General features: G+C 49.3%; 6 protein-coding genes and 2 pseudogenes across 12 annotated transcripts; 3 read left to right on the top strand and 5 right to left on the bottom strand.

The window, feature by feature from the left end:
• Nucleotides 1-4,099: 4,099 nt before the first annotated feature.
• On the bottom strand, nucleotides 4,100-18,768 carry LOC123454619 (non-histone chromosomal protein HMG-17-like). Its single transcript, XM_045133327.1, has 2 exons — nucleotides 18,707-18,768; nucleotides 4,100-4,373 (listed from the first exon to the last, which is right to left on the bottom strand). Exons 1-2 carry the CDS (start codon nucleotides 18,766-18,768, stop codon nucleotides 4,100-4,102), a joined length of 336 nt encoding a protein of 111 aa, XP_044989262.1.
• A 41-nt stretch (nucleotides 18,769-18,809) lies between these two features.
• Znf628 (zinc finger protein 628) lies at nucleotides 18,810-28,776 on the top strand. The gene is made up of 2 exons (XM_004672911.2): nucleotides 18,810-18,989; nucleotides 25,509-28,776. The coding sequence occupies exon 2, from the start codon at nucleotides 25,514-25,516 to the stop codon at nucleotides 28,646-28,648; it is 3,135 nt and encodes a 1,044-aa protein (XP_004672968.2). The 5' UTR covers nucleotides 18,810-18,989; nucleotides 25,509-25,513; the 3' UTR covers nucleotides 28,649-28,776.
• Nucleotides 28,777-29,334: 558 nt separating this feature from the next.
• On the top strand, nucleotides 29,335-31,584 carry Nat14 (N-acetyltransferase 14 (putative)). 5 transcript variants are annotated; one of them, XM_045133629.1, is made up of 4 exons: nucleotides 29,637-29,759; nucleotides 29,867-29,997; nucleotides 30,564-30,765; nucleotides 31,305-31,584. In XM_045133629.1, exons 1-4 carry the CDS (start codon nucleotides 29,753-29,755, stop codon nucleotides 31,547-31,549), a joined length of 585 nt encoding a protein of 194 aa, XP_044989564.1. In that variant the 5' UTR covers nucleotides 29,637-29,752; the 3' UTR covers nucleotides 31,550-31,584. The 5 variants fall into 5 exon arrangements, with proteins under 5 accessions (XP_044989565.1, XP_044989566.1, XP_004672967.1 ...); XM_045133630.1 differs by lacking the exon at nucleotides 29,637-29,759 and adding an exon at nucleotides 29,335-29,583 and having other exon boundaries at nucleotides 30,564-31,584; XM_045133631.1 differs by lacking the exon at nucleotides 29,637-29,759 and adding an exon at nucleotides 29,526-29,579 and having other exon boundaries at nucleotides 30,564-31,584.
• Nucleotides 31,585-32,367: 783 nt separating this feature from the next.
• On the top strand, nucleotides 32,368-63,349 carry Ssc5d (scavenger receptor cysteine rich family member with 5 domains). 3 transcript variants are annotated; one of them, XM_045134059.1, is made up of 15 exons: nucleotides 32,368-32,526; nucleotides 33,028-33,054; nucleotides 33,369-33,677; nucleotides 33,915-34,028; nucleotides 34,261-34,374; nucleotides 34,709-35,017; nucleotides 37,272-37,589; nucleotides 38,825-39,001; nucleotides 42,495-42,812; nucleotides 43,873-44,436; nucleotides 44,509-44,823; nucleotides 45,015-45,182; nucleotides 54,132-54,296; nucleotides 61,579-62,075; nucleotides 62,115-63,349. In XM_045134059.1, the coding sequence occupies exons 1-15, from the start codon at nucleotides 32,502-32,504 to the stop codon at nucleotides 63,207-63,209; spliced, it is 4,515 nt and encodes a 1,504-aa protein (XP_044989994.1). In that variant the 5' UTR covers nucleotides 32,368-32,501; the 3' UTR covers nucleotides 63,210-63,349. The 3 variants fall into 3 exon arrangements, with proteins under 3 accessions (XP_044989994.1, XP_044989993.1, XP_044989995.1); XM_045134058.1 differs by having other exon boundaries at nucleotides 61,579-63,349; XM_045134060.1 differs by lacking the exon at nucleotides 44,509-44,823 and having other exon boundaries at nucleotides 61,579-63,349.
• On the bottom strand, nucleotides 49,840-53,569 carry LOC123454774 (annotated as a pseudogene).
• A 1,646-nt stretch (nucleotides 63,350-64,995) lies between the features above and the next one.
• LOC101608000 lies at nucleotides 64,996-68,035 on the bottom strand (annotated as a pseudogene).
• Nucleotides 68,036-87,223: 19,188 nt separating this feature from the next.
• Sbk2 (SH3 domain binding kinase family member 2) lies at nucleotides 87,224-97,180 on the bottom strand. The gene is made up of 3 exons (XM_004672916.2): nucleotides 96,928-97,180; nucleotides 89,986-90,188; nucleotides 87,224-87,802 (listed from the first exon to the last, which is right to left on the bottom strand). Exons 1-3 carry the CDS (start codon nucleotides 97,178-97,180, stop codon nucleotides 87,224-87,226), a joined length of 1,035 nt encoding a protein of 344 aa, XP_004672973.1.
• Nucleotides 97,181-101,076: 3,896 nt separating this feature from the next.
• On the bottom strand, nucleotides 101,077-106,631 carry Sbk3 (SH3 domain binding kinase family member 3). The gene is made up of 4 exons (XM_004672915.2): nucleotides 106,587-106,631; nucleotides 106,001-106,151; nucleotides 105,198-105,400; nucleotides 101,077-101,763 (listed from the first exon to the last, which is right to left on the bottom strand). Exons 1-4 carry the CDS (start codon nucleotides 106,629-106,631, stop codon nucleotides 101,077-101,079), a joined length of 1,086 nt encoding a protein of 361 aa, XP_004672972.2.
• Nucleotides 106,632-119,021: the final 12,390 nt, after the last annotated feature.

The following is a 119,021-nucleotide window of genomic DNA, read 5'->3' as shown; positions in this document are numbered from 1 at the left end:
TGTTGGGAACGGTGGAGGTCTTCTCTCGTATGTGTCTTTCTGACACCCAGCCCCTCTGAGCTCTTCCCCTCCTTCTCTTGCCAGGGCCTGTCCCTGATTCTCACTACCCTCTTTCTTTTTACTTTTTTGGGGTGTGTATGTGTGCACACAACTGTATATACGTGGTGCCTGCACAGGTCGAGTCTCTTATTGGCCTTGAACTAGCCAAGTAATAAACCTCAGGGTGTCTCTGGTCTCTGCACAGGGAAGTGGCTTTTTGTTTGTGGGTGCTAGTGATCTGAACACTGGACCTCACCCCAGCACCCCTTCCCTTTTTTTAAAAAAATTTGTTTATTTAGTTAAGTGATAGGAGAGGCAGAAAGGGCTGAGAGAAGGAGAGAGTGAGAATGGGCACACTAGGGCCTTCTGCCACTGCAAACGAACTCCAGATACAAGCACCACCTTGTGCATTTGGCTTTACTTGGGACCTGGGGAATCGAACCTGGGTCCTTAGGCTTCTCAGGGAAGCACCTTAACCGCTAAGCCATATCTCCAGCCCCCTCCCTCTCTTTTCTGAGGCACGGTCTTATGTCGTCTAGGCTGTCCTCAAACTTGACACATTTGTAAGGATGACCTGGAACTTCTCATCCTTCTGCCTCCAGTTCTCTTGTGCTAGGAGTGCACACTTAGGCCCCACTCTCATACCTCAGGCTCTGAATGCTCCTCACGGATGCTGTCTCTGTCTCTGTCCCTTCCTGTCCCAACCAGGGCTAGGGCTGTGTGTGCGAGTGACTGCGCGTGCCTTTGTCCCAGACACGCCTGTAGGCTGGGAGATGACCTGGGGTGGAAGTGTCGCTGTCCAGTTCCTTTCCAGTCTCAGGTGCGTGGGAGGGGGGGAGGGTCTGGGGTTCTACGGCAAGGAGCTGAAGCCTCCCTCATTCAGTCGACTTGTATTCTACTTGGACTAGAGCGAAACCCTACCTCAAATGAAAGAAAGAGAAAAGAACTGGAGAGAAGTGGTTAAAGAGCTTGACTGCAAAGCCAAAGGACACCAGTTCAATTACCCAGGACCCACATAAGTCAGATGCACAAGGTGGAGCATGTGTCTGGAGTTCGTTTGCTGTGGCTGGAGGCCTGAGTGTGCCCATTTCTCTTTCTTTCTATCTCTCACTCTCGAAAGAAGAAAGAAAGAAAGAAAGAAAGAAAGGAAGGAAGGAAGGAAGGAAGGAAGGAAGGAAGGAAGGAAGGAAGGAAGGAAGGAAGGAAGGAAGGAAGAAAGAAAGAAAGGAAGAAAGAAAGGAAGAAAGAAAGAAAGGAAGAAAGAGAGAAAGAAAATGCATACATATATTCATGTGCTACATATATGCAAAAATAAATATTTTAAGAAAGAAAGCATATACTTCACTTCAGTGGCACTCAACAACTCAAACAAAAACAGGCGTGGTGGCACACACCTGCAATCCCAGGAGGATTAGAACTTCAAGGTCATCCTCAGGAGCGGAGAGCAACATCCTGGGCCTGAGTGTCCTGAGCACACTCTGGCTTAGTGAATAAGATGCTTGCCTGTGAAGCTTAAGGACCCAGGTTCGTTTCCTCAGAATCCACTTAAGACAGTTGCACAAGGTGGCATGTGTGTCTGGAGTTCATTGCCAATGGCTCAAGGTCCTGGTGTGCCCATTCTCTCTCTTTCTCAATAAGAGACTGGCTGTCTGGGGATGTTCCCCCAGGGGGCGCCAGTGTCTGCGCTGATGCTGGGAAGTCTGGCAGTTTACAAATTGCTAGGAAAGAGGAGGAGCTCACAGGCCATGGCCCTCCCCAAGGATTCATAGTTAATGTTTTCCAGGGGTGGGGTACTGCTCAGACTAAGCCACTCGGCAGGAGTTAAAGACAGTTGCTAGGGAGGAGCTCCCAAGGCCCTGTCCCTCTCCAGGGAGATATTAGCAGTCCACAGCTGCTGAGAGGAGAGACATTTTCCTGAGCCCATAAATTGCTCATGCTCTTGTAAGTAACCCCAGTTAAACCCTGGCTCACCACATTACACTTGGGTGGCCTGCCTGCCTGCCTTCCTTCTTTCTTTTCCAAGGCTGGGTCTCACTGTGGCCCAGGCTGACCTGGAACTTGCTCTGTCGTTCTAGGCTGGTCTCGAACTCACAGCAATCCTCCTACCTCTGCCTCCCAAGTGCTGGGATTAAAGGCTTGTGCCACCACACCCAGCTAAAGTAAGCACTTCTTTTAATGTTCACACCTATATATTAATGCTACTCTCACTTTTGGTAGAGAATCTTCTCTTTTCAGATGGCAGTGACCTTGGGATGACTCAGAAGGCATCATGGTGCTGGGAAGAAGTGACAGGAGTGCTCAGCACTGCAATATCTCTATCACACCTTCCGAGGCTCAGGGTCCATTGCGGAAGAGGTGGTGGAAAGAATGTAAGAGCCAAAGGAAGGGTAGGACTCCTTACAACCTGCTCCTCCAGACACAAAATGGTCCAGATATCCATGGCCTCACAGTGCCTTACACTATCTACAGAAGACCATCATAATAGGAGGAAAAGATCATGACATCAAACTAAAAGAGAGACTTATTGAGAGGAGGGGATGTGATGGAGAATGGAGTTTCAAGGGAGAAAGGGGGGGGGAGGGAGGGTATTACCATGGGATATTGTTATATTGTTTATTGTTTACATACGCACTAGGGAATCAAACCCAGATTATTAGGCTTTACAGGTAAGTGCCTTGACTTCTAAGACATCTGTCCAGCCCCAATTTGTTAAGTTTAATAGATTTTTTTAAATTATTTAAGTAATTAATTTTATTTATTTGGGAGAGAGAGAGAATGGGTGCACCAGAGCCTTCAGCCACTGCAAAGGAACTCCAGATGCATGCACCACTTTGTGCATCTGGATTATGTGGGTCCTAGGGAATTGAACCTGGGTCCTTTGGCTTTGCAGGCCAGTGCCTTAATTGCTCTCTCTCCAGTCCCGATTCATTAATTTTAAATTGTATGCCATTCTGAGTAGCATGATGAGATCTAATGCTGGCCTCCCTGCACTGCCAGAAGATATGTCGCCTCTTTGTCTAGTGTTTCCATAGTGTATATGCTGCTCTCTGGTTAATCATTGACTAAGTATATCAGTTATCAGATTGACTATCCCAATACCATCATGCTTGTGTCTTGGTAACCCTTACTTTACCTCCTGAGAGAGGTGCTAGGGTGTACAAATGCCACTGAGTTCACTCTTACACCTTAGGCTTCATCCTCACAGCTCATGCATCGCCCACTCAAAGGCTTTCTGTACACATTGCTTGATCACTGGACTTTTCTCTGGTACCTGGGATTCAAGTCCTCATGACCCCTTAATGCTGAAAGGGTCCCCTGCTAAAGAAGAGCCACCTAAAACTGGGTGTGATGGGTCATGCCTTTAATCCCAGTACCTGGGAGGCAGAGGTAGGAGGGTCACTGTGAGTTCCAGGTCATCCTGAGACTACATAGTGAATTCCAGGGCAGTCTTTATTAGAGTGAAACTCTACCTCAAGAAATTAAAAAAAAAAAAAAAGTAAAACAAAATTTTGCATTTTTATTTTATTTTATTATTATTTTTTTTAGAGAGACAGAGAGAATTTGTGTGTCGGAGCCTCAGCCATTGAAATCAAACTCCAGATGTTTGTACCACCTAGTGGGCATGTGCAAACTTGCGCTTGGCTCACCTTTGTCTGTCTGGCTTACATGGAATCTGGAGAGTTGAACATGTGCTCTTAGGCTTCACAGGCTAACACCTTCACTGCTAAGGCATCTCTCCAACTTTTGTTTTTAGGTTTTATTCTTTTTATTTATGAGAGAGAGAGGGCATGCCAGGGCCTCTAGCCACTGCACTCTAACTCCAGATGCGTGTGCCATCTTGTGTGCATGCATGACCTTGTGCACATATGTCCCCTTGTGTGTCTGTCTTATGTGGGTTATGGGGAGCCAAGCCTGGGTCCTTAGACTGTGCAGGCAAGCGCCTTAACTGCTAATCCATCTCTCTAGCCCCAAATTCTCCATTTTTTATAAAACTTGATAAAAAATAGTATTCAAAATATACAGTGGCCTGAAGTCCACAGGGATGAAAATTGCACACACTTCACTGGACATGTCCAGCACCTTCATCTTTCTGTGCCGGCTCTGTTTGGGCATCTCTATTTTCTTCAGGGTTGTTCTCATCCTTGCCATCATCAGCTCTTCCCTTTTCCCCCTTGGGTGCCCTCTCTCCCTTCTTTCCAGGGGTCTTTCTAGGCTCAGGCTCTGGCTTTGGAGGAACAGGTTTAACAGAAAACCTTGCGGATCTTCTCTGCGGTTCACCCTTCACCTTGGCTTTGTCTCCCTTGGGGTCCCCTTTGGCCTTTCTTTCTTTCTTCCTTTGGCATTTTGAGGTAGGGTCCCATTCTGGCCCAGGCTGACCTGGAAGTCACTATGGAGTCTCAGGGTGGCCTCGAACTCATGGCGATCCTCCTACCTCTGCCTCCCGAGTGCTGGGATTAAAGGCGTGCGCCACCACCCTGCCTTTCTTTTGAGCACGGTGGCACCAGGGTGGGCGTGTAGGCACTGAACACAGGCAGCAGCAGCATGTGGCTTTGGCTGGTCCAGGGGTCATCACTGCTTTGTCGTCATGCTACTCCTCTCTGCTATTTTGATGTCATCATCTTTTTCTCTCATTATGACGGTCCTGTGTAGCTAGTGTGAGACACTGAGGTAATGGCTATCCAGGGCATTTTGCGTCTGGAACATTGCATTGTAAACAGACCTTCCCTTCCTTTGGCTTTTACATTCTTTCTGCCACCTCTTCCACAATGGATCCTGAGCCATGGAGGATGTGATAGAAATGTCTCACTTAGTGCTGAACACTCCACTGCACTATAGTGACTTAAAAATATTTTGTCTCACCACCACCCACCACCACCACCCACCACCCCACCACCCCCCACCCACCCACCAAAAAAAACAAAAAAAAAATATATTTTGTCTTAAAGCTGGGCATGGTGGCACAGACCTTTAATCCTAGCACTCAGGAGGCAGAGGTAGGAGGATTGCTGTGAGTTCAAGGCCACCCTGAGACTACATAGTGAATTCCAAGTCAGCCTGGGCTAGAGTGAGTCTCTGCCGTGAAAAACAAATAATTTTTTTAAATTTATTTTTTTTTAGAGACAGAGAGAGAGATAGAAAGAGAATTAGCATGCCAGGGCCTCAGCCACTGAAATTGAATTCCAGATGCTTGCACCAACTAGTGGGCATGTGCAACCTTGCACTTGCCTCACCTTTTGTGCATCTGGCTTAGGTGGGATCTAGAGAGAGTTCGAACATGAGTACTTAGGCTTTGCAGGCAAGCACCCCAACTGTTAAGCCATCTCTCCAGCCCTCCCCTAACTTTTAGATATGTTTACTTATTTATTTGCAAGAAGAGAGACAGAAAGGGCACACCAGGGCCTCCAGCCACTGCAAATGAACTCCAGATGCATTCATCTCTCCAGCACTCTGGTGACTTTTGAGTTAACCCAGTGGTTACCAAAATCTGAAAAAAAGAAGCTTTCCTAAGTAAAAAGTGAGAGTAATATTAATATATGGGCCTAGGGCTGGAGACAAGAAAAGGGCAAGAAACCTGAAAGGGAAGACACCAGAGACCAGCTGAGCAGCTGCTAAACAAGATACAAATGGGACCAGCTGAGCAGCTCCAGTACGACTCCAGCACCCTGCACAGCCTCCCATCCCCCAACCGACAGGACCGCGAATGTCCAGGGAACTCACTCGCCCCCAACTGCCCGGCAACGAGAGGGATCGAGGTGGGCATGCAGCATTGGTGAGATTGGAAGCCATCCCAAAAAGTAAGAGGGCCTACTTATACAAAGCCAGATGCATAGGCCTGCCCTGGAAGTGCCCATGTCTCTCCATGTCAGGAAAGGTTATGTATGACATCTGACTGATATTCTTGGTTGGCTTTTCCCTTCTCAAATAAGCTGTATTTTGGTGTTGACTATTGTTGCCTTTGGCGTTTCCTGATTTTTAGGGCCTTTGTCTTTTTCTTAAGTCACTATTGGGGGCAGGGACTGACTGGCCTCAGGCTGACTTGGAACCCATTTCAGACTAGAAATCTCAACTTCCTAGTTGACAGTGTTAAGGATGAGCAGCAACACACACCGTTAGGGACTCTGGCTTTACCAGATTATCTGTTTAGTTTAATCCCCATACTTGTATGAATACTTGCTGGTTTTCATTGAATGCCTATATTGCTCAGTTGAATTTTAGAATTTGCCAGTAATTTGTTTTACTCAGTCTACTACAACACTTGAATAGCAGGTAAACTCAACAACTAGGGTCATTTCTGCTGCTTCTCTTGGAGTATAAAAGCTACACCTGACACCTTAAATTCCTACACTGAAGAAATATAAGGTTGCATTTATATGGCTAAAACACTGCAGATAATTAGAAAACACAAGTATCAAATTAATTCAAGATGCAAAAATCTTTTCATCACAATTCAAGAAACAAAAAAGTCAAGACAGGGCTGGAGAGATGGCTTAGCGGTTAAGCGCTTGCCTGTGAAGCCTAAGGACCCCGGTTCAAGGCTCGGTTCCCCAGGTCCCACGTTAGCCAGATGCACAAGGGGGCGGGCGCACGCGTCTGGAGTTCGTTTGCAGAGGCTGGAAGCCCTGGCGCGCCATTCTCTCTCCCCCTCTATCTGTCTTTCTCTATCTGTCTTTCTCTCTGTGTCTGTCGCTCTCAAATAAATAAATTAAAAAAAAAAAAGTCAAGACAATACAATCACACCCAAAATTATAAATCCATCCGATATGACCTCCAGTGAGACTGCTTAAGATGAAATGCCTGGCAAGGATTTCAAAAAAAAGAATTATATCTATACTCAAGAAAATCAAAGAAAAAAACCAACTCCTGAAGGAATCCCAAGATAATAGAACAAACCTACTTAATTAAACAAGTAGGTCAATACAAAATATGAGTAAGGAAGTATAAATAATGAAAAAAACCAATCAGAAATACTAGAAATGAAAACAGAGTAAGTCAAATAGAAAACTCTGCAGAAAGTCTCAGCAGTAGAATGGATGAAGGAGAGGACAGAATATCTAAACTAGAAGACCAGGTGGCAGATCTAATGCAGTCCAACAAAGAGAAGACAAACTAATAGGAAGGAATAGATGGGAATTTCAGGACAGTCGGGACGCTATGAAGAGATCAAACATAAGAATTCAGGGAATAGTAGAAGGAGAAGAAATTCACTCCAAAAGCATAACAGGTACTTTCAACAAAATCATACAAGAAAACTTGCTCCAAGTAGGGAAAGTGATGCCACTATACACACAGGAAGCCTATAAAATGCCAAACTGTCAAAATCAGGAAAGCACCTCTCACCGTCATATTATAATTAAACTACAAAATACACAAACCAAAGAAAATATATTAAAAGCAAAATCAAGTCACACACAAAGGCATGCCCATCAGGATCACAGCAGATTACTCAATACAAACCTTAAAAGCCAGAAGATAATCGTTCCAAGTTCTGAGTGATAACAACCTGCAACCAAGATTGCTTTATCCTGTAAAGTTATCCATTCAGATAGATGGAGAGCTGGGCGTGGTGGAGCACGCCTTTAATCCCAGCACTTGGGAGGCAGAGGTAGGAGGATCACTGGGAGTTCAAGGCCACCCTGAGACTACATAGTAAATTCCAGGTCAGCCTGAGCTACAGTGAGACCCTACCTTGAAAAACAAAAACAACAACAAAAACAAAAACCCAAAACAACAACAAAAAACCAGATAGATGGAGAAATAAGGACATGCCACAACAAAAGCAGACTATATGAAGACCAAAGCAGCTCTACAGAAAATACTTGACAGGCTCATCCATGCTGGAGGAAAAGAAAAGCACACGCACAAGGAACCTGGAAGAAACAAACCATACTCACATACTAGTTAGTACAAGAGAGTGAAGGTAAAGCTGGAGGAACTATAAACAAGAAAAATGGCGAAAATAAATACACATCTTTCAATAATAACTTATTATCAATGTCCTCAATGCCCCAGCTGAAAGACACAGGTTTGTAGACTGGATTAAAAAGCGGGATCCTTCAATTTGTTGCCTCTAAGAAACTCACCTTTCCACAGAAGATGTATACTGTCTTAGGGAGAAAGGTTGGAAAATGGCATTTCAAGCAAATGGGCCTAGAAAACAAGCAGGAGTCACTGTCCTAATATGAGACAGAGTAGACTTCAGACCAACATTACTTAGGAAAGATAAGGAAGGTTACTTATATTGATTAAAGGAACACTCAAAAAGGAGGACATTACAATCCTAAACATATATGCACCTAACATGGGAGCTCCCAATTTCATCAAACAAACACTATTATAACTATGGTCACAGATAACACCAAACACAGTTGTAGTGGGTGACTTCAATACCCCAATCTCATCAATTGACAGGTCATCCTGGTAAAAAATAAAAGAGATGCATCTGGAATAAATGAGGTCATAGAGCAAATGGATCTAAAAGATATCTACAGAACATTTCACCCAAATGCTCATAATACATACTCTTTTCAGCAGCACATGGAACATTCTCTAAAATAGATCATATATTAGGACAGAAAGCAAATTGTAACAAATACAGGAAAACTGAAATAATTCCTTGCACTCTTTATGATCACAATGGGATCAAACTACAAATCAATAGCAAGAAAAGCTATAGAGCATACACAAAATCCTGGAAACTAAACAACACATTACTAAATGATAAATGGGTCAATGATTATATCAAGACAGAAGTCAAAAAATTCATAGAATGATGGGCTGGAGAGATGGCTTAGCGGTTAAGCGCTTGCCTGTGAAGCCTAAGGACCCTGGTTCGAGGCTCGGTTCCCCAGGTCCCACGTTAGCCAGATGCACAAGGGGGCGCACGCGTCTGGAGTTCGTTTGCAGTGGCTGGAGGCCCTGGCGCGCCCATTCTCTCTCTCTCCCTCTATCTGTCTTTCTGTGTCTGTCACTCTCAAATAAATAAATAAAAAATGAAAAATAAAATTCATAGAATGAAATGATAATGAGAACACAACATACAAAAACCTTTGGGACTCAATGAAGGCATTCTTATTTATTTATTTATTTATTTTTATTGTATGATGGCGTTCTTAAGAGGGAACTTTACAGCTTTAAGTGCCTATAGGAAGAAATTAGAAAGGTTGCAAGTAAACAACTTAATGCTTCACTTTAAGGGCTTGAGGAAAAAAGAAAAAGGCAAACCAAAAGTCAGTAGATGGGAAGAAATAATAAATAATAGGGCAGAAATTAATGAAATAGAAACACAAAAAAAAAAAATCCAAAAGCTCAATGAAACACAGTTGGTTCTTTGAAAGGATAAACAAGATTGATAAACCCTTAGCAAATCTAACCAAAACAAAGAGAGAAGAGACACAAATTAAAATTAAGAGATGGAAAAGGCACCATCCCAACAGATACCAGAGAAATTAAAAAAATCTTAGGGACATACTATAAGAACATATATTCTACTAAGTTTGAAAATCTGAAAGAAATGTTTGATTTCCTTGATTTATATGACCTACCAAAGTTGAATCAAGAGGCAATTTGTCACTTAAATAGACTTATAACAAGTATGGAGGTCCAAACAGATATAAAAAAAAAATCTCCCAACTAAAAAAAAAAAAAAAAAAAATCCAGGCCCAGATAGATTCACTGGTGAATTGTACCAGACCTTCATGGAAGAACTAATACCAATGCTTCTGAAACTATTTCAATAAAATAGAAAAGGAAGGAATCCTACTAAACTCCTTCTACAAAGCCAGCATCACCCTGATACCAAAACTTAAAAATGACAGAAGAAAAATAGAAAATTACAGACCAATCTCCCTCATGAATATAAATACAAAATTTCTCAACAAAATATTGGCAAACAGGGCTGGAGAGATGGCTTAGCGGTTAAGTGCTTGCCTGTGAAGCCTAAGGACCCTGGTTCGAGGCTCGATTCCCCAGGACCCACATTAGCCAGATGCACAAGGGGGCGCATGTGTCTAGAGTTCGTTAGCAGTGGCTGGAAGCCCTGGTGTGCCCATTCTCCCTCTCTCTCTTTCTCTTTCTGTCACACTCAAATAAATAAATAAAAATGAACCAAAAAAAATTTAAAAAAAATTGGCAAACAGAATACAAGAATATATCAGAAAGATCATTCACCCTGACCAAATAGGCTTTATCCCAGAGATGCAGGGGTGGTTCAACATATGCAAATTGATAAATATAATACACCATATAAATGGACTGAAGGACGAAAATCACATGATCACCTCAATAAATGCAGAAAAAGCATTTGAAAAAAATCCAATATCCATTCATGATAAAAGTCCTACAGAAACGGAATAGAAGGAAAATATCTCAACATAATAAATGCTATTTATGACAAACCTACAGCCAACATAATACTAGATTGAGAAAAACTTGATGCTTTTCCACTAAAATCAGGAATAAGACCAGGATGTCCATTGTCCCCACTTTTTCTTTAATATAGTACTGGAAGTCTTAGCCATAGCAATAAGGCAAGAGAAACACATAAAAGGGATACAATTTGGAAAGGAAGATATCAAGTTATTATTTGCAGATGATATGATTCTATACATTAGGGACCCTAAAGACTCTACCAGCAAACTGTTAAAGCTGATAAACACTTATAGCAATGTAGCAAGATACACACACACACACACACACACACACACACACATCAGTAGCCTTCCTATATGCTAACAACAAACACACAGAGGATGAAATCAGAGAATCAGTCCTATACACAATTGCATCAACAATAACAAAAAAAGTACTTTGGAATAAGCCTAACCAAGGAAGTGAAGGATCTCTACAATGAAAACCCTAAAACACTCAGACAGAAATTGCAGAAGACACTAGGAAATGAAAAGACATCCCTGTTCTTAGATCAGAAAAACCAGTATTGTGAAAATGGCAATCTTACATATATAAGTCTAGGGAGCTACAGCCATTAATTTTCAACAAAATTACTCATTGGAGAAAAGACAGCCTCTTTCACAACTGTAGATATATATATGTATATGTAAAAGGATGAAAATAGATTCTTCTCTCTGTGCACAAGAATTAAGTCCAAATGGTTCAAAGACCTTAATATCAGACCTGAAACTGCTGGAAGAAAAAGAGGAAACCCTTCAACATACCTACATATATATATATATATATATATATATATATATATATATATATATGTATGTATATATATGTATATATGTATATATATTCATATATTTATATGTATATATATTTATATGTGTATATATATATATATATACATATATATATTTATATATATATATATTTTTTTTTTTTTCAAGGTAGGTTCTCACTCTAGCCCAGGCTGACCTTGAATTCATTATGGAGCCTCAGGGTGGCCTTGAACCCCAGTTGCTCAGGAAATAAAACCACTGATCAGCCAGGCATGGTGGCACCCACCTTTAGTCCCAGCACTCAGGAGGCAGAGGTAGGAATATCACTGTGAATTTGAGGCCACCCTGAGACTCCATAGTGAATTCTAGGTCAGCCTGAGCTAGAGTGAGACCCTACCTTACAAAAAAAAAAAAAAAAAGCAAAAATAAAACCAAAAAACCACTAATCAACCACTGGGACCTCATGAACTTGTACAGCAAAGGATATTGTGAATCGAGCAAAGAGGCAACCTACAGAATGGAAGAAAATCTTTGCCAGCTTTGCCTCTGACAAAGGATTAATAACCAGGATATACAAAGAACTCAAAAAATTAAATAATAAGGAATCAAACAATCCAATGAAAAATGGACTATGGAACTAAATAGGGAGTTCTCAAAAGAAGAAATACAGATGGCACATAAACATCTAAAAAAAAAAAAAAGTTCTACATTCCTAGCCATCAGGGAAATGAAAATTAAAACTATGTTGAGCTGGACATAATGGTGCATGCCTTTAATCCCAGTACTCAGGAGGCAGAGGTAGGATGATTGCTGGGAGTTCAAGGTCACCCTGAGACTACATAGTGAATTCCAGATCAGCCTGGGTTGGAGTGACACCCTACCTCAGGAAAAAAAAAAAAAAAAAACTACGTTGAGATTCCATCTCACTCATGTCAGATTAGCTACCATCATGAAAACAAATGACCATAAACGATGGTGAGGATGCAGAAAAAGGGGAACCATGCTACACTGCTGGTGGGAATGCAATCTGATCCAGCCATTGTGGACATCAGTGTGGAGATTCCTGAGACAGCTAAAAATAGATCTACCATATGATCCAGCTATTACCACTCCTAGGCATATATCCTAAGGACTTGTCTCACTACCATAGAGATACTTGTTCAACCATGTTTATTGCTGCTGTATTCACAATAGGTAGGAAATGGAACCAGGCTAGATGTCCCTCAACTGATGAGTGGATAATGAAGATGTAGCACATTTACACAAAGGAGTTCTACTCAGCAGTAAAAAAAAAAAAAGAAATTTCCAGGAAAATGGATGGATCTGGAAAGGATTATCCTTAGTGAGGTAACCCAGGCCCAGAAAGCCAAATGTCACATGTTCTCTCTCATATGTGGATCCTAGCTACAAAATGATTGGACTTCTCTGTGAATTGGAATAAAACTCAGTAACAGATGCCAGTAAGCTCGAAGGGTATATAAAGGGAATAGAAAGGGTAGGAAGGGGACTTGATTGGATGATATTGTAGATATGTAAGTAGAAGAACAGATTAATGTGGGTGGAAAGGCCTAAGTGAGGTCAGGGGGAAGTGATTGAGTAAAGGAAAGGTGGGGGAGGGCTAATAAAAATCTGAGAGGATATGAATAAGTCATATGGAAACCTTTTTTTTTTTGGATGATGGAACACCCAGAAGCCATAGATTGTTACTAGAAAAATTTTCAGTGCCAGGGATGGGATACCTTCCAATGAATTGCTGGCCAGTGAGGTCACTGATGCCCTCAAAACATTTCAGGCCATTGCCAAGGCTCTTGGTTTCTCACCAGGCATAGATGGTAAGACCCTACTGCGGAAGACTCCATATACTTGGGCTGCAAGGTCACTGAGAAATCCTGCTGGAGCTGAGCTGATAACCTCCTCCATGTAGATCAGCTGAAATAAAGCTAGAAAAGGCCACGTTGTATGCAGTTCAATGGGAGAGAGAGAAATCACCAGTGAAGATACTCAACAGTGGACAATGAAAGCCTTAAATTTGGCCAGCTAGGCCTAATGAGCCAATGGGTGCAATAGTGGCATGTCTGTTATGGGGGAAGCCAACAGATCTCTAATTTGACTAGAGGCCCGCTCCATGGGAGGGAATACACCCCTGATACTGAAAACCTACAATAGAGGTAGTCATGAGCCCTAGGGGTGTAACATTTGCTGCTGTCTGTCTAAATGTATATACTATGCTCACACTCATATATTAATGCTAATCTCACTTTTGGCTAGAGAAGCTTCTCTTTTCAGATGGTGGTGACCTTGGAATGAGTCAGAAGGCACCTTTGTGCTGAGAAGTGACAGAGAAGTGCTCAGACTGAAATATTTCTATCACACCTTCCAAGGCTCAGGGTCCATTGCAGAAGAGGTGGTGGAAAGAATATAAGAGCCAAAGGAAGGGTCAGACTCCTTACAACATGTTTCTCCAGACACAAAATGGCCTGAATATCCATGACCTCACAGTACCTGACACTACCTACATAAGACTATCATAATAGGAAGAAAAGGTGATGACATCAAAATAAAAGACTGATTGAGAGGAAGAGGAGAAAGGGGTGTGATAAAGAGTGGAGTTTCAAAGGGGAAAGTGGGAGGAGGGAGAGAATTACCATGGGTTATTGTCTATACGTATGGAAGTTGTTAATAAAAAAAAGTAAATTTAAAAATATATTGGCTTACAGTAAGTTAAAAAGGAGACATAAAGGGAAGAGAAAGGAAGGGAGGAGGGTACTTAATAGGTTGATATTGTATATATGTAAGTACAATGATTGTGATGGGGAGGTAATATGATGGAGAATGGTACTTCAAAGGGGAAAGTGTGGAGGGGAGAGAGAGGGAATTAACATGGGATACTTTTTTATAATCATGGAAAATGCTAATAAAATTTAAAAAATAAGTAAATAAATAAAACTTTAAAAAATATATATATATATATATTGGCTTAAACATAAATGTAAACAGTGCTTACAGGGAAGTTTGGTGGGAATTATATATATACACATACACACATATACATACATACACACACACACACACACACACACACACAACACACACACACACACACACACACACACACACACACACACACACATATATATATATATATATATATATATATATATACACACACATGTATATTGCCAGACAATAGCAGTTGTTACTCCTCTATGGCTTATGACCTCCTCAGCCTTAGGCGTTTGACTAGATTTTCAGGGCCAGGCATATATTCCCTCCTGTGGAGTGGGCTACCAGGCCAATCAGATAGCAGTTGGTTTTCCCCATAACAGACATGCCACTATTGCATCAGCTGGTACATTTGCCCTGGCTGGCCATCTGTAAGACTTGCAGAGTCCACTGCTGTTATTTTATCTATTTACTTATTTGGCAGACAGAAAGGAGAGAATGGGCAAGCCAAGGCTTCCTGCCTCTTCAAATGAACTCCAGACACATGTACCACTTTAGATTTTATTTTAGTTTTTGGTTTCTTTCTGAGGTAGTCTTACCCTAGCCCAGGCTGACCTAGAACTCACTCTGTAGTCCCAGGCTGGCCTTGAATTTACAGCAATCCTCTTTCTACCTCCTGCCTCAGTGCTGGGGTTAAAGGCATGCACCACTATGTCCAGCTTCTTGCAGTGTTTTGAACGTGCCTTGGTCTTATCTTTTCTTGCTTTTGTCTCATTCCAAATGTACCTTTCTTTCTGACTTCAGAGAGCTTAAAAGCTAAGAGACTTTCTTTTTGGAGCAGTGTTAAGATTATTAAGATTTTGCCTCTCTCTCTCTCTTTTTTGTTTTGTTCAAGGTAGGGTCTCATTCTAGCCTAGGCTGACCTGGAATTCACTATGTAGTCTCAGGGTGGCCTCAAACTCATGGCCTTGAACTCACTCCACCTACCTCTGCCTTGAGAGTGCTGGGATTAAAGGTGTGTGCTACCACGCTAGGCTTTAAGGTCTTGTCTCTTGAAATTGGACTAAATTTTTTTAAAGACATTTAAATTTAATTAATTTATTAGAGACAGAAAGAGAGAGAGAGAGAGAGAGAGAGGGAGAGAGAGAGAGAGAGAGGGAGAGAGGGAGAGAGACAGTGAAAATGGGCATGCCAGAGCTTCTAGCCACTGCAAATGAACTCCAGAAGCATGTGCCACCATGTGCATCTGGCTTGCATGGGACCTGGAGAATTGAACCTGGATCCTTAGGCTTCGCAGGCAAGCGCCTTAACTGCTAAGCCATCTCTCCAGCCCCCTAAATTACATCTTTTTTAAAAATTTTTTATTAACATTTTCCATGATTATAAAATATATCCCATGGTAATTCCCTCCCTCCCCACCCCCACACTTTCCCATTTGAAATTCCATTCTCCATCATATTACCTCCCCATTACAATCATTGTAATTACATATCTATAATATCAACCTATTAAGTATCCTCCTCCCTTCCTTTCTCTACCCTTTATGTCTCCTTTTTAACTTAATGGCCTCTGCTACTAAGTATTTTCATTCTCACGCAGAAGCCCATTCATCTGTAGCTAGGATTCACATATGAGAGAGAACATGTGGCACTTGGCTTTCTGGGCCTGGGTTACCTCACTTAGTATAATACTTTCCAGGTCCATCCACTAAATTATATCTTGTATTATGAGATGGTCATGTGCCTGTGGGTGCCAAGAATAGAATGTCACAATTTGAAATGTCTGGCATGGGATCATATTGATCATGGCACTATTTGGGAGGGGGATATGGAACCTTTAGGAAGTGGTATCTGGCTGGCAGAAATAGGTTTCTAGGGGCCAAACTTTGACAGCTATACCCCAGCTTCTAGTTCCAGTGCTGCTGTCTGCTTCCTGCTCCCCCAGGATGTGTACAGGCTTTGCTTCATATTTCTGCCACCATGAACTCTTCCCAGTCTTTCCTAGCAGGATGGACAGAAGTCCTTTGAAATGGTAAAAATAAATCTCCCCTCGTTTCTGTGGGCATTGCGGTCTCAGCAATAAAAAATGAACTAATCAAGCCAAAAACAAAGTGAATCTCAAAACTCCAAAGACAAGGATGCAGAACACAGCTGATACAGGGTGGGGTGCAGGGACAATCCCATCTCTCCATCAGTTCCAAAAATTCTTTGGCTTAGAGTGCTGGACACACGTCCTGTCTGCGTTTAGTCCCATCTCTAGGTCCAGGGTTTTGAAAACAAGCCTGTGGCATGCACATGCCCTACTTTCCTGCCTGAGAATGCTGAGATCATAGGCTTGGTACACACCCCCTAGGCAGTGTAAGACTTTTTCTCCCTTTAAAAAAAAATATATATATATATATATTTATTTGAGCGGGGGGCGGGAGAGAAGCAGATAGAGAATGGGTGTGCCAGGGCCTCTGGCTATGGCAAACAAACTCCAGATGCATGCACCACCTTGTGCATCTGGCTAACGTGGGTGCTGGGGAATCAAACCTGAGTCCTTTGGCTTTGCTGGTATCTCCTCTCTCTGGTTTTTGATTGTTTGTTTTTGGAGGTAGGGTCCCACTCTGGCTCAGGCTGACCTGGAGTTCACTATGTCGTCTCAGGATGGCCTCGAACTCTCGGCAATCCTCCTACCTCTGCCTCCTGAGTGCTGGGATTAAAGGCATGCGCCACCACGCCTGGCTATTGCTGGCATCTTTTAACTGCCACACCATCTCTCCAGCCCACTTTTATTTCCTCTTTTATTTTAATTAATTTGGCAGAGAAAGAGGGAGGGAGGAAGGGAGAGAGAGAGAGAATGAGTGGGCACCCCAGAGCCTCCAGCCACTGCAAATGAACTCCAGATGCATGCGCCCCCTTGTGCATCTGGCTAACGTGGGTGCTGGGGAATCAAACCTGAGTCCTTTGGCTTTCCAGGCAAATGCCTTAACCATTAAGCCATCCCTCTAGTCCTCTCTCTCTCTCTTTTTAATATTTTACTTTATTTGATAGAGAACATGAGAGAAACTGAACATGGGTGTGTCAAAGCCTCCTGTTGCTTCAAACTACAGATGCATGCACCATTTTGTGTACATGGCTTTACATGGGTCCTGGGTAATTGAACTTGGGGCCATCAGGCTGTACAAGCAAGTACCCTTAACTGGTGACCCATCTCCTCAGCCCCCCTTTTTGTGTGTGTGTGGTGTAATGTGTTGTCTGTGGTGTATACATGCCTGTGCACCCTTGCAGTGCCCCAAATGCTTGACTGTGGTATGTGTTTGGGGAGTCACTTGCCTGTAGTGGTCACAGTAGACCTTTGGGTGTCTCACTCACATATAGCCTGAGCAGGAAGATTTTCCATGCGTGCAGGTACTGATGACCTCACTAAGACTCAGATCACTTCCAAATTCAAGCCTGCCTGGGGGTGGGAGGGGGCTGAGGGGTAGGAGGGGGTGAGGGCTGGGAAACTGACAGGCTGTAAAAATTCTCATACTGGGGCTGGGACGATGGCTTGGTAGTTTAAGGTGCTTGCCTGCAAGGCCAATGGAACCCAGGTTTGACTCTCCAGGACCCCCACAAACTAGATGCACAAGGTGGCACAGACATCTGGCTAGAGGCCCTGTTGTGCCCACTCTCTTTGCCCCCTCTCATAGATAAAGAGTGGCTGTTTAGGAAGGCTCATTGACTCTTTGGTAGCAAAGTTAGACCATGGCTCGGCTGACCATATACTAGGTAAGAGGATCCTAGCTACATGTGGGCCTTTCCAGCAGGAGGTGAGTTAGAGACTGATTAGGGATATCAAAGGCCTTTGGGACAAGGGCAGAAAGTGGTTTGTGAAAAGCCAGAGGTTTGGGGGATGGTCGTGGTGGGGCAGCCTGTAATTGCAGCACTTGGAAGGCTGAGGTAGGATGGTCGCCCTGAATTTGAGGCCAGCCTGTGCTACAGACTGAGTTCCAGGTCAGCATGGGCTAGAATGAGTCTTTGCCTCAACAATAAAAGCAAACCGAAAAGCCCCAAACTAGTGCTGGAGGGATGGCTTGGCGGTTAAGGCGCTTGTCTGCAGAGCCCAAGGACCCAGGTTCAATTCCCCAGTATCCACACAAGCCTGATGCACAGGTGGCACATATATCTCAAGTTCGTTTGCAGTGGCTGGAGGTCCTGGTGCCCGCATTCTCCCTCTCTCTCAATTAAATAAATGAATTAAAAAAAACAAACCCAGGCCAAACCAAATCAATGACTCGACCCCACGTCACTAAAGCTCCAGTTTTGAAATCTTGCATTTTGAGGAGCCGAGAACAGCCAGTGAGGTTCCAATTCCCGAGGCTAGCAGGGAGTTGCCAACCAATGCATCGGTCGTAGGGCAGCTCGGGCTTCCCTTAAGACCTTAGGCTATGCTTGAAGTCTCCGTGCCTCAGTTTCCCGCTTGTGAAGCGCGGTTGCGGGAGGGACTGCTGTACAGATGAAGGGAATCCGGGACAAAACCCCTCCCACCTCCTGCGGCCAGAGCGAGCCGGGCCCTCTCACCGCACCCACCCACCCACCTCTCGCCGCGGCCGGTAGGCGTGGCCGGGACAAGAGCGGCGCATTGCGTCATGACGCACGACGGCGGCGTCGGGGGTTTGTGTGCGCAAGAGGCCACCGATAAAGGTTGGGTGCCTCGTGCCGGGGGCCGTCGGGAGGGAGCGCGCCCTCGCCCCCTCCCGGGCCCCCAGCTCCTGCAGCCCCGTGCCTGGTCCCCCCTTCCCGTCGGCACTCCTCGGGGAAGTCCCGGGACTCCCCTCTGTCCCCCCCACGACCGGTTCCGCAGGTGAGAGACCGGAGGGCGGGATGGGGGAGGGGCCGGGGGCGGAGTCATTTGGGAAATAGCGAGCGTGAAACCGGAAGGGGCGCCTTAAAGGGAAGGTCGTTACTTCGCCTCCGGCTTTTTTTTTACCACCCCTCCCCCAAGGGCAGCTCCGCCCTCTTAAAGGGTAAGGGCCACGTTTAGCTGTGTATTTTGTTTATTTTCCTCTTAAAAAGGGATTATCCTCCTTAAAGGCCAGTGACAGTATAGGAAAGATTCCCTAATCCTAGCTGCTTCAAAGCGATTTCTAGAATACCCGAACAAAGGTGGAGATGGGTATGCCTGTAGGTGTCTACAAGGCCACCTGCTCAGTGGGTGTGGTCGGGATGCTCTCTGCTAAGATGGGTCCCTGCTCCTTCAGGGCATGGTCATTTTAGGTTTAGGGCCATGCCCCAGCTTCAAAAAGCCACGAGCAGCTTCTTGGGCCTCTTGGTCTCTTAAAAGGGCCTGCTTACATATTAAAGGGAACGTCCGTCTTTTAAAAGGGAAATACTTATAGCCAACCCAAAAGGATGCTCAGCTTCTGTTCATTCAAACTTTGTTTACTGAGGTGTTGTGGCAGTCGCTGGCAGACTACGGTGAACAACACGAAGGTCCCCATTTTCATGGTTTTAACATTAGGCAGTATACAGCAGGAAGCAGCACGTGGGTTATGTGGCGATACTTCCCCCTGGGGTAATATTGCAGCAAAGGCTTGTGCTGGAGGGAGATCTTTAAACAGTGTAAAGGACGACTTCATAAGGAAGGGTCAGACCGGCACCATTTTGGTGTTCACACTCGTAGGGGTGTGGTTGCCCCTGGCATCTAGTGGGTTGGGTTCACTTGTGCTGACAAACGACCATCACTGCATGGGATAACCCTCTGATAAAAAGAATGGGCCGCCTCTAAATCTCTGTACTGCTGAGGTTGAGAAACCCTGGCTGTATTGTACTAACAAGGCGATAAACACTATGGAGAAGGGGAAAAGTGAGGTAAGAGAAGAGAATGGGGTGTAGTGAAAGGGATTGTGGACTTTAAAAACAAGTTAGTTTTTGTTTTTGAGGTAGGGTCTCGCTCTAACCTTGGCTGACTTGGAATTAAGTATTTAGTCTCAGGATGGTCTTGAACTCACAGTGATCCTCCTACCTCTGCCTCCTGAATGCTGGGATTAAAAGAATGAATAGCCGTGCCCAGCAGAGAAATTTAAATTTAATTATTTGACAGAGTCAGAGAAAAAGGCAGAAAGTGTGAGTGTGGGGCTACCAGTATCTGTTGCCAATGCAAACAAACTCCAGATGCACGTGCCACGGTGCATCTGGCTTTATGTGGGTGCTAAGAAATTGAACCCAGACCTTCAGCCTTTGCAAGCAAGTCCCCTTAACTGCTAAGCCTTCTCTCCAGCACCTATTTTTATTTTTAAAAATATTCTTTATTGGAGCTGGATGTGGTGGTGCACACCTTTAATCCTAGCACTTGGGAGGCCGAGGTAGGGAGATCACTGAGTTTGAGGCCATCCTGAGACTACATAGTGAATTCCAGGTCATCCTGGGCTAGAGACCTTACCTTGGGGGGAAAATATCTTTATTGGAGAGAGAGAATAAAAGAATGGGTGCCCCAGGGACTTTTGCTGCTGCAGACAAACTCCAGCTGCATGTGTCACTTTGGGCATTTTGCTTTTATGTGGGTGCTGGAGAATCAAACCCAGGTTCCAGGCTTTGCAGGCAAGTGCTTTAGCTGCTAAGCTATCTGCCCAGGCCGAGATGGTAGATTTTAATAGGGTATTCCTATGAGCTGTCACCGAGGGGACTGCAGTGAGACACAGAAGTCAATGTTGCAGGGGTCTCAAGGTCACATTCCTCAACTGGCTGAGAGGCTAGAGTGACGTGAGGGGCAGGAGGCCACCTGAGGGGGAAAGCTGTGGAAAGTCAGCCGGGTGCTTCTTTTCTGTTCTGATAAAGGATCTGCAGTTACCCAGGCTAGCCTTGAACTTAACATCTTTATGTCTTTGCCTCCTGAATGTGGGCACCATCATGCCCTGCTTGTGGAAAGTATTTGAGCAGAGGCATGAAATGCCCTCTGCCAGCTGGTCCCTGTAGCTGCCATGCTGGAAACAACCTAGGATAGGGAAGGCAGTGTTGACTGTGGAGCTTGGTTAGGAGGGCACTGCAGCTGCCCAGGAGGGCTGTGGCAGTCCCTTGGACAAAGTGAAGTCCTATGAGAGTGGCTCCCTTCTGACTAGAACAGAGGACTCTGCTGGCCAAGTGAAAGAGGAGGGGAGAGGAATCTAAGCCTTTGGCCAGAGGAAGAACTTGTTTTCAAGGCTGGGACGATGGCTCAGTAGGAAAAGTGTTTGCTGCACAGTGTGAGGACCCCATATTGAGTTCGAATTCCCCAGCACCCACATAAAAGTGCTACTGCACACCTGGGGAGGCAGAGACAGGGTGATCGCTCCAAGGTCTTACTGGTGAGCTAGTCTAGCTGAACTCCAAGTGAGCTCCAGGTTCAGTAAGAGACTCTGGTCTCAACCACTAAGGTGGAGGGTGACTGAGGAAGACACCCTATGTCAGTCTCTGATCTCCACCTGCACCAGCATGCATACTTGTGCTCATACACATAGATACACATAAAGAAAGAACTTAAAAAGATACTTATTTTTATTTATTTATTTGAAAGACAGAGAGAGAGAGAGGAATAAAGAAAGAATGGGTGCACCAGGGCCTTCAGCTACTGTAAATGAACTCCACATGAATGAGCCACCTTGTGCAACTGGCTTATGTGGGTCCTGGGGAATCAAACCAGGGTTGTTTGGCTTTGTAGGCAAGTGTCTTTCCCCTCCCCCAGGTACAGTCTCACCCTTAAATTCACTCTGTATTCTCAGGGTGGCCTCGAACTCTCAGCAGTCTTACCTCTGCCTCCCAAGTGCTGGGATTAAAGGTGTGCACCACCATGCCTGGCTCAAGAACTCTTTTTTTTTTTTTTTTTTTAATTTGCAAGCAGAGACAGACAGAATGGGTGCACCAGGGCCTCTAGTCACTGCAAACGAACTCTAGATGCATGCACCACAGTGCATCTGGCTTTATATGGTTCCTGACTGGGGATTGAACTTGGGCTGCTAAGCATTGCAGGCAAATGCTTTAGTTGGTGAACCATTCTCCAGCCCAAGAGCTCTCTTTTTAATTTATTTATAACCTTGGGGGGGTGGGGAGGGAGGGAGGAGAGATAGAATGGGTGTGCCAGCGCCTCTGGCCACTGAAATAAACTCCAGACACATGCACCACTTTGTGTATCTGGCTGTGCGTGGGTACTGGGGAATTGAACCCAGTTCATTAGGCTTTGTAGGTGAGTGCCTTAACTGCTGAGCCATTTCTCCAGCCTTGAAGAACTCTTGCTTTCAGAAAAGACTGCGGGTTGAGTTGGGTTTTTACTTTCTAGTTTTTGCTAGGGGTCATAGGAGCAAATAATGAATTTGGTCATGTGTAGCAGTTCTCTTCTTGTATCTGGGCAAAATGCCTGACCAGAAGCAGCTTATGGGAGGAAAGGATTTAGTTCAGGCTTATGATTTCAAGGGGAAGTTTCATCTTGGAGTAGAAAAGCATGGTAGAGGGCTGGAGCAATGGCTTGGTTAAGGCACTTGCCTGCAAAGCCTAAGAACCCAGGTTTGATTCCCCAGAACTCATGTAAGCCAGATGCACAAGGTGGTACATGAATTTGTTTGCAGTGACTAGAGGCTCTCTCTTTCAAAATAAATAAATAAGTTTAAATATTTTAAAAAAGAAAAGTATGGTAAAGCAGACAGCAAATAGCAGGAAAGGAAGCAGTGTGAGTGAACTAGCTCTGAATACTTAGTGGCCTGCCCCTAGTGACACACCTCTAGCAAGGCTCCATCTCCCAAAGGATCCACCAGCTGGGGACTGGGAAGCTTCGTGACAAACACTTGAGGCTGTGATGGGGAATATTTTACATTCAAACCACTACTGTCAAGTTTGAAGTAGCTTTCTAGATGCCCACTGGTTCTCTAGAGGAACAGAACTGATAGAATGAATTGTATTAAAAGAGAATTTATTGGATTAGTTTACAATAGTCCAGCAATAGCAGATTACAGGCCTGAGAGTCAGGGAACCTGGTAGCTGCTCAGTCCATGAGGCTGGATGCCTCAGCAGTCCCAATCTGGTACTGAAGGCCTGGAGGTGCCCTGGAGAGACGCTGCTCTTCAGTCCACGCTGGTCTCCGGTCCAGCTGGAAAGCAGCAAACAGCAAGCAGCACAGGCAGCCGGGTGGGAGGAGGGAGAACGCCTGTCTTCCCAGAGCTTCTGTAGACAAAGCCCCCCTCCCAGAGGGGCTGCCCACTGTGGGAGAAGGGCTCACCCTGGGGGAAAGATTCCTCCTCTAGTTAATCCTTCCTGAAAGCAACCTCAGAGACCCACTTATGAAGAATGTCTGTGGATTCCTAAACAGATCAAGTTGACACAAACTTAACCATCACACCCACATGACAATGTACCAGGCACATGGAGCGAGAAGTCTTAGGTTGAGATTGAGATATTTACTTTTTTTTTTTTTTTTTTGAAGAGAGAGAGAATTGGCATGCCAGGACCTCAGTCGTTCCAATAGAACTCCAGATACTTCCGCCACCTAGTGGGCATGTGTGATCTTGTGTTGCCTCACCTTTGTGCATCTTGCTTACATGGGATCTGGAGATTGGAACCTGGGTTCTTAGGCTTCGCAAGCAAGTGCCTTAACTGCTAAGCTTTCTCTCCAGCCCTATTTGCTTGTTTTTTTAAAGACAGGCTCACATGTAGCTCAGGTGGGTGTTAAATTTGCTGCGTAGCCAAGACTAGCCCAGAGCTCCTGAACCTCCTGCCTCTGCATCCCGAGTGCTGGGATTCCGGGTGTGTGCTGCCATGCCCCACAACGCTTTTGGAGTTCTGAGTTTATAGGATATCAATTTTGAGAGGGGTCATCCTTGAGAGAAGGCAAACAGAAGAGCAAGGAGGCCTTACCACACCCAGGCTCTCTAACAGGAGAAGTTGAGAAGGAGAACTAGCCATCCTGAAGCCAGGGGCCAAAGGCTGAAGGAAGGAGTGATTGCTGGAGCCACCGAGGACAGAGGTCTTGGGCTTCCATCAGGGCACATGAGTTTGGGGGCATCATCAGGGTGACTGAAATGGTTTGAAAGGGGAAGATGTAGGTTGATCTTGAGCCACGAAGGGGTAGAGAGAAGCAGGAGAAGCAAGGCCAAGTCTGAAGAGAAAAAAAAATATGAGACCAAGGGTGTTTTGTTCCTTTAAAATGTTGGTTTGTTGCTGAGAAGGGTCCAGCAGAGAAGAAAACTGGAGAATGTTGAGGGAGGTCGGAGGTCACCACACAGGGAAGTTGTGGGAAGGGGCTAAGAATTTCAGCCAAATACTGCTGACATTTTATACTGGATCCTTCTGTTTTGTTGTTGTTTTCTGAGGTATGGTCTTGCTCCAGCCCAGGCTGGCCTGAAATTCACTATCTAGTCGGGGTGGCCTCAAACTCCTACTTCTGCCTTTCATGTGCTGGGATTAAAGGTGTGCGCCACCACGCCCACTCTCCTGGATCCTTCATGTAGGGGCTTATCTTGGCCAGTGTAGGGTGCTGAGAGTGCCCCTGCCCTTCCAGCTGATGGATGAGCAACGCTGTCTCCAGGCATCACCAGAGGCCCTCTGGGAGGGGAGACACGTTGCCTCAGTTGGGAGCCTCTGGTGTGGTGACTGGCACATGAGAACATCCTGTTGATTGATTTCAGTGTTTTGGTGACTGGCATGATGCATGGCAAGATCATGTGCTAAGACTGGGGAGGGAGCGAAGGCTGTGGAGCTGAGTGTTGACCAGGGGTGGGGGTGTAGCGCAGGGTTCGGTGACACAGGCCAGGCAGTGTCTGGGGTGTGTAAAGCAGTGACTGTAATGGTGTCCTGCAGCACTTAGGTAAGGGACTGCTGGGGTGGTGTGGTGGGTGGAGGGTGCACACTCTGCAGAAACAAGCAATTATGGCTCTGATGGTCTAAGGATTTGGGGGAACCAAGAGGGGGTGAATTTAGAAGGCTGAGGGGTGGTGGTGCAGAAGGAAGTTTGAGGCTCAGATCACTGCACAGGTTTCCATGTAGATGTTGAGGATCTTGGTAGCAGAGGCTACAAGCCAAGGCGCCTTTGATGAGGCGCTGTCCAAGTTCAGGTGATGGAGCTTGTGTAGTCTTGAAGGCTGGGCTCTTTTTAAGGATCATGCCCACCTCTCTGTCTCCTTGTGGATAATATCCTATGGTGGAAGTGGCCAAGTTCTTCCAGCTTGCTGGGAAGTTTGTATTTTAACACCCACAGATTGGCATTTCAGGCATGTCCTAGCTCCCTCAGTCTAGGGAACCCTAAGGCAGTTCCTTGCATTGTGGTTGTTCCAGGGAACCTGCCCCTGGCCCTTAATGAGCCAGTGTGTGGGAGGCAGTGAGGCCCAGCACTGGCCCACGCTGATCAGAATCCTTCCACCAGGTGTGATGGTCGGCTCTCACGTGGACATGGCACCTGCATCTACCATGGAGGGGGCTGGGGAAAAGCCAGGCCCTGCTGCCCCCACACCATCCGCCCAGTATGAGTGCGGGGAGTGCGGCAAGTCATTCCGGTGGTCATCTAGGCTCCTGCACCACCAGCGCACACACACGGGCGAACGGCCCTACAAGTGTCCAGACTGCCCCAAGGCCTTCAAGGGCTCCTCAGCCCTGCTTTATCACCAGCGGGGCCACACGGGTGAGCGGCCTTACCAGTGTCCCGACTGCCCCAAGGCCTTCAAGCGCTCCTCGCTGTTGCAGATCCACCGCAGCGTGCACACCGGCCTGCGGGCCTTCACCTGCGGCCAGTGTGGCCTGGCCTTCAAGTGGTCATCGCACTATCAGTACCACCTGCGGCAACACACTGGCGAGCGGCCCTACCCGTGCCCAGACTGCCCCAAGGCCTTCAAGAACTCATCCAGCTTGCGCCGCCACCGTCACGTGCACACCGGGGAGCGACCTTACACCTGCGGCGTGTGCGGCAAGAGTTTCACGCAGAGCACCAACCTGCGGCAGCACCAGCGCGTGCACACGGGCGAGCGGCCCTTCCGCTGCCCGCTCTGCCCCAAGACCTTCACCCACTCCTCCAATCTGCTGCTGCACCAGCGCACCCACGGCCCCGCCCCGGGCCCCGCCTCCAGCCATGCGGCCCCGCCTCCCGCGGCTCCGGAGCCCGGGGGAGGCGGTAAAGTGTTGGTGGCCGATGCCTACTTGCAAGGGCACCTTCAGCCCGGTAGCCCACCTGCACCCGCCGCGCCGCCACCGCCGCCCGTGGTGCCCGAGCTCTTTCTAGCGGCGGCGGAGACCACAGTGGAGCTAGTGTACCGCTGCGAGGGCTGCGAGCAGGGCTTCGGCAGTGAGGAGCTGCTCTTGGAGCATCAGCCGTGCCCTGGGCCCCCCGCTGCTCCTCAACCCCAGGAAGCACCTGTCGAGACATCCCCAGCCGATCCCCCAGCGGCCCTGACCCCCACGTCCCCTCTGCCGCAGCCCCCTCCTGCCACCGACGGGCCCCCCAGCTTTGCTTGCCTCCCCTGCGGGAAGTCCTTCCGGACTGTGGCCGGCCTGTCCCGCCACCAGCATAGCCACGGGGCCGCAGGTGGACAGGCTTTTCGCTGCGGGAGTTGCGACGGCGCCTTCCCGCACCTGGCCAGTCTGCTGGCGCACCAGCAGTGCCACGTTGAGGAAGCGGCGGCTGGACGCCCACCCCCGCAAGCCGAGGCCGCCGAGGTCACCTGTCCTCAGGAGCCCCTGGCCCCGGCGGCGGTTGCCCCGCCTCCGCCTCCGCCGGCCCCGGTGTCTGCAGAGCGGCCCTACAAATGTGCCGAGTGCGGCAAGGCCTTCAAGGGTTCCTCGGGGCTGCGCTACCACCTGCGGGACCACACGGGCGAGCGGCCTTACCAGTGCGGCGAGTGTGGCAAGGCCTTCAAGCGCTCCTCGCTGCTGGCCATCCACCAGCGCGTGCACACGGGCCTGCGGGCCTTCACGTGCGGCCAGTGCGGCCTTACCTTCAAGTGGTCATCGCACTACCAGTACCACCTGCGGTTGCACTCGGGCGAGCGGCCCTACGCCTGCGGGGAGTGCGGCAAAGCCTTCCGCAACACGTCGTGCCTGCGGCGCCACCGTCACGTACACACCGGTGAGCGGCCCCACGCCTGCGGCGTGTGCGGCAAGAGCTTCGCCCAGACCTCCAACCTGCGGCAGCACCAGCGCGTGCATACCGGAGAGCGGCCCTTCCGCTGCCCGCTCTGCCCCAAGACCTTCACCCACTCGTCCAACCTGCTGCTGCACCAGCGCACCCATTCGGCCGAGCGCCCCTTCACCTGCCCCATCTGTGGGCGTGGCTTCGTCATGGCTGCCTACCTGCAGCGGCACCTGAGGACGCACACCCCGGCCACTCCTTCGGCCACCGCGCCCTCCACTGCATCCCAGGTCCCTGCCCCACTGGCTGCCGCTCCAGCTCCGCTGGCCACCCAAGATGTCCACGTTCTCCCTCACCTACAGGCCACTCTCTCCCTTGAGGTGGCCGGGGGCACAGGCCAGGCCCCACCCCCAGGCCCAACCGCTCCCAACTCCCAGACGTTTCTCCTGGTGCAGACTGCCCAGGGCCTCCAGCTGATCCCCAGCAGTGTCCAGCCGCCTACCCCACCACCTCCACCTGCACCCCCTAAGCTCATCCTGCTGCCTCCCTCCAATGCTGGGGGTGCAGGTAGTGGCACAAGACAGGGCCCTCGGGCAGTGGGGAAAGCTGCCCAGGGACCAGGGGTAGTCTGGTTGCCAGGCCCCGGAGGTCTGGGTGCGCAGGGAGGAGGTAGCACAGGGGTCAGCGGGAGCGGGCAGAGTGTCATAGTTCTGCAGAATGTAGGGAGTGGGGAGGCAGGGCCACAGGAAGTGAGTGGGGTCCAGCTCCAGCCGGCCCAGGAAATGACCACAGTTCAGCTCCAGCCGGCACAGGAAGTGACCACGGTCCAGCTCCAGCCAGCCCAGGAAGTGACCACGGTCCAGCTCCAGCCTCTGGCAGGCCAGATCTCCAATTCCAGTGCGGGAGCTGTGACTACTGAGGCCCCCAACTTGTTGGTTGTTCAGAGTGGGGCAGCTGAAGAGTTGCTCACAGGCCCAGGCCCTGGGGAGGCAGGAGAAGGTGAGGCCAGCACTGGTGTGGTCCAGGACGTTGTCTTTGAGACACTGCAGACGGATGAGGGGTTGCAGAGTGTGCTGGTGCTGAGCGGAGCTGACGGGGAGCAGACGCGGCTCTGTGTTCAGGAGGTGGAAACTCTTTCCCCTGGCCTGACAGAGCCACCTGCCCAGGGCCCACCTGGACAGAAACTCCTCATTATTCGCAGTGCCCCTGCCACTGAACTGCTGGACAACAGCAGCGTTGGTGGAGGTACGGCCACGCTGCAACTCCTGGCTCCACCGCAACCTGCCCCGGTTTCTGTCCCCGCCGGGATGCCTGTGGCTCCCACTTCCCAGATGGTACAAGTGGTCCCTGCCGGAGGTGGACCCGGGGTCATGGCTTCCCAGGGCCTGCCTTCCATTCAGATCGTTCAGACTCTGCCGGCAGTTCAGTTGGTACACACATTTTGAGGAGACCCACTGGTACTAGTGTTTGCCCCACTCAGACCCCTACTCGCTGCCCTCAGCAGGGCTGGGGTCAGCTGCAGAGGGAAGGTGGAGCTGCCGGCTGGGCTTGCTAATAAAGACTCAGAATCTCCTGTTCGTCTTGTTTTCTTGGAGGGGTGTGCGAGGGTGTCATGGCCATATCTCCTGTGGGGAGCTGGGAGTCTTCACTCTGCCTTTGTGGATCCTAGATGACTTGCTTTGTGTTTTGGGGCCAGCTGCTTCTATGCAGGACTCTTCTCCCCAGCCCTTTAAAGGGGTGTGTGTGATGCATTGCTCACTATGGTAGGGGGGCCCTGGGGTCAGAATCCTGGTTCTGCAACTGGTAAGTCACACTGCACCTCCCCTCATCTGAAAAGTGGGTGGGGAAGACTTTTAACGCGAAGGACACGGCCAGCCCGGACGCCGCGGAGGTCCGAGATGGAGGTCCCTGGGGATGGGGATGCTGACCTCGCCGCCCTCCCCCGCCGCCGCCGCCCCCACCCCCACCCGTGACTCCTCCCGCGAAGGCCCTGGCGCCAATGAGGCTGGACTCCCTCGCACCGCCGCCGCCGCCGCCTTCGGGCGCTCCCGTCGCTTAGTAACGGCGAGGGCCCGGAAGCGGGCCGCGCGAGCAGCTCCCCGCCGCTCCCCAGGCCTCCAGCGTCCTTCCATTCCCCGAGCGCCCACCCCCTCCCGGGCTCGGACAGGTCACCTCCCATCCGCCTCCAGCAGGGTCGCGGCTGGCTGGACTCGGCCCTTTTCCCGCCCACCTTCCCTCTCCCACCTCCACCGCCGGGGAGGCTTGGCAACAGTTGCTAAGGCCCCTCCCTCCCCAGCTGCGCGCGTCACTTCCGCCTGCGACCCCCTCCTCGCTCCGTCCCCCCCGCCCGCCAGCGCGCGCGCACGCTTGGTCCAGGCATGTAAGCGTCCCGCGGAGGTGCTCGCAGGGCCTTGCTTCTAGGACGCAGGCAGGGGAGGGGGCTGCGGGGCGTGGCAGGGCCAGCGCGGCCCCCGGGCAAGGGCTGTCCGCCGCGGGTGGAGAGGCACGTCCCTGAACCCCGCGGGGAAGCTTAGAGGAGGTCTCTAGGTATGCAAGGTGTGCCCCACCCCCTCCCCAGAGTCCTTGACGCTGCAGCCCACCCCTCCGCGCGGACTTGCGGGACAGAGGTGCCCATCTAACGCTGGACCTACTTGTTTCACCAGGTGCACGACGCCTGCTCCCTTCTGGGGGGCGGGGGTGGGCCGGCGGCTTGGGGACCACCATGGCCCCCAGTCACCTGTCAGTGCGGGAGATGAGGGAAGATGAGAAGCCCCTGGTGCTGGAGATACTGAAGGTGAGAGGCCGGCAGGAACACTAGTGAGCCTGCGCAACCGCTTAGGGATGTGCCCTGCGGGCTCTGACCACCGCCTGCCACCTGCCCTCCTAGCCAGCGGGACCTAATGGAAGGGATCTGGACCTTCTAAGCTACTTCTGCTTGGTCCTTCTGTCTAGTGCCTCAGTTGCCATGGATTTTTAGCAGGTTGGTGTGTGGGGGGGAACCTAGTGCTCAGGCCTGGTGACCCCGGCCGGCCCATAGCATCAGTTCTTTCCTAGTCTGCACGACTCAGCAGCCCAGTTAAACCAGTCTAGCTCCCACCCGAGACTGTCCCGAGAAATGCCCACAACCTCAATTACTCCACACTGTTCTGGCTTCCCTGCTACCTCACTCTGGCACTTTCACTGAACTTGTTGCTCCAACGGTTCTTAAATCCATCATTCATTCATTCACAATCACTGTGCCAGACTGGGACCACCTCATCACCCAGCCTGGACACCCAGCCTGTCCTTCCAGTCTTGTCTTCTAGTCATGGGGCTTCAATGTGATACATGGCTAAGCCCCACCCCACCCCCCACCCACAGGCTGGCATTCAGGACACAGAAAATCGCGTGGCCCTCCATGCTCTGACACGCCCACCGGCCCTTCTCCTCCTGGCTGCCGCCAGCAGCGGCCTGCGTTTCGTCCTGGCCTCTTTCGCTCTGGCCCTCCTGCTGCCTGTGTTTCTGGCTGTGGCTGCACTGAAGCTGGGCCTGCGAGCCCGGTGGGGCTCCCTGCCTCCACCAGGTGGCCTGGGGGGGCCCTGGGTGGCAGTACGGGGCTCTGGTGACGTGTGCGGAGTCCTGGCCCTGGCCCCTGGCACCAACTCAGGAGATGGGGCTCGAGTCACCCGCCTCTCTGTCTCTCGCTGGCATCGTCGGAGAGGGGTGGGCAGGAGGCTGCTGGCTTTCGCCGAGGCCCGGGCTCGAGCCTGGGCCGGGGGCATGGGAGAGCCCCAGGCGCGGCTGGTGGTCCCTGTGGCGGTGGCTGCTTGGGGAGTGGCAGGCTTACTGGAGAGCTGTGGCTACCAGGCTGAGGGGGGCTGGGGCTGCATGGGCTACACTCTGGTGAAGGAGTTTAGCAAAGACCTGTGACCGTAGGCCACGCCTTCTGGGGCCGTGAACCCGCCCCTGCTGTGTATCCCTTCCTCCAGCTCACTCAGGCCCTGGACCAAGGCCCGCAGCAAGGTGCTGGAAGAGACTCGCTACTCAGCAGCCAGCCTGCCAGGTGCAGCATGGTGTCTGAACTCACCGTCGAATGAATCCTTTTCCCTTTTTGGCCCTCAGGGACCATCAGACGTCAACTTGTCCTGTCCCTGCTTCTGATTCTGTCTGCACTGAGAGCTCTCCCTGGTAATAGGTCTGCAAAGCCATGTTCTGTGTGGGGAGGGCAAAGTGGATATGTGAGTTTACCCCAAGAATTAGCATCTGTGGCAGGGTCCCCCCCCCCCCGGGGGACGGGCCTTCTGGGAGTGGGTGGAGGTGGGGGAGGCACAGGGCCTCCAGGCCCATCTGGTTTTTTTTTTTTTTAAACACCATTTGTTAATAAAGCCTGAAGCTGCTGTAATCCCGTCTCCTCTCTGATGTCTTTTCCAGCCGCTTGGGCCCCTCTCCTTCTGTCTGGCTCCTCCTCTCCCAAGTTGACATTAATTGCTGGGCAAGCGTTGGGGGGGGGGAGAGGCAGTGAGCTCACGGGTAGCCCCAGTCCCTGCCAGGCTTTCTGAGTCACACTCCCCATTACAGAATATTTTCCCCTCACAGCTGCTGGGTAGGGTGGTGTATGTGTGTGTGTGTGCATGCATGGACCCAATGTGTGTCGAATCAAGATCCAAGCCTCAATTACTGCCCCCCCCCCCATTTCTCATAACTTCACTTTGGTGACTGTCAGTTTAGGCACTCCTCCCTCAGATGGGGGCTGGGGCTTACATTCAGATTGTGGAGAAAGGGCTGCTCAGTCTCTTAATCCAGAACGTCCCTCCTAACGTCTGGCTGCAAGCTCTCTTGCTACTGCGGGAGTGTCCCAGATCTACCCACTCCCAGCCACATTTCCCTGGCTGGACAAGAGAAGGCAGGATGGTGTGCCCCATCCTTGCTGTTCCCCAGACATCCAGGCCTGTCCCTTCCTTGAGTCTTCCATCCCTCTATTCATCCCCGAGCGCGTGGACGGCTGGAGCCTGCCTGGCCACCTCCCTTCGTGTGGGTGTTTGCACTTGGACACTTCCCTCCTGCCTGCCTGCCCGCCCCCCTCCTCCCCAGCCTCAGCTGCGGCCAGCCCCCTCCCCCCTCTTGTCCCCTGCCGCCTCTCTGAAGCCTCTCTCCCTCCTGGCAAAGCCTCCAGCCCTACCGTCTCCTCCTCTCCTCACTGTCCAGGGCGCCTCTGCAGGCACTTCCCTCCCTCTTCTCCTCCCTGGCCACCTCCTCCTCCCCGCTCTCCTGCCCTCTGTCCCCCTTTCACCCCTGACCCCTGCTCTGGACTCTGCAAACATGAGGGTCTTGGCCTGCCTCCTTGGTGAGTGACCCATTCCTGGGGGGTGGGTGCTCAGGGTGCCTGGGCCTCCACCTCTGACCCCTTAGCTTTTCCAGTTTTGGGACTCAGACTTCTGGGGAGCCTGTTCCATTCCCTGGTTCTCTGGGACAACGTGACATTTGGCACCTGCATAATTCCTCAGGGACTCAGCCTGTCCCATCCTAACAATCCAGGGGACCTGCCCTCTGTGTGCCCTAGCCTTGATCTGTGAGGAGAGATCATCCCCCTTCTCCCCACCATCCAGCCTGGTCCCCAGCCCTGACTTCAGGAGCCAGGCATCTGGGGCTCCACCCGCCTCGGGGACCTGTAACTTATCCCAGCCTCCACCCAAAGTCCACTTCCAGCAATGGGGTTTCTGGCTCAGAAGTGTTAGAAATCTGCGTGGGTGTGTCTTGGTGTGCTCAAGCTTGAGGCCTATGCCAAGGAAAGGATGGCCCCCTCTAGGCCTGCCCCTCATTTTGTCCCCTCTGACCTCCCTTGCAGCAGTACTGGTGGGGACCCAGGCTACTGGTAAGTGTCTCCACCCTCCTGGCATCTGACTTCGCCCAGTTCCAAGCCTCCTGTCTGTCCATCCCAGGTTCCGCCTCACCCTCCTACTGGTACCTAGGCACCCTACTCCACTCTGACCTCTGCAATGGCCCGGAGTCACCCTCAGGCCTTTCTCCTGGAGCATCTGGGACTCTGGGTGCAGGGTTTAGCTTACAGGACAGCTGGCTTCCTGGTGGCCCCCTGTAAGACTGCCCCCATCTCTACTGTCCCCCTGCTCCCTGGCTTCAGAGCGCCTCTACCCAGGGGTTGGTCACAGCCTTTCTTCCACCCTTCAGAGCGGCTGCGCCTGGCTGACGGCCCCCACGGCTGTGCCGGCCGCCTGGAGGTCTGGCACGGTGGGCGCTGGGGCACCGTGTGCGATGACGGATGGGACCTTCGCGATGCTGCGGTGGCCTGCCGGGTGCTGGGCTGCGGTGGGGCGCTGGCTGCCCCCGGGGGTGCCTTCTTTGGGGAGGGCTCAGGGCCTGTGTGGCTCAGTGAGCTGGCCTGCCGGGGCAGCGAGGGGCAGCTGGGCCTCTGTCCCCACCGGGGCTGGAAGGCCCACATCTGTTCTCACGAGGAAGATGCAGGCGTCGTCTGTGCAGGTAAGGGGCCTTGTGTCCCCCGTCTGGTGATGACCCAGGGGCTCCAAGTCCTTAGTTCCTGCAAATGTGAGCTGTCCAGCAGCCCAGAGGATGCCCAGCCCCCAGTTTCTATAGTCAGCTATCCCCCTCCCTCTGGAGTTCCTCTACCATACAGTCACATGCTTCTGTGCCTTTGAGAACTCAGGCCTCTTTACAATTCCTTTCAACTTCATTGGCTCTGGCCCTTCTGCCCTGTAGGTCAGCGTGTGGCTAACTCTAGAGATGACTCAACATCCCCTCTGGATGAGGATCTGTGGCCTGGGCTGTCTGAGGAGCTGAGCCCTAGCTCTGAGGAGCCTCCCATGACTCATGGTGAGCCCAGAGGACCAGGCTGCCCACTCCACACCCTGTGAGCTCCCTGTGGGCTCAGCTGTGGGAGAGGGACATCTTGCATTAAGATTTCCAGGCCACAGATGGTTTCCCATGAGCTAGTTTCCTCTGCCACCTGGGAATCCATCATATGGGAGCCCCATATGGACAACCAGGTGGCAGAAAAGATGAACAGCTCAACTCCTGACCTCTGGATCACCTGTCTTCTTCCCAGCCCCCCACCCAGGAGGGAGCCCCCAGAATGGCCCACGCAAGAAGAGCCCTCGGCCCCCCAAACAGGCCAAGTCTACGCGGGCCCCTTTACTGACATCTGGAGCCCCCCGCCAAGGTAAGCCTCACTCATCTTCCCAAATCTGGGTGTTGAAAGACCTTAGGCCCAGCTCAGGCTCTGACATGATGCTTCAAGGATGCAGATGTGCACATTGTCCCTCACTCTGGGAATATAGACTCATGGCTGGCCACCCCTCTTCTTCCTGACCCTGTCCTCTGTCAGGAGACCAGTGGCTCTGTCATGCTTCAGTCATGGCAGGTAGACCTAGGCACTGCTGTCTCTTGGGCTTAGCTGCCCCAAGTGGACAAATGAAGAAGAGGGAGGGTGAAGCTCATCAGACATGTCCCTCACTGCCACCCTCCTTACCTGTCTGTCCCCTCCCCCAACTCAGAGCGGCTGCGCCTGGTCTCAGGCCCTCACGGCTGTGCTGGCCGCCTGGAGGTCTGGCACGGTGGGCGCTGGGGCACCGTGTGTGATGATGGATGGGACCTTCGCGATGCAACAGTGGCCTGCCGGCAGCTGGGCTGTGGTGGGGCGCTGGCCGCCCCTGGAGGTGCTAGATTCGGGCCTGGTGAAGGACCAGTGTGGATGGATGATGTGGGGTGTGGAGGTGGAGAGCAGGCCCTCCGGGACTGTCCCCGAAGCCCGTGGGGCCGGAGCAACTGTGACCATACTGAGGATGCTGGACTCGTCTGCACTGGTATGCGCGCTAGCACTGAGGGCTGTCCCTTCTGCCTTCCTCAGACCCCAGGCACCTCTGCCCCCGCACAGGAAGTCACACAAGGCCTGACCCCCGATCTGTCCCTCCACTCCTCTCTACACTTGCTTCCTCGCTCCTCTGGGGAAATCGCAGGGTCAGGGTTAGAGGCTTAGGCTCAGCTGGCTGAGCCTGCTCTTTTTGTTTTTAATATATTTTTAAAATATTTCATTTATTTATTTATTTGAGACAGGGAAAAAGGAAAAGCGAGAGAGAGAGAGGGAGGGAGGGAGAGAGAGAGAATGGGTGTGCCAGGGCGTCCAGCCACTGCAGATGAACTCCATATGCATGCGCCCCCTTGTGCATCTGGCTTATGTGGGTCCTGGGGAATTGAACCAAGGTCCTTTAGCCTTGCAGGCAAGCTCCTTAACCACTAAGAAATTTCTCCAGCACTGTTTTTTTTTTTTTTAAATATTTTATTTATTTATTTATTTGAGAAAGAGGCAGATAGAGAATGGGTGTATCAGGACCTCCAGCCACTGCAAATGAACTCCAGGCACGTGCACTACCTTGTGCGTCTGGCTTTACATGGGTCCTAGGGAGTTGAACCCCAGTTGCTCAGCTTAGCAGGCAAGCATCTTAACTGCTGATCCATCTCCCCAGCCCATGAGTCTGGTTCCTTGAGTGAAGAATGAGGGCTGTGAATGGCCACATCTCAGGCAGCGGGCTCCGTAGACACTGGTCCACTTCAGAGATGTCAGAACAGGCACTCTGCAACCTCACTCTGTTCCTGTGAATGCAAGCTTTCCTAGGCTTTTTTTTTTCCTTGTTTTTTTTTTCGAGGTAGGGTCTCACTCTAGCCCAGGCTGATCTGGAATTCACTATGGAGTCTCAGGGTGACTCAAACTCAAGGTGATTCCTCCTACCTCTGCCTCCCGAGTGCTGGGATTAAAGGCGTGCGCCACCACACCCGGCTCCTCCACCCTTTGATGGAGGAAGCTTGGGAGTGCAAGGAGCCCAGCTTGCTCAAGGTGTGGCCAGCTGGTCCACACCCCCTTCCCTGAGGTTCCTTGTTTCTGTGGGTCAATCAGGGAGCTGAGAAGGGAAGAAGGAAGGGGTATGGAGAGAGACTGAGGTGGAGTGAAGGCACCCGCAAGAGAGCCCTACCTGCCCGTCACAACCCAACCTCAGCATGGTGACTAGTTAGCTTGTAATTTCTCTCAGTTTGGACCTGGGTGGGACTGACTCAAAGAGCTGGGCCTCCCTTCTTTCCTGTCTTCCTTTGTTCTCTCCCCATCACCCTTTCTTCCCTTCCTTCCTTCCTTCCTTCCTTCCTCTCTTTTTATATTATTTTACTGCAGAGAAAATGAGAGAGAGAGAATTAGTAGTGCCCCAGGGCCTCAGCCACTGCAATCGAACTCCAGATGCTTGTACCACCTAGTGGGCATGTGCAACCTTGTACTTGCCTCACCTTTGTGCATCTGGCTTATGTGAGATCTGGAGAGTCAAACATAGGTCCTTAGGCTTTACAGGTGAGCGCCTTAACCACTAAGCAATCTCCCCAGCCCAGAATACATATACATACATATATATATTTGAGATGGAGAGATCAAGAAAAAAGACAGAGAGAGAGGTAGAATGGCATGCCAGGGCCTCCAGCCACTGCAAAGGAATTCCAGATGCATGTGTCACCTTGTGTATCTGGGTACTGGGGAATCAAACCTGGGTCTTTAGGCTTCACAGGCCAGTGCTTTAACTGCTAGGCCATCTCTCCAGCCCCCATCTCCCTTTCTTTCCTTCAGCCCTTTCCTTTCCTTTCCCTGACGTTCTTGTTCCTATAACTCCACTAGCTTCCCATCAGAGTTACTTAATGGTTGTGCACTCACCCTAGTTTCCTCAGTATAACTCAGTACCTGCTGACCCCTACTAGTAAATCATAATATTAAAACAATACCGCTTCCCCAAACCTAGTTACCCAGAGGCATAACTTGATACCTGGTCAGTCATCTTAGTTCCGCATAGATACAACATAGTACTTGCTTACCCTTATTAACGACACATACTATATATCACTGAGTACCTGATCTCACATCCTGGTTCCCTGTAGGTATCACTCAGGACTTGCTCACTCACCCCAGCTCCCTGTAGGTTTCACTCAGGACTTGCTCACTCACCCCAGCTCCCTGTAGGTTTCACTCAGGACTTGCTCAAGCATCCTAGCTTGCTGTCCTGCTGTCCCTCCTCCCGCTCTGTTCAGGTCCTGCGCCCAGGCTGCGCCTGGCTGACGGCCCCCACGGCTGTGCCGGCCGCCTGGAGGTCTGGCACGGTGGACGCTGGGGATCAGTGTGTGATGATGCCTGGGATCTTCGTGATGCTGCCGTGGCCTGCAGGGAACTGGGCTGTGGTGGGGCGCTGGCCGCCCCAGGGGGTGCCTTCTTTGGGGAGGGGTCTGGCCCCATCATTCTGGATGATCTTCGTTGTCGGGGAAATGAGACAGCCTTGCGATTCTGCCCAGCAAGGCCCTGGGGCCAGCATGACTGTCACCATCGCGAGGATGCGGGTGCCGTGTGTGATGGTAAGTGGGGACCTCAAGGAAGGAGGGGCCAGTGCACCCGGAGTGGGTGGGAAAGGACCTGGGTGGAATTATCCCTCGTTGCTGTTCACCTCCTCTGTGTGAACCCCTCCCTCACTTGCCCCGTCTTGTCTTCACATTTGCGGTCTTGGTCTATGTCAATTGGGGCAACCTGTTCTCTCTAGGGGATATTGGTGTTATCTTTTTTCTGTTGTTTGTTTTTGAGGTAGGACTTCGCTCTAACCCAGGTTGACCTGGAATTCACTATGTAGTTTCAGGGTGGCATTAAACTCACAGCCTCAAACTTTAATCTTTTTTTGTTTGTTTGTTTGTTTTTTGTTTTTTTTTTGAGGTAGGGTCTCACTCTAGCCCAGGCTGACCTGGAATTCACTATGTAGTCTCAGAGTGGCCTCGAACCCATGGACATCCTCCTACCTCTGCCTCCCAAATGCTGGCATCAAAATGTAATCTTGAAGGCTTGTGATTGAAGGTGTGCTCCACCATGGCCTGCTGTTGCCTGTTTTTTGTTTGTTTCTTTGTTTTTCAGTTTTTTGTATTTCAAGGTAGTGTCTCACTCTTGTCCAGGCTGATCTGGAACTCACTATGTAGTGTCAGGGTGGCTTCGAACTCACTGCAATCCTCCTGCCTCTGCCTCCCAAGCGCTGGGATTAAAGGCGTGTGCTACCACACCCGGCTTTATTGTCTGATTTTTGATGGTCATAATGGAGGGATGCTACTGGTCCCTAATGGGCTGAGACCAAGGACACTGCTCAACATCCCATAATGCACTGGGTGCCTTCCCCACAGCCCGAGAATGCCAGTGGTGCAAGTCTGAGCGTTAGCCCTGTCACAGCTGTCCCTGCTTTCTTGCTTCCCATGGAAGCCAATTTGCCCTCTCAAGAGTCACCTTTCAAGTTGTTTTTTTTTTTAAGGTAGAGTCTCACTCTAGCCCAGACTGACCTGGAATTCACTATGTAGTGTCAGGGTGGCTTCGAACTCTGCCTCCCGGGTGCTGGGATGAAAGGCTGGTCTAATATATATATATATTATATTATATGTACACACACACACACACACACATATATATATGTAAATTTTTTTCAATTCCTAAGCTCCAACCCCTTCACACTTTTTCCTCCTAGACGTTGGCCCCCAGGTCAGGGATGTGGAAGGCTCGAGGGCTGTGTCTGCACGAGGCGGCTCTTGAGGTGACGCTAATCTCTTCTTCCCCATCCTAGGCATGCCTGTGGGTTATGTGCAGCCCACAGCTCCTGCAGTGCACAGCAACAGGTCAGCGCCCAGCCAGGCAGCACCCAGGCCCCTGTCCACCACAGTGAGCCAGATCCCAGGCTCAGCAGGCCGTTCACCTCCTCCAGCCTCTCCTACTGCTCCTCCAGAGCCTGGGCCAGAAGCTGGTGAGTCCCTCTCTGCCCATGGCCGTGAGACTGGCCCATGGAAACCCTCTTGCAAAGAGAAAAAGAAAAAGAGAAAGTAAATGAGAAAGAGGTGCCCCAGCCCCTGCTCAGAAAGAACTGTGCTTGATTTAATGTGCTCTGCTTACATCGTGCTGAATTATATAGTCATGTCTCTTGAAAAATATTATATAGCCAGGCATGGTGGCACACTCCTTTAATCCCAGCACTCGGGAGGCAGAGGTAGGAGGATCTCTATGAGTTCAAGACCATCCTGAGAATACAGAGTGAATTTCAGGTCAGCCTGGGTTAGAGTGAGACCCTACCTTAAAAAACCAAGAAAAAAAAAAAAAAATATATATATATATATATATATTCATATTCGTTCCCTTTGGGAAAATGTCTACTCAAGTCTTTAACCCATTTTAAATAAAGTTATTCATATTTTTGCTATTAAGTTATAAGCATTTCTTATATCATATATGTATGTATGTATGTATATATATATATATATATATATTTATTTATTTATTTATTTTTGAGGTAGGGTCTCACTCTAGCCCAGGCTGAATTCACTATATAGTCTCAGGCTGGCTTCAAACTCACAGCAATATTCTGTCTCCCACAAGCTGGGATTAAAGGCGTGCGACACCATGCCTGGCTTTTTGAAAAAAATATTTTATTGTTTATTTATTTATTTGAGAAAGAGACAGGGTGATCCAGGGCCTCCAGCCACTGCAAACGACGCATGTGTCACCTTCTGCATCTGGTTTTCATGGGTCCTAGGGAATCAAACCTGGGCCCTTTGCCTTTACAGGCAAATGCTTTAACCACTAAGCCATTTCTCCAGCTTCCCCCACCTTATTTTTGAAGCAGGATCTTGGTCTAGTCCACACTGACCTGGAATTCACTATGTAGCCTCAGGGTGGCCTCAAACTCACAGTGATCATCCTACCTCTGCCTCCTGAGTACTGGGATAAAAGGTGTGTGCCACCATGCCCGGCTACTTACATATTTTTGAGATCAACCTCTTATTAAATATATGGCTTACTGTCTTTCTTTTTTTGTATGTGTGTGGGTGTGGGTGTACATGCATGTATGTACCCGAGGTTAGGTCAGTGGTTGACACTGAAGATCTTCCTCTCTTCATCCCCACCTTTTTTCGTCCTGAGGTGGGGTCTCTCACTTAACCTGGAGGTCACTGATTCAGCTCGGCTAGCTAGTCAGCAAGCCCCAGGGGCCCTCTTGTCTCCATCTCCCTAGCACTGGGATTAGGCATGCACCACCTCGCTCTGCTTTCCATTTGGGTGCTGGGGATTGCATGTAATTCTTCATGATTGCACAGCAAGAATTTTACATTTTACTGACTGAGCCGTGACCTCAGCCCAATTTTATTTATTTATTTTTAGAGAGGGAGGGAGAGAAAGAGAATTGGCCTACCAGGACCTCAGCCACAGCAATTGAACTCCATATGCTTGCGCCACCTAGTGGGCATGTGTGACCTTGCACTTGCCTCCTTTGTACCTCTGGCTTATGAGGGATCTGGAGAGTTGAACATAGTTCCTTAAGCTTTGCAGGCAAGCATCTTAACCACTAAGCTATCTCTCTAGTCCTGAATTTTATTTATCTTTTTCTTTTTTTCTCTCAATTTTTATTAACATTTTCCATGATTATAAAAAGTATCCCATAGTAATACCCTCCCTCCCCCCCATTTTCCCCTTTGAAATTCCATTCTCCATCATATCTCCTCCCCATCTCAATCAGTCTCTCTTTTATTTTGATGTCATGATCTTTTCCTCCTCTTATGATGGTCTTGTGTAGGTAGTGTCAGGCACTGTGAGGTCATGGATATCCAGGCCATTTTATGTCTGGAGGGAGCACATTGTAAGGAGTCCTACCCTTCCTTTGGCTCTTAATTCTTTCCACCACCTCTTCTGCATTAGACCCTGAGCCTTGGAAGGTGTGATCGAGGTGTTACTCAGTACTCCAGTCACTTTTAAAAATCATTTTCTAGGCAGGGCCTCATCCTATCCCTAGCTGACCTGGGACTCACAGTGATACTTCTCCCTCAGCTTCTCAAGTGCTGAGATGCAAGGCATGAACCATCACATCTGTTCTTGGGCTAAAACTCACATTCTTGGGGGGCTGAAGAGATGGCTTATGGTTAAGGCACTTGCCTGCAAAGCGTAAGGGACAAGGTTCAATTCCCCAGTACCCACATAAGGCAGATGCACGTGGTGACGCATGCATCTGGAGTTCATTTGCAGTGGCTACAGGCCCTGATGCATCCATTCTCTCTCTCTCTCTCCCTTTATCTACCTGCACCTTTCTTTCTCTCTGTAGATTAAATAAATAAATAAATATTTTTTTTAAAAGTCACGTTCTCAGTGTTCCAGCACTCTAGGAAGCTCTTATTTCGTTTTCTTGCTGTGGTAGCGAGCAAACCCCCACCTTGTACATGCTAAGCAAGAGCTCTACCACTGAGCTCCAACCTATGGTTTGGGGATATTTCTCCCATTCTGTAGGTTGACTTTTCCTTCTATTGATTGTTTTCTCTGCTGTGCTGAGCATTTCAATTTGTTGTCATGGCACTTGAATTTTCTCTTGCCTGTGCATTGAGGTTACATACACAAAGTCACTGCCTAGACAGATATCATGTTCTGTGCATGCACTCACACACTGAAGAGCATTTGTGACGCTTCCGCTGTTGTGTTATTGTGGATAGTTCTGCCATGAACATTATATGTTTGAATATGCTTTCAGTTTATTTTGAGCTCATCATTTTTTTTTAAGAGAGAGAGTGAGCAAGTGAGTGAGAGATAGAGACACAGAGAAAGAATTGCCACACCAGGGCCTCAGCCACTGAAATTGAACTCCAAATGCTTGTGCCATCTAATGGGCATGTGAAACTTTGTACTTGCCTCACCTTTGTGTGTCTGGCTTATGTGAGATCTGGAGGGTCAAACAAGTGCCTTAACTGCTAAGCCATCTCTGCAGCCCCTTATCATTTTTTAAAAAGAAAGTTTATATATTTGCAAGTAGAGAGAAGAGGGACAGACAGGCAGACAGAGAATGGGTGTGCTGAGGCCTCCAGCCATTGCAAACAAATTCCAGATGCAGGTGCCACTTTGTGCATCTGGCTTTACATGGGAACTGGAGAATTGAACCTGGGTTCTTAGGCTTTGCAGACAAATGCCTTAACCACTAAGCCATCTCTCCAGCTCTGAGCTTATCCTTAATAGCAGAATTTCTGGATTGCAGGGTAATTCTTTAGAATTCTGAGAAGTCACCCAACCAAACCTGACTCATTGTCCCTTGTGGCCAAGGCAGAAGAGGCCTCAATAAATACTTGCTGCCTGGGAGGCAGGACACATGAATGAAGGAGAGCCTGTATACAGGAATGGATGGACACACGCTAAGGGAGATAGACAGGAAGAGGCAGAATAAGAGGGCTGGCTCCTTGACCCTAACGCTTTCCATTTTCTTCCTATCCTAGGGTCACCCCAGCTGCGCCTGGTGTCTGGGCCCAGCAGGTGCTCTGGCCGCCTGGAGGTGTGGCATGATGGGCGCTGGGGGACAGTGTGCGACGATAGCTGGGACACGCGGGACTCAGCTGTGGTCTGCCGCGAGCTGAGCTGTGGGGGACCCCGGCAGCTAGACCCTGCGGCAGGTCGCTTTGGCTGGGGCGCGGGCCCCATCTGGCTGGATGATGTGGGCTGTGTGGGGACAGAGGCTTCACTGTCTGACTGCCCTGCTGCACCCTGGGGGAAGCACAACTGCGCTCACAATGAGGATGTTGGGGTCACCTGCACTGGTGAGGATACCTTAGTCTCATGCTGCCTCTGTGGAAACTAACACTGGCATTAGCTTGACTGAGTCCTCAGCCCTAGCACGTGGGACCACATTCAAACTGCATAATAGGTCTATGTTGGTGGATTACACTCATGTTACTAATGAGGAAGCTGGGCACAGAGGTTAAGCCATTGCCCTCCAGTCCTGCAAGGAAGTGACAGGGCTGAGATACACACCCAGAGATGCTTGCTCCTTCCAGAAATCAAAGATGTCTCCCCTAATGGTGGAAGCTTTATCCTCCCTAAGATTGAAGTGAGCATAGAGGGACTGAAAGCAGACAAACCAACATGAGGACTAGTTAAAATCAACTCAGGCAGGGCATCTGTTTGTGCACTCATTCCCCCCCACAACCCCCGCCATTTACACAGGCCTGGTCTCCAGTGAGGCCCTGAGCTAGGTGCTGGGTACTCCAATTGGAACATACATGGTCCTGGTCTTTGAGAAGCCCATGGCTCATGGAGGGAAAGAGATGTACAAACTGGCAAACTCATGTGATGAGGTAAAGCTTGGAAGGTCCCCAAGATCCACCCTTGGGTTCAATCCCATATTAGACAGACTCAAAAATGAGAGGGGCTGTTATAATCAGAGATATGTTTTATCACAGTGAAAGGACACAGGTTACTTGAAGCCAATGGGAAAGGTACAAGGAGTGGGGTTCAGGAGAGTGGGGTTCTCTCTTAAATAAATAAATAAATAATTTTAAAAATTAATAAATAAGTTGAAAGGGAGATAGCATAGGAAGTGAGTCCCTGATTCGAAGCAGAGGCTGATGAGGTACAGAGAGGACTGGTAGAGGGAGACAGGGCTCAGTCATATCTACATTACAAGTGCCAAGAAGGCAGGAAAGAGTATGGTTTGACTCACCACAGTATTTCCAGGGTCTAACACTGTGCACTGAGCTTAGAGGAAGTACACAATACATATTTGTGACTAAGCAAATGAGTAGGGACTGACTAGATAGAAGGAGGAGGCTGGACAGATTATTTCACCCTCATGGGGTCTCCTCTCCATCTGCTTCCCAGGAACCCCTGGCCTGGATACTGTCTCAGACCCTTTCAGCTGGAGCTGGCTCCCTGGGCTGGGCAGAGATCAGGATGCTTGGCTCCCAGGAGAGCTGGTCACCAAGCCCTCTGCCAGTGTGACAGCCAGCGTGCTGGAGAAAACCACAAAGGCCCCAGGAAAAGTGCCCAAGAGCACTAAGAAGTGGATGACCAAAACTGCAAGGAGACCAACCATGCAGCCCCCTGCGATGCCCGTGACTAAACGCCCCAGGGTACCAGGCACCCAAAGACCCCCAGAAGCAACTTCACGTACCTCTGAGTCATCCAAAAGATCGACCACCAAGGCTCCCCAAAGATGGGCCTCACAAACCACTGCCAGGCTGACTCTTCAGGTCCCCCAGGAGTGGACCTCAAAGACTGTGGCAGTGCCATCCACTCGAAGCCACCAAGAAGTGACCTCTGAAGTCACCACCAGGAAAATCCCTCAAGCCTCCCTGGAGCCATCTGCTGAGAGCCCAGAAGGTTCTCCAGAGTCACCCATAGATCCGTCCCTCTCTCCCAGTGCTGACACTCCCGGGCCATCAGGTGAGTGGTAGGAGAAGGGGACAGGGACATCAGGGAGGCACTCCCCCACTCTGACCTGAGGTCCACCCCCAGGCCCCTTCCGAGTTCGTCTGGCTGATGGGCCCAACAGGTGTGCCGGCCGGCTAGAAGTGTGGCATGCTGGACGCTGGGGGACAGTCTGTGATGACAGCTGGGACCTGCGGGATGCCACTGTGGCCTGCTGGGAACTGGGTTGTGGAAAGGTCAGACCACGAGTGGGCAAAACCCACTATGGCCCTGGGACTGGGCCCATCTGGTTGGATGACATGGGCTGTAAGGGAAGCGAGACTTCACTGATGGACTGTCCCTCGGGAACGTGGGGGAAGCACAACTGTGACCACGAGGAAGACGTGGGACTCACCTGCACTGGTACCAGGAAACAGTAGAGGAGGGGGCTGAGGGAATGGAGTTAGGGTGGGGCAGGGCAGCAGTGCCATCTAAGAAGGCAGAGGTTGGTCAGGTTTTGGACACAGGAGAGGTACTTCAGGGAAGAAGAGGCCAGCGGCAGCAAGGACCTCTGCAAGGGAGGCAGGGCCAACTGCTGCCCAATTTCTCCCCAGGCTATATAGGTGATGATGATTACCCCCCCTGGACCTGGGACCCCACTGCAGGAGATGACCTGCTCCAAGGAACCACTGGAACAGCAGGACCTGGGCACACTGTCTCCTGGGGCACCACCAGGCACCCGGAGGTCCCCTCCCCAGTGACACAGCGCCTTCCAGACACAGGTGAGGGGGCTTAGCAGAGTGGAAAAAATGACTGTGGGGTTCTGGAAAGAACCCTTTTAAAAATACATACAGGGCTGGAGAGATAGCTTAGCTGATAAGGCACTTGCCTGCAAAGCCTAAGGACTCAGGTCCAACTCTCAGCGTCCCACGTAAGCCAGACGCACAGTGACACAAGCGTGCAAGGTCACACGTGTGCACACGGGGGCACACGCATCTGGAGTTCCACTGCAGTGGCTGGAAGCCCTGGTGTGCCAATTCTCTCTCTCTCTCCCTCTTGCATCAAATAATAGAAATGTTGGGTTAGAGAGGTGGCTTACAGGTTAAGGTGCTTTCCTCCAAAACCAAAGGACCCAGGTTCAACTCCCCAGTACCCATGTAAGCCAGGTGCATGCCACGCATCTGGAGTTTGTTTGCAATGGCTAGAGGCCCTGGCACGCCCATTCTCTCTCTCTCTCTCTCTCTCTCTCAAATAAATTATATATAGATATATGTATGCGTTTTATTTATTTATGAGAGAGAAAGAGGTTTATGTGGAGAACTGAACCTGGGTCTGAAACCTTTGCAAACAAAAGCCTTTAACTACTGAGTCATCTCTCTAGCCCCTCCCCGCCTTTTTGGAGACAGAGTCTCATTTAGCCCAGGCTGGCCTGAAACTCAGTATGTAGCCAACTATGACCTTGAACTCTGGATGCTCTCATCTCCACCTCTCACGTGCTAGGATTACAGGTGTGCACCACCACGCCTGGCTTTATGCGAGACAGGGTCTCTCATTGTTCAGATAGGCATCAAACCTGACAGCTGGCTTGAATACCTTACTGTCTTCACTTCTCAAGTGCTGGGATTCAGGTGTGCACTACCAGAAAGATCCCTCTAAGGGAGCTGGCCTAGGCCTTTAAGACCTTCAGCAAGCTTTCCCTGCCTCCAGAGACCCTGAAGGTATTCCTTCCTTGGGCTTTTTCCTCCAGAGTCAGGATAAGGTGATACCACGTGGCTTTAAGAGATCAGAGGAGTTCGTCGAATCTTGAGATAACTAGGGCCACCAAAAAGTGGCCCTACTATACCAGCCTGGGCCCCTTCATCCAGAGCCTCTATGGGAATGCCCTAGGACCCGGAGCCCAGGGTCACCCTGTCAGCATAAAGTTGTGCCCACATCATCTCCCACAAAGCAAGCAAAATCTCACCTGTTCTAGGCGTTCACGCCAGGTCCTGGCCAGGCGGTGGCTCCAGCACAGGCAGGGATACCAGGGGCACAGGGTCTACCTCCTGCCCTTCCTGACCCTGCCCAGCCCCTCTGCCTCAACTGTGTGTCCTGCTCCATGGCCTCTCTCTCCTCCTCCCCTCATGTCCGTCTCTGCTGCTGGCTAGAACCTTGATCCATCCTGGTCTGCATGCTGCCACCAGTACGCATTCTCCTGCTGCTCCTCAGCTTTCTCCCCCCAGCCTGTGCCTAGGACCTGTCTGCATGCAGCCCTCTTTTTTTTCCTCACAGTTGCTTTATTCTTTTTCTTTCATTACCAAGTTCATCAATATCTCTAGTTCATACTCCATTTTCTATCCTCCTCCGTTTGTTTCTCTTGTTTTTTTTTTTTTAATTTTTGTTTTGTTTTTATTTATTTATTTGAGAGTGACAGAGAGAGAGAGAGAGAGAGAGAGAGAGAAAGAAGCAGATAGAGTCAGAGCGAGAATGGGTGCGTCAGGACCTCCAGCCACTGCAAACGAACTCCAGACACGTGCACCCCCTTGTGCATCTGGCTAACGTGGGTCCTGGGGAATTGAGCCTCGAACCAGGGTCCTTAGGCTTCCCAGGCAAGTGCTTAACCGCTAAGCCATCTCTCCAGCCCTCTCTTATTTTATTTTTCAATTTCTCACCCTTCTTATCTAAAAGGTGTGTGTCACCACAACTGGCTTTCAAATTATTTAATTATTTGCAAGCAGCGAGAAAATGAGAGAGAGAATGAATGAATGAGTGGGGCAGGGCCTTCTGCCATTGCAAACAAACTCCACATGTGTTGCAGTCAGGTTCATATTGCTGGCAGAAATCACCCAACCAAGAGCAGCTTGTGGGGGAAAAAAGGTTTATTTTGGCTTATAGACTCGAGGGGAAACTCCATGATGGCAGGGGAAAATGATGGCATGAGCAGAGGGTGGACATCACCTCCTCACCAACATCAGGTGGACACAGGAACAGGAGAATATGCCAAACACTGGCAAGGGGAAACTGGCTATCACACCTATAAGCTTGCCCCAACAATATACTGCCTCCAGGAGGCATTAATTCCCCAATCTCCATCATCTGGGAACCTAGCATTCAGAACACCTAAGTATATGGGTGACACCTGAATCAAACCACCACAACATGCATGCACCACTTTTGCATCTGGCTGTACATGGGTGCTGGGAAATTGAACCCTATTTGAGACAGAGGGAGAGAGAATGGGTGTGCCAGGGCCTCTAGCCACTGCAAATGAACTACAGATGCTTGTGCCACCATGTGCATCTGGCTTACATGGGTACTGGGAAATTGAACCTCGGTCTTTAGGCTTTGCAGGCAAGTGTCTTAACCACTAAGCAATCTCTCCAGCTCTTTCTCTTTTTAAAAAAATTTAAAAAAAATTTAAAAAATTCATTTGAGAGAGAGAGAGAGAGAGAGAGAAGGAGAGGGAGAGGGGCAGGCGCAGAGAGAGTGGGTGTGTCAGGGCCTTCACCTGCTGCAAATGAACTCCAGATGTGTGTACCCCCTTGTGCACGTGTGTGACATTGCGTGCTTGCATCACTGAGCGTCTTGCTTCTGTGGGACCTAGAGGTTCAAACATGAGTTCTTGGGCTTCGAAGGCAAGCACCTTAACCAGTAAGCCATCTCTCCAGCCCTATCTTTCTTTTTAATATTTTAAAAAAATTATTTGACAGAGGGGAAGAGGGAGAGGGGGTGCATGCTAAGGCCTTCAGCCTCTGCAGACGCGTGCACCCGCTTGTGCGCCTGTGTGACATCGCGTGCTTGCATCATTGTGTGTCTGGCAGAGATTCAAACATGAGTTCTTAGGCTTCACAAACAAGTGTTTTAACGGCCAAGCCATCTCTCCAGCCCTTAAATATGTGTATTTTTTGAGGCAAACCTAACAGACTAGTCTTTTTTTTTTTAATGCGAGAGAGTGAGAGACAGAGAGAAAGTTGGTGTGCCAGGACTGTAATTGAACTACGCACACTGTGCCAGCTTGTGCATCTGGCGCATGTGGGACCTGGAGAGTCAAACATGGGTCCTTAGGCTTCGCAGGCAAATGCCTTAACTGCTGAGCCATCTCTCTAGCCTCCCGTTTCTCTCTTTTAATAATTCCGCACTGTCACCCTGTTTCTCACTGATTTCTTTCCCCCCATTTTTTTTTTCTTTTCTTAGTTTTTCAAGGTAGGGCCTCACTCTAGCACAGGCTGACCTGGAATTCACAATGTAGTCTCATGGTGGCCTTGAACTCAAGGCGATCCTCCTACCTCTGCCTCCCAAGTGCTGGGATTAAAGGCGTGCGCCACCATGCCCTGGCTTCTTTCCCCTTTCTTCCTCCCTCCCTCCCGCCTTCCTTCCTTCCTTGTTTGTCTCTTTTTTCCTCTTTTTTCAGGGAGACAGGGTTTCATGTAGCCCGGGCTGGTTTCGTATTCACTGTGTAGTCCAGGATGACCTTATACTCCTGATCTTCCTACTCGGGGCCAGGGTTACAGGTGTGCAGCATTCTCACTGCAGTTTTCAGGCCAACTCCTTCCTCCTGTCTTTCTGGGCTCTTCTTTTAATACCATTTTCATCCACTTATCATCTCTATTTTTTTTTAAGTTAGAAAAGTCTCTTTTTTTTTCTTCAAGTTTTAAAATTAACTGGCGAGATGTGATTCTGACTTGGAAACTTAACCCAAAGGCAGGCTCTCTCGTGTCATTGTCCTCTGGCCCTGGACACATATAGGGAGTTTGGGTGATATCTGTGAGACAGAGTATTAAGACAATCAAGTCCCCCACTCATCAGAGGCTACTGACCTTTGACCCCAAGCCAGCTCTTTAGTTCTAGAAGGCAGGGGTTCTGCGACCAGCAATCGGGGTGACAGAGAGTTTATGTCAGAGGCAATGAGGCTGGGAGGGGAGAAAGAGTTCGATGAGAACAGGGCCCTCTGGGGACCTCCCGCCCTGCACCGTCGCTAAGTAGCTGCCACCACCTCTGGGCTTCCTGATGGCAGGCATGACTTCGGAAAGAAAGAGCAGCTCTGCCACCTGGTCACAAAACCAGGCAGAGGTGCAGAGGAGCGGCACCCCCTGCCTGATTCCCCAGACACAGGTAAGGGTGCTATCAAGGGAGGGATTTCCGTGAACCCTCTGACCCAGCAACCCAGGTGTGCCAGCCCCAACTCTCACATACATTAACTGTATTTATAAATTCATATATATTATAGTTATATGTTAAAAAGAGGGGAAAAAACTTGCCCAAAAAACTCCTGAAGAACCCAAGTGGCCCAGGACGTTCACTGTCCCCCCACCCACAAAAATTCTTTTATAAAATCTTCCAGTGCGATCTTCAGGAGCCCCACCCCCACCCTCACGAGTCCCCTCCCACCCCAGCCCACTTCTGTGTCCCCACAACCCTGGACTGCTGCTGGCTCTAGCCCAGTGCTTGGCGACATCAGTCTCATCTCTGGCCATCCATAGCTGCCATGGCTTTCTGCTGGGCACCCCCCTGTCATGATACTGGGGGCCACGTGGGCTGTGGGCAGTGGAGGCGGTGGAAGGAGTTGGGGGGGGAAGAGGGCGGGATCCAGGGCGCCTGGTGGTTGGGCGGGGATGAGGCCCAGAAGGGACTGAAGTTTGCAGGGGGCGAGCAGGCCACGGTGGTCATGGGGCTGTTGCCGCTCTGCAGACCCTCCGAGGCACGAAGCTTGGAGAACATGGCCAGCGCGTCAGGGAAGTTGGGTGGCGTGGCAGGCGTGTTGCTAGGAGTGCACATCATCTGGGGGTGATGGTGGCTGTTGTTCTCTTGGAAAAACGTGCTCAGGGCGGTCTCGAACTGCCAGTGGGCTGCCTGCAGCAGCTGCTTCGCCTGGTCGGCCAAACACGAACTGGTTGATCATGACCTGATGCCGCAGCTCGTCCATGTTCACCGATATGACGACGGAGAAGGTGCGGTCGCTCCGGGCCGTACGGATCCCGCGGCTGGGAGAGGTGGGGAGGGCTCGGCGGCCGGCTGCGGGGAGGCCGTCCTGGGCTCGCGCTCGCCGCCGCCGCCGCCTGGCGAATGCTGTCTCTATTTTTTCACTCCCCCCCCCAGTCAGCAGTTTCTCTTAAAAAAATATTTTATTTATTTATTTATTTATTTATTTGACAGGAAAGAGGTAGAAAGAGAGAGAAACGGCGTGCCAGGGCCTCCAGCCACTGCAAACGAACACCAGACGCGTGTGCTCCTTTGTGCATCTGGCTAACGTGGGTCCTGGGGAATTGAACCTGGGTCCTTTGGCTTTGCAGGCAAACGCATGAACCGCTAAGTCATCCCTCCAGATCCCCCCTTTTTTTCGAGGTAGGGTCTCGGTCTAGCCCAAGCTGACCTGGAATTCACTATGTAGTCTCAGGCTGGCCTCCAACGCTCAACAATACTCTTACCTCTGCCTCCCGAGTGCTGGGATTAAAGGAGTGCAACAGCACTCCCGGCTGTCATATTCTTCTCTCCTTCCTCCCACGCCGCGTAGCTTTCCTTCCACCTGCCTCTGGATGCTGCTTCCGCTACTTCTCGTTTTCCCGCCTTTTTTTTTTTTTTTTTCCCTTGTGCTCAGCACGCACGTGTGAGCCACCACTAGAGTAGCGGGTCTTCTGCCTCGCGCCTGATGACGTCACAGGTGCGCTGCGCATTCTGATTGGCCAACTTGGTCTAGCCTTGTCATAAGTAGAGAGGGGCCAAGGAGCAGGCTCAGGGACCCGGTGACTTCGGTGGGGGAGGGGGAGGGGGAGTCAAGGTTCGCCGTTCACGAAGTTGCTTGAATAGGAAATAGGCGGGTAGAGGTGCGGTCCCTTGTTCAGTGTAGCCAAAGGTTCCAGAGCCTTCGTTGTTTACTTGATGACCGGGCGCGGCAGCACTATCCTGTAGCGCCCTCTTGTGGCAGCAATGGCCCAATGCAGGGCACCGGCCGCGTCAGAGGCAGCGAGCGCCAAATGGAGGGTCGCTCCTTGTAGGGTAAATGCATAATTACAAACGGTGCAAACGAAATCTGAAGACGGCCACGCATGCAATCCCAAGACTAGAGAAATGACAGGAGCGAGCTGTTATCTTCAGTAGCAAAGAAAACAATGTTTTTGCCTCTTCCAGCTTTAGATACCAGGGATGTTGCGAAGACTCAAGGAGAGCTTGCTTGCTGAGTGGTAGACACGCATGATTCCATCAACTGGGTGACTTGAGCTGCTATACCACTGTTCAGTTCCCCAGTACCCACGAAATCCAGATGCACAAGGTGGCGCATGCATCTGGAATTCCTTTGCAGTGGCTAGAGGCCCTGGCACGCCCATTCTCTCTCATAAAAATATTTAAAAAAACCAAAAAAAAAAAAACCAGTGAAGCCAGGAGTGGTGGCACACCCCTTTAATCCCAGCACTTGGGAGGCAGAGGTAAGAGGATTGCCATGAGTTCAAGGCCACCTGAGAGTACATAGTGAATTCCAGGTCAGCCTGAGCTCGAGTGAGGTCCTACCCCGAAAAACGACAAACAAAACAAAACAAAACAAACAAACAAACAAAAAAAACAGTGAAAGACTGAAATAGATTGTAATATTGGCTCTGGAGTTAGAGCTGAGTTTCATGAGTCTTATGCCCCATGTGAAAAGTAGTGTATTGTTTAGTTTCCATGATTTTGTGTTTGCTCTATAGCTTTTTTTTTTTTTTTTACTACTGATTTGTAGTTTGATATTGATATTAAGAGTTATTATTGAAAGGTGTGTATTTATTTTTGACACACATGCTCAGGTGGGAATTTTACTCGATGCTTTTGTTAAATAAGCTTTCCAATCAACAAACCTACAAGGCTGAATTAGCTTTCTGTTCTTGTTCAATCAAATGGTGTTTATTCATGTATACAGTAAAGGATATATTTTTAATATTCTTATTTATTTATTTGAGAGAAAGAGAAAGACCAAAAGAGAGTGAGTGTGGGCATGACAGGGCCTCCTGCCACTGCAAACAAACTCCAGACCAGTTAGGGCATCTGGCTTTACATGGTGTCTTAGTCAGCTTCACGTTGCTGGGATGAACTTCCAGAGCAGGCACAGTTATGGAGGGATTTATTGAAGCTTACTGATCCAGGAGTTCCATGGTGTCAGAAGAAGCCAGCACCACAACAAGCACACTCTGGGAACCCTGGGCAGAGCTCAGACTGCTCTCTGTGTCCTTAGGCTGGAATTCCAGCTCCGTCCCAAATGCACCTTAGGGCTGGAACCTTGGATCTGCCTGTGACATCTCTTCCAGCCAGGCGGCTGGAAATCCAAGTTACAGCTTTAATAAAACATTTGGGGCTGGAGAGTTGGCTTAGTGGTTAAGGCACTTGCCTGCAAAGCCTAAGGACCCAGGTTTTATTCCCCAGAACCCATGTAAGCCAGATGCACAAGGTGGTACCAGTATCCGGAGTTCATTTATAGTGGCTAGAGGACCTGGTGCACCCATTCTCTCCCTTCCTCCCTCCCCCCTCAAATAAATAAAATAGTAAAACATTTGAGTGTATTGGGGGACAAACTACCATACACAGGTACTGGGGAACTGAATCCAGGCAGTCAGGATTTTTGCAAGCAAACACTTTTAACCACTCTCAAGCCATCTTGCTACCATTTGCTTGTTTTTTGGTTTTTCTTTTTCTTTAATTCACTATATAGTCTCAGGGTGGCCTCGAATTTACAGCAATTCTCCTACCATTGCCTCCCAAGTGCTGGGATTAAAGGTATGTGCTACCACACCCTGCTTTGTTTATGTTTTGAAACATGGTATAACTATATAGCCATGGCTGGCTTAAAACTTGCTTGGTAGATCAGGCTGGCCGAAAATCCTCTTGCTTCTGCCTCCTGAATTCTGGGATTGTATACATGCTCCATCATGCCTGGATAAAAGGTTTTATATTATATATGAACTCTCCAAGAATTCAGCCCCTCCTGTTCCCTAAAATGGGAAAAAATAGTATGTTCTAGACAGCTTAACATGGTGGTTAACACTTGTGGTGTTTTTTGTTTTTGTTGTTGTTGCTATTGGTTGTTTTTTGAGGCAGGATCTCACTCTAGCCCAGGCTAACCTGTAATTCGCTGTGTAATCCCATAGTGCCACGAACTCATGGCAATCCTCCTACCTCTGCCTTCCAAGTGCTGGGATTAAAGGTGTGCTTCACCATACCTGGACATGGTTAACACTTGTAATTCCAGCAATTGGGATTATGAGGCAGGAAGACTGCCATGAATTCAAGGCCAGCTTAGGTTACATAATGAGTTCAGGATAAGCATGGCTACAAAGTAAGAAGCTGCCTAAAAAAAGTTCCAGAAAGTTCATTGTTTCAAAGGTCCTCAGGGAATTGAAATATAAATGCCTTTATTTTATGAGGTAGTTTTATTTATTTATTTTTATTTGCTTGCAAGCATAGACAGAGATAATGTAGGCACCAAGGCCTCGAGCACTGCAAACAAATTTCAGATGCATGTGCCACCTTGTGCTTTTGGCTTTATATGGGTCCTGCAGAATTGAACCCAGGTCACTATGCTCGGCCTCAACCACTGAGCAATCTCTGCAGCTCTGTGAGGTAGCTTTGTCATAATTTTTGCTTTGGAGAGTCAAGAGCATCCTGAGTGGCACCATAGATCCTAGAGGAGGCTCAGTAATGGGTCCTCGGAAGATGTGGTAACGTCAGGCTAGGCTGAGCCCCTGGGGACAATGAGGAGTAGAAACTCAACTCCTTTCACATCTCTGCAGATGACCAAGATGGCTATAAGTCTTCCAGGACATGGGACACATCTTTGGGACCAGATCTGACCCAACAGACCCTTACCACAGCCAAACCTGGACCTACCGTTACCACTGCCACCATCAGGAGCCTGGGCCACCCCTCTCTTGTTCCAAGGACCCATGGGAACACAGGTGAGAGTGTGTGAGGCAGGAGTCTGGGAGTATGTGTTATGGGGTAGAAAGATAGGGGTTCTTTTTTAATGGTTTTTCGAGGTAGGGTCTCACTCTAGCTCAGGCTGAACTGGAATTCACTATGTAGTTTCAGGGTGGCCTCGAACTCACGGCGATCCTCCTACCTCTGCCTCCCGAGTGCTGGGATTAAAGGCATGCGCCACCACACCCGGTTTGTTTGTTTGTTTTTTGAGGTAGGGTCTTGCTCTAGCCGAGGCTGACCTGGAATTCACTATGTAGGCTCAGGGTGGCCTCAGACTCACAGTGATCCTCCTACCTCTGCCTCCCCAGCACTGGGATTAAAGGCATGTGCCACCATGCCTGGCAAAAGATAGGTTTTAAGTTTCCAGGGTTAATCCAATTCTAACCTACAGGGAGACCAAACAGAGCTATACCCTGCAACAGGTCTATTATCTAGACAGACACTGACTGGCTGATTTCTCCCCCAAGGGACACGTGCTGATGCCCAAAGGCATCTTGGGTTGTCATGACTGGATTGGAGTAGTTCACTCATTGACACCTAATTCTTTTCTTCCTGGTCCTGGCATCAAACCCAGGGCCTCATACATGCCAAATGAGCACTCTACCACAGAGCCATATCCCCAGCATTCCATTGGTACCTAACAGGTAGGTCAGGGACCAGGTGAAACATCCCACAATACCCAGGCATGGGCTGGAGAGAGGTTAAGACACTTGCCTGCGAAGCCTAGGGACCTGGGTTTGCTTTCCCAGTACCCACATAAGCCAGATACACATGGTGGCATCTGGGCGCACATGTCTGGAGTTCATTTGCAGTGGCTAGAGACCCTGGTGTGCCCATTTTTTCTCTCTTTCTCAAATAAATATAAATAAATAAACAAGCAGACAAACAAACTCAAGCAGCACAGGAATCAGGGGCCAGGATGTCAACAGAGCCCACTGAGCAACCCAAATCTAGACTGTGCTACGCAAGTCGCTGTGACCAACAAGGAAGGGTTATTGTGGCTCACAGTTGGAGGGACACCATATCTGGTAAACAAAGTACGGCAGCAGGAGCATGACACAGTTGGTCACGTTGTGTCCACAGTCAGGAAGCAGAGAGCACTGAACTATGGGCTCAGCTCTTGTTTCTGTTTTTTGAGATAGGTTCCCCCCCCACACACACACAGTGAGGTAGGGTCTCACACTAGCTCAGGTTGACCTGGAATTCACTATGTAGTCTCAGGGTGGCCTCAAACTCTTGGGAGATCCTCCTACCTCTTCCTCCCATGTACGGGGATTAAAGGCGTGCACCACCATGCCCGGCTAAGGTAGATTCTTTTTTTTGTTGTTGTTTATTTTTATTTATTTATTGGAGAGAGACAGACAGAAAGAGAAAGAGGCAGAGAGAGAGAATGGGTGCACCAGAGTTTCCAGCCACTGCAAACAAACACCAGACGCATGCGCCCCCTTGTGCATCTGGCTAACCTGGGTCCTGGGGAATAGAGCCTCCTACCTCTGCCTCCTAAGTGCTGGGATTAAGGGCGTGGACACCACACCTGGCCCCCTCCAAAATAAAATTTTTTAAATTTTATTTATTTATTTGAGAGAGAGAGAGATTCAGAATAGGCAGGTAGAGAGAGAATGGGCGCTCTAGAGCCTCCAGCCACTGCAAACGAACTCTAGATAAGTGTGCTCTCTCGAGCATCTGACATACATGGGTCCTGGGAAGCCGAACCTGGGTCCCTTGGCTTTGCAGACAAGTGCTTTAACTGCTAAGCCATCTCTCCAGCCATTGAGGTAGGTTCTTGTTCTAATCCAGGCTAAGCTGGAATTCACTAGGTAGTCTCGGGCTGGCCTTGAACTCATAGCAATCCTCCTACCTATGTCTCCTGAGTGCTGGGATTAAAGGCATGCACCACCATGTCCAGCATTTCTTTTTTTTTATTGTTGTTTTTTTGTTTTTCGAGGTAGGGTCTCACTCTAGCCCAGGCTGACCTAGAATTCACTATGGAGTCTCAGGGTGGCCTTGAACTCACAGCAGTCCTCCTACCTCTACCTCCTGAGTGCTGGGATTAAAAGTGTGTGCCAGCACGCCTGGCCCAGCATTTCTTCATGATGGCACATGCCTTTAATCCCCAGCACTTGGAAGGCAGAGGTAGGAGGATCACTGTGAGTTGAAGGCCAGTCTGAGACTATGTAGTGAATTCCAGCTAAGCCTGGGCTAGAGCGAGACCAACAAAACAATAGAATAAGCAAGCCGGGTATTGTATCGTAGTAACATGGCGCAAATTCTAGGTATAGGCGAGCTTGGGCTATGTACTGACGCTGTTTCGAAACACAGAGAGAGAGAGAGAGAGAGAGAGGGAGCCGGGGGGGGGGGGGCGGGGGAGAAGAAGAGAAGGAAGAGGAGGAAGAAGAGAGAGGAGAGGAGATGAAGACATGGAGATTTTCACCTGGGTGTTCTCTGCAAAATGAAAAGCACATGGCTTAGTGGTTAAGCGCTTGCCTGTGAAGCCTAAGGACCCTGGTTCGAGGCTCGGTTCCCCAGGTCCCACGTTAGCCAGATGCACAAGGGGGCGCACGCGTCTGGAGTTCGTTTGCAGAGGCTGGAAGCCCTGGCGCGCCCATTCTCTCTCTCTCTGCCTCTTTCTCTCTCTCTGTTGCTGTCAAATAAATAAATAAAAATGAAAAGCACAGGGCTAGAGAGAGATGGCACCATGGTTAAAGGTGCTTGTTTATAAAGCCCAACAGCTGGGTTGAATTCACCAGGGCCCAGGTAAAGCAGGATGCACAAAGTGGCTCATGACTCTGGAATTTGTTTGCAGTGGCAGGAAGCCCTGATGCACCCATACTTTCTCTCACTCAAGTTAATGAAAAAAGGAAGGAAGGACAAACACAAAAATATATGCACACTTACATAGCATGGGATATTTTATAAGGATCCATGCAATCTTAAGGCCATGTATCAAAGGCATTAGTGAATGCCCATGGGAGAAGATAATGAGGCTGGAGATTGGGGATAAAAGGATTCAAGGGCTGCAGAGATGCCTTAACGGTTAAGGCGCTTGCCTGCAAAGTCTGATGACCCAGGTTCCATTCCCAGTACCCACATAAAGCCAGATGCAGAAGGTGGCACATGCATGTTTACAGTGGCTAGAGCTCCTGGTGTGCCCATTCTCTCTCTCTCTCTCTACCTCTCCCCCTCTGTCTCTCTCAAATAAATAAATAAATAAAATATTCAAAAAAATATATTTTTTTGGTTTTTCAAGATAGGGTCTCACTCTAGCTCAGGCTGACCTGGAATTCACTATGTAGTCTCAGGGTGGCCTCGAACTCACAATGATGCTCCTACCTCTGTCACTCGAGTGCTGGGATTAAAGGCGTGTACCACCATGTCTGGCTCAAAAATATATTCTTTTTTTTTTTAATTTTTTTTGTTTTTTTTTTTTATTTATTTATTTGAGAGTGACAGAGACAAGGAGGCAGAGAGAGGGAGAATGGGTGCGCCAGGGCTTCCAGCCACTGCAAATGAACTCCAGACGCGTGCGCCCCCTTGTGCATCTGGCTAATGTGGGACCTGGGGAACCGAGCCTCGAACCGGGGTCCTTAGGCTTCCCAGGCAAGCGCTTAACCACTAAGCCATCTCTACAACCCCAAAAATATATTCTTAAAAGATTCAAGTCAAAAGAAGGCCGTGTTTGTGATGTGGCTCAGTTGGTAGAGTTCTTGCCTAACATGCACGAAGCCTTGGGCTTGATCCCGGGCACCACATAAACCAGGTGTGGTGGTGCCCACCTGTAATCCCAGCACTTCAGAAGTGAAGACAGGAAAATAAGTAGTTCAAGTTCACCCTTGGCTACAAAGGGAGTTCAAGCCCAGCCTGGCTGGTACAACAAGACCCTGTCTCAAAACAAGCAAGCAAGCAAAGGAAAGGCTTCAAATAAGTCAACGTTTTCAGAGCTGAGGCCTGTGGGCTCCTCATTTCCACTGGCCACATTTCAAGTGCTCAGGAGCCACAGATGGTCAGTGGATATTATGGTGGAAAACTCAGATCATACAACACTCACTGAGAAAAGTGATGTTTTCAAATTACATGTGTGGATGCGTATGAAACCTGTGGAGGGGGCATGTGCGTGCCACAACAGCATAGGTGTGGAGACAACTTCAGAGTATTTGTCACTTCCTTCCACTTTTTGATTATTTTTGCCATTTTTTATGTGCCAATCTGGCTGGCCTTAGAGCTTCTGGCTTTACATGGGTACCATGGAATTTAACTGGCTGGCAAGCTTTGCAAGCAAGCACCTTAAAAACTATTTACTGGGCTGGAGAGATGGCTTAGTGGTTAAAGTGCTTGCCTATAAAGCCAAAGGACCCAGATTTGATACCCCAGGACCCATGTAAGCCAGATATACAACGTAGCACATGTGTCTGGAGTTTGTTTGCACTGGCTGGATGCCCTAGCACACTCATTCTCTCTCTCCCTCTCTCTGCCTCTTTTGCTCTCTCTCAAATAAATAAAAATAAAAATGATCTTGTTTTTTTTTAAAGTTATTTATTTATTTGAGAAAGAGATAGAGACAGAAAGACAGTGAGTATGGCATGCCAAGGGCTCCTGCCACTGCAAACAAACTCCAGACACATGTGCCACTTTGTGCAGCTGGCTTTATGTGGATACTGGGGAATTGAAACCAGGCTGACAGGCTTTACAAACAAGCACCTTTAACCACTGAGCCATGTCCCAAGCCTGGCTGTGAGCTTCTGGATTCTCCTAGCTCTGCCTTCCATTGCCCTAGGCATGTTGGGATCACAATTGCAAGCGCTGCTTTTCTGTCAGGCTTTTCATAGGTGCTGGGGAATTGCACTCAGACCAGCAGGCTTGTAAGCAAGCACCTTTAACCTCTGAGACATCTCCCCAGTCCCAAAGTGATATTTTTATAACTATAATGTGGGTTTAAACAAGTGAGGTTCAACTCTTGTCTGTGAAATTCGCTAATCATGTGTTCATGACATGGGGCATTACCTACTTGTATATATAACTTCTTCATCTCTTTTACAAAAGGGGAAAAATCAGACTTCAGAAAAAGCCATTCCAGTAAGCGGACACAAAATCGAAGGGGGATACCAAAGAACATAGTAGGGCTGGAGAGATGGCTTAGCAGTTAAGGTGCTTGCTTGAGAAGCCTAAGGACCCAGGTTCAATTCCCCAGTACCCATGTAAGCTCATGCACAAGCTGATTCATGTGTCTGGAGTTTGTTTACAGTGGCTAGAGGGCCTGGTGTGCCCATTCTCTCTCTCTCTCTCTCTGCCTCTCTCTTAAATAAATAAATAAAATATTAAAAAATAAATAAAACAGTAATCAAGATAAATAACACAGTGCCATTATTTAAAACTCGAAGTTAGCGGCAGTGTGGCAGTGCACGTCTATAACCTCAGCATTTAGGAAGTGCAGGCGTGACGATGGGGCTTTCAAGGCTGTCCTGGGTTACACAGTAAGTTTGAGACCAGCCTGGGCTACCCTGAGAGTCTGTCAATCAGTAAGTCAGTACAAAATATCCATGGTGAAGCAAAGACCAAAATTAAAAAATTTGGCATAGACATCTCTAGCTGGAGGCCAGCCTTGGCTGCATAACAGAGCTTTCTCAAGCAAAGCAAAGCAATTGAATATATATATATATATATTTTTTAAAGATTTCAGATTTTATTAATGTGTGTGTGTGTGTGTGTGTGTGTGTATGTGTGTGATGGGGAATTAAACCCTGGGCTAGTAGGCTTTACAAGCAAACACCTTTCTAATTGCTGAGCCATTTCCCCAGTCCCAACATAAAAAACATTTTTATTGGGCTGGAGAGATGGCTCAGTGGTTAAAATACTTGCCTATAAAGCCTAAGGATCCAAGTTCAATTCCCCGTTAATCTACATAAAGCCAGGTACACAAAGTGACAAATGTGTCTGGAGTTCATTTGCAGTGGCTGAAAGCCCTGGCACACCCATTCTGTCTCCCTCCCTCTTTCTCTCTCACTATTTCTCAAATTAAATATTTAAAAATTTTTTTGCTTATTTTTATTTATTTATTGGAGAGCAACAGACAGAGAGAAAGAGAGAGAGACACAGAGAGAGAGAGAGAGAGAGCGCACCAGGGCTTCTGGTCACTGCAAACGAACTCCAGATGCATGTGCCCCCTTGTGCATCTGGCTAATGTGGGTCCTGGGGAATTGAGCCTTGAACTGGGGTCCTTAGGCTTCACAGGCAAGCGCTTAATGCTAAGCCATCTCTCCAGCCCTCAAATAAGTAAATAATTTTTAGAAATATTTTCTTGTGGCTAGGGAGATGGCTCAGTAGGTAAAAGTGCGTGTTGTGCAAGCCTGATGGCCTGGGTTCAGCTCCGCAGACCCCACGATAAGCTGTATTCTGGAGTGTTAGCATGGGCGTTCCCAGCCCTTCTACAGTGAGATGGGAGGCAGAGACAGGAGACAGAGCCCAGTGAGTGCAGTGGCAAGCAACAAGAGACCCTGCTTCAAACAGGGTGGCAGGCGAGGGGTTGTTTGTCACACACATCCTGTGGCATGCCTACGTGCCACGCACATATGAACACATACAAACACGGTATTTTTCTTGGTCTGGGAATGTAGCTATGAGGTACAACGCATATATTTGTGTATGTTCGTGTGTGTGTGTGTGTGTGCACATGCATGTGCATGGTCCTGGAGCCACCTCCCATCTTGCTGTCAGGGTCAGCTACTGGGATTACAGAAGCACCCCACAGCTTTTTGCTTTTTATGTGGGGTCCGGGAATCGAACTCTGGTACTCTAGCTTGAGCTGTGAGCACTTAATCTACTGAGCCATCTCCAATAGCCCAGAACTTTTGCTTAGCATGCACGATGGTCTGGGTTCCATCCCCAGCACCTCAAAACGTATTATTACCCCAACCACATCTCCCTGCCTCCTACCTCCTACATCTTCTGTTGTTTGCATCCCAAAGCGTTTCCCGTTTCCTTGCCCCCCACGATTCTCTCTCTCTCTGCCGTGTACCCTTCCACGCCCACTCATTCCCCCGTAGCCGGAGACCACCTGCCCGCCGAGCAGAGGACGCCAGGTGGCGCCTGGCGCTTCGGAGGAAGCGAGGAGGAGGGGCGCTAGGGCCTGGTGAAGTCTGCCGGTGACCCATGACGTCACCACGCTCTGCGCCTCCCCGTTGGTTGTCTCCTTGAGGGGCGTGGCGGGCACGGTGGGTGGGGCAGACTGACCTCCTGCGGGTCTGATTCTCCTTCCTCCTCTTCCAGGTTCCCCGAGGAAGCCAAGGCCTGAGCCCCGGCCGCTGCGGCCCACCGCGGCCAGGACAGCGCCCACCACCTCGTCCCTAACCCCTTCCAGCTCACCGGGGCCCTCTGGCTCCCAGCTGACCGCTGACTCCTGGCCACATCTCGACTCTGACTGGGCTTCTGAGCAGGAGGAGGAGGTGACCACTGACCCTCCGGACACTTCTCCACCCACCCCAGGCCTGGCCTCCTTGACAAGCGCTGACCTTGCTCTGTCCACCTCTGAGTCCAGTGCGTTTCCAACTCGGGCCCCTGAGAGCTCATCCGGCCCGCCGTCGACCTTGTCCAAAGAGCCGACTTCTGACCCCACTGCACTGTCGCATGGGACCAGCCTTTCGCCTACCTCGGAGCGAACCCCAGGATCCGACACAGCCTCAGACTTGAACACAATGCCACACACCACTACAGTCCCAGAATCTTCTGGATTCCCAGACCTGTACACAAGCCCCAAGGCCACTACACACCTCACTACAACTCCTCAATCCATGGTCACATCCCCTCACCTCACCACAACCCCTCATTCCATGGTCACAACCCCTCACCTCACCACTTCTCATCCCACCGTCTCATCCCCTCACCTCACCACAACCCCTCATTCCATGGTCTCATCCCCTCACCTCACTACAACCCCTCATTCCATGGTCACATCCCCTCACCTCAGCACAACCCCTCATTCCATGGTCACATCCCCTCACCTCAGCACAACCCCTCATTCCATGGTCACATCCCCTCACCTCTCCACAGCCCCTCATCCCACCGTCTCATCCCCTCACCTCACCAAAGCCCCTCATCCCACCGTCTCATCCCCTCACCTCTCCACAGCCCCTCAGCTCACAGCAGCCTCCCCCTCTGCCAGAACGCCTCAACTTGCCACCACCACTTTCCCCACCTCAACCCCTCTGGTCACCACACAATCCCTTCCAACCTCCCTGGTGACAGAACTCCCTCTCACTTCTACAGTAAGGGCTAAGCCGAGCCTACACCCCCAGCTGACCCCTCATGACCTCACATCCCAGAAGCAGAATGTAGAGTCATCTCCAGCCTCAGAGTCCAGGCCTTCCAGGCCCACACCAGCCCTAAGCACAGACTCACTGTCCACGGAAGAACCACCCAGAAGCCAGAGCCCTAAATCAACCCTTCCATCTACCCAGACACCACCCTCAACCTTTGACCCTACTGTAGCCCCTGACCTTCACCTTTCTACCACAGCCCATCCCTTGGGTCCACCTGCCCCTGACCAAATCACAGTAGGATCAATCCCCAGTCACATCCCCGGACCCCTTGGTCCATGTATATCCCCAACACCACCTGTAAAGGTCATGGCTTGTGAGCCACCTGCGTTGGTGGACCTGGTGGCTGCCGTGAAAGACATGGGTAACCAGTTGCGGAGGCTGACCCAGGTCCTGGAACAGGACCTGCAGGAGCGCCAGGCCCTGGGGCTGGGCCTGGTCCAGTTGGTAGAGGCTGTCCAGGGTCTGGGGCAGCTGGGTGAGACTGTAAAGAGACTGGCAGAGGTGGCATGGCCTCCCAGCACACCTCTGCCCACCACCACCACCCCAGAGGAGGAGGAAAGACCTCTGAGGGGAGATGTGTGATCCACTCCAAAGCTTAGGGTGCTTAAGATGTTCTCAGACAAACAAAAGAAACCAAAGTACCTAAGTAAAAACAATGTGTGGGGCTGGAAAGATGGCTTAGTGGTTAAGGCACTGGCCTGTGAATCCTAAGAATCCAGGTTCGATTCCCCAGGAGTCATGTAACCACATAAGCTAGATGCACAAGGCGCTACATGTGTCAAGCTCATTTTCAGCGGCTGGAGACCCTGGCACACCCATATTCTCTCTCCCTCTTTCTTGTTCTCTGTCTCTCAAATAAATAAAATAAAATAAAACAAAATAAACACAAAGTGTGATAATGTTTCTGGGAAACCAGAAGGGCCCCGGAGAGACAAAAATCACAAAATTGATCTTGCTTTGAGAATATTGTAGATGTTGTGCCAGGTGGTGGTGAGGAGGATGATGATGGTAATGGTGAGCATGGTGATGGTCGTGGTGGTGATGAAGGTTGTGGGGATCAAGATGATGGGATGATGGTGGTGGTGGTATTGACACTGATGAAGGTGACGACGGGGTGGTAGTGATGATGGTGACATTTATATAGCAATGATGGTGGTACTATTTCTCATGCTGGAAGTGATCATACGGCAGCTGTGACAGGCAGTGTATAGGCAGAAACTGTCTTGTTTACAGGGGTGCCCAGCTTTGAGAACAGAGTACCCAGCTAGCATTGGTTGGGTGCGTCTATATCATGCTGTGTTTTGTTTTTAAGGATTTTTATACTATATTAAAACAAAGCACAAAAAAGGGATCAATCAACATATATCTTTTTTTCTTTAATTTATTTGAGAGCAGCAGAGAGAGAGAGAGAGAGAGAGAGAGAGAGAGAGAGAGAGAATGGACGCACCAGGGCCTCCAGCCACTGGAAATGAACTCCAGACGCGTGCGCCCCCTTGTGCATCTGGCTAACATGGGTCCTGGGGAATTGAGCCTCGAACTGGGGTCCTTAGGCTTCACAGGCAAGCACTTAACCACTAAGCCATCTCTCCAGCCTCTCAACATATATCTTAAAATCCATCCAAGAGTTTCAGTATCCAACAGCCATGAAGGCTTATGCCTTTTTCATTGTTCAATCTGTAGTTCATTTAATGAGAATTGGACAGCTGGAGAGATGGCTTAGTGGTTAAGGTGCTTGCCTGCAAAGCCAAACGACCCAGGTTCAATTCCCCAGAACCCGTGTAAGCCAGATGCACAAGGTGGCTCATGCATCTGGAGTTCATTTGAAGTGGCTGGAGGCCCTAGTGCACTCATTCTCATTCTCTTACTCTTTCTCTCTAATAAATAAATAAAAATTTTGTGTGTGTGTTTAGTTTTCTGAGGTAGGGTCTCACTCTAGCTCAGGCTGACCTGGAATTCACTATATAGTCTCAGGGTGGCCTCAAACTCATAGTGATCCTCCTACCTCTGTCTCCCAAGTGCTAAGATTAAAGGCGTGTGCCACAACGCCTGGTTAAAATATATTTTAAAAAGGATAATTGGAAATGACTATTTCTTTTTTTAACTTATTTATTTTTTTATTTTAGAGAGAGCAAGAACAAGATCAAGAGGGGGGGAGGGAGAGAGAGAGTTGGCACACCAGGGCCTCAGCCACTGAAATCAAACTCCAGACACTTGTGCCACCTAATGGGCATGTGTGACTTTGCGCTTGCCTCACCTTCGTGCATCTGGCTTATGTGGGATCTGGAGAGTTGAACATGGGTCGTTAGGCTTTGCAAGCAAGCACTTTAACTGCTAAACCATGTCTCCAGCCTGGCTCTATTTTTTAAAATCAAACTTGTTCTGCCAAATCTGAGACCCTGTGTTTATCCAAATTGTAGAAACATGTTTTCGCCACCCGTCTACTCAAAAAAAAAAAACCCTCCCATTCAGATCAACAACAGCTTCATTTGCTGACTCAACTCTCTCAAATTCTTTTTTAAAAATATTATTTATTTGAGAGAGAGAGAAAGAGACAAAGAGAGAGAAAGAGACGGAGAGCAGAGAATAGGTGTGACAGGGCCTCCAGCCACTGCAAACGAACTACAGATGCATGTGCCACATTGTGCATCTGGCCTACATGGGACCTGGAAAATCGACCTGAGTCCTTAGGCTTCACAGGCAAGCACTTTGACCACTGAGCCATCTCTCAAACTCTAAAAGCATTCATACTGCTTCATCATCAGGGGCACCAGGCATTTCAAATACCACACGTTTTCCAACTTTGCCATATTTTTCACATTCTTTCTTCCAAGTCTTCATCTACCTCTCTGGCACCAACCGTGTTCCTCAGTAGGAGCGCTTTCGTAGGACACCTCAGTATTTCAGTTCATGAATGTGAATCGGACTTCTTGGAGGCATCCTGAGTTTCGCCCTTCTCTGTTGCGCCCGTCACCCACAGTGACCTCGCTGCCCCGCTTGCTGGTCTCCCCCCACGGTGGCCTTTGGAAGCCAGACTTCTGCATGATCTTGTGTGCTGCTACCGTGCCACCCATGATGGCCACGAAAGAGTTGCTGGAGATCCTGGTCTATCCGGTTCCTCATATACCCATGGGGGAATCGCAGCTGTAGAAGACTGTGGTGGCGGTCTTGAGTCTTCTTCACAGGGGAAGTCACGGGGGTGGGGGGAGGCAGCTGGTGGAGCGAAGGCAGCTCCTCTCATACTTCTTTTCCTTCTCTTTCACTTATAATCTTCATCTTCATCCAGATCTGGGTCTGGTCGCTTTGAAAATCGGCTAGCTTCGTGCCTGTCTCTATGCCTTTTCCCTTTCTTCTATTTCCTTCTGTCTTTCCAGCTCCCGTGGCCTCTGTAGTTCTTCTCTTTAGTACTTCACTACTTTCTCATAATCATTAGGAAACATAGGATCGCACTCATCAGCTAAGGGAATGCGAACCTCCTCTGCAGATAACCGGCTGGGAGCAGGGACCCTGAGCGCGGCAGCTGGGGGTGGGGATGTGCCCACAGTCTGCTGGACATCTGAGGAGCCACCTTACTTTAAGTCGGTGACTGTCCTTTGTTTTGTCCTTTGGCTCCTTGCCCGAATGAGAGCAGCCTTCTTCAACTGCAGCCCAGACTGCGGAAGCTTGAAGTTTTGATTTTAATTATGCATAACAATGGGTTTCAGGATGACCTTTCCATACATCTTGATCAAATTCACTCTCCCATTGCCCTCTCTTATTCCTTTCCCTGTCCTTGTTTGTACAAACATGATATTTTGGATTTTTCCAAAAAGTTGAAAGCTATTCTTGGGAAATTTCTTGAGTTAGCTTAGGAATCTCTGCCTTTGTAATTGAATTCTGAGGCATTTACTAACTTTATGTACAGTTCGACTTAGAAATATTTAAAAGTGTCCAGAATAACTCCTCATAAGCCATGCTCTTGAAAGTCTCACTGTGTGGCGCATCCCCTCCTCCTTTCCACAGAAAGTCACAGCTTGGTGTTGTCTGGGATGACCTAGGTGGCTTCATTCCTTGCACAGCCTGCCTTCCTCACATTCACAGTAAGTCCAAGCAAAAGCCAAATCAGACAATAGCAAAGATGTTTGAGACTTCTATCTAGATCTCAGACCATACTTTTTGTATTGGTATCGTTTTTCAAAAAAAAAAAAAAATTTTTTTTTTTTGAGGTAAGGTCTCACTCTAGCTCATGCTGACCTGGAATTCACCATATCTTCTCAGGCTGGCCTCGAACTCACGGCGATCCTCCTACCTCTGCCTCCCAAGGGCTGGGATTAAAGGCGTGCACCACCATGCCCGGCTCTCAAAATTCTTTAAAGTATATTGACATAATAATTTCTGTGGTAATCATTTATGTTAAGTAGCTCCTCTCATCCCTCTTGTTGAGTACTAGGGAGGTAATGCTGTTCCTCATTAATGAGTGACTGAAGACAGCCTGGAAAAGGGAAAGGACACATATCTCCAAAGTGCCAGGGACCTTGTACTGAAGCTGGACATGGCAACTGTGATATCTTTTAAAATAGACATACACATTTAGAGAACTTTGTCGTAGACTTGGATTTCCATTCTAAATGATTTGATTGGCTGCATAATAGGGCATCAGGGCACCAAAATCAATGAGATCTGCCAGGCATGGTGGCACACACCTTTAATCCCAGCACTCGGGAGGCAGAGGTAGGAGGATCTCAGTGAGTTGGAGGTTACCCTGAGACTACATAGGGAATTCCAGGTCAGCCTGGGCTAGAGTGAGACCCTGCTGAATACAGTAGATGGCCCACTTTCCTTTATCCACTTGGTGGCAGCTCTCTCATACTTTTTCAAATCTTTGTCTTCCCCAGCTGTTTCCAGTGTGTTGAAGTTCATTCATGCGGGAGATGCACCACCCGTTGACTTGGATTCTTTTGTCTGTGGTTCCGTCTTAATAATGCCTGATTCTGCCTAGTGTGATACTGGAATAGAGTGGCAAATTCCTGCAAATTGCGAGAATTCACATGGCAAAGTACTCAGCGAAACTTCTGTGGGGCTCCAGTGAAGCCCCACAAATCCTGCAATATCTTGCTAAGTGCTCCGTGAGTGCATGGGTAGCCAGTACTTTTTGAACTGACCGTCATTCGATGGTCCTCAGTGGGTCTAAATCACGTAGCCACTGGTCCTCAAATTGAATGAAAAAGGTAAGCCCTGGTGGCAGTTGCGTTCTCATCAGAAGTATTCGCCACAGAACTGGTGAGTTAAAGATGCTGTCATCAGCCACTGCAACCGTGGCCCACAGCTAGAAGTTCCTAAGGGATTAGCGAGCCAGAGTGGCTTGAAGCTTTTCCATCAGCCTTCGGTTTTGGCGTTGCTGGTCTCCACTCCTGGTCATCATACAGGAACATCCATCCTCCCTTCCTTCCTTCCTTCCTTCCTTCCTTCCTTCCTTCCTTCCTTCCTTCTTTCCTTCTTTCCTTCCTTCCTTTTCCTTTCTTCCTTCCTTCATTCCTTCCCTTCTTCTTTCTTTCTTTCTTTTTTTTTTTTCTGTTAAAGTTGTTGAACTTCCTTATTTATTTATTTGAGAGACAGAGGCACGTAGAGGATGGGCATGCCAGGGCCTCTAGCCACTGCAAACAGACTCCACATGCATGTATCACTTTGTGAATCTGGCTCATGTGGGTACTGGGGAAGCACCTTGTGGTGGTTTGATGTAGGTGTTCCCCATAATCTTAGGTGTTCTGAATGCTAGGTTCCCAGCTGATGGAGATTTGGGAATTAATGCCTCCTGGAGGCAGTGTATTGTTGGGGGCGGGCTTATGGGTGTTATAGCCAGCTTCCCCATGCCAGTGTTTGGTACACTCTCCTGTTCCTGTTCCTGCCTGATGTTGGCCAGGGGGTGATGTCTACCCTCTTCTGCTCATGCTGTCATTTTCCCCTGCCATTGTGGAGCTTCCCCTCAAGTCTGTAAGCCAAAATAAACCTTTTCTTTTTTATTTTTGTCCTAAAAGCTGCTGTTGGTTGGGTGATTTCTGCCAGCACTGTGAACCTGACTACAACACACCTTCACAGCTGAGCCACCTCCCCAGCCGGACATCTTCTTTTCTGTTTAACGCAGGTCGTCTGAGCTGACTATGCCCATGGGCCAGAGCAGCACTGACCCTCCATCGAGTCCCTAGTTTGGTTTTCGAGGTCGGGTCTCCCTCTAGTCCAGGCTGACCTGGACTTCACTCTGTAGTCTCAGGGTGGCCGTGAACTCACAGCAATCCTCCTACCTCTGCCTCCCGAGTGCTGGGATGTCAGGCGTACACCACCACGCCCTGCTTCATGCTCTGTTTTGAGGCCTTTGCCGCAGGCTGTCATTCCATCTCCACAAACACCGGTTGAAGAGGGTACTGTTACCCCAGCTCAGCAGATGAGGAGGCACACGCGCAACCAGATGCCAGGGTGAAGCCCTTGCGAGGGGTGGACCTGGGCCAGTCGCTGAGCCTCTTGGTCTAACCCTCTACCTATAAAAGGAGATAATAATAGTGCCTGCCTCACGGGCTTGTGGTGATGCATGCATGATAAATTAGCATTGTTTAGTTATTTGAGAAACGAGGCAGGGAGAGAGAGGGGGACGAGGGGAGGGAGAGAATGGGCATGCCAGGGCCTCCAACAGCTGCAAACATACTCCAGACACACATGTCACTTTGTACATCTGGCTTATGTGGGTCCTGGAGAATGGAACCTGGGTCCTTTTCTTTGCAAGCAAGCGCCTTAAACCACTAAGCCATGTTTCCAGCCCTAAACTAGCATTTCTTTTTCTTTTTTGGTTTTTCAAGGTAGGGTTTCACTGTAGCTCAGGCTGACCTGGAATTCACTCTGTTGTCTCAAGGTGGCCTCGAACTCACAGCGATCCTCCTACCTCTGCCTCCCCAGTGCTGGGATTAAAGGCGTGCGCCACCACACCCCGCTAAAATAGCATTTCTGAGAGTGCTTAGGAAGAGCCTGGCTGTGATGTGTATGTGAGGTGGGAGTCGCTATTGTCTTGCCCCCATTTTGCACGTCTGAGCGCCAAAGCACGCAGTGATTTGGTTGTGTCCTCCTGATTGTGCAGCAGCCACGGTTGACAACCCAGGCCTGGGCCCTTGCTCATGTAGCCCAGGCTGGCCTTGCACTTGTTATGTAGGTAAAGAGGACCTTGGACATCTCACGCTCTTGCTTCCGCCTTCTGAGTGCTGGGATGACAGATGTGCATCACCACCTCCAGTTTACGCAGTGCTGAGGATCATGCATTTTTTTCTCCTTTCTGTCAGCCTCAGTTTCGTCCTTGTGAAATGGAGATCGTCGCACCAGGCTCACTGAGAGAACTGTGAGGATTAAATGAGTTAGTATGGGGGGGGCTGGAGAGATGGCTTAGCGGTTAAGGTGTTTGCCTGCAAAGCCAAAGAATGTCGGTTTGATTCCCCAGGACCCACATAAGCCAGATGCAGAAGAGGGTGCATACATCTGGAGTTCGCCTGCAGTGGCTGGAGGCCCTTGTGCACCCATTCTTTCTCTCACTCTCTGTGCCTCTTTCTTTCTCTCTCTCTCAAATAAATAAATAAAAATAAAGTAATCATGGAAAATGCTAATAAAAATTTTTAAAAAATGAAGTAAAAAATTTTAAAAAATGGGTTAGTATGTGTAAGGACAGAGTGTCAGGTGGTTTGTGCAAACTTTAAAAAGAATGTTTAACATACTTCTCTGTGCTGAACACCATGTACACTTTGTGTGTGTATGTATGACAGGGAGAGAGGGAGAGAGAGAGAGAGAGAGAGACAGAGAGAGAGAGAGAGAGAGAGAATCACGTGGCTCAGACTAGAATTCACTATGTAGCTGAAGATGACCTTGAACTCCTGATTCTGCTGCCACCACATCCCAACTGCTGGGATGCTGGGATTATAGGTGGACAAAGCCACACCTGGCTTGGACTCTTGGCATACCAACATCCTGTCCTCACTGAAGCCCTCCAAGGAGGAGCCTTGATGTCCTTTTCAGAAAGGACACTGAGGCTCAGAGAAGGAAGGCTTCTTGTCTAAGGCCACATAGCCAGAGCCGGGACTCACTCACTCAACTTCCAGAATAACATGATGGAAAGTCCCCCTGCTTTGACCTTGCCCTGGGGTTGCAGGACTTCCATGACCCCCTTCTCTAAATGGCCTGAGCAGCCCTTCCCATCTGTGTGTCTCTTCATGCTGATCTGTAAACTGGGGACTAGCTTGGAAGAGGCCCCCCCACACACACACACCTCCAGTTTCTGACTCCTGCAGCCTGTTAGGAAGCCACTGCCTCCTCCTCTTCTTCCCGGACCAGCTCATGGCTCGGAGGTCACAGAAGGTGATGGAGGGTGGTGCCCCCACACCCCTTTAAAGGCCAGAAGGGTTCAGTTACTCTCCTGGGCAGGGAGAGGGATAATGCCTGGGGGGGTCTTGATTGATAGATGGACGGTCTAATCCCGCCAACAGGCAAAGAGACATGTTGGGAGCTCTCTGGTCCCCAGATCTCATTAAGCCTGGGACTTAAATAACTGCTGACGGGCACCATGGGGAGGACAGAGGGCAGGGCTTTTGCTGCCTTTCCCTTCATGTCCTGGGTCATTGGAGTGTCACAGAACAATACCCCAGCTTGGAAGAAGTCTCCTTCCATATCCCAAGGTGGGAGCGTGAGACTGGGGTTACGTCCCTCAAAGTTCTAGAAAGCCCAGTTGAGGGTTTCAAGCTGCTAGCCTCTCTGCAAGGGCAGGCCAGAGGTGTGTGTGTGTGCGTGCACGCATGTGTGCGTGTGTGTGTGTGTGTGTGACTGAAGGTTGAGGGGTTTGGCCCAAGGTCCCTCCACCCCCTGCCACATTCTGCCAGCCCCGAACAAGCCGGTACTTAATTACCCAGTCATTCTATCCCTCCTTGGCTGGGCAGCTAAGCCCAAACATCTGGCCCCAGGGCCCACAGCCAGGAAGGGCGGCCAACCCCACCCGCTGCTGGCCCTGACCCATGACACCTCCCATGGGACAGCTGAGCTTCGAGTATGCCCGGCAGCTTGCAACAGGCCCAGAACAGTAGCTACATGAGGCCTAGCGAGCTCAACGGGTGCATAAAACCCCAAACGCCTCTCTCTTAATCTCTCTCAGCAAAGTTGCCTTTGGTCAGATAAAACAAGATGCAGGGGCCTGGAGAGATGGCTTAGCAGTTAAGGCATTTATTTGCCTGCGAAACCTAAGGACCCAGGTTTGATTTTCCAGGTCCCATGTAAGCCAGATGCACAAGGTGACACATGTGTCTGGAGTTCGTTTGCAGTGGCTGGAGTCCCTGGTATGCCCATTCTCTCTCTCTTTCCCTCTCTCTGTCTCTAATAAATAAATTTTAAAAAATAAAAATATTTTTAAAAAATCAAGATGCATATTTGTCTTTCCACCTGAAAAATGACTGTTGACATAGAAAGCCCTCCAGAATGGAGTGGATAAACAGTGCTAATAAGATGCTGGATCCATGCTGTTATAGGTCCTTGTGTCCTCTGCTTCCTACAGTGTGGCACGGCGATGCACAGTGTCTGATCTCTGGGTCAGGAACAGAACTCCCAAGGGGGTGGGAAAATGACTCAGCGGGTAAGAGCACTGACACAAGCATGAGGGTCTGAGTTCCACCTCCAGCACCCATGTAAAAAGCCAGATGTGGGCTGGAGAGATGGCTTAGCGGTTAAGCATTTGCCTGTGAAGTCTAAGGACCCTGGTTCGAGGCTCGATTCCCCAGGACCCACGTTAGCCAGATGTACAAGGAGGTGCACGCATCTGGAGTCCATTTGCAGTGGCTGGAGGCCTGGCGGGCCCATTCTCTCTCTCTCTTTCCATATATATACACATACATATACATATACATATACATATACATATACACATACATACATACATACATACATATATATATATATATATATGTCTGCCTCTTTCTCTCTCTGTCACTCTCAAATAAATAAGTAAAAATAAGCAACAAAAAACATTTTAAAGCCAGGCGTGTGGCTAGGCATGTCTGTACTCCACTCTACCTCCCATTCCTGTGGAGAATTGCTGGAGGCTTGTTGATCAGCCAGTAAGACCAACGAGGAGGGCAGGTCAGTGATATTTCAGAGTGATCGAGTAGGGTGACGGCTGTTCTCTAACCTCCACTTGCACACATGTGCACAGGGTATGTGCAGCTGTATGCATACGTGCTTACACTATACACACACACACACACACACACACACACACCTGCGCATACACATGTGCGCACCCCCAAAACCAAATAACTAAAAAAGAAACAAACTGCCAAGCTTTGTCCCAGACTTTCCAATAAACTCCCAAGCTTTGCCACAGACTTTCCAATTCAGAACCTATTTAAAAAATATTTTATTTACTTATTTATTTGAGGCTGGTGGGGGGAAGGAAGAGGCAAACAGAAAGAATGGGCCTCCAGCCACTGCACATGAACTCCAGACGCATGCGCCACCTTGTGCATCTGGCTTACGTGTGTACTGGGAAATTGAACCATGGTCCTTAGGCTTTACAGGCAAGTATCTTAACCACTAAGCCATCTCTCCATCCTCCCTAGAAACTGTATTTTGACTCATCCAGTTAAAATTCCTTACTTGGAGCTGACAATGTCATCCGTTGGTAGAGTGCTTGCTTAGCTTGCATGAAGCCCTGAATTTGAGCCTCAGCATTTCCTAATACTGGGTATAATAGCATATTCCTGCAAGCTCAGCACTGGAGAGGTGGAGGTAGGAGGATCAGAAGTTCAAGGTTGGGGCTGGGAAGATGCCTCAGTAGTTAAAGGCACTTGCTTGCAAAGACTGCTGGCCTGGATTCAATTCCAAAGTCATCCACGTAAGCCATGTAAAGTGGTTCAAAGCCGGGCATGGTGGCACACGCCTTTAATCCCAGCACTCAGGAGGCAGAAGTAGGAGGATCGCTGTGAGTTTGAGGCCAACCTGAGACTACCTAGTGAATTCCAGGTCAGCCTGGGCTAAAGCAAGACCCTACCTCAAAAATAAATAAATAAATAAGGCTGGAGAGATGACTCAGCAGTTAAGGGACTTGCCTACAAAGCCTCACGATCTGAGTTCAATTCCCCAGACCCCCACGTACAGCCAGATGCACAAGAAAGTGGTTCGTGTACCTGAAGTAGTTCATTTGCAGTAGCCGGAGGCCCTGGTGCATCCATTCATCAGTCTCTCTTGGCTTGCAAATGAATAAATTAATAAATAATTTTAAAACTAATAAATTGAGAAGAGCAAAAATAGACCTTAAAATAAAAAGTGGTTCAAGTGTCTGGTGTTCGTTTGCGGCAGTCATCCCCACAGCCCCGGCTCCTCACCCCTCATCTCCTTTTGGGGCGATGGGTTGTCTGCTCTAGATGGTTCATATGGCATCTTGGAATCCATATGATTCAATGGGCTCTTGAACCAGGCATGGTGGGGGCGTGGCGCTAGCTACAGAGTGAGTTCCAGGCCAACCTGGGCTGGAGTGAGAAGAAAGTCGGGCACGGTGGCTGTACTAGACAGCTCCACGATGCTGGCACAAGCATCCAGCCAAGCTCAGTTTCTGGGTTTATTTCAAGCAGGTTTATTTCAGCAAAAAGTTCCCTCCATGGCGGAAGAGGCTGGCTGGCTCCCTTCAAAAATCCGAGCAGAAGAGAAACCACCAGCAGCCAGCAAACACCAAAGAGCGCCGAGCAGGGCGCTGCCAGAGCTCACGCCTCTCTGCACCCTTTGGGCTGGAATTCAGATGCGCCCCCAGTGACGCGCCTCCTCCAGCAGGACTCTGCCTGCTGGGGGTGGACGCTGCAAATTCAATTTTGGGGGAGGGGTTTGGTTTTCCGAGGAAGGGTCTCACCGTATCCCAGGCTGACCTGGAATTCACTCTGTAGTCTCAGGGCGGCCTCGAATTCACAGCAATCCTCCTACCTCTGCCTCCCGAGTGCTGGGATTAAAGGCGTGCGATACCACGCCCGGCTGCAAATTCAATTTTTAAGAAACCTTGTCGACGGGGTCATATATTCAAACTACCACAGTGGCACGTGCCTTTAATCCCAGCATACTACTTGAGAGGCTAAAATAGGTGGATCCCCATGAGTTTGAGGACAGCCTAGGGCTATAAAGTGAGTTTCAGGCCATCCTGGGCTAAAGTAAGACCCTGACTCAAAACACCACCAACAACAAAAACAAACAAACAAATAAACAAACAAACAAACAAAAAAAACAAGCAAGGGCAGGTCTGGCGTGGTGGCGCAAGCCTTTGATTCCAGCACTCTGGAGGCAGAGGTAGGATGATTGCTGTGAGTTTGAGGCCACCTTGAGACTACAGAGTGAATTCCAGGTCAGCCTGGGCTAGAGCAAGACTTTACCTTGAAAAAACACAAAAATGAACAAACAAACAAAAAGTAAGGGCTGGGGAGATGAACTTAGTGGTTAAGGCATTTGCCTGCAAAGCCGAAGGACCCAGGTTTGATTCCCCAGGACCCACATAAGCCAGGTGCACAAAGTGGCGCATGCATCTGGAGTTTGTTTACAGTGGCTGAAAGCCTTGGTGTATCCATTCTCTCCTTCCCTCTCTCTGCCTTTTCACTCTCTCAAATAAGTAAAATTAAATTAAAAATTTTAAAGTAGGCAAAAAAGAACCCCCCTCTAACATCAACAAAAAGGAAATGAAATCTTATCAATATATAGTCCTTTGTCCTGTTTTTAAAAAGTAATGAAAAAAAGAAAGTATACATTTGTAAGCTGGGCGTGGTAGTGCACGCCTTTAATCCCATCACTCAGGAGGCAGAGGTAGGAGGATCCCCATGAGTTTGAGACCACCCTGAGACTACATAGTGAATTCCAGGTCAGCCTGGGCCAGAGTGAGACCCTACCTCAAAAAAGCAAACAAAAAAAGTATACATTTGTTTGCACATGCATGTATTTTGAGAGTGTTGCACCAGGGTCTCTTGCTGCTAGAAACGAACATGATTCATGCACCACTTTTTGCATTTGGGTTTATTTGAGTGTCTGGGAGAATTGAGCCCAGGGTGGAAGGCTTTGCAATCAAGCACCTGTAAGTGCTGAGCCATCTTCCCTATCCCTTGGCTTCATGTCTTTATGTGTGTGTGTGTGTTTTCACGTGTGTGCAGGTGCGCGTGCGCATGCCTGCGGAGGCCAGAGGACCACTCAGGGGATAGCCTCAGGAACGCCATCTCGACGTTCTCCTTTGACACAGCCAATCTCAGTAGCCTGGAGCTCACCTAGTAGGCTGGACTGCTTGGCCAGTGAGCCCCAGGGGTTCTCCTGCCTGCCTCCCCAGCACTGGGATTACAGCTGTGCACCACCACACCTGCCATTTTTACCTCGGTTTTGAGGGATCAAACCACGCATGTGAGGCAGGCTTTGACTCACAGAGACATCTCTCCAGCCCCGGGACTGCTTCTTTGCTTGCCATGATGGTTCCGGGTGCCTTTGTGCTCCACGTGGAATGTGTCGCCGCTTCAGTCACTGTGGCCAGGCAGGGTCTCATGGTAGCTGTCCATCTCTGGCTGTTGTGAACCAGGTAGCCCTAAACACAGGTGCTCAACCTCCTGTCGCGGGTCCGTTCTTGTTCTCCCAGGTAGACAGCTGCAGTGACCTGCGGGGTCTGGTGGTCGCCTCCGTGCTGAGGAGAGACACCAGGCTGCCCTTCAAAGCGCTGCTCCCTGAGGGAGGCTCCCAGCTCCCCTCACCCTTGCCCATGCCTGTCTGTCCCTTGGCGGGAACTAGCCTGTGCACCTGAAGGTGCCTCCATCTCTGCCACTCAGACACCCCAGGTCCAGTGTGCAACACACTCCCCCCACCACATGCACACACACACCTGACTTCAGCACTTACACCCACACTGCCTTCCCTCTGCACACACATGGACACTCATGTTCACACCCACCCACACCTGTATTCACACCCACACTCACACTCTCATGTACACTCATAGTCACACCCACACTTAGAGTCACACCCACACTCACATATACATTATGTTCTGACACCCTTGCTTGTAGTCACACCCACACTCACGCTCTCATATACATTCATGTTCACACACCTGCACTGGTAGTCACACCCACACTCACACTCATATACACTCATGCCCATGCCCCTACACATGACACACTCATGTTCACACTCACCACCAATGTGTGCTTTTGCTTGCACTTCTACATGCGCACACTCACACCTAACCCACACTACAGTATTCATACTTGTGCTCACACTTATGCTCACCATCACACTCATGTTCACACTTATACTTTTGCTCATACGTGCACTCTTATTTACAGTGAGTCCTGCTTACTCACGTTCAGACACACACTCCACCCATCCCTGTGTTCACTCACGCACTGGCATTCATGTTCTATTTTATTATATTTAAGAGAGACAAAGAATAAGAATGGATGTGCCAGAGCCTCCTGCCACTGCAAACAAACTCCAGATACATTTTTGTGCCACTTTGTGCATCTGGCCTTACATGGGTATTGGAAATTGAACCCAGACCATCAGGCTTTGCAAGCAAGCGCCTTTAACCACTGAGCTATCTCTCCTGCCCCACATTTTATATTTTTAAATGTTTTATGATAGAGAATTGGCATGCCAGGACCTCCAGTCACTGCAATAGAGCTCCAGATGTGTTTGCCACCTGTGTGCATGCGCAACCTTGAACACTTGCATCACCTTGTGTGTCTGGCTTATGTGACATCTGGGGAGGCAAACATGAGTCCTTAGGCTTGGCAGGCAAGCACCTTAACTGCTAAGCCATCTCCCCAGCCCCCCACATTCAATTTTTTATAAAATATTTTTATTTGTGAGAGAGAAGAGGGGAGAGAAAGAGAAAGAATGGGCTTGCCAGAGGCCTCTTCCAACTGCAAATGAACTCCAGGCGCATGCGCCACTTTGCGTGTCTGGCTCTGCGTGGGTCCTGCATGTTGCAGTCAGTTGCACGTTGCTGGCATGGACGTCTGTCTAACCAGATACATTTTTGGGAGGAACGGGTTTGTTCCAAGCTTACAGATCCAAGTTTCCATCGATGCAGATGATGTTTATGTCCACACATCCAGAAGAGAGAAACTGCAGACAGCAAACACCAACAAACAGCAAGCAGGAGTCCAGAGCTCCAAATTGCTCTCTCCACACCTGTGCACTGTGTGGTAGCTTGAATGGATGGCCCCCAATATATTCAGGATTTAATTAAACTTTGTCGAGCTGGAGAGATGGCTTAGCGGTTAAGGCACTTGTCTGCGAAGCCTAACGACCCTGGTTCGATTCTCCAGGTCCCACGTTAACCAGATGCATAAGGGGGTGCATGCATCTGGAGTTTGTTTGCAGTAGCTAGAGGCCCTGGCATGCCTGTTCTCACTCTCTCTCTCTCTCCTGCCTTCTCTGTGTCTAATAAATTTAAAAAAAAATCTTTAAAAAAATAAATGAAGTTTGTCATTTCGATCTGCAGCCACCTGGCTGGAAGAGGTATCACTGGGCAGATCTTGGGGTCCAGCCCAAAGGTGTGGTGCTGGATCTGGAATTCCAGTCTATGGATATGCGGAGTGCTTGGGCTCTGCCTGGGGTTCCTGAAGTGCGCTTGCTTGCACTGGTGATGTTGGTAGTTCTTCTCCCTGCTCGGGCCTGTGAGAGCGAGCCAGCTTCTTCTGCCATATGGAACTGTTCCTGGATCCATCAGCTGCAATAAATATCCTTTGCTCCATCACTGTGTCCGAGTTGGGAGTTCACCTCAGTGACCTGAGCTGTCTGCTATGAACTGGAATCAGGTCCACCTGCCCCAAGTGACACACCTTAGGGCCAGAATCCAGGATCTACCCCCAGTGACAGGAATCTGCCTGCTAGGGGCTGAAGTTGCAAGCTCAGTTTCCATAAAAGCACCTGAGTGTATGAGGCCATACATTCAAACTCTCATACTGCAGAATTGAACCAGGACTAGCAGGCTTTACAAGCAAGTGCTTTAACCACTGAACCACCTCTCCAGCCCACATTCACGTTCTAGCACACACAATCACACTCATGTTCCCAGCCACCTCCACAAGACTTCATGTTCATACTATCACACACTTGCACACCTGCACAATGCATACCCACATTCACACTACTCTTACTCAAGCCACACTCATCACACTGGCTCGTGCCCTCACAGCCACACACTCATGTTCACAACTGTACGTTCTCACACTCATTCACCTGCACACATGCACACTCATGTTCATACTCACCCTTGCAAAACCACTCTTCAAGCCAGGCATGGTGATGCATACCTTTATTTCCAGCACTCAGGAGGCAGAGGTACAAGGATTGCCATGGGTTTAAGGCCACCCTAGACTACATAGTGAATTCCAGGTCAGCCTGAGCTACAGCGAGACCCTACCTCAAAGAAAGCAAGCAAACAAACAAACGAAACCATTTCCCACCAGGAATAGATGGTAAGACCCTATTGCTGAAGACTCCACATACTTGGGCTGCAAGGCCACTAAGAAATCCTGCTGGAATTGAGCTGATAACCTCCACCATGTAGACCAGCTGACAGAAAGCTGGAAGAAGCCATTCTACATGTAGTTCAACGGGAGAAAGAGAAATCACCAGTGAAGATACTCAACAGTGGACACTGTAAGCCTTATATTTGGCCAGCCAGGCCAAATGAGCCAATGGATGCAATAGTGGCACATCTATCATGGTGGAAAACAACTGCCCTCTAATTGGACTAGAGGCCCACTCCATGGGAGGGAATACATCCCTGATACTGAAAACTTAAAACAGGGGTAGCCATGAGCCCTAGGGGTGTAACATCTGCTGCTGTCTGGCTAAGTGTATATACTATGCTTATCAAACTGCACAGTAAGCACTTCTCTTAATGTTCATACACGTATATTAATGCTACCCTCACTTCTGGTAGAGAATCTGCTCTTCAGATGACAGTGACCTTGAGAGGACTCAGAAGGCACCATGGTGCTAGAAAGAAGTGACAGGAGTGCTCAGCACTGCAATATCTCTATCACACCTTCCAAGGTTCAGGGTCTATTGCAGAAGAGGTGGCGGAAAGAACGTAAGAACCAAAGTAAGGGTAGGACTCCTTACAACATGCTCCCCCCAGACACAAAATGGCCTGGGTATGACCTCACAGTGCCTGACACTACCTACACAAGACCATCACAATAGGAGGAAAAGATCATGATATGAAAATAAAAGGGAGACTGATTGAGAGGTGGAGGGGCTATGATGGAGAATGGAATTTCAAAGGGGAAAGTGGGGGGAGGGAGGGCATTACGATGGGATATTGTTTACAATCATGGAAGTTGTTAATAAAAACAAAATTTGAAAAACAAAAACCCACTCTCTTCATGTTCACACCCACCTTCCTGGTCACACTACCACACACCTACATACTCTCATGTTCACACTCACACTCATAATTGCATAAGCAAACTCATATCACACTAACTCTTGTATTCACTTATAAACATGCATTCTCTAACCCCATTCCTTTTCTTTTCTTTTCTTTTTTTCGAGGGAGGGTCTCCCTCTAGCCCAGGCTGACCTGGAATTCACTATGTAGTCTCAGGGTGGCTTTGAACTCACAGAGATCCTCCTACCTCTGCCTCCCAAGGGCTGGGATTAAAGATGTGTGCCACCACGCCCAGCTGTCATTCTTTTTTCTTCTTTTTGTTAAAAGTATTTTTCAAAATATTTTTATTTATTTACTTATTTGACAGAGAAAGAGGGAGGGAGGGAGGGAGTGAAGGGGAGCGAATGGGCACACCAGGTCCTCCAGCCACTGCAGACGAACCCTAGACACATGCGCCCTCTTGTGCATCTGGCTAACGTGGGTCCTGGGAAATAGAACCTGGGTCCTTTGGCTTTACAGGCAAACACATTAACCATTAAGCCATCCCACCAGCCCCAGCTGCCATTCTTTACATACACAGTCCCATCATATTTACATGCCCGCATCTCCCGTGCTCCAACCACACACCCACACTCCTAATCTCATGGCTCCTGCATTCAACTTCACACCCACACACTTGTTCACACTCTATCGTGTTCACATGCTCATACCCACCCTCTGCCACCCTCACTCATAGTCTCACACTTTCTGTTCTCAAACCCACACTTCTCCTTTTTTAAGTCTTGTAAATAACTATTTCATTTATTTATTTATGATGGAGAGAGTGAGAAAGAGAGACCATGGGCATGCTAGGGCCTCTAGCCACTGCATCATGTGCATCTGACTTTTACGTGGGTCCTGGGGAATGAACCTGGGTCCTTAGGCTTTGTAGGCAAGTACCTTAACCACTGAGCCATCTCTCCAGCCCTTAAATCTTTTTTAAAAAAACAATTTTATTTATTTATTTGTGAGCAGAGAGATAGACAGAGAGAACGGATGTGCCAGAGCATTTTAGCAAATGAACCCTAGATGCACGCGCCACTTTGTACATCTGGCTTTTTTGTTGTTGTTGTTTGTTTTTGAGGTAAGGTCTCACTCTAGTCCAGGCTGACCTGGAATTCACTATGGAGTCTCAGGTTGGCTTTGAACTCACGGCGATCCTCCTACCTCTGCCTCCCGAGTGCTGGGATTAAAGGTGTGCACGCCCATGCACGGTTTGCATCCTACTTTTTGTTATGTGGGTACTGGGGAGTTGAACATGGGTCATCGGGCTTTACAGGCAAGCACCTTAACCACTGGGCCATCTCCCCAGCCCTCACGCCCCTCCCATCATTTCCAGGAGCTGATCACCCTGCAGCTTTACAGTGGCCCTGGATTTGGACCCTCAGCTCTGCATTACTATGTGAGTTCTGACAGGTGTCTGGCTGCCTTGGGTCATCACAGTCCCGTTCCTGAAGTAGACAGCGCCTTTGGCATGATCAGAGGGAGAAGTCGGTGAACTGTCTGCCTTGAGCTGCTCACTTCATGTGAAGTGTTGCTGTTAGCACGGAGGCCTTACTTAATTGGTGGTGTCCCGGCCCCCTGGGCTCTTCCTGGGATTCTTCTGTCCACTCCTGCTGTTCAGGTCCATGCCTGGTCATTATCACCTTCCAGATAATCCTCAGCTGCCACCACCAATTAACACATGCCCAGGCGCCCCTCTGCTTACCCCCTGCCCCTCTCCAGGCCCCATCACCCAGGACACCCTCACCCCAGGCACCTCCCGCTATTCCAGGGCATTCTTGGCTTAATTGCTTAAACTGCTTCAGATTCACGGAGGAGGTGGTGGGAGGTCTTGACCCATGTTCCCCTATGCTGTCCTCCATCTATTCCCTCCCACAACCTTCCTCTCCGACAAACTTCACCACACGTCCAGGGGAGGGGCTGCTGTCCCTACTGCTCTGGCTTGAACCTAGATTCAAGCGGTCCTTGGAGATCATCATTCCACGTGGGCACACACAGGCTGCCAGCCCCCTATCAGGCAGCACCCTGGGGCCACAGCAGGGGCACTGAGGACTGTGTAGGGACCAGGGAGTGGGTGACATATGATCCAGCCCAGAGTTGTGGCCTTGCTCTGGGCCTGCAGCCAAGCAGGGCGCGCAGAGAGGAAGAGAGAGTGTTTGCAAACAAGGTGGCTGCCAGCAAGGGGCCAGGGTGAGGGGAAGGTGTGAAGGAGAGAGGGCCCAGATGGCGCCTCGCCGCGGCGCCTGCCTGACCTTTCTTACCCGGCTGTACTTACACAAGTGCACTTTCACACACACACACACACACACACACACACACACACATGCAAACACACTTGAAATCTCGCAGACAGAAATCTCATTCCACACCTAGAGTAAGGAACATTCAGACTCTCATTCTCAGCACACATACATTCATTTGGATACAAAAAATGTCCAAAGTGTTATCATTCCACATACTGGGAGACATAAATTTCCACATTCTCTCTCTTACTCCCTCTCGTATAGACTTTCTTCTTTTACATTTATTTTTATTTACTTATTAGAGACAGAGAGAAAGGGAAAGAGAGAGTGAGAATGGGCATGCCAGGGCCTCTAGCCACTACAAATGAACTCCAGATGCATGCACCACCATGTGCATCTGGCTTACGCGGGACCTGGAGAATCCAAACTGGGTCCTTATGCTTTGTAGGCCTGTGCCTTAACCACCAAGCCATCCCTCCATCACCTAGACTTTCTTTTAAAAATATTTTTGCAAGGCTGGTGGCCTAGAGTGAGACCTTACACTGCAAAACAAAACAAAAACAAAAATTTATTTGGGCTAGGAAATTTGCTCAGTGGGCGGTGAAGGGGGGGGGGGGGTGCTTGCTTTACAGAGCCTGATGGTCTGGGTTCAGTTCCCAAGTACCCACTTAGAGCCAGACGCACAAAGTGGCACATGTATCTGGAGTTGTTTGCAGTGGCAGGAGACCCTGGCATGCTCAAACTCACTTTCTCTCTCTCTCTCTTTTCAAGGTAGGGTTTCACTCTAGCTCAGGCTGACCTGTTCACTATTCACTATGTAGTCTCAGGGTGGCCTTGACTCACGGTGATCCTCCTACCTCTGCCTCCCAAGTGCTGGGACTAAAGACATGTGCCACCATGCCCTGCTTCAAACTGACTTTCTTTCTGTCTGTCTAACTCTTTCTCTCTGTTGTTTCTTTCAAATCAAAAAATAAAAATGGGGCTGGAGAGATGGCTTAGTGGTTAAGCGCTTGCCTGTGAAGCCTAAGGACCCTGGTTCGAGTCTTGATTCCCCAGGACCCACAGTAGCCAGATGCACAAGGGGGCGCATGCATCTGGAGTTCGTTTGCAGTGGCTGGAGGCCCTGGCATGCCCATTCTCTCTCTCTCTCTCTCTGCCTCTTTCTCTGTCTGTCGCTCTCAAATAAATAAATAAAAATCAACAAAAATAAATTTTAAAAAAAGGAAATCTGTGATTAAAAAAAAATAGAAAACATACTTTAAACATACTTTACTGGGCTGGAGAGATTGCTCAGCAGTTAAGGTACTTGCCTGCAATGCCTAATGACCTAGGTTCAATTCCCCAGTACCCACATAAAGCCAGAACAAGGTGGTGCATGCACCTGGAGCTCACTTACAGTGACTAGAGGCTCTGGCACACCCATTCTCTCTCTCTTTCTCCTTGCAAATAAATAACAAGACGCCAGGCGTGGTGGCGCACACCTTTAATCCCAGCACTCAGGAGGCAGAGGTAGGAGGATCGCTGTGAGTTCAAGGCCACCCTGAGACTACAGAGTAAATTCCAGGTCAGCCTGGGCTAGAGTGAGACCCTACCTTGAAAAACAAAAACAGGGCTGGAGAGAGGGCTTAGTGGTTAAGCACTTGCCTGTGAAGCCTAAGGACCCCAGTTTGAGGCTCGATTCCCCAGGACCCATGTAAGCCGGTGGCACATGCATCTGGAGTTCATTTGCAGTGGCTAGAGGCCCTGATGTGCCTATTCTCTCTCTTTCTCTCTCTTTCTCTCCCTGTCTATTGCTTTCAAATAAATAAAGAAAAATAAACAACAACAAAAAAACTAAAAAATAAAAAGAAAAACAATAACAAAAATAAAATAAAATAAATAACAAGAAAAAATATTTAATTTTATTTATTTGCAAGCAAAGAGAGAGAGAATGAATATGGACACACCAGTGCACCATGCTGCTGCAAACTCCAGATGTATGTACCACTGGGGAATTGAACCTGGGCTGACAGGCTTTGTTAATAAGTGTCTTTAACCACTGAGCAATCTCCCCAGCTCAACTTTCTTTTCTTAAGAGAGAGAAAGAGAATTGACATGCCAGGACCTCCAGTCACTGCAATCGAATTCCAGACACATGTGCCGCCTTGTGCGCCGACCTTGAGCGTGTATCACCTTGTGCATCTGGCTTACATGAGATCTGGGGAGTCGAACATGGGTCCTTAGGCTTCACAGGCAAATACCTTAACCTCTAAGCTATTTCTCCAGCCCTTTCTTTTTTTCAATATATTTTTAAATTTTTTTTTATGTTTTATTTATTTATGAGAGAAAGAGGTAGATAAACAAAGAGAGGGAGAGAGAGCATGGGTGCACCAGGGTCTCTAACCGCTGCAATCAAACTCCAGATGCATGTGCCACCTTGTACATCTGGCTTATGTGGGATGTGGAGAGTCGAACATGGGTCCTTAGACTTGCAGGCAAGCACTTTAACTGCTAAGCCATCTCTCTGGCCCCAACTTACTTTCTTTCTTTTTAAAAAAGAGTTATTTTTAGCTAGGCGTGGTGGTGTACCCTTTTAATCCCAGCACTCGGGAGGCAGAGATAGGAGGATCATCATGAGTTTGAGGCCACCCTGAGACTACATAGTGAATTCCAGGTCAGCCTGGGCCAGAGTGAGATCCTACCTTGAAAAACCAAAAAAAAAAAGTTATTTTTAAATTTTTTTTTATTCATTCATTTATTAGAGATGGGCGTCGGGTGGAGAATGAGAATGAGTGCTCCAGGGTCTCTAGCTACTACAAATGAACTCCAGAGGCATGTGCCACCAAGTGCATATGGCTTACATGAGGCCTGGAGAATCGAACCTGGGTCCTTAAGGCTTTGCAGGCAAGTGCCTTAACCGCTAAACCATTTCTCCAGCCCCCAACTTTTTTGATAGAATCTTTGAGAACTATATTTTTCCTGACAGTGGTACCATACAAACTGGTTTGGAAGAGGCAAGAGGATTCGTAAGTGCCATGAGTTCAAGGCCACCCTGAGATTACAGAATGCATTCCAGGTCAGTCTGGGATAGAGCAAGACCATGCCTAAAAAAAAAAAAAAAAGGAAAGAAAGAAAGAAAAAACTGGCTGGAGAAATGGCTTAGTGGTTAAGGCACGTGCCTGCAAAGCCAAAGGACCACAGTTCAATTCCCCAGGACCCACGTAAGCCAGATGCACAAGGGGGCGCATGTATCTGGAGTTCGTTTGCAATGGCTGAAGGCTCTGGTGTGCCCATTCTCTCTACCTGCCTCTTCCTCTCTCTCTCAAATAAATAAATAAAATAATTTTAAAAATAAAATAAACACCAAGAACTTATACACGACAGAACCTAGACACCAGGTGGACTTTATTTGCAGACAGCAGCTGGCGCAAAGGGGGGCAGAGCACCTACACTGGGGGGTGCCCTCACACACAGGTGGACGGAATAACTAAGGCCAGAGAAGGGAAATGAGAGGAGGATGAAACCCCGTAGAAGGCAGGCTGGGGAGGAAAAGGCAGAGAGGACAGAGACAAAGGGTGTGAGATGCCAGTGGGGGAGGGGCTGGGCCCTTGGTGTGTTCATTTTATCTGGAAGACTTTCACTGGCTTCCTGCTACAGGCCAAGCATCGCCTTGAGGAAGTGGGATCTATCAGGAGGCAAGACCCCTGACCCTTGAGAGCTCAGGAAACAGCCATGAGAATCAAGGGTACATTTAGTTGATGACACACACAAAAATGAATAAAAGGGCTGGAGAGATGGTTTAGCAGTTAAGGCCCTTGCTTGAGAAGCATAAGGACCTATGTTTGATTCCTCACTTCCCACATGTAAACCAGATGCACATGGTGGTGCATGCATCTGGAGTTCCTGTGCAGTGGCTAGAGGCCCTGGCATGCCCATTCTCTCCTTCTCTCTCTTTCTCAAATAAATAAATTAATTAAACAAATGACTGACATGGCTGGGTGTGGTGGCGCAGGCCTTTAATCCCAGCACTCAGGAGGTAGAGGAAGGAGGATCACTATGAGTTCTGAGTTTGAGGCCAGCCTGAGACTGCATAGTGAACTCCAGGTCAGCCTGGGCTTAAGCAAGACTACCTAAAAAGAAAAAAAAGAAAAAGAAAAAGAAAGAAAGAAGAAAGAAAAGAAAAGAATAAAAGGAACGCAGAGGGGCTGGAGAGATGGCTTAGCAGTTAAGCACTTGCCTGTGAAGCCTAAGAACCCGGGTTCGAGGCTTAATTCCCCAGGACCCACGTTAGCCAGATGCACAAGGGGGCGCACGTGTCTGGAGTTCTTTTGCAGTGGCTGGAGGCCCTGGCGCGCCTACTCTCCTCTCTCTCTTTCTACCTGCCTCTCTCTCTCTCTCTGTGTCACTCTCAAATAAATAAATAAAAATGAACAAAAAAAAAAATTAAAAAAAAAAAGGAATGCAGAGAAGAGGAGAGGGCTGAGGAGAGTGAGGTTGGGGAGGTAAGAGCGTTAGCTGGGAGAGGCAGGACAGGGCAGGGTTAAGCTGCGCAGAGCATAACACATGCCAGTAACCCCAGGCCTCAGGAGGGTCACGAGTTCAAGGTCCGCCTCAGCTATATAGTGAGCTTGAGGCCAGCCTGAGCTACACAGGACCTCATTTCAGAAAAAAAAATGAGGGGGAAAAAAAAAAAAAAACATGCACAGAAGGTACGCTAGGGTGTGATCTCAGAGCGTTCCAGGAAGAGTTTTGCAGGGAATGGGGACAGAATTGGAAGGACCCATAAGAGTCCAAGAACCCCCAAGACCCAGGGGAGGAAACAGGCTGCGCCCAGGACGGAGATGGGAGACGCGTAGGGAGCAGATGGAAGTGGACGGACGAGCCGCCACAGCCAAGCACAAGGGCTGCTTCCCCTTGGGGGCCTCCGGGTCTGCTCACTGCCCACCCTGCTCCAACTCCTCAGCCTCCCCATCCCGCTGCCTCCAGGGTTGCCCCAGGTAGCCCTTGACGGCGCCCACAGGGCTCCTCTTCCGAGGGTGAGGGTCTAGCAAGCCCCACAGCAGCGTGTCTGCTGCAGGGGACAGGCCATACCAGGGCTGTGGCCGGTCCTGGGGCTGGCCCGAGGCTTGCCAGATGACAAAGTCTTCATAGAATGGGTCTGTGTCCAGCAGGGGCTGGTCCCAGGGGAAGTAGCCAGTGAGGAGACAGAAGACCAGGACCCCCAGCGCCCAAGCGTCCAGGGCAGGTTGGATGGGCAGCCCCTCGGGGAGGGGCGGCGGGGCACAGAGCTCGGGGGCCGTGTAGGGGATGGGCGGCCCGGTTAGGCGGAGCAGGGTCCCACGGGGCCGTGTGTGGCCGAAGTCGGTCAGCTTGACGCGCCTGCAGGCTGGGTCACATACCAGCACGTTCTCTGGCTTGAGGTCCCTGTACACCAGGCCCTGGGAGTGAATGTGCTCCAGTGCACAGGCCAGCTGGCTGGCACAGCGCTTGGCAGCCGGCTGCGGAAGGCCTACCTGCAGGGAAAAGGTGGTCTCTCAGGGTCCGCTGCCCACCCCTGGCTACTGAGGAGAAATAAAATGGTATGGCCCAGGGAGAACCAAGAAGGCCAGTGTAGACCGGAAATAGCTTAGGCTAGCCAGGCCTCGTGACCTGTGAGGCCTGGCTCCTCAGCCTCCCCTTCTCGCGCTCTGCAGGGTTTCCCTAGGTTGCCCTTGATAAAGGCCACGCAGGACTCCTCTCTGAGGGAGGGAGGGTCTAGCAGCCCCCACAGTAGGGTGTCCACTTCAGTATGAACTTGTGAGGGCTGTAAGTCCATGAACCTTGTGAGACCTCGTATGACTTGGTGAGGCCTGTGAGCCTGTGGGGGTCTATGGGAGCTACGAGCCTGTGAGCCTGTGGGGGTCTATGGGAGCTACGAGCCTGTGAGCCCGTGGGGGTCTATGGGAGCTACGAGCCTGTGAGCCCGTGGGGGTCTATGGGAGCTAGGAGCCTGTGAGCCCGTGGGGGTCTATGGGAGCTAAGAGCCTGTGAGCCCGTGGGGGTCTATGGGAGCTACGAGCCTGTGAGCCCGTGGGGGTCTATGGGAGCTACGAGCCTGTGAGCCTGTGGGGGTCTATGGGAGCTACGAGCCTGTGAGCCTGTGAAACCTAGTGTGAATCTGTAAGGCTTTGTGAGGCCTAGTATGACCTGGTGAGGCTTAGTGTGAACCTGTGTGGCCCGTGAGCCTGTCTGGTATGAGCCGGTGAAGCCTTGTACAGTCTAGTGTAAGCCTGTGAGGCCTAGTGTGGGCCTGTGAGAACTTCAGTCCTACGAGGCTTGTGAGCCTCCTGAGGTTTTGTGTAACCCATGGAGACTGTCAGTCTGGTGGAGTCTACTGTAAGTCTGAGACCTAGTATGAATCTATGAGGCTTGCTAACCTGTAAAGCCCTATAAGGCCCAATGTGAAAAGCCTAGTGTGAGGATGGTTTTAGCGATTGAGGCGCTTGCCTGCGAAGCCTAATGACCCAGGTTCAATTCCCCAGGACCCATGTAAGGCCATAATAAATAAATTTTCATTATGTTGTTTTTTAAAAATATTTTATTTTTATTTGTTTGAGAGAGAGAGAGAATGGGCACACCAGCGGGCCTCTAGCCACTGCAAACGAACTCCAGACACATATACCACCTTGTGCATCTGGCTTACATGGGTCCTGGGGAATCGAACCTGGGTCCTTTGGCCTTGCAGACAAATGCCTTAACTACTAAGCCATCTCTCCAGCCCATAAATAGATTTTTAAAAATGTGTGAGTCTGTAAGGCCAGTGAGGCGTATGCCCTAGTATGTTCCTGGAAGACTTAAGGATGCCTAGTGAGGCCTGGTAAATTTCCAGTTCTGCGGGGTGTGGTGGTGCATACTTTTAAGCCCAGCATTGGGAAGGCAGAAGTAGGAGGATGGCCGTGAGTTCAAGGCTACCCTAAGATTACATAGTGATACCAGGTTAGCCTGAGCTAGGGAGACCCTACCTCAAAAAAACAAACAAACAAAAAAGTAGTTTCGCCGGGTGTGGTGGCGCACACCTTTAATCCCAGCACTTGGGAGGCAGAGGTAGAAGGATCGCTGTGAGTTCAAGGCCACCCTGAGACTAAAGAGTGAATTCCAGGTCAGCCTGGGCAAGAGCGAAACTCTACCTCGAAAAACCAAAAAAAAACGGGCTGGAGGGATGGCTTAGCGGTTAAGCGCTTGCCTGTGAAGCCTAAGAATCCCGGTTCAAGGCTCTCTTCCCCAGAACCCACGTTAGCTGGATGCACAAGGGGGCGCACGCATCTGGAGTTCGTTTGCAGTGGCTGGAGGCCCTGGCATGCCCATTCTCTCTCTCTCTCTCTCTCTCTCTCTCTCTTTCTTTCTGCCTCTCTCTCTGTCACTCTCAAATTAAAAACAAACAAACAAAAAAAAAAAAACCCAAAAGTTTCCAGTTCCATTAGCTGAGTACCAGGTGAGCCTGTGCAAGCCTGTGAGCCCCAGCTGAGCAGACTGTGAGCTTGTGAGGATCTGCTGATCTCAACAGGACATAGTGTCAATTCTGTGAGGTCTGAACTCCAAGGAGATCTAACATATAAGTGCTGGTGTCCCAATGAGGCGCCTCTCGGGGCCAGTGTTTGGGGCTTTCCATGGATCCTGGCGAGGTTCGTCTAGGCATGCTCAGGGCCTACCTACCCACCTTCGGCTTGATGTAGGTGATGAGGTCCCCATGGAGGACAGGCTCTGTCAGGAAGCTGTAGGAGTTGGCTGATTCGATGCCAATGCCGTAGGCCGCCACAATGGCTGCATGCGTGCCCAGTGAGAGGCCGACGCAGAACTCATACAGGAAGCCACGGAGGGACGTGGAGGTCTTCGGGAGTTGCTTCAAAGCCAGGTGTGTACCTGAGAGTGAGGAGGGTGGTGTCAGAGGTGTGAGAGAGTCCAGGGTCACTTGGGCCAGCTGTCCTGTATCCCTGTGGTCAACTTTGCTGGCCCTTGGCCTGGACTCTTTCCTAAGGGTTACTTCCTCTCCCGATCCACGCCTTTCTGCGAAGTCACCCCAGCAGCCTGGCATCTGCTGCTGCCACAGTCAGTTGGCACGCCAGGTGTCCATACCGCATTTCTGCTCTTGGAGCAGATAGAAATTGAGCCTGGTGGGCTGGAGAGACGGCTTAGTGGTTAAGGCACTTGCCTGTGAGGCCCAAGGACCCATGTTTGACTCTCCAGAGTCCACGTAAGCCAGACATACAAGGTGACATAAGTGTATTAGGTCGCACATGAGCACAAGGTGGCACGTGCATCTGGAGTTCCATTACAGTGGGTGGAGGCCCTGGTGCACCAATTCTCTCTCTCTCATAAAAAAAAATTAAAGATAAATATTTTTGTTTTGTTTGTTTTTTGAGGTAGGGTCTCATTCTAGTTCAGGCTGATTTGGAATTCACTATGTAGTTTTATGGTGGCCTTGAACTCACAGTGATCCTGCTACCTCTGCCTTCCAAGTGCTGGGATTAAAGGCACAAAATGCCTGGCTAAATTAATTTTTTAATATTTATTTATTTATTAGAGAGAGAGAATGGGCTTGCCAGGGCCTCTAGCTACTACAAATGAACTCCAGATGCATGTGCCACTATGTGCATCTGATTAATGTGGGACCTGGAGAATTGAACCTGGATCCTTAGGCCTTGCAGCCAAGCACCTTAACCACTAAGCCATCTCTCCAGCCCTAAATTATTATTATTATTATTATTATTATTATTATTATTATTATTTGGTTTTTCGAGGCAAGGTTTCACTCTAGTCCAGGCTGATCTGGAAGTCACTATGTAGTCTTAGGGTGGCCTTGAACTCACAGCGATCCTCCTACCTCTGAGTGATCAAAATACATTACAGGAATGTAATGAGGTAGATAACCTACATTAATTAATGTATTTATTTAGGCAATAATGCAGATTGAATCTAGGGTCTTGTATATGTCAGGCAAGCCCTCTATAATGGAGCCAAAGCCCCCAAGCCCCTCACCATAGATTCTGAACAAGTACACTCTCTCTTTCTGTCTCTTTCTTTTGTTTTTTCAATGTAGGGTCTCATTCTAGCCTAAGCTGACCTGGAATTCACTATGTAGTCTCAGGCTGGCCTTGAACTCACAGTGATCCTCCTACATCTGCCTCCCAAGTGCTGGTATTAAAAGTGTGTGCCACTACATATCGTTATTTTTAGCTTAACGTTTTAAATTTTCTTTTATTTTTATTTATTTATTTATTTGACAGAGAAAGAGGGAGAGAGAATGGGCTGCTAGGGACTTCAGCCACTGCAAACAAACTCCAGACGCATGTGCCCCCTTGTGCATCTGGCTAACATGGGTCCTGGGGAATCAAACATAGCTTTGCAGGCAGATGCCTTAACCGCTAAGCCATCCTCCAGCCCTTAGTTTAATTTTATTTACCACAACTTCATTCCTGTATATGATCATATTCACCCTTTACCCCCCCACACCCTCTTTTATATTCCTCCCCCTCATGTTGATCCCTTCCTCTTCCCAACTATTCCTTTTACTTTCATGTCCTTTTATTTAGTTAGTTATTTTGTTTATTTTTTATTTATTTATTCGAGAGCAACAGACAGACGAGAGAGAGAGAGAGAGAGAGAGGGAGACAGAATGGGTGCATCAGAGTCTCCAGCCACTGGAAACGAACTCCAGATGCTTGTGCCCCCTTGTGCATCTGGCTTACATGGATACTGGAGAATTGAGCCTTGAACCAGGATCCTTAGGCTTCACAGGCAAGCACTTAACCACTAAGTCATCTCTCCAGCCTCTATTTATTTATTTTTTGATGCTCCAGTAAGTTTCATTAGAGTTTTGGGTGAGGGATTATTTACAGGATCATGGGCTCCTTACCAGGGCTACACCACTGAAGGAACTGCCTCCCCTGCTGGGGGGAGGGGACAGTGCCTCAAGAACTCCTCCCCCTTCATGGCTTTATGTGTGTGCGTGCGATTCGTATGTGCACATATGCATGCATTGGTGTGGAAGCCAGAGGTCACTGGTGGGTGTCTTCCTCCATCTTGCTTTCCAGCTATTCTTATTTATTTATTTATTTATTTGAGAGAGAGAAAGAGGCAGATGTGCTTCTGGCTTACATGGGTCCTGGAGAATCAAACCTGGGTCCTTTGGCTTTGCAGGCAAGCACCTTAACCGCTAAGACACCTCTCCAGCCCGCCACCTATTCTTTGAGACAGGGTCTCTTGTAGAACCCAGAGCTCATTATCTGCCTCACTAGTCTAGCCAGTGAGCTGCAGGGATTCCCTGTCTCTGATTTCTCAATTCTGGGATGATGGGTGCACACCACCTCACCTGGAATGGCTGCTGGGGATCCGAACTCAAGTCTCATGCTTGCAATTTGAAACTCACTCTGCTGTCCCTGGCTGGCCTCGGACTCACAGTGATCCTCTTACCTCTGCCTCCTGAGTGCTGGGATTAAAAGCATGCACAACCTTGCCTGGCTTTTTTTTTTTTTTTTTTTGAGATAGGGTTTCATGTTGCCCAGGCTGGCCTCCAACTCACTATGTAGCTGAGGCTGGCCATGAACTTCTGACCCTCCCCTTCCCAAGTGCTGGGATTAAAGGCATGTACTGTCATGCCTGGATGTTTTTCTGTTTTTGTTTTGAGACAAAGTCTTGCTATGCGGCACTGGATGACCTGGAACTCCCTATAGAGCCCAGATTGGAATTGAGTTCACAGCACCCCTCCAGTCTCAAGGTCCTGAGTGCTGGGATCCCAGGTGTGTGCCGCCATACCGTGGCTCTGAAGTGTATTGTAATGGCAGCACTGGCACACTCAGTGTGCCAATGTAGTCTGGAAGCTCCCTGAAGGCAGTTACAAACCCAGATGCATCTCTAAATCCTGAGTCCCCACTCCAGTGCAAGGTGGCGCCACCATGTGGCCTTGGAAGGTATGACCTGAATTAAGATGAACTGCAAGGTTGACCCATAGTATATGGCTGTAATCATAGCATTATGGAGGTGGAGACAGGAGGATGAGGAATATGAGGCCCTGGGGCAGTCAGAGACTATGTTTGCAGGAATCAGGGAACAACCTGGCAGATAACATCTCTCTTCAGCACCCCACAGTGTCCACTTAACTTGCCAGATGTGATAGGCTGTCTTACCCACCAGCACCTTCGGCAACAAGTCAATCGATATACTGCACCCTCCACCTTCAGTTTGGTCCAAAACAACTAGAAAATTCCAAAAATGAGCAATTCGAGGGACTAAAGGGTATCTCAGTTACAGAGCACCTGTTTAATGTGCTTGAGGCCCTGGGTCCAACTCCCAGCCTGGCAAAACAAACAAAATAATTTGTAGGTTTAAAACTGTGTGCTTCAGTACAGCAAAAATCTTGCCTACCACCGGGCGTGGTGGCACACACCTTTAATCCCAGCACTGAAGAGGCAAAGTTTGGAGGATTGCTGTGAATTCAAGGCAGGCCTGGTACACAGTGAGTTCCAGGTCAGCCTGGGCCAGAGCATGACCTTAACTAGAAACACACACACAAGCACGTGCACACACACACACACACACACACACACACACACACACACACACATCTTGCCTACCCGTTGCATGGACCATCTTTTTCTACTGGAAAAAGGCCATGGGGAGGTCAGGCACGGCAGTACATGTCTGTAAACCCATCTCAAAAATGAAAGAAAGAGCCGGGCGTGGTGGCGCACGCCTTTAATCCCAGCACTCAGGAGGCAGAGGAAGGAGGATCGCCGTGAGTTTGAGGCCACCCAGAGACTACATAGTGAATTCCAGGTCATCCTGGGCTACAGTGAGACCCTACCTTGAAAAACCAAAAGGAAAAAAAGAAAGAAAGAAAGCATGAAAGAAGAAAGAAGCCGACCATGGTGGTGCAATGCCTTTAATCCCAGAACTGGGGAGGCAGAGGTAGGAGAATCATGTGAGTTCAAAGCCGCCCTGAGACTACATAGTACATTCCAGGTCAGTCTGGGCTACAGACCCTACTTTGAAAAACCAAAAAAAGGCCGGGCATGGTGGCACACACCTTTAATCCCAGCACTTGAGAGGCAGAGGTAGAAGGATTGCCATGAGTTTGAGACCACCCTGAGACTAGAGAGTTAATTCCAGGCCAACCTGGGCCAGAGTGAGACCCTACCTAGAAAAAAAAAAGAAAAAGAAAAAGAAAAAAAAGAAATAAAAAAGAAAGGGAGGGAGGGCAGGAGGAAGGGAAGCTGGGCATGGTGGCACATGCTTTTAATCCTAACATTCTGGAGGCAGAGGTAGGAGGATCCCTGTGAGTTCGAGTCCAGCCCAGGACTGCAGAGTGAGCTCCCTGTGGCCTTTTTATGGCAGGAACTCTATACTCTCACCACTCTTTAGCCACTTAGCAGCCATCTCAGTGTTGATATCAACTTCTGTCACAAGTTTGAGTTTTGGAAACCCTTATTTTACTTATTAGGGCCCCAAAGTACACAAATAGTAATGCTCCATGTTATTGCAGAGCATGGTTGGAATTTTTTATTAGCTATCCTTGCTAATCTGCTGCTGTCCTTACTGCTTAAACTTCACCACTGGCATGCATGTATAGAACACACTATAGAAAATGCTCGTGGTGGCCCCAGACACAGAATGGCCTGGATATCCATGACCTCACAGTGCCTGACACTACCTACACAAGACCATCATAAGAGGAGGAAAAGATCATGACATCAAAATAAAAGAGAGACTGATTGAGATGGGGAGGGGATATAATGGAGAATGGAGTTTCAAAGGGGAAAGTGGGGGGAGGGAAGGCATTACCATAGGATATTTTTTATAATCATGGAAGTTGTTAATGAATATTTGAAAAAAAATAAAAGAAAGAAAATGCTCGTGATGGTACATGCCTGTCATTATGGAGATGGAGACAGGAGGATGAGGAATTCAAGGTCACCTTTTTGGCTATGTAGTAAGTTCTAGGTAGGTCAGTCTGAGCTACATGAAACCCTTGCAAAGAAGGAAAGAGAGAGGAGGAGGAGGAAGGAGAAAGGAATGAAGGAAAAGATCACATATAAATGGTTTCAGATATCTCTGGAAGTCTTGGAATGCCTAACAGAGCAGTAGACATGACCGTATGATAGAGAATCATTAGTTGTTGTTGTTTTCCAAGGTAGAGTCTCACTCTAGCTCAGGCTGACCTGGAACTCACTATGTAGTCTCAGGGTGGCCTTGAACTCATGGCAATCCTCCTACCTCTGCCTCCCGAGTGCTGGGATTAAAGATGTGCGCCACCACACCCAGCCATTAGTTTATTTTTCAAGTACAGATTGTTACTTACTGTTGTTTTCTTTTTTTCTGAAATAGGGTCTCATGTAGCCAAGACTGACTTTGAACTTGCTAAATAGCCAAGGGTAATTTTGAATTCCTAATCCTCCTGCTTCCATCTCTTCGGTGCTAAGATTAGGAGTATCTGCAGCCACAGCTGGCTTTTGTTTATTTGTTTGAAGCAGGGTCTCATTTCATATTTTATTTATTTATTTATTTGAGAGAGAATAGTCACACCAGGGCCTCTAGCCACTGCAAATAAACTCCAGGTGCATGTGCCCCCTCATGCATCTGGCTTATGTGGGTCCTGGAAAATTGACCCGGGATCCTTTGGCTTTGCAGGCAAATGCCCTAAACACTAAGCCATCTCTCCAGCTCCAGGATTTCATTTTATTTTTATTTATTTATTTTTTATTCATTTATTTGAGAGCGACAGACAGAGAGAGAAAGAGGCAGATAGATAGAGAATGGGCACGCCAGGGCCTCCAGCCACTGCAGACAAACTCCAGACGCTTGCGCCCCTTTTACAGCTGGCTAACGTGGGTCCTGGGGAATCGAGCCTCGAACCGGGGTCCTTAGGCTTGACAGGCAAGCACTTAACCGCTAAGCCATCTCTCCAGCCCTCCAGGATTTCATTTTAGTCAAGGCTGACCTGGAACTCACTCTGTAGCCCAGGCTGGCCTTGAACTCATGACAAACCTCCTACCTCAGCCTGCCAAGTTCTGGGATTAAGAGTTTGCCACTGTGCCTAGCGTTTTATATGTATATATATTATATATGAGAATGAGAGAGAGAGAGAGAGAGAGAGAGAGAGAGAGAGAGAGAGAGAGAGAATATGAGCACAGCAGGGCCTCCAGCCACTGCAAATGAACTCAGGATGCGTACGCCACCTTGTGCATCTGGCTAATGTGGGTCCTGGAGTACCAAACCTGGGTCATTTGGCTTCACAGGCAAGCACCTTAACTGCTAAGCCATCTCTCTAGCCCTCTTGATATGTTTTATTGAGACTGGCTCTTGCTGTATAGCCCTGGCTAGCATAGACACAAAGCTGGTCTCAAATTCAGAGCAGTTCTCCTGCCACAGCCTCCTGAATGCTGGGTTTACAGAAACGCGCCACCATGTTTATTCAGCTACTTATCTTTCCAAGGGAGGAAGCTGAGGCTCAGAGAGGTTCATGGAGTTCCCTGAAATACACAGCTTGAAAGTGGCAAGGTAAGAACTGACTTAGGTTTGTAAGACTCCCAAGTCTTGGTTGCTGCCCTTGGGGCCCCCACACCCAGCCCCAGCTGCAGCCACAGTCTGGTCCCAGGACCCGTACCTTTCTGACGGTGCGTAACCAGGATTACGCGGCCGAAGCGGCCCTGGCCCAGTGGACGCACCTCCTGGTAGAGTTCATCCACCTCAGCATGGAGCAAAGTCTGGGCACTCAGGGCCATCATGTCCTCTAGGGCCAGCGCAGCCTCTTGGCCCTCCTGCAGCTCTTCCATGGTGAGGCCCCCCAGGTCCTCCTCAGCTCCATCTTCTGCAGCTGCCACCTCCACTGGCCCTTCCTCCGACTCTTTGCCGGGCATTTCTGCAGGACAAACAGAAAAGCAAGTGAGCCAGAGGGCTGGAGAGATGGCTGAGCGGTTAAGGCGCTTCCTGTAACGCATAAGGACCCAGGGTTGATTGCCTGCATGACAAGGTGGTGCATGCAACTGGAGTTCCTTTGCAGCAGTTAGCAGCCCCCAAAATGCCCATTTTTTTCCTCTCTCTCTCTCTCTCTCTCTGCTACCCAATAAATAAATATATAGCAAAAAGAAAATGAGCCAGAGCTCAGAGGCCCCCAGGCTTGGGGCTAAGGGAAGAGTAAGAGGGTTCCCATACTCTAGTGGTGTGGTGTGAGACCAGGCGAGAGGTCACGATGCCCCCCTTCCCATCCCCACTGCCCCGGAGGGCCTGAGGATGAAAGATGAACCAGCTCACTTGAGACACCCCCATCTTGTTTCCAAAGCAAACAGACTTGGGCACTGGTGGGGGGGGGGTGGATGAGGAGCCTCTTTTCCAAAGAGCAAACAGGTGCTTCCAACTCCCAGGAGAAGGGTGGGGCTCTCTACTGGGCGAGGGACTCCTGAGTCCTGCCTGAAATGGACATTTGGATGGGTTCCCAAACCATTGACAGAAGTGTAGTCTAAAACTCACTGTCTAATCATCCTCCTTCAGAATTAGGAGTCTAGACTGTAGCCTTCTCTCAGACCCAGGAGGCGAGACCCTCTCCCTACTCCCTCAGACCCTGGGGTTCAGGTCCATAGCCCTCTAATCTCAGACCAGGGGATCAGCACCCCGCCAGCACACTCCTACCCTAGAAACGTTTACAAGCGACATAACTTGAGACCCGAAATCTGTTCCCTACATTCAACCCCTGCACAGCTTACCTGTGCTTGGACCCCAGACTCTGACCACCTCTTTTCTTGTTCAAGTGCTGTCTACCTCAGGCTGTTTAACCTTGTCCTACTACTGGCCTGGGTTCGGACACTGCAGACCTTACCTTCTGCAAGACTTGCCTGACCCCTCTGCAGCCAGCTGCGATCAGTGCCCAGGGCTTAGAGACCATGCCAGCATCTGCCTGCTCAGGAGCAAGGCCCGCCCCCCCTTGGGGGGTCGTGAAGCTCCACCCCTGGCCCCGCCCCTTCTGACCCCCCCCCCCCACTAGGGGCAGAGCGACATCGTGTGTCGAATCTTAGAACTGGTTGTGGATGGACAAGCACCCCAGACCCAGAGGGCTTAGCCTCCTCCCTCAAACCCAGGAGTCCAGGCTCCCTTAGAAGGTACAATGTTTTTCTTTAACCTAACCGCACCCCCCACCGCGGCCCTTGTCCTTAGCCCCTAGCATTAGGGCTCTGTTGATGGGTCAGACATAAATGGTTTGAGAGAGACATCCAGGAGCCCAGACATTGGGGTCCTGTTTGGGGACAAGATGCAACAGGATGATTTAGAATGATGTCATGAGAAATGACCTCAGACACAATGTGTGTGTGTGGTGGGAAGGGGGGGGTGGTAGGCAGGTGGAAGAGCAACTGGGGAAACAGAGTGACTTCACTCCTTTCTCCAGGGCAGCTGCACCATCTGTTAGGTTTATAGTATCATGAGCGATGATAATTCGTTGCATTTTCTAAATTCACTTTTTATTTTGCTTGAATTTTAGTTTTACAAAACAGCTGCAAAGATTGTGCAGAGTTCCCGGGTACCCCTCACCCACCTTTCCTCAGGGGGTTAGCATCTCACCCAACAAAAATCACAAAGCTAACAATGCCTGGAACACCAGTCCATTCCTACTTCACCCTCTGCCCTCCAAGGTCCTTTTCCAGCTCCCGGGGCTAGTCCAGGGCACCAAGGTGCATGTAATGCACTCACTTTTAAATCTAAAGAAGCATAAATTCTGGGTTAGGGTTGTTGCTCATCTGGTACTGTTTACGTGGCAGGCATGAAGCCAGGCACTGCATACCCCCAGTGTGGAGGTGGAGGCAGGAGGATTGAACTTCAAGGTCATCCTCAGGTGCGTATTGAGTTTGAGGCTTGCCCGAGTTACAGGGGTCCTTGTCTCCAAAAAGAAGAGGAAAAGGAGGAAGAAAGACGGAAAGAAAAAGAGAAAAAGGAAGGAAGAGAGGAAAGGAGGGAGGTAGAGAAGAAGGGAGGAAGAGGAAGAAAGGAAAATGAATGGAAATTTGGAGAGAAAAAAGGAGAGGAGGAGGAAGGAAAGGAAAAGAAAGGAAATTGTGTGGAAGAGCACTCGGGAGGCAGAGGTAGGAGGATCTCCGAGAGTTCGAGGCCACCCTGAGACCAACTAGTGAATCCAGGCCAGCCTGTGCCAGAGTGAAACCCTACCTCGAAAAACCAAAACTGAAAAAGAAGACAGAAAAATGAAAGCGAAGATTGTGTGGAAGGACAGTCTCTAGCTCCTGCGCTCCCTGAGTGTGAGGGCGCAGCATGGCACTCCTCTAGCTCCTGTGCTGCCAGGGGTGAGCCACCCCGAGCTGGAGTCCGCGGGCTGGGTGGGAGACAGAGAGCCACAGAGCCAGCCCTGGCTCTCAGGATTGATGGGTCCCAGGAAGACAGGTGAAGCTAGGTCAGTCACATAGTAGTCGAGGTGCTCAGGGTTCTATGGGAACAGAACCGGGAAGGGTCTAGAAGTTTAAAAAAAAAAAAAAAAGGTACATCCTAGACAGTTTGTAATAAGAAGCATCAGCGGCTGGAGAGATGGCTTAGTGGTTAAGGCCTGTGAAGCCTGAGGATCTAGGTTCGATTTCCCAGTATCTACATAAGCCATATCTACATAAGATCTACAAGGAGGCATATGCATCTGGAGTTCTTTTGTAGAGGCAGGAGGCCCTGGAGCACCCATTGTCTCTTGCAGCAGCCCATTCTCTCTCCCTCACTCTCTCTCTCTCTCTCTCTGTCAAATAAATAAAAATGAGATTAAAAAAAAAATGAGTCAGATAGCTGAAAGACCTACAGAGCTGGGTGGGGACCACCTTTTGGCTGGGGTTGGAGGTAAGTTGTACCCAGTGGAGGGTACAGCAGTCATGGAGTATGTGTGTGTGTGGATTTGGGTCCAGTATAAATGATTTCCACGCCGTCACCTACCCAAAGCCCATACAATGGGAGAGGTAGGAATTAAGAGTGACATGATATCGGATCCTATAAATTTAGGTTTTATGCTACAGACAGTGGGAGTCACCCAAGCTTTTAGAGGAGAGGAGTGACCCCCTCAGAACTCATGAGATGTATTCAACATGTCCCCAGTGCACAGAAATGTATCTATAGTCCTGAGAAGCAGTCTCTTTTCAGGGGCGGGGGATGTGGCTCAGCTGGTGGAGCGCTTGCCTAGCATGCACAAAGCCCTGGGTTCTATCCTCAGCACTGGATAAAAATCAGGCATGGTGGAGCACACTTGCAATCCCAGCACTCAGGAAGTGAAGGCAGAAGGATCAGGAGTTCAAGGTCAGCCTCCACTGCATGGGGATTTTGATTTACATGAGACCCTGTTTTAAAAATAAAAGCCAGGTGTGGTGGTGCACACCTTTAATCCCAGCACTCAGAGACTCAGGGAGGCTGAGGTAGGAGGATCACCCGGAGTATGAGCCTGAGACGACACAGTGAATTCCAGGTCAGCCTGGGCTACAGTGAGACCTTACCTCAAAAATACAAAACAACAACAACAAAAACAAAACGAAACAAAAAGTAGTAAATGTACCCTTAGAACAGAAACGTGGGAAGAGTCCTGGAAGGGGGACGGAGCTAGGACTCCTGGTTTGGGAGGATGAGACTGGAGTCTGGAGTCCTGGGTCCTCAGTTGTATGTGGGGGCATAAGAAACGTGCAGTGTGTTCAGTCTCTCCTAGAACTAGCTGTCATTCCTTCTGGGTGGCCCTGAGGGCTTGGGAAGGGACATCCGGCCCAGGCTCTGGCCACCTTGTCTCATCACCTGGTCAGGGAGCTGGCTGATCTGTCCCCATCCTCCCTCCAACTTGATCTTCATCTTCCTCCTCATCTGTCCACTCCTCCAAGCTCGATCCCCCATCTTCTTCCCCGATATCTTCACAGGACACACTATCCAAGCCCCTAGTTCCCTCTCCACTCCCCTCCAATCCCCAGTTGTCCCCCAGAACATCGAGGACAGCCAAGGGAGGGCTCCTAGTCTCCGGATCCAGGCTCAGAAGTCCCTGGAGCAAAGTCAGAGCTGAGGGGGCAAACTGGTCCCACGGTGCTGGTGGCCGAAGGGGCCGGGGCCTGGTGGTCATCCAGCCGGCGAAGGCCTCGAACTCAGGGTCAGGAGCCAAGGCCACATCCCACGGGAAGCAACCTGTGGCAGCACAGAAGAGAAGGACCCCCAGAGCCCAGGAGTCCACGGCCGGCCGCAGGGGCAGGGTGTCCGGGGGCAGCAGGAGACACAGTTCGGGTGGCGCGGTGGGCAGAGGCACTGGCGGTGCTGGGGTTGGGCTACCCTCTGGTCGGGTCAAACCCAGGTCACCCAGGGCCACACGGCTGCAGGCAGGGTCAAAGACCAGCACGTTGTCAGGCTTGACATCGGCGTGCACCAACCCACGGCCATGAAGGAAGTCCAAGGCTCCTGCCAGCTGGGCCACCACTCTCTTCACCATCAGTTCTGGGAGGCCCTGAGGTCGGGGAGGAGAGGAGAAAGGGCACAGGCTGTCTTGGTTCCTTCATCATCCTCAGTGAGAGCTCTAGAGCCCCACAAGTTCTGACCCTTGAGATTTGAGAGTCCAGAATCCTGAGCCGGCCGTTCCCTCCAGCATCTCCACTATACACAGCCAAAACCTTCAGATTCACTACCTTAACCTCTTCCCCATTTGTGTCTCCCTCCACCAACTCCTGGATGGTTTCCCTGCTGGCATTTCCCTTCTGTTAAATATCCTGTTAGGATATTTAATCCCAGCACACAGGAGACTGAGGTAGGAGAATTGCTGTGAGTTCAAGGCTGACCTGGAACTACAGAGAGAGATCCTGGTCAGTCTGGGCTAGAGTGAAACCCTATCTCCAAAAACTATATATATACATATACATATATATATATAGATAGATAGATTGATAGATAAATATATGTATATATATAAGATATATATATGTGTGTGTATATATATATATATGTATATATATATATATATAGAGAGAGAGAGAGAGAGAGATCTTTTAAAAAAGTTATTGGCATAGAGAGAGAATGGGCGCCCTCCAGATGCATGCACCCCCTTGTGCATCTGGCTTATGTGGGTGCTGGAGAATCAAACTGGGATCCTTTGGCTTTGCAGGCAAATACCTTAACTGCTAAGCCACTCTACAGCCCCCCCCATGCTAATTTTTAAAAATATTATTTATTTATTTAGTTATTTGAGATAGGGAGGAAGAGAGAGAGAGGAAGAGGCAGGTAGGGAGAGAATGGGTGCACCAGGGCCTCCAGCCACTGCAAATGAACTCCAGACACATGCACCACCTTGTGCATCTGGCTTCCATGAGTTCTGGGGAATTGAACATGAGTCCTTAGGCTTCCCAGGCAAGTGTTTTAAGTGCTAAGCCATCTCTCCAACCCATTCATATTAATTTTGAACCAATCTCTACCTCACACTGTACTCACACCTTCTAGTTTGTGTCAATTGATGGATTAATCTATCGGTCAGGGCAGCCATTCCTCCATCCCATAATGCATCCACTCCATGCCCACTCTGATCTAGCCCTTCTCCCCATCCTCCTTTACTTCCATCTGACCATCCACCCACTTATCCAACTATGCACCCACCCACACACCCATCCGTGCATCCATCCATTTACCTACACACATCCCAGCACACATGTGTTCACCCATCCACTCACCCATTCACCTATGCATCTGCCCATACATACATCTTTCCACCCACCAAATGCTCATCCACTCATCCATGCATCCATCCACCCACTCATCCATCCAGCCACCCATCACCCATCCCCTTATTCATGTGTCCACTTATCCACCCACATACCTACCCATGCATCCCCCTATTTATGCATTCCTTCCATCCACACACCCGCCTACCAATCCTCCCACCTTCCCCTCCCTCTTGCCTCTAACTTTGTTTCAAATCCAAAGTCCCCAGAGAAATCCCATTGTCCTGATCCTAAAACTCAAGAGAGTCTCTCGGGCTGAGGAGATAACAGTTAAAGTGCTTGCCTGCAAAACCAAAGGACCTAGGTTTAATTCCCCAGGACCCACTTAAGCCAGATGCACATGGTGGTCCGTGCATCTGGAGTTTGTGTGCTAGAGGTTCTGGCTCACCCATTATATCTGTCTCTCCTGCTTCGATCTCTCTCTCTCTCTCACAAATAAAATTTATTTTAAAAGAGGGTCTATGCCAGGCGTGGTGGCTCATGCCTTTAATCCCAGCACTTGGGAGGCAGAGGTAGGAGGATCGCCGAGAGTTTAACGCCACCCTGAGATTACATAGTGAGTTCCAGGTCAGCCTGAACTAGAGTGAGACCCTACCTGAAAAAAAAAAAAAAAAAGAGGGTCTATAATCTCCTGGGTTTAGTCCTGACCTTGTCTCCTGTCTGGAGGACATTACAATTCCATTACAATTTATCTCTGTAGACGCAGCTTGTGCCACTGCTGTCCCCTCTGAAATGGCATGCCTGCTTTCTTCCTCCACACCCATCACCCATCCAGGGTCAACCCTAATCCCCTCTACTCCATCCACGTTTGCACCCCAATCCCAGCACCACTTAGAATCCGAAATCTGTCTCATTACATCCCCTTCAGCAGCCTCGATCCACCCCCAGCCCCTAACTCCACCAAGCTTGGGCTTTGATGAGCTGCTGGATTCGAGCTACTCAGGCAGGAAACTGCACTGAGAACTAGAAATGAGGGGAACGGGCTGAGGAGGTAGGTCAGTGGTTAAAGGTACTTTCTTGCAAAGCCAGCTTACCTGGGTTCAGTTCCCCAGCACCCACAAAAACTGTATGCTTGATGTGATGCTTGTTTGCAGTGGCAAGAGTCTCTGGTACACCCACCCATCTATCCCCCCCCCTTCACTGCATGCATACAAATTAATTAAGTTTTGTTGTTTATTTGCAGAGAGCGAATGAGCACACCAGAGCCTCCTACCACTGCAAATGAACTCTAGATGCATGTACCAATTTGTGCACCTGGCTTTACATGGGATCTGGGGAATTGAACCCAGGGCCAGTAGGCTTTGCAAGAGAGAGTCTTTATCTGCTGAGCCTTCTCCCCAGACCGAATTAATTTGTATTTATTTATTTAGCTAGCTAGTTAGTTAGTTTGTTAGTTATTTGCAAGCAGAGGGAGAGAGAATGGGCACACTAGGGTCTCCTGCTACTGTAAACAAACTCAACACATGTACCTACTTTGTGCATCTGGCTTTATGTGGGTACTGGGGAATCAAACCCAGGCTGTCAGACTTTGGAAGCAAGCAATGTTAACTGCTGAGCTATCTCTCCAACCTCAAATTAATTAATTTTTTTTTTAAAAAAAAGAGGGCTGGAAAGATGGCTTAATGGCTAAGGCACTTACTTGAGAAGCCTAAGGACCCAGGTTCAATTTCCCAGCATCCATGTAAGCCAGGTGCATGTGGTGACATGTGAATCTGGAGTTTGTTTTCAGTGGCTGTAGGCCCTAGTGTGCCCATTCTCTCTATATCTGCTTCTTTCTCTCTCTCTCTCTCAAATAAAATAAAATATTTTTAAAAAGAAAGAAATGAAATGAATAGCTCATTAGCGGACTCAGTGTGAATTTGGGTGGGGCACTGTTTGGGGATCAGGTTGAAGGTGGGTTTTTTTTATTTTGTTTATTTGTTCATTTTTATTTATTTGAGAGTGACAGACACAGAAAGAGGCAGATAGAGAGAGAGAGAAAGAATGGGCACACCAGGGCTTCCAGCCACTGCAAATGAACTCCAGACACATGCACTCCCTTGTGCATCTGGCTAACGTGGGTCCTGGAGAATCGAACCTTGAACTGGGGTCCTTAGGCTTCACAGGCATGCGCTTAACCACTAAGCCATCTCTCCAGCCCTGAAGGTGGATTTTTTGTCTCCCACTTGCTCACCTTTTCCTGGAGTAACCCGCTGAGGTCCCCACAGGGTGCATATTCCTGGGCGAAGGCGAAATATTGAGGGGTTTGCAGTGGACTCCCCAGGGTCTGCAGCAGGCCTGGGTGCGAGGAGACGCAGCGGCCCACACAGAACTCTCTCAGGAAGGTAGTTCTTAGGACTGAGTCCCGACGGAGCAGCTTAAGAGCCACAGCCGGACCTGCCAGAGACATGGGATCAGAGGGGACTTGGGGTGCTCTGGTACTGCTGTGGGACCTTAGGCAAGCCATTCTCTGGGCCCCACAATTCTCATGGGCAAAACAGTTTTCTATCTGTGTGGTAATGGGTTGGAAAAGATCTTCCCTCACATTCCTTCATGCTGTGCTGTGTGGTCTTGCATAGCTGCCTTACCCTCCCTGGACCCTGGCTGGCTTTTATATGAAAAGACATGATAGGAGCTGGAAAGATGGCTTAGTTATTAAGGTGCTTGTCACCAAAGCCAAAGGACCCAGGTACCCAGTACCCATGTTCTTTTGCAGTAGCTAAAGACCCTGGCACACACATTCTCTCTCTCAAAATAAAATAGAGAAAACATTAAAAAAAAAAAAAAAAGAATGCAGGAAGTTAAATTCCACTTCATGTTGCACTTCTGCCTTGCTGTGGGACTTGGAGTCGGCCCCTTGCCCTCTCTGGGTGACCTCTGTCTCTCAGAAGATCACTGAGCTCATAGCATTCTGCATTCCCACCACGTCCACCTGCCTGGTTTCTGAGACCTTGCCTAACGCAAAGTTGGAAGTCTATCCTGGGTGGCTGAACTCACCCCCTTGGCGAGGCTGGGCTAGAAGCACACGGCCATACGAACCAGAGCCCAGCTTTCGGATGAGGCGGTACTGGACACGTAGGCTCCTCACCGATGTCACCCTGCTGGCTGTGAGCTCCACCAGCCGCTGGAGGGCCGTGTCTGTGTCCTCCTGTGGGAGAGGGTACGGGGAGGCATGAGTCTGGGGTCTCCAGAACAACAGGAGAGGGAGGCTGGACACCCAGCCCGGGGCTAAGCTGTAAGGACAGGGTACAGGGGTCACTGTCCCCAGAGAGGAGGATGAATCACAATGACTCACACAGCCTTTCAGCCACCTGTTTTTGTGTCCTGGCAGAGTTAGGGGTCTTTGTCTCAGAGGTCCTGTCAGCCTCTATTTGTGGAAGGCAATAAGAAGCCCCTAGCCCCCAATTAGGGGTGCACCTTAAGCCCTCGTGACCTCACTGTGTCCACCCATCACTCCTTTGTTCTCTCTCTCCCTCTCTGTGGGCTTCCGCCTTGCTAGGTCTGTACTGTTCTCCATCCTTTTACTGGGTCTCCGGGTCTTTCTGTCTTGTCTCTCTGCTCTCTCCTCTCTCCCACCTCTCACCTCTGGATCCCCATCCTCGAGGATCTCGGGGGCTCTGAGATCCATCTCAGGGTTGCCTGGCGTTGGCAGGCCCTTGAGCAGGTAAAGCCCCTTATTTGAACTCCCCAATCAGGAGCGAGTCCCTAGGATCCCTTGAACCCCACAGAGTCTCTGGCCCAGCAGAGCTCAGTGGGAGCTGTCTGAGGGTAGCTTTTGGTTCCTTGCGTGTCTGAGAGAATCTTCCAGGCCCAAGAGATTTCTTGGACTCCCTTCTCTCTTTCTGTCACCTTCTGGAGGTATGTCACCTCCTGTGTCTTGCCACGTATTTCTCACGCTCCTTCTCAACTAACAGGCTTTCCTTCAGTCTTTCCTTGTGTCTGTGCTGCTTTGTCTCTTTTTCTTTGTCTGTCTGTCTGTCTGTCTCTCTCCCACCCCTCCTTCTCTCTGTCTTACGCTGGGGTCTTTGGGTACGTCTCCTTCTCCCTGTCCTGCCTCTGTTTGTCCCGGACTATATGACTTCTCTCCACACTCTTTCCTTGCTCGCCAACTGAGTCTTCCTGTGGGGCGCCCCACTCCGTGTTCTCTGTCTCCCTTTCTCTCTGCTCTCTGGACTTCTCTGCTCGCTCTCCCCAGTGCCTCTGCTGCTCTTTCCTCCTCTCTTTGTTCCAACTGTCTCTAAGAGCCTGTTGTCCCTTCCTTTCTCTGGGCAGAGGTGTGTGTGACAGCTCAGAGACAGAGACATCCTGTCCCCCCACACACATACGCCTCTCTCACCCCCCTAACTCGCTGCCCCCCTCCCTCCCCCTTCCAAACTTAGACCGGCTTGGACTCTGGGCACTGGTCCCAGGACAGAGGGGACAAAACATATTGTGAACCCCCAAGGACCAGGATTGAGAGCAGAGAAAAAAGGGGGGGAGGTCCATTCACAGCCTTGGCTAGAGAGACAGGCTCACAGCTCACGCACTCTGGCTTCTTCCGGGCACTGGGAGCGCTGGTGGCTGGTGGTAGCTGGTAGCTCTACTCTTTAGGACCAAGCCTAGGCCCTGGCTCTCTCGTCGACTCAGTGATCAGGCCTCCCCCAGGTCAGAAACAGGGCGTCCAGAGTCCAGCCTTCCTCCCTCAGACCAGGAATACAGGGTCAGCTCTCATGCCTCAGATACAAGAGTTCAGGCCCCAGGTCTCTTCTCTCACTCATAGGGGCCAGACCCCAGGCTTCCTCCTTCAGACCCAGGGCCCAGACCCATTCCACCCACCTCAGACCCAGAAGTGCAGACCACGGCCCTCCTCCCTCAGACCCAAGAGTCCTAACCCCAGTCCTCCTCTCTCAGACCCGGGATTGCAGACCCCAGTCCTCCTCCCTCAGACCCGGGATTGCAGACCCCAGTCCTCCTCCCTCAGACCCGGGATTGCAGACCCCAGTCCTCCTCCCTCAGACCCGGGAGTGCAGACCCCAGTCCTCCTCCCTCAGACCCGGGAGTGCAGACCCCAGCCCTCCTCCCTCAGACCCGGGATTGCAGACCCCAGTCCTCCTCCCTCAGACCCGGGAGTGCAGACCCCAGTCCTCCTCCCTCAGACCCGGGAGTGCAGACCCCAGTCCTCCTCCCTCAGACCCGGGATTGCAGACCCCAGCCCTCCTCCCTCAGACCCGGGAGTGCAGACCCCAGCCCTCCTCCCTCAGACCCGGGAGTACAGACCCCAGCCCTCCTCCCTCAGACCCGGGAGTACAGACCCCAGCCCTCCTCCCTCAGACCCGGGATTGCAGACCCCAGCCCTCCTCCCTCAGACCCGGGAGTGCAGACCCCAGCCCTCCTCCCTCAGACCCGGGAGTACAGACCCCAGCCCTCCTCCCTCAGACCCGGGAGTACAGACCCCAGCCCTCCTCCCTCAGACCCGGGATTGCAGACCCCAGCCCTCCTCCCTCAGACCCGGGATTGCAGACCCCAGTCCTCCTCCCTCAGACCTGGGAGTACAGACCCCAGCCCCCCTCCCTCAGACCCGGGATTGCAGACCCCAGTCCTCCTCCCTCAGACCCAGGAGTACAGACCCCAGCCCCCCTCCCTCAGACCCGGGATTGCAGACCCCAGCCCTCCTCCCTCAGACCCGGGTGTGCAGACCCCAGTCCTCCTCCCTCAGACCTGGGAGTACAGACCCCAGCCCCCCTCCCTCAGACCCGGGATTGCAGACCCCAGTCCTCCTCCCTCAGACCCGGGAGTACAGACCCCAGCCCCCCTCCCTCAGACCCGGGAGTGCAGACCCCAGCCCTCCTCCCTCAGGCCCACCCACAGGACTCAGGGGATGTGGTTGAGCAATGCACTGGGTGGGGGGATCTCTCTTGTACTCAGCCCTTGGCCTGACCCTGGCCCTATGCAGGGTGCTTCACACTGCCGCCTTCCAGCCCCCAAAGGGTCACGCTTTATCCCTAATCTACGGAGCAGGAAACTGAGGTTCCGAGAGATGGATCGCCTTACACCAGGTCAGAGGGGAGGCAGTTCTGTGCCAAGCCCGGGTGACTCACAGCCCTGACGTTGGCTCTGCTCAAGTTTCCACTACTACTACAGACTGCTATTAATAAAGACACAGCCACGGGGCTCTGGGAGGCTCTGGAAGGATCCCCAGGAAACCAGCTATGGCAGTTGCTTCTGAGGAACCTGACAGCGTTGGGGGGGGGGGGCAGAAGAGGCACTTATTTTGCTCTTTGACTCTTTGACTTTTCTGTGATCCGTTAGGAAAAGTCACAAATGAGCACAAAAGTCAACGGCACTCTACAGGCAATGGACCCTCACGTAGCCACGTTCTTCCGTACTTGTGGACAATAGTTCATTTGGTAGCACAGGTTATTTTAAAGCAAATGATCATATTAATATCTTCTTGGATGAAAAACAGCACACTACTTTGTGCCTACTTTAAAGACTCAAGCAAAGCCAGGCATAGTGGCTCACATCTATAATCCCAGTGCTCGCAAAGCAAGAGGATCATCAACCTGAACTAAACAGTGAGTGGGATCTAGGACAGCCTGGGATGTATAGGAAGAGCCACCCTCATCTCAAACAAAAATGAATGAACAAGTAAAAAACCAGGCCTTTAATTCCAGCATTCAGGAGGCAGAGGTAGAAGGACTGCTGTAAGTAAACCAGGTCAGACCTTGTGGCACCAGGCTTATATTTCCAGCTACTTGGGGACCGAGGCAGGAGGATCACAAGTTCAAAGCCAGCCTGGTCTATATGACAAGTTCAAGGCTAGCTTGTTCATACTGAAACCCCGTCTCAAGAAAATGTCATTTAATACTACAGCAAGCCAAGTGTGGTGGTACATGCCTATAATTCCAGCATTCAGGAAGCTGAGGCAGGAGGATAATGAATTCAAGACCAGCCTGGACTTCATAGGAAGTTTGAGGGCATTCTAGACTACTTAGCAAGACTCTGTACCCGCCCCCCCAAAACACACAGCTGGGCTTGGTGGCACATGCCTTTAATCCCAGTACTTGGGAGGCAGAGGTAAGAAGACTGCTGAGAGTTCAAGTCTACCTTGAGACTATATAGTGAATTCCAGGTCAGCCTGGGCTAGAACAAGACCCTAGCTCAAAAAAAAAAAAAAAAAAAAATTTAATTTAATTAAAAAAAAAAACAAACAGGGCTGGAGAGATGGCTTAGCAGTTAAAGTGCTTGCCTGTGACACCTAAGGACTCAGGTTTGATTCCCCCATACCCACATAAGCCAGATGCACAAGATGGTGCATGTGTCTGGAGTTCGTTTGCACCAGGGCCTCCAGCCACTGCAAACGAACTCCAGACGCATGCACCCTCTTGTGCATCTAGCTTACATGGGCCCTGGAGAATTGAACGGAGATCCTTTGGCCTTTACAGGCAAATGCCTTAACTGCTAAGCCATCTCTCCAGCCCCCACCTTATTTTCTTGACTCAATGTCTCTCATTGAACCCGGAGCTCATCATTTTTTCAGCTAGACTGGCTGACCAGCAAGCCCCAGCTGGCTGCCCGGCTTTTCCGAGTGTGCTAAGGATTGAATTCAGGTCCTCATGCTTGCGCAGTTGATTCACTGTGCCATCCCCCCCACCAATCTTTCTTTAAAAAAATACTTATTTATTAGAGAGAGAGAGAGACAGAGAGAAAGAGGCAGAGAGGGAGAGAGACAATGGGTATGCCAGGGCCTCTAGCCAACGCAAACAAACTCCAGATGCTTGCACCACCTTGTGCATCTGCCTTACACAGATACTGGGAAATAGAACCTGGGCCCTGAGGCTTCTACAGGCAAGTGCCTTAACCACCATCTCTCCAGCCCCCCTGGCCCCCTCCAAAACACTCTTGCAAATAAAAACGAAAGTATGTCAGTGTAACAAGGTGATATCAAGGCTTAGATCATATTAATGTTGCTGGTGGGAGCGGGGTGTAGTGATGCTCGCCTTTAATCCCAGCACTCCAGGGGCTGAGGAAGAAGGATCACTGTGAGTTCGAGGCCAGCCTGAAACTACAGAGTGACTTCCATATCAGCCTGGGCTGGAGTGAAACCCAACTGGAGTGAAAAAAAAAAATGTTGCTAGTGGGAAAGGGGGGCTCAATTTATCTATTTTTGAGGTTTTTCTTCATAAAATGCTAAAAGTTATAAAATAAACTGTAGCGATGATCAGTAATTGTGTTCAAACACAATTACCCTAAAAATAAGAAAAATCTCCAAGTCAACTAAATTTTATCATTGTACCTAATCATCCCAGGTTCATGTTAATTTTTTTAAATTTTTTAACAATTAATTTTATTTTGAGAGAACGAGAGGAAGAAGCAGAGAGAGAGAGACAGAGAGAGAATGGGTGCTTCAGGACCCTCAGCGTGCTGTGAGCGAACTTCAGGGGTGTGCGCCCCCTTGCGCACATGTGCAACATTGTGAGCTTGTGATACTCTGCGTCTGGCTATGTGGGACCTGGAGATTTGAACATGAGTTCTTAGGCTTCGCAGGCAAGTGCCTTCACTGCTAAGCCATCTCTCCAGCCCCACGATAATTATTTTAAATCAGCAAATAACCTGTCTGTGTTTCCTTTCTTCCCCCCAAATCCTGTACTTTAATTGAGTCAGAAGAAGGGAACTTTTGTCTTTTTTTGAGACAGGGTTTCAGGTATCCTAGGATGGCCTCAAAGTCACTATGTAGCTGAAAATGACCTTGAACTTCTGATCCTCCTTCTCTACCACCTCCTAAGGGCTGGGGTGACAGACCTGTGCCAGCATTCCTGGTTCCTGTGGTGCTAAAGATGTAACCCAGGGCTTTGTGCAATGCCTGCTAGACTCTGCTCCCCATCTCATCAGGGAACTTTTCACAATTATTGGAATTTTTCTTCACAAGCATGTGTTGCCTGTTCAAAATTCTAAAGTAACAGAAAATGAGCCGATGAAGACAGACTATGTACTCGATGACAGGCTCTGGGCATTCTGTACTCTTTTTATTTCCTGAATTTATTCATCCCAGAGCTCTGGCCAAATGTCCTAAGCTAGCAGGATAATGGTTCTCAGGTTTTTTTAAAAAAAGGCAGGGAAACTAAGGCACAAAGAAGCAGTCATGGACCAGGGAAATGTAGCAGAAAGAGTCAGAACTGGAATTCCATGGGATCTACAGACACTGGGCACTCTGCCCCCCACCTTGGTGGCTTCTGTGAACAGAGTTTATTTTGGCACAAAATAACTGAATCTGAGCTGCAGGGATCACAACAGATACAGTGACCGTGCTGGAGCCGAAAGGTCAGGCTGGAGAGCAGGCCACCTAGGTGCCCTGGGAGGAGTGAGAGAGGGGCCTGGTCAGGCCTCCTGCCCTCCTCAGCCCTCCCCCCAAAGCTCCATGATGATCCAGGGAGCTTTGCACCTCCCCATTTAGCAACGCTGCTCCATGGGGTCACCCGGAGTGACCTTAGCACACAGGTGTGGCTGGGGGGCGTAGCAGGCTTTGCCCCAGGAACCACATGCATGCACACGCACACGCAAAAGCACATGCACACATACACACATACACATGCCCCTCTTCAGAGCCAGGCTCTCAGCATTGGGCCTTCCCTCCACTCCCTCTTGCCTGCCAGTTCCCAAGGGCTCCTCCTGTGGCCCCTTCCTAATTTTGTCGCTTCTTGGATGAGCGTGGTTTCTCTGGTGTCTTAATGCCACCCTGCCTCAGTTTCTTCCTGTGTACAAATAGAGATAGCTGTAATTCCTACTAAAACATTCACTATTTAAAAGATATTTAGGAGCCAGGTACAGTGGTGCACGCCTTTGATCATAGCACTCGGAAAGCAGAGGTAGGAGGATCGTCATGAGTTCGAGGCCACCCTGAGATTACATAGTGAATGCCAGGTCAGCCTAAACTAGAGTGAAACCCTACCTCAGAAACCCAAAACAAAAGATGAAGAGATGTTTAGGGGGCTGGAGTAATGGCTTAGCAGCTAAGGCGTTTGCCTGCAAAGCCGGAGGACCCAGGTTTGATTCCCCAGGATCCACGTTAACCAGATGCATAAGGACAAGGTGGCGCGTGCATCTGCAGTTCAGTTGCAGTGGCTGGAGGCCCTGGTGCGCTCATTCTCTCATTCTCCCTCTCTCCTGTCAAATAATAAGTAAAAATGAAATGAAATAAAAGATGTTCAGGGGGCTGGAGAGATGACTCAGTGATTAAGGTGCTTGCCCACAAAGCCAAAGGACCCAGGTTTGATTCCCCAGGAACCACATAAAGCCAGATGCACAAGGTGGCACATGCATCTGGAATTTGTTTGCAGTGAATGGAGGCCATGGTGTGCCCATTCTTTCTATCTGCCTTTCTCTCTCTCTCCCCTCCTCTCTCTCTCTATATATGTATATATGTATGTATATGTAGATATATATCAAATAAAGAAATAATTTTTAAAAGTATTTAGGGCTGGGGAGATAGCAGTTAAGGGTGTCTGCTTGCATACTGCATACTACTGGCCAGACATCAGTTCCCAGTAAAGCCAGACAGGTGTTTGTTTACAATAGCAAGAGAGACCTTGCTGTGCCCATACAGACCCAAGCACACACATATACAAGTAAATTAATGAAGTTTTAAAAAATTAACAAAAAAGACAACCTCTACAATGTATCAATTGTAGTACTGATACAGTATTGAATATAATTGCATTAGATATTATATGTATTATCTCTCTTGGTCATACACACACACACACACACACACACACACACACACACACACATATATATATATATATATATAAATATACACATTCTGAAAAATATTAGCAATCACATCTACTGCCCTGTTTATGTTTAATCCCAGTACTTGGGAGGCAGAGGTAGGAGGATCTCTGAGTTTGAGGTCAGCCTGGGTGAGAGTGAAACGCTGCCTTGAAACAACAACAGAAGTAACATTGCTTTTCAAATATAATGGCAACTCTTTGTGTACTTTTCCCCTTCAAAACCTCTTCCTTCCCAGACATATCCAGTGGCCCAAAGGAGACATTTCTTATTCTTTGAGTTAATTTATTTATTTCTTATTTGTTTTTAAGGTAGAGACTAGCTGTATCCTATAAAAAGAAAAAAATTCTCCATATGTATAAATCTATCACTACTATAGGGTATCACGTTGCATGTTTTCAAACGTTATATAAATAGTATCATGTTTGTGACCTTTCATAACTTGCAGTGACCTTCAGCTGCTCAATGTGATGTTTGTAAGGTTCCTGTCTTTCCTTTGCAAGGCGCTCTTCTGATGATGGACATGAAGGTTTTTCCCATCCTGAGCTCTTACAAGCGGGTTGCAAAGAATGTTCCAGCACATTGCTGCATGCTCATGAATCCCCACTTGTGAAATGAGCTTCATATTTTCACCAGGGCCTGGCCTCATGGGGGGATGATTGGGTCATCTAAGAAAGTGGGGATGGAGAGATGGCTCAGCAGTTAAGGCTTTGCCAACAAAGCCAAAGGACCCAGGTTCAATTCCCCAGGATCCACATAAGCTAGATGCACAAGGTGGTGCATTGTGTGGAGTTCATTTGCAACAGCTGAAGGCCCTGGAGTGCCCATTCTCTCTCTCCTTCTTTCTCTTGCTCTCTCTCTCTCAAATAAATTTAAAAACAAAATTTTTGTTTGTTTGTTTTGGTTTTTCAGTGTAGGGTCTCACTCTGGCCCAGGCTGACCTGGAATTCACTATGTAGTTTCAGGGTGGCATCGAACTCACAGCGATCCTCCTACCTCAGCCCCCCAGTGCTGGGATTAAAGGTATGCTCGCCCCACCCGGTTTCTGTTAGGTTTTTTTTTCTGTTACTTTTTGAAAAAATATATTTTAAGGCTGGAGAGATTTCTCAGGGGTTAAAGGCGCTTACTTTCAAAGTCTGATGGCCCAGGTTCAATTCCCCAGTACCCACGTAAAGCCAGATGCACAAAGTAGCACATGTGTTTGGAGTTTGTTTGCAGTGGCAGGAGCCCTCGGCATTTCACACTCACTGTCTTTCTGTCTCTCTCAAATAAATAAATAACAGTTTTTAGAAAAACAAGATCATTTTTATTTGTATTTATTTGAGAAAGAGAGGGAGAGAGAATGGGCATCCAGCCACTGCAAATGAACTCCAGACACATGCGCCACCTTGCTTATCTGGCTTACATGGGCCCAGGGGAATTGGACCTGGGTCCTTTGGCTTTGCAGGCACAGTCTTAACCACTAAGCCATCTCCCCAGCCCACTATGTAACTGTTTAAGGTGCTTGCTTGGAAAACTTGCCAGCCACAGTTCAATTCTATGATCCCCATGTAAAGCCAGAAGTTCAAAGGCCAGCCAGACTGGCATACATAAAATGGCAAAAAAAAAAAAAAAAAAAAAAAGGAAGGAAGTGACAAATACTCTGAAGTTGTCTCCACACCTATGCTGTTGTGGCACGCACATGCCCCCTCCACAGGTTTCATACACATCCACACACGTAATTTGAAAACATCACTTTTCTCGGTGAGTGTTGTATGATCTGAGTTTTCCACCATAATATCCACTGACCATCTGTGGCTCCTGAGCACTTGAAATGTGGCCAGTGGAAATGAGGAGCCCACAGGCCTCAGCTCTGAAAACGTTGACTTATTTGAAGCCTTTCCTTTGCTTGCTTGCTTGTTTTGAGACAGGGTCTTGCTGTGCCAGCCAGGCTGGCCTTGAACTCCCTTTGTAGCCGAGGGTGAACTTGAACTACTTATTTTCCTGTCTTCACTTCTGAAGTGCTGGGATTACAGGTGGGCACCACCACACCTGGTTTATGTGGTGCCCGGGATCAAGCCCAAGGCTTCGTGCATGTTAGGCAAGCACTCTACCAACTGAGCCACATCACAAACACGCTCTTCTTTTGACTTGAATCTTTTTAAAATAGATTTTTGAATATTTTATTTATTTATTTGAGAGAGATAGAGAGAGGAAGAGGCGGGGGGAGAGAGAGAGATTGAGAATGGGCACACCAGGATCTCCAGCCATTGCAAACAAACTCCAGATGCATGTGCCACCTTATGTATCTGGCTTTATGTGGGCACTGGGAATGGAACCTGGGTCATTAGGCTTTGTAGGCAAGTGCTCTAACCACTAAGCCATCTCTGCAGTCCTTGAATCCTTTTATCCCCAATCTCCATCCTTATCATCTTTTTCCATAGGCATCCACTAATGCCTTTGATACATGACCTTAAGTTTGCATGGGTCTTTATAAGACATGCTATGTAAGTGTGTATATATTTTTGTGTTTGTCCTTCCTTCCTTCCTTTTTCTTTCATTATTTGAAAGAGAGAGAAAGTATGGGCATGCCAGGGCCTCCTGCCACTGCAAATCAACTCCAGAGTTATGAGCCACTTTGTGCATCTGGCTTTACTTGGGCTCTAGGGAATCCTTTGCAGTGGCAGGAGACCTTGGTGGGCCCATTCTCTCTCTCTCTCTCTCTCTCTCTCTCTCTCTCTCTCTCTCTTTGTGTGTGTAATAAATAAAAATATTTAACATATGCAACACACACATATATAATTTATTCATTTGCAAGGAGAGACAGAGAGAGAAGAAAGAAAGAATGGGCATGCCAGGTCCTCTTGCTGCTGCAAATGCCTTCCAAATGCATGTGCCTCTTTATGAATCTGGATTTATATGGGTACTAGAGATTTGAACCCAGGTCGAACCTGCATTTGGGAGGCAGAGGTAGGAGGATTGCCGTGAATTCAAGGGCACCCAAGACTACATAGTGAATTGCAGCTCTGCCTGGACTAGAGTTAAACCCTACCTTGGGGAAAAAATTAAGGAAAAAACTCAAAGACATTGCATTATCTCACAGAGCCATCCGTCATGGGTGGCCCCGAAGTGCATGAAATGTGGCTGTTTCAAATTGAGAAGGACTGTAAGTGTAAAATCAAGTCCAACTTTGAAAAAAGCAAGCGTAGGGACTGGAGAGATGGCTTAGTGGTAAAAGTACTTGCCTGTGAAGCCTAAGGACTCATGTTTGACTCCTCAGATCCCACATTAACCAGACGCACAAGGTGATGCAAGCACGCAAGTTTGCACATGCGCACAGATGGAGCAAGAGTCTGGAGTTGGGTTGCCATGGCTGGAGGCCCTGATGAGCCAATTCTCCGTCTCTTTCTTTCTCTCATAAAAAGAACAAGAGAAACAAAGTGCAGGCATAAACAAGGTGTGGTGCTGCCTGTAATCCCAGATCTGAGGCACAGGCAGGAGGATTAGGAATTCAAAGCCAGCCTTGTCGACATAGTTTGAGACAAACCTAGCTACATGAGATCATGTCTCAAAAAGCAAAAATGGGGCTGGAGAGATGACTTAGTGGTGAAGATGCTTGCCTACAAACCCTAAGGACCCATGTTCCATCTCTCTCCAGATCCCACATAAGCCAGACACACAAAGGTGAGGCAAATGCAAGGTCACACGTGCCCACTAGGTGGAAGAGCAACTGGAGTTTGAATGTAATGGCTGAGGCCCTGGTGTGCCAATTCTCTCTCCTCTCCCTCTGTCTCTCTAAAATAAAAAAAATTTTTTTTAAATTTTAAAAAGCTGGGTGTGGTGGCGCACACCTTTAATCCCAGCCTTCGGGAGGCAGAGATAGGAGGATTGCCATGAGTTTGAGGCCACCCTGAGACTACATAGTGAATTCCAAGTCAGCCTGGGCCAGAGTGAGACCCTACCTTGAAAAACCAAAATAAATAAATAAACAAATAAATTATCTGTGATTTTTAAAAAAAGATCTATTAAAAAAAAACACTGGAGAGATGGCTTAGTGGTTAAGGCACTTCCCTGCAAAGCCAAAGGACCCAGGTTTAATTCCCCAGGATCCACATAAAGTCAGATGCATAAGGTGGCACATGCATATGGAGTTCATCTGCAGTGGCTGGATGCCCTGGTGCACCCATTCTCTCTCTTTCTCTCTCTCTCAAATAAATAAATAGAAATAAAATATTTAACAGGGGCATGGTGGCGCATGCCTTTAATCCCAGCACTCGGGAGGCAGAGGTAGGAGGATTGCTGTGAGTTTGAGGCCACCCGGAGACTACAGAGTGAATTCCAAGTCAGCCTGGGCTACAGTGAGACTCTACTTCAAAAAAAAAAAAAAAACAGAAGGGCTGGAGAGATGGCTTAGCGGTTAAGGCACATACCTGCGAAGCCTAAGGCTCCTGGTTTGATTCTCCAGGTCCCAGGTAAGCCAGATGCACATGGTGGCACATGCATCTGGAGTTCATTTGCAGTGGCTAGAGGTCCTGGCATGCCCATTCTCTTTCTCTCTTTCTAATAAATTAATTAATTAAATTTAAAAAAAGAACCAAGTGTAGTGGCATACACCTTTAATCCCAGCACCCAAGAGGCTGAGGTAGGAGGATCACTGTAAATTTGAAGCCAGCTATATACCAAACATGGTGATGCAGTCCTGTAATCTCAGCCCTTGGGAAGCAAAGGCAAGTCGATCAGAACTTCAAGGGCATCTTAGACTACATAGTGAGTTCAAGATCATCTTGGGCTATAGGGACAAAAACAAAGTATCAAAAAATACAAAAAAAAATGTGGAAAACAAATAAATTTTAAAAGGGAGCTAGGGTTGGAGAGATAGTTTAGCAGTTAAGGTGATTGCCTGCAAAGCCAAAGGACTCAGGTTTGATTCCTCACATAAATCAGATTTATAGGGTGGCACATGCATCTGGAGTTTACAGTGGCTGGATGCCCTGGAACTCTTATCTCTCTCTCTTTTTCTTTTCTTTTTTTGGGGATTTTTTGAGGAAGAGTGTCACTCTAGCCCAGGCTGACCTGGAATTCACTATGGAGTCTCAGGGTGGCCTCGAACTCATGATGATCCCCCTACCTCTGCCTCCTGAGTGCTGGGATTAAAGGCATGCGCCACCACACCCAGCGGTACTCTCTCTTTTTCTACCACTCCCTCTTTTTCTCTCAAATAAATATATTTTTAGAAAATAAATAAAAAGCCAGGCATGGTGGCACATGC

Source organism: Jaculus jaculus, chromosome 14 (assembly GCF_020740685.1).
Source record: "Jaculus jaculus isolate mJacJac1 chromosome 14, mJacJac1.mat.Y.cur, whole genome shotgun sequence".
Taxonomy (NCBI): Eukaryota; Metazoa; Chordata; class Mammalia; order Rodentia; family Dipodidae; genus Jaculus; species Jaculus jaculus.
The sequence above is the reverse complement of the archived record's forward strand: the minus strand, read 5'-3'. Positions and strand labels throughout refer to the sequence as shown.

What these genes read in the sequence shown, in the direction of transcription:
- LOC123454619 (XM_045133327.1), bottom strand. Translation starts at nt 18,768, where the DNA reads ATGCGCCGCTCTTGTCCCGGCCACGCCTACCGGCCGCGGCGAGAGGTG. An exon ending in GAGGTGGGTGGGTGGGTGCG is followed by an intron (nt 4,374 to 18,706) that starts GTGAGAGGGCCC and finishes AAAATGCCAAAG; the next exon opens with GAAGAAAGAAAGAAAGGCCA.
- Znf628 (XM_004672911.2), top strand. Translation starts at nt 25,514, where the DNA reads ATGGTCGGCTCTCACGTGGACATGGCACCTGCATCTACCATGGAGGGG.
- Nat14 (XM_045133628.1), top strand. An exon ending in TGGTGCTGGAGATACTGAAG is followed by an intron (nt 29,998 to 30,563) that starts GTGAGAGGCCGG and finishes CCCCACCCACAG; the next exon opens with GCTGGCATTCAGGACACAGA.
- Ssc5d (XM_045134058.1), top strand. Translation starts at nt 32,502, where the DNA reads ATGAGGGTCTTGGCCTGCCTCCTTG. An exon ending in GGTCTTGGCCTGCCTCCTTG is followed by an intron (nt 32,527 to 33,027) that starts GTGAGTGACCCA and finishes CCTCCCTTGCAG; the next exon opens with CAGTACTGGTGGGGACCCAG. An exon ending in GGAGCCTCCCATGACTCATG is followed by an intron (nt 34,029 to 34,260) that starts GTGAGCCCAGAG and finishes TCTTCTTCCCAG; the next exon opens with CCCCCCACCCAGGAGGGAGC.
- Sbk2 (XM_004672916.2), bottom strand. Translation starts at nt 97,180, where the DNA reads ATGCCCGGCAAAGAGTCGGAGGAAGGGCCAGTGGAGGTGGCAGCTGCA. An exon ending in GGTTACGCACCGTCAGAAAG is followed by an intron (nt 90,189 to 96,927) that starts GTACGGGTCCTG and finishes CCTCACTCTCAG; the next exon opens with GTACACACCTGGCTTTGAAG. An exon ending in TCACCTACATCAAGCCGAAG is followed by an intron (nt 87,803 to 89,985) that starts GTGGGTAGGTAG and finishes TTTTCCCTGCAG; the next exon opens with GTAGGCCTTCCGCAGCCGGC.
- Sbk3 (XM_004672915.2), bottom strand. Translation starts at nt 106,631, where the DNA reads ATGGATCTCAGAGCCCCCGAGATCCTCGAGGATGGGGATCCAGAG. An exon ending in TCGAGGATGGGGATCCAGAG is followed by an intron (nt 106,152 to 106,586) that starts GTGAGAGGTGGG and finishes CCTCTCCCACAG; the next exon opens with GAGGACACAGACACGGCCCT. An exon ending in GCGGGTTACTCCAGGAAAAG is followed by an intron (nt 101,764 to 105,197) that starts GTGAGCAAGTGG and finishes CCCCGACCTCAG; the next exon opens with GGCCTCCCAGAACTGATGGT.